The sequence below is a fragment of the Mauremys mutica genome, chromosome 2, assembly GCF_020497125.1.
Source record: "Mauremys mutica isolate MM-2020 ecotype Southern chromosome 2, ASM2049712v1, whole genome shotgun sequence".
Taxonomy (NCBI): domain Eukaryota; kingdom Metazoa; phylum Chordata; order Testudines; family Geoemydidae; genus Mauremys; species Mauremys mutica.
In genome coordinates this window covers 202,757,691-202,883,301 of record NC_059073.1, presented here as the reverse complement: position 1 = coordinate 202,883,301, position 125,611 = coordinate 202,757,691, and the positions used below count along the sequence as shown (strand labels likewise).

The window sequence follows — 125,611 nt, the reverse complement described above, 5'->3', positions numbered from 1 at the left end:
TTGGAAAAGATGGGGATCAATATGAAAACTGAAAGGTGGATAAGGAACCGGTTAAAGGGGAGACTACAACGGGTCATACTGAAGGGTGAACTGTCAGGCTGGAAGGAGGTTACTAGTGGAGTTCCTCAGGGATCAGTTTTGGGACCAATCTTATTTAACCTTTTTATTACTGACCTTGGCACAAAAAGCGGGAATGTGCTAATAAAGTTTGCGGATGACACAAAGCTGGGAGGTATTGCTAACACAGAGAAGGACCGGGATATCATACAAGAAGATCTGGATGACCTTGTAAACTGGAGTAATAGTAATAGGATGAAATTTAATAGTGAAAAGTGCAAGGCCATGCATTTAGGGATTAATAATAAGAATTTTAGTTATAAATTGGGGACACATCAGTTGGAAGTAACAGAGGAGGAGGAGGACCTCGGAGTATTGGTTGATCACAGGATGACTATGAGCCGCCAATGTGATATGGCCATTAAAAAATCTAATGCAGTTTTAGGATGCATCAGGCGAGGTATTTCCAGCAAAGACAAGGAGGTGTTTGTACCATTATATAAGGTACTGGTGAGACCTCATCTGGAATAGTGTGTGCAGTTCTGGTCTCCCATGTTTAAGAAGGATGAATTCAAACTGGAACAGGTTCAGAGACGGTCTACTAGGATGATCCGAGGAATGGAAAACCTGTCTTATGAAAGGAGACTTGAAGAGCTTGGCTTGTTTAGCCTAACCAAAAGAAGGTTGAAAGGGGATATGATTGCTCTTTAAAAATATATCAGAGGGATTAATATCAGGAAGGGAGAGGAATTATTTAAGCTTAGTACCAATGTGGACACAAGAAGATATGGGTATAAACTGGACACTAGGAAGTTTAGACTTGAAATCAGACGAAGGTGTCTAACCATTAGAGGAGTGAAGTTCTGGAACAGCCTTCCAAGGGGAGTAGTCGGGGCAAAAGACATATCTGGCTTTAAGACTAAGCTTGATAAGTTTATGGAAGGGATAGTATGATGGGATAGCCTAATTTTGGCAATTGATCTTTGATTATCAGCAGGTAAGTATGCCCAGTGGTCTGTGATGGGATGTTAGATGGGTTGGATCTGAGTTACTGCAGATAATTCTTTCCTGGGTGCTGGCGGGTGAGTCTTGCCCACATGCTCAGGGTTTAACTGATCGCCATATTTGGGGTCGGGAAGGAATTTTCCTCCAGGGCAGATTGGCAGAGGCCCTGGAGGTTTTTCGCCTTCCTCTGCAGCATGGGTCACGGATCACTTGCTGGAGGATCCTCTGCAGCTTGAGGTCTTCAAACCACAATTTGAAGACTTCAATAACTCAGATATAGGTTAGGGGTTTGTTATAGAAGTCGATGGGTAGGATTCTGTGGCCTGCGTTGTGCAGGAGGTCATACTAGATGATCATAATGGTCCCTTCTGACCTTAGAGTCTATGAGTCTATGAGAAGAGGCTAGTGGTTTGGAGGTTTGCGGGTGGGGGCGGAGGATTCCCCACACAAGTGGCAGAAGAAAGCACCAAGATGTTTGTGGGCAGGGATGCCAACTTTGTTGCTTATTTGTACAGTGCCCTGTGCAGTGTGGACCAGATCTGGGACTGGGGTTCCTAGCTATGACTGTAACTAATACAAAGATGAAGGGACAGGCAGAGCCATGGTGATGGCACAGTGAAGACTAATTTTCTTGGGGGTTATTTTCTTTACCTGTGGAACATGGGAGGTGCTGCCCTGAGGGATGCTGTTGCCAGTACAGCACTCAGAACCCTTCTGAAGATATTAAGCCCTTCCCAGGATCCTGCTCTCGCTGAGTTCCCCAGATGTGAAGTAGTGGAATATCGCTTCCTACTTCAGTGTGATACTAACCATCTTTTGTTAAATAGAGTGATGTACAGTGGTTTTATATCTGTGTGCTAGTGCCCTCTACTGAGATAGGATGGATCTGCAATTGTATATTTGCAGTCAATTTTGTCCTACCTCTGAAAGAGGGCCAACTCTACACTGACATTTTTGTTGAATTAATTTGAGTGACCTCAATTTTTCTTATACCCTTCTTTGTTTCCTTGTGAGCTAATCCAATCCATGATGTCTTTTCTATATTGTAGCTCCATTAGTTTTCTTGTGTCTTTCTAGCGTCATTCAATAAGCTATACTTCCACTTCTGCCCTTCTTTCAAGTATCATCTGCAATCTCACGCTTTTCCCCTTGAGTTCTGAGCAACCTGACCCCATTTATCCTTATTGCTCTAGTAACCCAGCTTGGACTATCAAATCATTGGGGCAGGGAGTCTTGTTCTGTGACGTACCCTGAACATTCATGCTAGGATTGAAATTATACAGCATAATACCAGTTCAAGCAGAGTGCAACCTGCTGTCACACCATGTGTTTTCTGCTGAATTGGCTTCAGAGACTAAAGATAGGCTGGTCCTTCAGAAGAGAACTCTGCGGTTTTTATAAAGTGAACAATAAGCTCTTTGTGGTTCAGGGCTAACTAAACAACAGAAAAACAACCAAAATAAACACACTCCTGTTTCCATTGGAGTAATATCAAAATGTAAAGTGGCCGGGCTGGTTTGCCGTAGCACTAGGTGACTTGTGATCTGATCCAAAGCCCATTGAAGTCAATGGAAAGACACTTAGGGCTTGACCCAGTGCCCACTGAGACCCACAACTGGAATCTCTCTAGACACTAACATGAGGCTCTGTACCTGAGGAGGATACTATGCAGGATGAGCCCCAGTTACTAGGGAGTTATAAGCAGGTAGATTATTTCACCTGCACACTGGGTCCAATGCTCCTGTTTTACTTTCACTTGCTTCCAGAATGATGTCTGGATTGGGAGACTGTCGTGTCAGGCAGTTATGGGGGTGAGATCTTGGCCCCATTTCCTTCTCCATAGTCAGATTTTTTTCACCTCAAGTGTTATGCTCCTCTAGAATGATGACAAGTCTCCACCCAGTTAGCCCATGATAACCCACACAGACAACTACTGACTGTTGGCTTCACCTAATATTCACCGGGAAGATTTTTTCTTTTTTTACAGGACAAGGGGCAGCTAAACACACAACTCCCATTGACTTGTAATGGGACTGGATGCCTAAATCTCCTTTGTGCCCTAGGTGACCTCCTGTTCTTCTACACCTGACCTGGTCTTAGTGATTTATTTGGAAAATACACATTAAATCAGCAGTTGCTGTTCATATCTAGTTGCAGAAGCCAAAGAAGAGTTTCTGCAGCTGGCTCCAGGATGAGAGAAATTTTTAGAGAGGGGACAATAGCCTCATACACTCAAGAGGCTGTGGCTCAGAATGCAGAGTGGGTTTTTATACAGGCTGTCTACAGTTTTCCAACACTGTGCAATCCCAATAGGCACAATAGTAAGTAGCAATGTCACTGGATGTTATTTTGTTTGGCCAGTCTACCTATACCCTGACCATAATCTTCTTTTCAGCATTAAACTTTCCTTTATCCGAGTCTCCATCCAAGACAGACTGCGTTGTGATGAACACAATGCGCTCTGGAGTTGCATCGGGTCTCTGTCTATATCAGTGTATAGAAGCCTTGCCAAAATCCTCCGATAGAGAAACATGACAGCCAATTCCTATGATTTTACTTCCTTCTCTGGTGATGGACAGTTGAGGTTTGGTCAGACGCAATTGTGAGGAACCATCTGTGGAGAAACAATGAAAAAATATCAACATAAAACTGAAATGATATGAAGGCTCTCCAGCTGCTGCAGTTAGGTGGCAATGTATGCAGAGAGCAGTGTGAGTAGGGTGACCAGATTTCCTGATTTTTTTTATAGGAACAGCCCTGATATTCAGGGCTTTGTCTTACATAGGTGCCTATTATTCCTCCCCCACCCTCCAACCCTGTCCCAAATTTTTGCACTTGCTCTCTTGTCACCCTAAGTGCAAGGAACAGTCTTACAGGAGCAAACCGTAGCCAGAACAAAAGTCTCCAACAGCAACATTCTTGCTGCTCTTGTTAGAACTCCAGCCAAGGAATGTAAATACTGGATCTGGGCCCCAGGGTGAAAACAAAGAGGCAAAGTCCTGCCTCATGCTGCTGACAGCCTAAAAAAAGGAGTGACCTCTCAAGCCTGTGGGAAATGGAAACATCAAAACCCCTTTATTTTTATTTTTATTTTTTCTACATCTTATTTTTACCATGTGTAGTGAGGCGGTGTGGCTCCCCACCGCCCCAGAGGAGGAAGAGCCCATCCAGAGGCCGGAGTGGCCGGAGCTAGAGAGCTCTGAGCCCGCCCCCTCAGAGGGTTGGGCGGTGACCCAGAACTATAAAAGCCGCCTCTCAGAGCTCAGTAGGGGCCCAGCCGCCGGAGAGAGCAGATGTCCCTAGTGGAGCCCACGACTCGGAAGCTCCTGCAGCCCAAGGCGGCCACCCAGATTGGCCGGACCTGCCCTGCGCCCGCTATCTGGAGGAGTTGATGGGCCCGCCGACCAACCCATGCTCCTGGATCCCCCAGAGGCCAACACCGGGACTCAGGTAGGGCCCGAGGGGGAGTGTGGAAGTAGCCCAGGGACAGCCGACCCCAGTCTGGCTGCAGCACTACCAGAGCCAATGTCGGTGTGTTGCGGCCAGGATCCCCACTGACTAAGCAGCGGAGCTTCAGCCGCGGCTAGGGCCCCGGGCTGGATCGCAGTGGAGTGGGAGGGCCTGCATCCCCCCTGCCACCCAACTCCTGGGTGGCAGACTCCCTCTCTCCCTGGCCTCAGGAGGCTGGAGCCCCCTGACTCAGCATTTGTTGCCTGCCCTGACTTAGGGCCGGGGCTTAAACTGCTGTTACCGCTCAGCCCTCCCTGAGTGTCCGAACCCAGACTTTGTGGTGTTGCTCCGCCCTGAGCCAGGGCTGGGCTAACCGCATTTCGGCCGGCTACAGCAAGGGCTACCGAGGGGAGACCCCCTGACCGGACCAATTCCCCGGAACCAATGGGGTGTAGTGAGGCAGTGTGGCTCCCCACTGCCCCGGAGAGGGTCGAGCCCCAGCGAACTCTTGTATACCATGTCATTGTTTATGCACAAACACACTGTTTTTTGTTTTCTCCTCGCTCACCACTAAAGGTCAGTCATTGTGTGTTAGCAGATTTCTTGTACATCCTGTGGAATAGAAATCTTGCAGAGGAGAAGGTAGTGATGTTCAATATGAGACAAGGGGCCTGTTCCATGAGTATGTGACAGTGTGGAAGAAACCATGAATGATTTTTTTGGAGAATTGAATGGGCAGGTGGTGGACAAGAGCGGGGGAGGACAAGAGCTGCTGACAGTGCAGTTAAAACTGTAGTTATCTCTTTGTCGTTCACTTATCACTTGCCCAGGGAAGCTGCTGAGCGTTTCCTGCTGGAGAGAATGAGTCAGTGCCCTCAGATCACATGGATGCCAGTGGAAATTGATGGTGTTCACAACATTTCTGGAGACACTGAGCATCTGGCAGAATTGAGCTGTAGTGTATTTTTGAGTCTTAAATTCTTTAGTTTTCTCCTACTTAATTGTGATACTTGGCCATTTTCCATCTCACTACTCATAACAGTGCTAATACATCTGTGTGCTAATGTCCTAGTGTCATCCTGAAATAGGATGGCTCTGTTCATGGACATTTAGTTTCATCCCAGCTCTGAAAAAGGAGATATTTACAAGCAACTTCTTTCTTTTTGTTTTCAATATTCGTTTTTATTGTTTTGCAGTGAGGACTAATCCACTGCAGAGAACTCTACTTGAACTAGAGAAGAACTCTGTTCAGCTCTCCTTTAGTGATCAAAGGGCCACCAAGAAGGTGATGTTCTGTATATTTCAAGAGCCATTTTTTTGAACAGACAATTCTTTCTCTATTAAACACAGAATAAAATAGCATGATCCCCCACAAAGGAATTTGTTTAGCTGGATAGGGCCTATGTCACATATTTGAAGGAAATCTGAAACTATCCACTAGAGGGTAGTGTGCATGGGCACGTGCGCACACACACACACACACACACACACACACACACACACACACACACACACACACACACACACACACACACACACACACACACACACACACCTCCACAACTCCAGTTCGTTAAAACATATGACAATTTCTTTTAACATTCCACACTATAGCACTATTGGTTTACATTTATATCATTATACCCTGATCTAGTCTGTCATGCTTTCACCATCTTCCCCTCCTTCAAATTTCTGTCAAAATGCACTTTTCCAGTGGGCCTTCAAAACCTAATTATGTCACATCCATTCAGTCCTTGTTTTCCTTCCTTCATTATCCATCCACGGATTAATCCACATTTCTCTAGTACCCTAAATTGAGAGGAGTTATCAGCTCTGTGGGGCAGGGACTTTGATAATCTATTTGCTCGTAAGCTGCATTCACATGTATGGCTAGATAGAAATATCTGCTCCAGGAGAGTGTAACTTTTATATTACATCTCATCTAACAAACTGGTATCGCAGACTAAATATGAAACTGTTCTTTAGAACTGAATTTTGTGGTCTTATGAACAGGCATCTGCTGGACTAACACACCCAGGTAAAATGCTAATTAGAAACAGGAAAAAGGTTCAAGCTATTTACTCTACCATTGTTGCAACATACTTTACATTAGCAGTCTAGTTTCCAGTGCACTTGAATAACTAAAGTGCACAAAGATTATATAGGAATATATAGGCCAGGGATGGGCAAACTATGGCCCGCGGGCCGGATCCGGCCCTTCAGGGCTTTGGATCCGGCCCGCGGGATTAGCCCTGGTGGTGCTGCGGGCCCGGCGCTGCTCTCAGAAGCAGCCCCCGGGCCGGGAGGCAAAGGGCTCCATGTGCGCACGCAGAGCCCTCTGCCCCCCCCACCCACCCAGGGGCCGCAGCACTTCCTGGAGTGGCGTGGGGACAGGGCAGGCATGCAGGGAGCCTGCCCTGGCCCTGGTGTGCACCACTGCCACCCCAGAGCCACTTTAGGTAAGCGGCACCGGGCTGGAGCTCAAACCCCTCCTGCCCCCCGCCCCCCAACTTCCTGCCCTAAGCCCTCTGCCTGTACCTCGCACCCCTCCTGCACCCAACTCCCTGCCCTGAGCCCCTTTCTGCACTCCTGTGCATTCCAACCACCTGCCCTGAGCTCCCTGCTGCACCCTGCACCCCGTGCACCCCAACTCCCTGCCCTGAGCCCCATCCTGCACTCCACACCCCTCCTGTACCCCAACCCCCTTCCCTGAGCCCCCTCTTACACTCTGCACCCCTTCTCTGCCCCAATCCCTTGTCCTGAGCCCCTTCCTCCACATCCCGCACTCCACCCCCCCTGCCCCGGCCCTGCATACAATTTCCTCACCCAGATGTGGCCCTCGCCCCAAAAAGTTTGCCCACCCCTGATATAGGCAGTATTACAATGAGTTTATGGACCAGGAGTATCTATACTGTCAGTAACCAGAAGTCTTTTCATTAGATCTGCATATTGGATTGAACACCCTGGACTGACTTTCCTGTCTTTCCTGTTTCAAGGAATGTCCAATCTTGACCTAATTCAATTGTCATGTCAGCTCCCTTATGCAAACTGGTAAATGTGCACCCGTATCAAACCTTAGTCACCCCTACAGACCAACTGAAAATTTTGCTGCCCTGACTATTTAGCTGCCCTGTGCAACTACTTGGTCTTGTTGTTTGGCAGAGACAGGTGAGATCTTACTGTCTGCAAAACATGTGCGAGCAACAGCTCTGTTGCTTTTATCTCTTGTTGCAGAAAGCTTTAAGGTGTTTTTGCATCTGGTGTCATCATGAGGAGCAGGATTAGGAGGTATCTGTGGTTTCTTGCATTAGAAAGGCTGTTGCTGAGAATACAAAGTAGGTTTTTGTACAGAATGTGAATGCTTTTGTAATACTGTGTGATCCCAAGCGGCACAGTAATAGGTAGCTGAATCACTCTTGCTTATTTTCTTTACCATCAGGACACAGATCGAGTTGGAGAGCTGCTTCTCTACCTCAAACTTTCCCGTCTCAGAATCCTGGTCAAAGACGGGTTTTCCTGATTAAAAAATAGAGAATCCGTTCCAGAGCTGCATCAGTCTCTGTTGATACCAGTGTATATAAGCACTACTAAGGGTAATGCCAGAAACATGACAGTCAATTCGTGCAGTTTTCTTTTCTGCCCTGGTGATGGATAGTTGAGTTTGTACCTGTACTTGGGCCTCTCCATCTGCAGAGAAAAGAGACAAATACCATTTAATCTGCAATTGAATGAACATTGCTCAATCATTGCTCAATAACATGTCTGCATGGAGAAGCTTAGAGTGTAAAAAGCAACTTACAAGACCAAACTACTGAAGTAACAAGATAAACTTGCAATAGTAACATTCTCACTAAGTTATGCTGAGCCTGCTACTGAGAAAGAAAGGAAAATGAATTCTGATCTCAGAAAAAGGGAGGGGGTCACTTGAGTAGAGGAAGTGACTGATGAGCGATTTCAAGGCAATACAGATTTGTGTTTGCCTTAGATAAAAGTTCATATGGCTACACTTTGAGATATGAACATCTACTAACCTTCCCTCATGCTACCCATCAACTCTTCTGACTGCTGCCTTGTTTGGAACTTTCAAAAAAGAGTATCAGATTTTTATAACAATGGTTACAGGTACTGAGGTTCTCTGCACTCCCCTCCTCCTTGTTTTTTTAAACATAATCATCAGCAGATATGATCAAGGAATGCTCTCAGCATGAAAAAAGGCAACTAATATAACTTTTTCAAGCAGTGATGAAAATAGATCACTAAGGGTCTGATGCCAAGTCCATTGAAGTCATTGGGAAGTTTTTCAGTTGATTTCAATGAGCTTTGGAATAAGCCCCAATTCCTAGGGAGAATTTACTCAGGAATTTTTCATCCTGTCTTAACTCAGAGTCCCCTCAAGTTTATAGATATGATAGAATTGTCAAGGAAACAAATCAGTAATCTCTTAAATAAACACATTGTCCTTGCACTTAATTTGACTCTTGCGTCCGCCAAACTCAGAGATGCCTCAAGGATGATCTCTTTGTTTTCACCTCATCAGTAGATTCCCATTCTTTCATAGGGGGTTTCATCTGCTGTTCGTGTATTCTGTTGCTATCTGCACCCTGTCTGTGAGTTTCCCTTTGGGTATCTGTTGGTGTCTATTCTCCCCACTCCACAAGAGCATGTAACTTTTATTGGGTGACCTTCATCTCTCTGCGGAGCCAGAACAAGGTTTTCACACTGTTTTAACCCCACTTAAGCCCTATTTTGAGGGTTTAAGTGAGAATTAAGTGCTGTATAAACCTTGTCTACAAAGGGCTGATTTTAACCCATTAAATTTTACAATAAACTATTCAGAGAACTCCTTAAAATCTGTAACTTTGTGAATATACTTTGCACGCTATCCAAAGAAACATAGCAACAAATATACCATATTTCAAAAGCATAGCAATTAAGTGTATAGGTCAGGGCCGCCCGGAGGGGGGGCAAGTGGGGCAATTTACCCCAGGCCCCGGGCCCAACAGGGGCCCCCACGAGAGTTTTTCTGGGCCCCTGGAGTGGGGTCCTTCACTCGCTCTGGGGGCCCCGGAAAACTCTCGCGGGGCCCGGGCCTCCGGAGCTTCTTCGCTCCCGGGGGGTCCTTCCTCTCCAGGATAGAAAGACCCCCCCACTGCCGAATTACAGCTGAAGCGGGACCCGCTGCCAGAGTGCAGCCGGGTCTTCGGCGGTAATTCAGCGGCGGGGGGGAGGGGCCTTCCGTTCCGGGACCCACCGCTGAAGTGCCCCGAAGACCTGCGGTGGGGGCTGCACTTCGGCGGCGGGTCCCACTTCGGCGGTAATTCGGTGGCGGGGGGTCCCCGCCGTGGGTCTTTGGGGTACTTTGGCGGCAGGTCCCGGAATGGAAGGACCCCCCCCCACCACCGACTTACCGCCGAAGCGGGGCCTCCCGCCACCGAAGACCCCGGGCCCCCGGAATCCTCTGGGTGGCCCTGGTATAGGTGGAGTGCTACCTGCATTGTCCCTGTTTTTTTGGGTGGGGGGGGGAATATACTTTTTTTTTCTATCAACAGAAACTTCTTTCTTTCTTTGAACAGACCTAGCTGGGTAAAGGGAATTAGGGTCAGATCCCTAAAGTATTTAGGAGCCTGAACTTGGTCACCTGGAGAAACTTGGTCTGAATTCCAAGGATTTAAAAATCATATTGTGTATGCAGTCAGCCATTTTCTAATCATGAGACCAGGAATGATCTCATAGAGGGCTGTAGTGGACGTGGATGAGTTTGGATGTTTAAATAAGACTGAAAGATGCCCTGTGGAATTCTTGATGGTGATGAGAATTGTCTGAGCCCTGCCTCGTTAATTAAGGGCTAACTTACCTGTGACTCTTATGGGGATGTACAAGGAAGAGGAAGGTTTTGAGTAAGCTGACTCACATTAATAGTCACTGTCTCATTGCCTGAAGTGAGTTTATTCAGGATCGACGGTTGTTTTCAAAATTTACTCCTCAGGTAGTCTGATACTACGCCATCTTCGTCTACCTCAGTTATATTGAAACAAGAAAATTCAATTATAGTAATTCATTGGCTGTGCACGTATTTTCATACACATTTATATCCTGTTAAATGGCCTTTGTGATAAAAATCTACAGGGTTCTCCAATTTTATTTTTACTGTTTAGTTTATATAGAAACATGTAGTTCTAGGATGGAAACACTGTAATGAATGCTGTAAATATACAATATTCCCAACCAAACAATCTTGCCTCTGAAGAACCAACATCAGCCCTTTTCTTGACATCTGGTGAGAGCCCCTTTACAAAAGTTGTAGTTCCATTGCAAAAGGGTGAGTGAAAGTCTCCAGCAGGTGTGTTGTGGATGACTGGGGGCCTGATCCAAAGCTCACTGAAGTGGCTGGAAGTTCTTCCACTGAGTTCACTGGGCTCTAGATGAAACTTGAAAAGGCCTATCCTGTAAGGTGCTGAACATCTTCATCTCCCATTACAGGGAACAGGAACTCACAAGGCCAGGGCCTTATGGCTTTAAATCCCAGCAACAGTAAAATGAAAATCCCATTCCTAATACTAAAATGTGGGGAAAGATTCTTCTGAGTGTACTTGGATTGGTTTGATTTGTTGTTGTTGTTTACAAAAAAGCTCATGACAAGAATAGTGAAGTAATTGGAATTCAAACCTGCTAGATGTTTAAACAACAATTTGTTTGGTTTCCTGTCTTGATGATGAAGCAGCTGAAAAGCGACACATCCTGTTTTGTTAAAAGGATGTTTGTATTGGGAGGGAAGAAGGGGGGGCAGAATAAGGTGTCAATGGTTCAATATTAATTCAGTTAAAAATTTTGTGTCACTATATCATTTTCTCTGTTCACCATTTGCTCCATGTTACAGAAAGAAGCACATTCTGAAAAAGGTAGACTTGAGAAATCTCAGCTGCTAATTCCCAGGTCTATGTTCCAGATCTTGCTACAGCCCTTAGAAAATTCTGGGTTTTTGTTTTGTTTGGTTGGTTTTTTTGAGGAACACAGAGGGATAACTTTGCACTGAGGACTGGGTCATGACTTTTTAAAATATACATTATATAGCTGCTGGTATAGTGGTCAAGAGACTAGAAGGAAAACAGTCACCCAACTCAAGTATGGAATCTTATTATGACTTGATTGAATTCTGTACCTAAGTCTGAGAACTACTAAAAATAAACTGAACACTTTGCTCATACGGCGTTTATCCTGTAAAGCACTAAGTAATGATGGAAGTTCTGAGTTCTCTCACCTCTCATTAGTGCCTACAGATGATGATGAGAGCATCCTCTACCTTTTAGAAATAGCTCAGGATAGAGCACCTTTCATTTGGAGATTTCAAAGTGCTTTAATGAAGCTTTAATGCAAGAAAAAAGAAACACTAAACATCTTCCCTATTGATGCAGAGGATGGCATGAACAATACACTCACAAAACTTGCATACGATTCAAAACTGGGTTGAGTTGCAGACACCAGTGAGGGCAGAGAAAATATGGAAAACTTAGAATAGCAAGAAAACTTACTGACATTGATCTCAATCAGGCATGGAATCATCTCTCAAAGGAGATGAAAGCCCCATTTTGGAGACCTTTAAAACTAGACCAGACAGAGCACTAGAAAATACTTTGTAGGGAATAGTTCTGCATTGGCAGGACGATGGACTGGATGCTGTAACAGGTCTTTTCCATTTCATACTTCTCTGATTTTATGAACCTTAACTACATATTAATGAATTGTTTGGAAATATATATGTAAGTAACACACTACTTTAAATATCCTATGTTTATGATTTGTTGTGGACCAAATGGTTTCCTTAACATACATGCCAAGAACTTGAATGGATATTAATCTATATTGGACATTCTGAACAGTGTCTGTAAGTGACATGCACATGATTGACTCTCTAAATTCTATGTGAGTGAGTACCATATATAATCTGTTGATATTAACCGGAGCCCCACACGTCCATCAACAATACAATAACCAGTTTCATTTGCTCATTTGTAATGATGATTAAAAGTTTTCAGTCAAAGGAAATTGATGGTGAAATGAGCTATCAGAGGACATGAGTGTGAACCAAAACCTATCCATTCTCAGGACAGGCTGGAATTCCTGGAACCTAGGATAAGGTATTCCATTTCCACTCTGCTGTAATGGACGTGGCTAGAGGGAGGTACTGCATTACTGTGATCCCTAACTCCCACAATGGCTCCTTAGGGCCATTCCTAGCAAGGCACAACTAAATGCGCTAAGGTGTAGTGGGAGAAAAACAAGCCACTAGCTGACCCCAGCATTATGGAGACACAGAGATGGCATCCAGCCACCTTTGTCACCAAGCTCAGTCTTGCAATGAGTGCAGTGCAGATGGATGTGAGGATTGGGCCTTTTCCCATGGGAAGGAAGCCCCCCCAAGATTTCCTGTGTCCTCACATTTAGAATGAAGAGCTTGTAAGCTATAAATTTTGCTGCTGTTCTTGTCTTAACTCCTTGAGCATGGCACACGTGTGCACTCAGAGGAGCCAAGTTAGTTATTTTACGTATGGCCACTGAAACTGAATAGAAAACTCCTGTATTCTGTGTACACTACAGCTCCAGCCATGGATATGTGCTGAAAATTCCCAGTGGAGATGCAAACTGCTGTTTGTTCCTACCTAGAGAATGTCTTCCCTTCACCTTTCCTATTCACTTTACCCCCTGACATCCATCCCCAGTTATTTATTGTCCCCACCCCATTCTCCCTCATTCTCTCATTCCCCAGTGTCTCTGGTCACCCATTGCTTTGTGAACTCAAATGGGCAGTGACCGTTCAATCACTTGTTCTGCCTTTAGAGATGGAGCCAGCACTGGTAGGCAGTCACAGGATGTCAAGTTTGTGCCACCCACTAGGTAAACTCCCACTTCCCTGGCTCAGGCAAATTCCTTCACAACTTAGGCTGGTCGAATGGGAGTTCACACTGGCTGTAATTTGAGATACAGAGGCTATTCCTGTTCTGTCAGCTGGTGTGCCTGGGCGGGTGGCGGGGCAGGGCTCAGCCTGCTCTGCTGCAGCAGTAATGAGAGAGTTGAGCTCCACACACAGAGCTGTGGTGGTTTTTGTGCAGGGTTGCAGGAAGCTTGTGGCACTGTGTAAAATCCCATGTGGCACAGTAATAGCGGCCACTATCTGTCTCTTCCAGCTTGTTCACCAACAAGTTAGAGATGCTTTGTGTCCCAAAGGCTGAGAATTTGTCACTAGAGAAGCCTGCCTCTCACTTGAAGTCTGACCCAGAGAGAGTGAGGTATAGCAGCCTCTGTGGGGCCTCTCCAGCTGGGGCTCGGTACCAGTGGATGTAGGTAGAGTCCGATCCACCAAACACCTTGCAAGTGAATGTGGCAGAACTCCCTTGAAGTGGCTGCTTTGTGACCGAGATCTGCTCCTGCTCCAGGTGAATGGCCCACAGCAGAGCTTGAAGGGAAAAAGAGAGAAAGCAGCCATGAGGAGACAGCACCTAGATACATTCCCCTCTTCAGAGAGCAGTAACACATACATGGGCTTGCAACCTGCAAGTTCTTGAGGAATGTACATGGGTTTAATTATCTATTGCCTTGCAGCTGGTATAGCTATTTATGTAAATGCAAGGGCAAAATGGGTAAAGCCGCTATCTCTAGTGTGAGTGAACAATCAATTTCTGTTTACACCTGGGGAAAGATGGTGTGAACAATTACACAAGGTACAGGGCAGTGAAGAATCAGACCCTTTATCTGTGAGGAACCATCCAGGATTATGGATTCTGATTTCTCCATTTCAGAACACCAGTTTTATTTCAGTGCAATGCCATTGGCTTCATTGGGATTGCACCACCATCAAGTTGTTACATTGGATTCAAGATTCAGGCCCATGTTGTATTTTTTTTGTTAACAATAAATACAGAATAAAATCACTAACTAGTTAATATGTCCAGTAAACTTACCAGGGAAGAAACAAGCAAAGAGAGCTTCCAGACATCCCACCATGTGTCCTTAACTTGCTGCACCTTTTCAGGAAGGAAAGTTATTGAAGTTAATGGTGCTCAGTTTTGTCAAAACAACAACAACAAAAAACCAAAAAAACTGATACCCAGTCCTGACTGAAGAAAGCAAGAAATGAGAATATTGCTGCTGTTCTTAATGGACTGGCTGGTTTCCTATTGGGTTGGGCTGGGGCGAAGAGGAGGAGTGTGTGTGTGTAGAGTCACTAACCATTTTAGGCTCTTAGGTCCAGATCCTAATTCAGTGATTAGGATGATTTCAGTGGAAGTTAGGAGACTAAATACCTCTGAGAATTTTGACCTTAGTGCATTCTCCTTTCATGGAAGGAGAGATCCATGTAGCGAATTGTAGTGCACTCTCCCACCATTAATGTCCTGTGTTAAGGCACTAAACTAGGACTTGGGAGATCTGAACTCCATTCACAGCAATGCCACAAATGCCATGCATGACCATTGGCAAGAGCCTGATTTTCAGAGATGCAGAGTGCCCACTGCTTCTGTTGATTTCTGCTGGAGGAAGAAGTGCTCAGCTCTTCTTGAAAATCTGGCTCATAGTTCTAATTTTACAGATGGAGGACAGGAGATTATCGTTTCTTTTTATATCTTGCCTATTTAGACTATAACCTCTTTGAGGCAGGGACTATTTCTCACTGTGGTGTAGAGCATCTAGCACAGTGGGACCCCTCTCCTTCAGTTGGGTCTGTAGGCCCTAAATCATGAAAATAATCATTTTACTATTATAGTGGGAACCAAAGGCCCTAATCCCCCTTTGTGGTTTCTTGAATTAAACCCAAGAATCCTGAGTTTCAGTATTTCTCTTCTTTCAGGAAATACCTGTGAAACCCTTTGGCAAAATGTGTGTATTGTCCCCCTTTAGTGCCTGTTCCACATAGAGGATAACAGCTTAGTAGTGATACCAGTTACTCTGATAATTGAAGTGACAGAGGTCTATGAATGGAACCTCTATTTTGTTTTTTAAATTAGAACATTGTATAAAAAAGACTACTTTAATAGAATATTAAGTTTGCAAAATCAAGCACTCAGAAGTTAGCAAATGCCAGACTTAATGTTGCCCAGGTAACCTTAATTTGGTCCCCTTATGTATATGTGTTACGATGCAGTCTTTAATTACATGATCACACACTTTTTCTTCCGTAGGACTCCTGTTTCATTTTGTGCACAGGGTGGTTGGTGCTCTGGGGTTGAATCACGGTTGTGTAATGAAGGAGGCTGTTGTATGTAGGACCCTGGACTCATTTGCTTTAGAATTTGGAAGGTGTCTAGTGGATGAGGGGAGGGGGTTGCAGGAAAGGAAAGGCTGGTGTCATGATAAAGGCAGTTGGGTGCAAACAGGGATAATTGGATTCTACCCCTGCCTGTGCCTCAGAGTTCATGTGTGATGCTGGGCATGTCACTTAACCCAAATTTTCACGGCTGGCTACACATTATGTGCGCCTCCTTTTCTAGGTGGCCTCCTGGATCCTGATTTGCAGAAGCTCTGAGCACTCACGACTGTGACTGAAGTTGGTCAGAGCAGTGCTTTGAACATATAGAGTGCTATAAAAGTGTGAAGTACAGTGGAAAATCAGGAAGTAGATGTCTCAGGTTGAGCACCCAAAATTAGTGGACGCTTTTTTGACAATTTTGGCCATAATCCTTCTGTGCCTCAGTTCCCCCACAGTAAAATGGGGTTACTAACACCATTTAATCTCACAGGGCTGTTGTGAAAAGAAATTCATTAGTGTTTAAGTACCCAGATACTACTGTGACAGCACCATAGAAATGCCCATGTTTGGATGGTCTGCGCTAAATAAGGCTTGGGGCCACCTCATGGATGTGAAAAATAAAAATAAATACTGAATAACTATTGATTCATTGAATGAGGGAGGGGTCCTGTGCAAAAATATCATGTGATCATGTAAGTAAAGAGAACAGGAGTGCTTGTGGCACCTTAGAGACTAACAAATTTATTTGAGCATAAGCTTTTGTGGGCTACAGCCCACTTCTTCGGATGCATAGAATGGAACATATAGTGAGGAGATATATATACACAGAGAGCATGAAAAGGTGGGAGCTGTCTTAGAGTTGGTAAGACATTGAATCTATCTCCCCTTGTAAGTATTCTCACACTTCTTATCAAACTGTCTGTACTGGGCTATCTTGATTATTACTTAAAAAGTTTTTTTCTTACTTAATTAGCCTCTCAGAGTGTATATATATCTCCTCACTATATGTTCCATTCTATGCATCCAATGAAGTGGGCTGTAGCCTACGAAAGCTTATGCTCAAATAAATTTGTTAGTCTCTAAGGTTCTTTTTGCGGATACAGACTAACATGGCTGCTACTCTGAAACCTGTAAGTAAAGACTATCATAATACCAAGAAGAAGCAAGCATATATTTCATATCACCAGCATGTTGGCTTCTGCAACCTAGTTTTACTTTCACGTTTTGGGGTGAATATTGTCAAGACTGATGGCAGGTCTACACTACTGCTTAAGATGTTCTAACTTATATCGCTTAGGGTGTGAAAAAGCCAGCCCCAGAGCGATGCAAGTTACAGCAACCTAAACGCTGTCAAAACCAGCACTGTCAGTGGGAGACGCTCTACTACTGACGTCTCTTCTGCCTCTTGCAGAGATGGAATAATTGTGCCAATGAGAGAGCTCTCTCCCATCGGCATAGAACGTCTTCACAGACACAGTCTAGCAGCGCAGGTGCATCGAGCATCTGCGCTGATGTAGTGCTTCTAGTGTAGATTAGCCCTCAGAGAGCTTAGCCTCAGTCTAGGGCTTTTATAAAAAATATGCCGTTCTACCAGCCAACACTCGTGCACAAGGAGTTATACGTATGCGACATTTTGCTGCCATAGGTGATTGTCTGCTCTCCAGAGATGATCGACTATCCAGATGCTTAAAGTTAAACATGTGTGTAATTGTCTGAAAACTGCCCTCCAAAATTTGTTTTGGCTAAACCCAAAATAAAACCTATTTTGATTTTTCTCACCAAAATGAAAAACTGAAATATTTTCATTTCAGATTGAATGAAACATTTTGTTCTTGCCAAAGCATTTTTTGGTTGTTTTTGTGTTTCATTATGTTTTATTTTTGGGAGGCTTGTATCTTTTCAGAGTGTTCTTTTTAAATAAATCTGACAATTTCAAAATGAAATGTTTCAAAATGAAAAGTCAAAATGTTGAAATGAAATTTCAACATTAAAAAAATCTTTTATTTTTTAGCTAACCTATTTGTAAATTCAACCCAAATTTGAAAAGTTTCAGTTAAACTGAAATTGCATTTTTTGGGGAGAATAAACTATGTCAAAACAACTTTGGCCAGCTCTAAAAGCTGTGTGGTGATTTGTAACAAAATGTAATTCAAAACTGCAATTCTGTGCTGCTGTTCTTCCTGTCCTATTGCAGAAACCAGTCAGGAGTTTCTGCTGTTGGTTCCAAGTTGAGAGGAAGGATAAGGGATGTGTCTGGTTTCATATACTTGGCTCAGAATGCAGAGTGGGTTTTTGTACAGGTTGTCTATGGCTTTCTAGTACTGTGCGATCCCAGGTGGCACAATAATAGGTTGCAGCATCCTCACTGGCTACGTTGTGTACTGTGAGCTTTGAGGTGGATGCAGAAACATAATTATCAGCTTTAAACTTTTTGCTGTCAAAGCCTTCATCTGTAGAAACTAATTCTCCTCTAATATACAGAATCCTCTTTGGAGCTGCCCCGGGGCTCTGTCGATACCAGTGTATATAATCATCGTTAAAATTAAAACTTCCGCCAGAAATTTTACACCACATATATGCACTTTTAGTTACCGCTCTGGTGACAGACAGTGGAGTTTGTGTCAGCTTTATTTGTGAAGATCCATCTAGAAAGAAAAAAAGGAGAAATGATACCATAAACCTGAAGCCGAAGGAATTTGGATCGTGTCTTGTTGCTGAAGGAATGGGTGCATGTGGAAAAGAACAGAATGGAAAAATGACTTACAAGACCATGTTGAAGTCACAATAAGAACCTGCAGCAGTAACATTCTCACTGGTTGGGTTGAACTTGAAACAGAGGACTCTGAAATAACCCCTCAGATGGAGAGACGAGGAGAGAGGTGCAGCTGGGGAGAGGAAATGGGTTGTTTTAGCAGGATCCAATGAGAGGTCTCCTGCCTGCAGATGTGTGGGGTAAGTTTTCAGAAGCATCAAACTATGTATGTGGTCAGGTGGTCAGAAGCTAAAATCCCGGGAGCGCGGAGGGTGCTGAAGTCTCATCTGTTTTCATAAACAATCTGGAGGGGTAAAAATGTTTGCAAATCCAGGATTGTGTCCTCCAGATAATGCAGCCACATCTACTAAAGCAGAAGTGAACGCAAGTACAGTGAAACTTGTGTAGTTTTTTGTATAGAATCCCACGTGATTTCCATCTGTCAGGTGCTTTATTTTTGGTTTGTTTTACAGGCACAGCAAGCAGGGGCATGCACAGGAAATTAAATTTGACCGCTTTTGGATGAGCCCATTAGAGCCGGGGCTGGGAACTGGAGCAGGGGGCAGGTCATGGGCCAGGACGGGGGCTGGAGCAGTGCATGGTCAGGGCTGAGGCAGCGAACAGTGGTCAGCCGCCAGGGCTGGAGTAGTGGCCAGGGCTGGGGCTGGAGCTAGAGCAGAAAAGCATTTTATTTTTTAGAAGAATACTGAGGGGAGAGGGGGAAGCACGTGCCCTGCTTGCCCCCACTTGTGCATGCCCCTGGGCACACGCATGTTAGGAGAATATGTAATTTGGTTATTAGGATGTTTCATTGCTCCTAGCGGGGCCTGAAGCTGTGCTCAGTTGCTCATGTGGGCCAGCAGCGATGTCCAGGGCTGGTGCAAGGATATTTTGCGCCCTAGGCAAAACTTTCACCTTGCTCCCCCCTCAGCATCGCTTATTAAAAACTTTCAAAAATGAATACTGCATAATGTGGCATCGTTCATTAGAATTAATACACGTTTGGCTTGAACATTTATTAATTTAATTATTTAGTCTACATATTTAATGAAAATAAATGAATAACCTGACAGTGCTGACATTATTGTTTTCACTTTGCGCAACATAGCATGGATCTTAAGATAAATCACATACATTATACACAATACACTGTCACAGAGTAACACTAATCATTTAGAATTTATTTTTCCGCGGGGAAGGAAAGCAGACTGGGTTTGGTCAGTGGGAGGATCGGGTTTGGCTGGAGAGGGGAAGGGAAGCAGACTGAGTCAGTGGGGTATCGGGTTAGGTGGGGAAGGGAAGCGGACCGGGTTTGGGTGTGAAGGGGGGCGGCGGGCAGGGTAGGATTTAAAGAGCCGCAAGGTGAAATGGGCACTATCCTCTCCAGTCCCTGGCATGCCGGAGCAGCGGGCCAAGTACACTTGCAACAGGGCAATGGGAGCGTGTGGCCTGCTTTGCCTTCACGAGTCCGTCCTGCGCCCAGGCTGGGGAGATGAATGCTGGGCTCTCGCTCCAGCAGGGGAGGGTGGGGGGCAGGCAGGACTGTGAAGGCAGAGAGTGCTTGGCCCTCACACCAAAGCCAGGTCAGGAGGGTAGGAAGCTGGGGCGCAGGGAGGTGGGTTAAAGCGGCTTAGCCGTCCCTCCATGCAAGAGAGCCTGCAGAGCTGCCAGCCATGGCCTCCCTCCCTTCTCTCCCCAGGGAGCAGAGCCTCCGCTCCGGCAATCCTGCAGCCCGCTCTCGGAGGAGCATACCATGGGCTTGGCCCCGCTTGCACCACACTGACAGCACAGCTCAGCCCCAGCAGAGGTCTTACACTTCCCACCACAAGCTGCCCCACTGTCAGTTCAGTTGTGTGCTATTGCTGCCCTCTACTGAGATATAACACATGCTTGTGTACATTAATAACTGACCTTATCCTGTCATTCAAAAAAGGCCATTTGTACACTTAATTACGGGCATGTAATTTTGCTTCAAATGTGTAGGTAAAATGTTGCCACAAGGTTTCATTTTAAAGATATGATATATATTCACATACCTGTGAGATATTAAATAGCATATGTGATGAAGTGTATACCACACACCGGCAAAGAAAGAGTTAAACTGAGCCACTGCCAGCCAGCAATTAGTGCATCCAGTTGCATCTGGAGGGTGGGCCAGGCCTAATTTAGAATTATGCTCAGCTGGGTAGGACTGGGTGGGTGAATTAAGGATGAATGCTGGCTGGGAGGAACAGGCTGTCTGTTGCTGCTTGCTACACGGTTCTTGGATTGAAGCCCAGAGTACACGGCCTGCTTGCCTATGTTCCCCTACTGGCTGCCAAAGAAGGTGGCATAAAAGCCCCCTGAGATAAGGGGTATAAGAGTTACTGAGCCCCAACTTGGGTTGAAGATCTGTCATAAGGTCATTGGCCTGTTGTTTTGTGTGACTCTTTGTAACCCTGGAAGGGGTGGGAGTGAATGTGACCTGCTTGGGGGCTGAGGTACCAGGAGTAGACCACAGCAGGGCTGAAGTGGCTGTTGGCAGGGGAACCAAAGGAGAAGACTTTGTGAGCCACATAGGGGCATTTTGATGGTGAGTTACTCTTTGACAGCATATTTAATTGTTATTAATGTTAAGACAGTGATTCTCAAACTTTTGTACTGGTGACCCCTTTCACACAACAAGCCTCTGAGCGTGATTCCCCATCCCTTATAAATTAAAAACACTTTTTTGTACATTTAAGACCATTATAAATGCTGGATGCAAAGTGGGGTTTGGGGTGGAGGCTGACAGCTCGTGACCCCTCCCCCATGTAATAATCTCATGAGCCCCTGAGGGGTCCTGATCCCCAGTTTGAGAACCCCCGAGTTAAGACATATGTATACATTGCACTTTGGAGAATGTGTAAGCTATTGTAATACAGTGGCTAGAAATCATCTGAAGAGTCACTGTACTCCGTTCAGCCTTTGTAGCTGAAAAACCAATATGAACTTCTTACACTACCCCACAAGGAGGTGTTGGGAAGGGGGTTCTGGAGACTGCGTTTAGAACTGATCAGAGTTGGTAGTGGAGGGGACTGTGGGGATAGGTTTGGAGCTGGTAAGGAAACCTATTACTCATGGGCAGGGTGGCTAATATACAATGACTTATTTTAATCTCTCAGTATTCTCCTAACAAACTCAAACCCACCCTCAAATCCTTACACCCTCTCTTATGAAACTACAAATGTCAATTAGCCTCATCTGTCTACACTAGACTTTTTTCCCTACAATTTCTCTCTGTTGCTACCCCTGGGTCAGTTCCACTGGAGGAAGCAAGTATGGGAACATTGCTGCTTTATGCCTTTCAGGGTGAGTTGTCACTCTAGATTTACCTTGGCTCTTACCCTGGTTTTAGTCAAAACCCCTCTCTCGTCCTCACACAAAACCCTTATGCCCAGGCTTGTATGTGTTTTGAACCTGGGCTTGCTTGCCTGGCTGGGAGTGTAGATTACAACTTGGGTTTTGCTCTAAGGTTGGACCAAAGCTGCCTACTTTGGAGTGGGGATGCAGCTGAATATCAGGTTGTGGAGCTCAGATGTGATAGTCCTCTAATGCCATCCCACAATTCCCCAGGGCTGTATTTTTCTGGCCTTCTACCTACAGTACTAACTTTCCATTTGCCTCTACGGGCTTATATACCCAGTCAGCATTTAATGCCCCATTTCATCCAGCCTGCTCCACCTCTGCCCTGCTCAGCTCATTCCAACAGCTTGAGAAGATGCTGTCCCAGCGTGGCTTAGCTGGTGAAAGCATCAGGGTTCTCATTGCTCTCTGGTGTGAGCACAGCAAAGAACATGATTTTGGGAGGGGTGCCTGAAACCAGCATCTGTGCGAGAGCATCTCCAAGAGACTGGCAGAGGAGGGGATCCAGCAGATGGCTCTCTCAATGTTGGGAGTGAATCAAAACCCTTCAGGTGCCTATCACAAGGCAAAGGATGCCAAGCAAAAGTAGTGGCCCATCTACCTGCCCTTACTACAAGGAGATTAACTGGGTGTTCACCACCACCCTGAATATGGCTCCCTCCCTTCTTGCATGACAGGCTTTTTGAGCTGAGACAGTCTGAGTTCTAGACTGGTGCAGAGGGGATGACGGTAGCACCACAGGGTTGTCGGGTGGCAGAGGAGCAGGAACAGAGCCCAGACCTGGACTAGATCCTGGAACAGACTCTGTGGCCAGCTGGGCTGGGGAATGTCCTAGGTCCATGTTCTGAGGATTTTTTTGGGACCAGGGAAAGCACTGGAGAGGAAGCACCAATGGAGCCAGAGCTGCAGCTGGGAAGTGGCCACTGCTGCCACCTTTGTTGTTACTATAGGGGGAAACTGAAGCATAAGTGGGAGAAATTTCTGGGTTAAAACCTATACAACTATTGTTATGGAGGATATTTATGTGCTATAGGGTGGCCTTTGCTTCAGTTGTGGGTAGAAGCCATGCCAATTCCCTGGTTCCCCTTCCTCCAACCTCCCCACCACGTGTGATCCAAGTGGGGGGTGGAGGGAATTTAAATGTGCAACCTGAAGCAAATACTCACCAACAACTACACACCACACCACAGAAACACTAAACCAGGAACCAATCCCTGTAACAAACCCTGTTGCCTTCTCTGTCCTTGTGTCTACTCAAGCCACACTCTCATAGGACCCAGCCACACCATCAGAGGCTCATTCACTGCACATCCACTAATGTGATATATGCCATCATGTGCCAGCAATGCCCCTCTGCCATGTACGTTGGCCCAACTGGACATTCTCTACGTAAAAGGATAAATGGACACATATCAGACATCAGGAATGGTAACATACAAAAGCCAGTAGTAGAACACTTCAGTCTCTCTGGACACTCAATAACAGATTTAAAAGTAGCCATTCTTCAATAAAAGAAAAACGTCAAAAACAGACTTAAAAGAGAAACTGCAGAACTACAATTCATTTGCAAACTTAACACTATCAATTTGGGCTTGAATAGGGACTAGGAATGGCTGGCTCACTACCAAAGCAATTTTGGTATTGACACCTCCTCATCAGTTATTGGGAGTGGATCACATTAACCCTGGCTGAATTGGCCTTCTACATTGATTCTCAACTTGTAAGGTAACTCCTTTCTCTTCATGTGCCAATATACATATATATGCCTGTATCTATAATTTTCACTCCGGGTATGGCTACACTTGCAGCTGTACAGCACTGGAAGTTAAACCTGTCTTCATACAGCTGAGTAGGGAAAGCGCTGCAATCTGGCCACACTGACAGCTACCGGCGCACTGTCGTGGCCACATTTGCAGCATCTGCAGCGGCATTGGGAGCGGTGCATTATGGGCAGCTATCCCAGCGTTCAAGTGGCTGCAATGTGCTTTTCAAAAGGGTGGGGTGGAGTGTGACGGAGCGTGCGGGGGACAGAGAGTGGATTTTTGGAGCCGACACTGTGTCAGCAGCTGCCTTGCAAGTTCCAACCGCCTCCCCTCTTACTCACTGAAAGCAAATAGCCCTCTTTGTTTTTTTCCTCACAGACCAGATAAGCAGCCGCTCCGAAATGGACCCCCCCCGCCCGACGTGCTGCTTCTCTCCTCAAGCCCCCTCCCTTCCCCCTCTCCAAGCAAACACTAGCTGTGGGCATTCCAAAGGGAGCTCATTCACAGCAAACAGGAGCTGTTTGTTTTTTTGATAAGCAGGTCCCGGAGCCCAGAGTTCACAACAAAACAAACAGAGGCATCACAACAAAACAAAGAGAGTTATCTTTACTTAAGGATTATGGGAAGGTTCCGGAGGTCAGTTACAGCGTAGTAAGATTATTCCCTGTTTACACTGGCACCCCAGAGCTGCAGAAGCAGCTCTATTCTCTTTATTCCTCTCGTCGAGGTGGAGTACAAGCAGCGCTGTAGCCAGGGAGATACAGCGCTGTATGTGCCTTGCCAGTGTGGACGGGGAGTGAGTTACTGTATGTGCCTTGCCAGTGTGGACGGGGAGTGAGTTACAGCGCTGTAAAGCCACCACCAGCGCTGTAATTCTCAAGTGTAGCCAAGGCCCCAATGTATCTGAAGAAGTGAGGTTTTTTTCACCCACGGAATCTTATGCCCAAATAAATCTGTTAGTCTTTAAGGTGTCACCCGAGTCCCCGTTATTTTTTGTGGATACAGACTAACATGGATACCCCTCTAATAATTTATATATAGTCAGGGTGCTGAGAGCCATTGAACCAAACTGTAAAGCCTGCATATAATGGAAACCACTTCAAGCCAGGAGGTGCAGCAGCATCCCTAGTTCCAGCACTTCTGACCACTCTGGTAGCTTACTAGTCCTCTCCATTCATTGATTTGCTCTTAAGTCAGCGGGGGGGGGAGGGGAATGTCGTCATCCTGATAAATGGCCTTCTGTCACAGGCCTGGAAAACTTGCTTTCTCTTCCAATCAGGGATCTTCAGCAGAGTAACATCCTCCAAAGGTTGTCCCTGCCTGTAATAGTGTTAAAACCAATATTGCTATCGGTCCCCTGGTCTGCGTATCCCGACCCCTGTATCAAGCCCAAAAAAATGGTAGAAAGCATATAGAACATTCAAGGAGTGACTTGATAGGAATGGCTTTTTAAAGATTATTAAACAGAAATGAAGGAGGAACTGGATATCTGACTTCTACTATAGGTATCTGCAGGATGTGGTCAATGACATGCTATGCTGTATCTATAAAAGTTAGCTTTTATTACCCACTTTTAAATCTATACCTGCCATACTTACAAATATCAGTTGTGTGTGTTGGTCTTATATCTAGCTCAGAGAAAATGAGTATCTACTCGTGCATTCTGTTGATGAAGATTAAAAAGGCAACTAGGTGTGTGGGGTTTTGTTTTGTTTTTTTGGGTTTTTTTGTACTCTTTTGAAAGTCTGTGGCTCAGAATAGAGTGAGGTTTTTGTACAGCCTGTCTATGGTGTTCTAACACTGTGCGATCCCAGTAGCCACTGTAATAGGTAGCCATGTCACTGTAGGTTAGTTTGTCTACTCTTTAGAGTACAGGTGGACTTTTCAGTTGTTTTGTCAACCCTAAACTTCTTGTCAAAACTTGATTTATCAGCTTGTGTCCTAAAATCGACTCCAGAGCTTCTCCAGGTCTGTGTCGATACCAGTGTATAACAGCACTCCTGAAGTTCTGAATGCCAGAAGCCTCACAGTCTATACTTGCAGTTTTATCTTTTGCCCTGGTAACGGACAACTGAGCTTGTCTCAGATGTATTTGTGCGCATCCATCTAGGAAGAGAGCAAGAAAAGAAAACATGAAATTAACATGAATCTGGAGGATGTTGAGTTGTTACTCTGTAATGTACAACTGTGTAGAAAAAGGGTAAAAAAGAAACTTACAAGACAAAACCAAAGCCAGAATAACAACCTGAAGTAGTAACATTTTACAGGTTTTGCTTGGTCCTGCATCTATCAGAAATGTGACTGTTGTGTTGGGGTGGACAGAGAGGTACATCTGGGGACAGGAAGTGACTCATTTAGTTAAGACGGGATGAGGTTTTGCTGGCTGCATATGCTAATTTAAGATAAGTAGAGTTATGGCTAAAATTCATCCGAAGTTACTTTGATCAAAGACCATAATCTGGCATGAAGCAAACTCTTCCACTGTCTTTAGACCAGCGTAGATTGTACCATGGTAGTCTGGGTAATGAAGAACTGGCCGTTTAATTATTTATATTACAGTGGTTTCCAGAGGCCTCTGTATGGATGGTGTCCCTATTGTGTGAGGTACTATATGTAGCAACATGTGGAGTGACTGTCCCAAAGATCTTCAGTCTGAAAGGGTATTTGCACCAGCAGAGAACTTTTGGTACTTCATGTTTAAATATACCATGTCCCCCACCCTCCCCAACCAGAGTCATTATCTGCCAGCAGATTTCTTGTCGGAGTCGTAGCAGGAGTGGGTCTTGAGAGGGATTTGAAGGAGAAGAGGCTAGTGGTTTTAGGGTTGGGAGGGGGGGGGAGGAGAGATTCCATACACAAGTGGTGGAAGAAAGCACCAAGATGTTTGTGGGCAGGGATGCAAACTTTGCTTGTTCGTTTGTATAGTGCCCTGTGCAGTGTGGACCAGATCTGGGACTGGGGTTCCTAGCTATGACTGTAACTAATACAAAGATGAAGGGACAGGCAGAGCCATGGTGATGGCACAGTGGAGACTAATTTTCCTTGGGGGTTATTTTCTTAACCTGTTGAACATGGGAGGTGCTGCCCCGAGGGATGCTGTTGCCAGTACAGCACTCAGAACCCCTCTGAAGATATTAAGCACTTCCCAGGATCCTGCTCTCGCTGAGTTCCCCAAATGTGAAGTAGAGGAATATCACTTCCTACTTCAGTGAGAGACTATCCCTCTGTTCTGTAAATAGAGTGATGTACAGTGGCTATTATATCTGTGTGCTAATGCCCTCTACTGAGATAGGATGGATCTGCACTTGTATATTTGCAGTCAATTTTGTCCTAATTCTGAAAAAAGGCCAACTCTACACTGATGTTTTTGTCAAATTAATTTACAAGTAACCTCATTTTTTTTCCTTAAACACTTCTTTGTTTCCTTGTGATGCGTGCTAATCCAATCCATGATATTTCTATATTATAGCTCCATTAGAGTTCTTGTGTCTTTCTAGCATCATTCAATAAGCTATGCTTCCACTTCTGCCCTTCTTTCAAGTATCATCTGAAATCACACGCTTTTCTCACGGATTCTGAAGAACCCGACTCCATTTATCCTCATTGCTTTAGTAACCCACCTTAGACTATAAAATCACTGGGGCAGGGACTCTTATTCTGTAAAGTTCCCTGAACATTACTGCTAAGATTGCTGTATAATTTCATACTATCAGTTCAAGCAGAGTGTAACCTGCTGGCACACCATGTATTTTTTGCTGAACTGGCTTCAGAGACTAAAGATAGGCTGGTCCTTCAGAACATAACTCTGTGGTTCTGATAAAGTTAACCATAAGCAATTTTGTGGTTCAGGGCTAATTAAACAGCAGAAAAACAACCAAAATAAACTTACTCCTGGGGTTTTTGTACAGGTTGTCTACAGTTTTCCAACACTGTGCGATCCCAATAGGCACAATAGTAAGTAGCAATGTCACTGGATGTTATTTTGTTTGGACAGTCTACCTCTAGCCTGACCATAATCTTTTCAGCATTAAACTTTCCTTTATCTGAGTCTCCATCCAAGACAGATTGCGTTGAGATGAACAGAATCCGGTCTAGAGCTGCACCGGGTCTCTGTGTATACCAGTGTATAGAAACCTTGTCAAAATCCTCCGATAGAGAAACATGATAGTCAATTCGTATGGTTTTACTTCCTTCCCTGGTGATGGACAGGTTGAGGTTGGATCAGATGCACTTGTGAGGAGTCATTTGTGGAGAAACAATGAAAAAATATCAATATAAAATTGAAATAATGTGAAGGCTGTGCAGCTGCTGCTGCTATGTTGCAATGTATGCAGAGAGCAGTGTGAGTGGGGTGACCAGGTTTACTGATTTTTATAGGGATAGTCCTGATATTCAGGGATTTGTTTTATATCGGTGCCTATTACCCCTCCGCCCCCAAACCGCCGTCCCAATTTTTCACACTTGCTGTCTTGTCACCCTAAGTGCGGGCAACACACTTACAGGAGCAAACCGTAGCCAGAACAAAAGTCTCTAACAGTAACATTCTTGCTGCTCTTGTTAGACTCCAGCCAAGGAATGTAAATGATGGTGTTGAATGGAGAGAGCTGTGTAGATGGGGGGAGGAAGTGACTCATTTAGGTAACCTCCAGTTAAGTGGTACTGGCTGTAGAAGATTTATTGCATGGTGAGATAGTTACTGCTCAACTTTGACCGTGGGTGAGTGTCACCCCTAGCACTGGCATCAAATAGATTCCTTAGGTGTGTTTCAGGATCAACACTGATGATTATTACTGTTGTTTATTACTTGTATTACAGCAGCAACCTGAGATATTGTGCTGGATCTGGGCCCCGGGCTGAAAACAAAGAGACAAAGTCCTGCCTCATGCAGGCCTAAAAAAAGGCCCAACTGACCGCCTGAAAAAAGGAGTGACCTCTCAATCCTGTGGGAAAGGGAAACGTCAAAACACCATTTTCCACCCCCTCTCATATATATTTTTACCATGTCATTGTTTATGCACAAATACACTGGTTTTTGTTTTCTCCTCACTCACGCCTAAAGCTCAGTCATTGTTGTTAGCAGATTTCTTGTACATCCTCTGGAATAGAAACCTTGCAGCGGAGAAGGTAGCAATGTTCCATATGAGATGAGGGGCCCGTTCCATTAGTATGTGACAGTATGGAAGAAAGCATGAATGAATTTGATGGAGAATTGAATAGGCAGGTGGTGGACAAGAGGGGGGAAGACAAGACAGGGCCGCCCAGAGGTGGGGGCAAGTGGGGCAATTTGCCCCAGGTCCCGGGCCCCACAGGAGCCCCCACGGGAATATAGTATTGCAACTTATTTTATGGAAGGGGCCCTGGGACGAGAGCTGCTGACAGTGCAGTTAACACTGCAGTTGTCTTTCTGTCATTCACTTATCATTTGCCCAGGGAAGCTGCTGAGCCTTTCCTGCTGGAGAGAATGAGTCAGTGCCCTCAGATCACATGGATACCAGTGGAAGTTGATGGTGTTAACAGCATTTCTGGAGACACTGAGCATCTGGCAGAATTGAGCTGTAGTGTATTTTTCAGTCTTAAATTCTTCAGGTTTTTCTCCTACTTAATTGTGATACTTGGCCGTTTTACATCTTGCTACTCATAACAGCGCTAATACATCTGTGGGCTAGGGCCATCTCTTGAAATAGCCTTGTTCATGGACAGTTAGTTTCATCCCAGCTCTGAAAAAGGGCCAATTTATATCTGAATGTGTCTTGTACAATTAATTTACAAGCAACCTCTTTCTTTTTTTTCCAATATTCGTTTTTATTGTTTTGCAGTGAGGACTAATCCACTGCAGAGAACTCTACTTGAACTAGAGAAGAACTCTGTTCAGCTCTCCTTTAGTGATCAAGGGTCCACCAGGAAGGTGGTGATCTGTATATTTCAAGAGCCATTTTTGGGAGAAGACTATTAATTTATCTGTTTAAAACAGCATGATTCCCACAAAGGAATTTGTTTAGCTGTATAGGGTCTATGTCACATTGTTGAGTAAATCTGGATCCATCCACTAGAGGGTAGTGTGCATGCACACACCCACACCTCCACACCCTCCAGTTCATTAAAGCATATGACAATTGCTTTTAACAATCTACACTATAGCATTACTAGTTTACATTTATATCATTGTACCCTGATCCAGTCTGTCCTGTTTTCACCATCTCCCCTGCTTCAAATTTCTGTCAAAATGCATTCGTCCCATGGGACTTCAAAACCTAATTCATCTTTGGGCCTTTTTTTTTTTTTTTAAAGAGGGATGCCACCTCACTGCAGTCCTTGTTTTCCTTCCTTCATTATTCATCCAAGATTTAATACATGTTTCTCTAGTAACTCCTCTCTGTTTAGGGTATCAGCTCTGTGGGGCAGGGACTTTGATCATCTATTTGCTCGTAAGGTGCATTCACATGTATGGCTGGATAGAAATATCTGCTCCAGGAGAGTGTAACTTTTATTACATCTCATCTAACAAACTGGTATCACAGACTGAATATGAAACGGTTCTTTAGAACTGAACTTTGTGATTTTTATGAGCAGGCATCTGCTGGATTAACAAACTCTTCCCAGGTCAAATGCTAATTAGAAACACTTGTGTCCTCCAAACTCTGAGTTGCCACAAGGATTAACTTTGTTTTCACCTACGTCAATAGATTCGCATTGTTTCATAAGGGGTTTCGTATGCTGTTTGTGAATTCTGTTGCTATCTACACCCTGTCTGTGAGTTTCCCTTTGGGTATCTGTTGGTGTCTATTCCCCCCACTCCACAAGAGCATGTAACTTTTATTGGGTGACCTTCATCTCTGTGCAGAGAACCAGAACGAGGTCTTTACTCTGTTTTAACCCCACTTAAACCCTATTTTGAGGGTTTAAGTGGGAAGTAAGTGCTGTATAAACCTTGTCCTGGCCCCTCTACAAAGGGCTGAATTTAACCCATTAAACTTTACAATAAACTATTCTGAGAACTCCTTAAAATCTGTAACTTTTTGTGAATTTACTTTGCACTCTGTCCAAAGAAACATAGATACAAATGTACTATATTTGAAAAGCATAGTGATTAAGTATATACATGGAGTGATACCTGTGCTCTCCCTGTTTTTTGACGGGGGGAGAAAATCTACTTTTTTTTCCCATCAACACAAATTTCTTATAACCTTTCTTTGAACAGACCTAGCTGGGAAAAAGGGCGTTAGGGCCAGATCCCTAAAGGAATTTAGGTGCCTGAACTTGGTCACCTGGAGAAATTTGGTCTGAATGTCAAGGATTTAAATATTATAGTTTGTACACAGGCAGCCATTTTCTAATTGTGAGACCAGGAATGATCTCACAAAGAGGGCTGTACTGGATGTGGATGAGTGTGGATGTTTAAATAGACTGAAAGCCTTCCTGCGGAATTCTTGATGATGATAACTGTCTGAGCCCTGCCTCGTTAATTAAGGGCTAACTTACCTGTGAGACTTATGGGGATGTACAAGGGAGAGGAAGGTTTTGAATAAGTCAACTCACATTAACAGTCTCATTGACTGAAGTGGGTTTATTCCAGATAGATGGCTGTTTTCAAAATTGACTCCTCAAGTAGTCAGATAATATTCCATCTTCTAACTCAGTTATATTGAAACAAGAAAATTCAATTATAGTAATTCATTTGCTGTGCACTTATTTTCATGCACATTTATATCCTGTTAAATGGCCTTTGTGATAAAAATCTATAGGGTTCTTTGATTTTTAATTTTACCATTTAGTTTATATAGAAACATGCAGTTCTAGGACGGAAACTCTGTAATGAATGCTGTAAATATGCAATATTCCTGATCAATACATTGAGCCGCCCCTGGTACTTAGGGTGGTTTTGTTGTTGTTTACATAAAAGCTTGTGACAGTAATGGTGAAGTAATTGGAGCCCAAACCTGCTCGATGTTTAAACAGCAATTTGTTGTTTTCCTCTTGATGATGAAGCAGCTGATAAGCGACACATCCTGTTTTGTTAAAAGGATGTTTGTGGTATGGGAAGGGAGCGGCAGAGGATAGAGGCGGGGAAATTTGCTATATGAACTTTTTATTCTCAAGACATCTTGTAGCTTCACAAAGTAAGGTGTTAATGGTTCAATATTAATTCAGTTAAAATGTTTGTGTCACTGTATCATCTCAGCTTCTAATGCCCAGGTCCATGTTCCAGGTCTTGCTACAGCCCTTTGAAAATCCTGTTTTTTAGGAACACAGTGGGATAAATTTGCATTGAGGACTGGGTCATAACTCTTTAAAATATAAATTGTATGATTGCTGGTACAATGATCAAGGGACTAGAAGAAAAGCAGCCACCCAGCTCAAGTGTGAAATCTTATGACTTGATTGAATTCTGTACCTAAGTCTAAGAACTACTAAAAATAAACTGAACACTTTGTTCAGACAGAGTTTATCCTGTAAAGCGCTAAGTAACCCTAAGTAGGCACCTCTCATTAGTGCCTACAGATGATGATGAGAGCACCCACTACCTTTTAGAAATAGCTCAGTATCTTGCAGGATAGAGGACCTTTCCTTTGGAGATTTCTGGGCCCCAGCAAGTCAAACACTGGCCCTACTTGGCTGAACTCCTGAAACCTGCTTGTGGCCCTCCAGGGATCCCCAGACCACTGGTTGAGAACCACCGTACTAGCGCACCCACCATTGCTGAGTGTGAAACTGGGGCAAATCTGGTTCTAAGGCCTTGTCTGTGTTAGTGTAATGCCATGTCCCTGGGTGGGTTTTCGGAAGCAGGGATTGAAAGCATGAGCTCAAAGAGCCATCAGTGTTGGCCAAGGCTGTAGCAGGCTATTCAGTCTCTTCCTGTTGCCTAAGCGTTCTGAGGGGGTTCACTGAGCACCTTGCAATGTTGCAGATCCAGGGATGGTGATAGTGGTAGGAGAGCTGGAGCACAGTGGATGCAGATGGTTTTTAAATTGCATGATTTTAGACCTGGTTTGAATAGGGTTAAACAGCATGGTAGCAAAAATTCCTGCACCCTGGTTAATGCTACAGTTATTGCTAAAAATTCTCAGTGGACATGAATTCAATGACTTGCTCATGTGAGCAAACTAGAAATTCTCTTCCCTCATCTTCCCCATTCACCTACCCCAAATCCTCTGCAGTATTTTATCCTCCCCACCCTGTTGTCCCTTATTCTCTCTCCTCCCCCAGCCATCATTCTCAAGTCACTTGTGAAGTAGTCACATCACAAGACAATTGCTTGTTCAGCCTTTAGAGATGGAGCTGGTATTGCTAGGCAGATGTTGGGGAAGTGGGCCCAGTGCCACTCACTAGGAAAGCTCCTCATCCCAGTTCCTGGGATGAAGGGGCATCAGCATGGGTGGGTGGAGCTGGGGCAGGAGTCAGTCTGCTGTATTGGCTACGGTATGTGTTTGAGAGGCTGTCTGCCCTATAGATAGGGTTGCCAGGCATCCGGTTTTTGAATGGAACACCTGGTTGAAAAGGGACCCCAGCAGCTCCGGTCAGCAATGCTGACTGGGCTGTTAAAATCCGGTCAGCGGCACAGTGGGGCTAAGGCAGGATCCTTGCCTGCTCTGGCCTCACGCACCAGCCAGCATCTCCCTGCAGCTCCTAGGCACAGGGATGGCCACGGGGCTCCGTGTGCTGCCTCCACCCCAAGTGCCGCTCTGCAGCTCCCATTGGCCAAGAGCCCCCCTCCACCTAGGAGCTGGACATGCTGACCTCTTCCGAGTGCCATGCTGAGCCGAGTGCCCCGCTGCACTGCCAACCCGCAGCTACCATAGGTAAGCGCCACCTGTCCGGAGCCTAAATCCTGAACCATCTCCTGCACCCTTGCCTCAGGCCTGAGCCCCCTTCTACACCCAAAACTCCTAACCCCTGGCCCCACCCCAGAGCCTGCACCCCTAGCCGGAGCCCCCTCCCATACCCCAACCCCCTACCCCAGTCCGATGAAAGTGAGTGAGGGTGGGGGACAGCGAACCACGAAGGGAGAGGGGATGGAGTGAGCAGGGGGAAGGGCCTCAGAACGAGTGGAAAAATGGCTTTGTCTGATTAGAAAGTTGGTGTTAGGGCTGCCAATCTGAGGATGGCGCTCACTCAACTCTGCTGCAGCAGTAACGTGAGAGCGGAGCCCAGCCCCCCAGGCTGTGGTGTTGTGTGTGGTTTTGTTGTTGTTTTTTGTGCAGGGCTGCAGGAAGTTTGTGGCTCTGTGTATAATCCCATGCGGTACAGTAATAATGGCTGCTGTCTGCATTTTCCAGCTTGTGCACCAACAGTTTGCAGATTCTATAGTCTTGAAAATAGGCTGTGAATTTCTCGCTGGAGAAGCTGGAGTCCCAGCTGGGGTCAGGCTCGGAGTAAGAAAGGTAGAGCAGCCCCTGTGGTGCCTCTCCAGTTGGGGCTCGGTACCAGTGGATAAAGCCGGACATGATGGACATTTTACAGGTGAATTCAGCAGTCCTGTTCTCATGTGGCTCCTTTGTGATGGAGATTGGTACCTGCTCCAGGTGAATGGCCCACAGCACAGCTGGAAGGCAAAAGGAGGATAAAGAGCAATGAGGAAATGGCTGCTAGAAATAATCCATCTACATGGAGCAGTAATGTCTGTCCTATGCAGAGTCCATGCTGCTTAGACTGAAGGGGCACTGGGGTTGCTTCTCTGCTGCCTTTCATCTTGTATGTGAATAGTGAGGGAGAAGTGTTTAATTTCAGCCAAGGGTGTGCTGAAAGGACAATTCTGGTCTCAGGGTTTTTTCTCTCCGAGGCACAGGTATCAATGACAGTGCAAGGGGCAGGGCCGTGGAGAACTGGGCCCATTGTTTTTGGATTATCTGCAAAGCTCCATACACACTCAGGGGTACTGAGACTCCAGTCTTACTCCATTGCTTTCACTAGAGTTGCCCTGGAATAAAACTGTTGTAACTCTGGGGATCCAAGCCCACAATGCTGCATAAATAACCATAAATAACAAACAGGACTGAGTTCAACAAACTTACATGGCAAGAGGCAAGTGAAGAGAATTTCCAGAAACCCCACCATGTCTCCTGGAATTGCTCTGGCTCCTGAGGAGAAATAAAAGCACAAGAAGTCAATGCTGCTCAGTCTTGAGTGACAAATAATCAAATGCTGAAAGAAAAAGGTGGGAGCAGGCTGCCCAGTCCTGAGCAGAAGAGATGAAGTGCTGCTGTTCTCACTGTGTCAAAGAGTTTCCAATTTTATTTAAGAGTGTGAGAGGGGACACATGTGAGCCCAGTGTGTGAGCCACTAACCAAAAACAGACTGCTCACTGCATGCTCTTCACCCTGCACTAGAGAACTACACAGTCATATGTCTTGATTAGTTGAAGCATACAGACTTTAAATCGTTAATGTTAAAATAATTCTTAGTCAGTAAAACTGGGGAAGGGTGAAACCATGTCCAACTCTCAAACTCTGCACCAGATCCCTCCAGCAAAACAGGCAGGAGGTGCTGTCATTGGAAATAAAACACAAACTCATCCCTTCTTGGGAAGATCACTGCCTGCTCAACTGCTTCCTTTTTTTTTTTTTAAATGAAATGTAAGACAAAGGTCATGTTAACGTCCCATCATTAAAGATCCCATGGAACCTTTTATAAGAATAGGAGCCTATGCCCAGTGCTGAAAGTATTTCTGTGCCTAACTCCAATTAATTTCAATTCATGTTAGACACCCATAAACCTGGAAGATGTGGGCCCTAGTGTCCTTGTCAAATTCCAATTTGAGTACTTCCTTTCTGTTCACCTAAACTTCCCCCTGGAGTTTCAGTTGGATATGGTGTAATCCTCACTTCCTCTCCAAGCTGTTGTGTACGCTCATTACATTTCACCCCTGAGACAGCTGCATTACAATATAGATAGGCTTGGAAGGATTAGATTTTTATTGCTAAATGAGGGTTAATGTTGACTTCTGTGTGTGTGTGTCCATGAAGATGCTCTCACTGAGTTTCTTACACATTTTGTTTTTAATCCCCGAAAATGAATATTCTTTTTCAGCGCTTGCAACTCAAACATTGCAGCTTTGGGCCAGAGTGTGAGAACCAAAAAGTGAAACTGAATTATTTGTGGTCCTTGTCCAAGTGGAAACAAACAGAAAAAGAAAATCTAAGAAGACTGGGAGCATAAAGTGGGTTTATGGCTGCTATGCATTGCCAAGGTAGTGTGAAGATCTCTGAGCAACAGAGTGAATCAAGCGGTGAATTTAAAATTTCTTTCATTATTATAAAATGATTATTTGAGGTACTTCTTTGAAACAGTTAAAAATAGCAGGGTGGGGTGTGTGTGTGTGTGTTTGTTTTTGTTTGTTTTTTACCCTGACAATTCCTCTTTTAAACCAAACTGGGGGGAGGGATAGCTCAGTGGCTTGAGCATTGGCCTGCTTATACCCTAAGGTTGCAAGTTCAATACTTGAGGGGGCCATTTACAGATCTGCAGCAAAAATAATCTCTTAGGGGCAGTATTTGGTCCTGTTGTGAAGGCAAGGGACTGGACTTAATGACCTTTCAAGTTCCATGAGATAGGTATATCTCCATATTATTATGCTGGTAGCTATTCATTGTAGAATTCCTAAGGGGAGAGAGTATGGTTTGATTTCTGGTGTATGTTTTAATATGCATATGTGTTTCCCAAGGTGGTTTGCTATAATGTGTGATACTGTGCACTGAGTAATCTACTTTATATTTGCCTGCAGGTCTCAATAGCCAATTACTGTACATGCAACACTGGTTTTGCTTCTATCATTTCACTTAATTAGCTCTGTGTATCTGCAGAGATGACCCCTGCCTCCATGATGATAAATATTGCACCCAGTTCCTGCTTGAAGACTGAACAAAGTAACAGCTCAGGTTAGCTAGATACAAATTCAAGCTTCTGGTACCCCCTCATGGCGATAAACGAGTAAAACTCTTGGGAATCAGATTGTATAGCCTAATACTGAAATATGAAGAGAGGTGGTTTCTCTAGCTGACAATTTACTGTGACATTACATTGTATCAATCACTCTTCAGTGATTTTTTTTTTTAAGATATAGATTAGGTGATTTTTAGTGCACAGTTCATGCCAGAAAAGCATGCGAAGAATGAAGTTCGTAATTCCAGTGTTGTGAAAGCGTTGTACCAGGCTAGAGGAGATCCTATTGTGAAATGTGCACAGACCACTATAGGCCAAATGCTGATTGCATTTACAAAGGTGCAAGACCACTGCTGGCTCTGGCATTGCCTGTATGTAACTGGTGTCAGAATTTGACATAATTCTAATGAGCTGGTGATTCTACTATACATCCAACAGTAATATTCCTGTAGCTGACATTACTCTCTAGGCCAGATTCTGCCCTTCATTTCAGCACATGTTCAAGAAAATGATGTAATGATGAACAGAATGTGACCCACTCTTCCATGCCCCCCCCCTCAGGGATCTTTCAACTGCTGGGGATTGCCGGGCCCAGGGTGCTCCTGCCATGCCTACTTTCTCCCAGGAACTTCCCCGTCCACCAAACTGGGGAGGAGGCGGTGGTGGCAGCGCAGACCTGCCATGCTGGTGCTTTGCCACCCAGGGGTAGTTCTTACACAAGGGGAATCCTCAGAGCCAGCTATGGCACCAGAATGGTGCGAAGTGATGCAGTGGGTCCTCTTGTGTGCGGAATTGCTGATCATCAGCTTTTGTAGTCAATGCTCCTGTGAGCTGTGAAGCCAAGGCAAGGCTGTCACCTTATTCAGGGATCACAGCTCTGCTTTGAAGGAACAGCAGGTCTTCACCATTACTACTATTTTTTTCAGGCAAACTCAATGTATTTCAGGGGCTGGGGGAGCAGAGCTGGTGCCACAGCTCTAACTACCTCATCAGCCCTCAGAGCCTCACTCCTCTGTGACAGAATTATTCATTTCCACCTGGGCAATATGGCTCTCTCCAACCTCTGAAGGTTCCACTGTCCATGCTCTCCAAACCCCTCCATAGTTCTCTGCATCTCTAGTTCTTGGTGTTTGTGGATGGACTGAAACTGTGTGCACTTCTACCTGTTAACCCTTTCATTGGTGTTGTTAGAACTGCCTGGGAACTTTGTTTTACCAGGATTTCTCATGCTTAGAATCCAAACATACAGTATTATTTCCTTCCGGAATGACTTCAGCTTTGTAGAATTTGCATTAATTTGAACTGCATCCCCTTTAATCACAGAAAACCTTCTACATAGTGTGTTTGTTTGTGTGTGTTGCTCACTTATTCTTCCCTTTCAGTGATTTAAACTGAGGAGAGACTGGCTTATTTTAAATGCTGCTGACCAGCAGGTGCACACAACAAGAATCCATGGTGTGTTTGCATAGAGTTTGGATATGGGTAATGATTCAAGATCTGTACATTTGGGACGACAGAGTCCAAATACCCAGAAGAGCTTTACTGTGTTCATTTGAACCTGGGTTGAGAATTTGTTACATCCTACAATTCCTGTCCCTGCTGCTTAATTTCAAATGAAGTTTGATTTTTACAAATTAGTTTTCCATGTAAATAAAGCAAAACTTTATATATTTATATATAGAACACAGACTAAGGGGTGTTCATTTTGCATAATACACTGCTGCTTGCTTATTTGCATGAAGTCCATTCCAATCACTTTGACTTCCATAAGCAGCTAAACTGGTTGCCTATGTGACCAGCAGAGTGCATAGCGGAGCTTGCACAGTGAATGGTGCTGGTTATAATCTTGTTAATGCCTGACTGACAAACATAACTTTAGTTGTATTCAGTTCTCATAATCACATGCATCTGTTGGGTTTTTTTCTGTTCCATGCAACAATGTGGCTTCATTAGGCAACAGCTTATTGTCATCCTTGATTGGTTGGATTATCCAGCAATACTTGCCTAGAGCAATCAAAATTGATACTGGTGTGTTTTAAATACAAATGATTTGCTTCTTGAGCTTTTGATGAACTTAACCAAACCCTTCTTGAAGTACATGGTGTAAATAACTGGGTTGTGCGTTGCAGCAGTGTGAGCATCATAGAATATCAGGAGGTCATCTAGTCCAATCCCTTGCTCAACGCAGGACCAATCCCCAACTAAATCATCCCAGCCAGGGCTTTGTTAAGCCTGACCTTAAAAACCTATGTGAAAGTAGAATGATTTATACTGTTAAAATAGAATGGATTAAAGAAATGCCGTATGTTCCTTTAAGCAGGAATAAGGAATGTTGAAATATAGTTGTCAGGAAGAGAAACATTAAGATATGAAACAATGATTTAAGCTTATGGTGGAACATTAACAGGAGATCGGTAGTAGTTAGTAAGGAAATAAGATATATGTCTAGCCCCAGGCAAACTTATCAATTCTGCTTCTTTTTTGTTATCTTGTTAAGTTTGTGCCCTTTTATCTGTATAAATAAGATAGCTTGAGCACCATGCAAGACTCAAACTATCTGGGTGTATTAGCAGAGCACTTTGTTAATAAACAGAGTGGTTTGACAAATTGAGTCCTGAGTCTGACTTTGACACCTAGAGCCAGGATTTTCACTCCAGGTGATATGCTCCTCTAGACTGATGACAAACCTCCACCCTGTAAGCCCAGTTTTTAAAGTAAGGGTTGCTGTAAAACTGACAGGTGTAGAGGAGCATGTGGTTCAGACAGACACATCCCTTATGGGAGGATCTGTTAATTGAGATTCTTTGTATCTTAGTAAGGAAGAGAGGATTGAAGATGATAAATACAGGGAAGATCTGATAAGAAACAGCCAAATGAAAGAGTAATTCAATTACATCACATAATGGAAAAGAGCTAAGAAGTGACAATTTTTTAAAGTACTTGTATACAAATGCTAGTAGTCTAACTACTAAGATGGGTGAACTAGAGTGCTTCATATTAAATGAGGATATTGATATAATGGGCATCATAGAAACCTGGTGGAATGAGGATAATCAATAGAACAAATAGGGTACAAAATATATCAGAAGGACAGAATAGGTCATGCTAGTGGGGGAGGCACTATGTGTGAAAGAAAGTGTAGAGTCAAATGAAGTAAAAATCTTAAATGAACCAAACAGTACCATAGAATCTCTATGGATAGTAATTCCATGCTTAAATAATAAGGATATAGCAATAGGGATATTCTACTGACCAGGATGGTGATAGTGACTGTGAAATGCTCAGAGATTAGAGAGGCTATAAAAATGAAAAAACTCAATAATAATAAATAGTAATGGGGGATTTCAGCTGTCCTGCTATTGATTGGGTACATGTCACCTCTGGATAGGATGCAGAGAGAAAGTTTCTTGATACCTTAAATGACTGCTTTTGGAGCAGCTAGTCCTGGAACCCACAAGAGGAGAGGCAATTCTTGTTTTAGTCCTAAGCGGAGCAAAGGATCTTATCCAAAAGGTGAATATACCTGGACTGCTTGGTAATAGTGACCATAACAAAATGAAATTTAACATCCCTGTGCAGGGGGAAACACCAAAGCAGCCCACCAAGGTAGCATTTAATATCAGGAAGGAGTACTACAGAAAATGAGGAAGTTTAGTTAATTCTGTACCTTTTAAATTTCTGTTTATCAGACACATAGATTAACATGATTTGTTGGGGGAAGAGTCAACACAGATTTTGTAAAGGGAAATCATGCCTCACCAAGCATGTGGACAAAGGTGATCCAGTGGATTTCATGTATTTAGATTTTCAGACAGCCTTTGAGAAGGTCCCTCACCAAAGGTTCTTAAGCAAAGTAAGCTGTCATGGGATAAGAGGGAAGGTCCTCTCATGGATCAGCAATTGGTTAAAAGATAGGAAACCAAGGGTAGGAATAATTGGTCAGTTTTCAGAATAGAGTGAGGTAAATAGTGGTGTCTCTCAGGGTTCTGTACTGGGACCAGCCCTATTTAATATATTCATAAATGATGGGAAAAAGAGGTAAACAGTGACATGGCAAAATTTCAGGTGATGCAAAAGTATTCAAGATAGTAAAATCCAAAGCAGACTGCAAAGAGTTACTAAGGGATCTCACAATACTGAACGAACAAGCAACAAAATGAGATGAAATTCAGTGTTGATAAATGCAAAGTAATGAATCTTGGAAAACACAATCCCAACTATACATGTAAAATGATGGGCTCTAAATTAGCTGTTATCACTCAAGAAAGAGATCTTGGAGTCATTGTGGATAGTTCTCAATGTGCAGCAGCAGTCAAAAAAGCTAAGAAATGTTGGGAATCATTAAGAAAGGGATAGATAAGACAGCAAATATCATATTGCCTCCATATAAATCCACTGTATGCCCGCAACTTGAATATTGTTTGCAGATATGGTCACCCCATCTCAAAAAAAAATATTGGAATTGGAAAAGGTACAGAAAAGAGCAACAAAAATGATTAGGGGTATAGAATAGCTTCCATATGAGGAGCAATTAATAACACTGGGACTTCTCAGCTTGGAAAAGAGACCACTAAGGTGGGATATTGTTGTACCAATATAATAAAAAAAAACAGCAGGATCTTATTAAGAGGGATAAGGCAAAGATGCCACATTTATTGTAAATACCATAACAAAACAAAAGACAATGTTTTCCTACTTGTTTCCATTACTACTTATTCCTTATACACACACACACACATATTCATCCACACAATCATTCATTCAGGTTCTGTATAGATGTTATAGTTACCAGCCTAGATAACTATTAAGGGATGTAGCATTACTGATAGGATGCCAGTAGTGGTTGGGGACCATCCAAAGAATATATTATACCAGTAATAAGTTATTTGTTTAGTAAAAACAGTACTGACATTGCATTTACATTTATCTGCTGGGGGCTGCTAACACTCTGCCCCTTGATCTATGATCATTACAGTAGTTGTTGTCATGGTAGGGCACAGGTGATCTGTTGTAAACAAACCAAACAATTATAACCAGGTGAATATAACTAAAACCATTACAATTGACTAAAGACCAGATATAACCTAAACACAAATCCAAACAATTATAGTTATAATAATTGGGAATACAATAAAACCATAACCATTACCATTGACACATAAGATGAGGTCTAAGTTTGATGCTGCAATAGCCATCAAACAATAAAAGTTTCTGAGGTTCTTAAGCACACACAAGAAATAAGATTTTGTAGGAGGACCACAGTTGTTATGCAGGGTTAAGCTGATTTGGACTTTAACATTTATTTGCTAAAATGTTGCAGAATTCCCTATTTTTAACAGTTGTACTTAAGAGGTTTTTGGGGACCTGAAAGATGGGGCCCTGCAATTATGGGCCAAGGTCTTACAGGTTATGGGGGCCCAAGAACTACCCTTTAGGACTTGGGGAAGTAGAACCAGAGTGTATAGAGAAAAGTGTGGAAAACCTAACAAAAAATAAACCTGATGCACTGGGGACCAAAGTCTTTTGGACACAAGTGGTGATTGATAAGTTGGATGGACATGGGGGAAGTAGAGAGACATTTGCTCTGTCTAGTGTAGTATATTTTTTCTGGACCCAATGCTAGCACAGGACACCACTAGAGACAGACACAGAACATGCAACAGAGAACATGCAACACAGAACACTGAACACAGACTTTGTCGCGACACTATAACCATGGTATTTTATAACTCTTCAGCTGGTACCAGCTCTTCTGATGTTTTGGTTTTAGAGCCTGAAAAATAGAAACTTAGAAATAAATTAGCACAGTGCTTCCACATGGCAGACCCTGCTTAGTCTCTGCCACAGTGTGTTTGGTACTTGGGGCTGCACAAATGCTAATTAAGTGGTGCAAAAAAAAAAATTTTTACTTTAAAATTTCCAGCCACTTTGCCATGGCCTGGAGGTCTGAGGCAGATGCAGGAATTCCCAGCCACTTTGCCATGGCATTCTGGCCCTGGGAGGAGGAATCTACCCAAATATTCCCCTTCCCACTCTCCAGAGGGGTCTCAAATGTTCCTTCTTCTGATGTTACTGCTGTTGTAGGATTTGAGAGTGCTGTTTTAACTCTCTGTACCCAACCTTAAGGGCACTTAACTGGGTTTGGGTACTACATACATTTTTATTTCTCTGCTTTTGCAGCAGAGGCTTGTAAATCTTAATGCAGTTTTTTTTGTTTGTTTTTACATTTTCCCAACAGTTGTGAACAACAACCAACCACAACAAAAAAAAAAAACCCAAACTGATAAATATTAAGCACTATAGCCCCTAATTCCTAAAAGAGCAGCTTACAATGGTTGTTTCACATATTTTCTTCCCATGTTTTTTTGGGGGGTCCCAAGCCTCTTTTTCCCAATGTGCCATTACTTTCCAATTTTCTACCCCTTTTTCCAATTGGGATAGTTTTTCTTTTAGAGCTATTTTCTCCTCTTTACAGGCTGCTAGGTGGAGGTAGCTGTCATTACAAGCCTTCCACAGCAGCCAGATCCCTGCAGCATCTCTTTTTACTGCATTTAGGGGTTTGCATATGAGGATATATTGGGCCAATCTATCCTCTAGGTTCAAAATGGTGCAGATATCTGCAAGGGCTTGTTCAGTCCAAGGACTGTGCCCATATCTTTGGAGAATTTTCTGAAAAGGCGTTATCTCTTTAATAAAAGGTGAGGTAGAAGCTACTTTTGACTTCATTTCTTCCTCTGGGACTGTCTTCCCTTGCCTTTTCTTAAACATTTTAAATTTTGTTCAGCGAGCAGCACTGTTTGGTCCCTGGGACCCTCTTGTTGCTCCTGATATATATATATATATATTTCTTTTTCTGCTACCTTCACGGAGGCCAACAGATTTAGTTAACAATTTTCCTACTACCCACCCGGGGGCCAGCAGTTTTTGTTAACAATTTTACTTTTCCTACTACCCACCCGGGGGCCAGCAGGTTTTGTTAACAATCTTTTCCTACTACCCACACGGGGGCCAGCAGGTTTTGTCAATAATTTTATGAGCTCTTTATTTTCCTGCTACCCACACGGGGGCCAGCAGTTTTGGTTAACCAAGAATAGAACCGTGCTCTGTAGAGCCGGTTGTGTGCACACAGATTGGTTTACAATAAGTGAGGCAAAAATACCATAATCCCCCTTTCGCTATTCTCCACCAAAATGTTGTACCAATATAATAAAAAAAACCAGCAGGATCTTATTAAGAGGGATAAGGCAAAGATGCCACATTTATTGTAAATACCATAACAAAACAAAAGACAATGTTTTCCTACTTGTTTCCATTACTACTTATTCCTTATACACACACACACACATATTCATCCACACAATCATTCATTCAGGTTCTGTATAGATGTTATAGTTACCAGCCTAGATGTTGCTCATGCCAAGTTACTGGCCAGGTACCTTGGTCATGAGGATGGAGCCGAGTCTGTGTCAGATGCATCTGATGCTCCTGGAGGTTGGTATCAGAACCATAGACTCAAAGTCCTCAGTCTTTAGAGTCCAGTTTTATAGGGATTTTTCCCTATGTTAGTTCATAGGAGTTGCCTCATTCTGCTGTTGCTAAATCAATCAGCAGATGGCTGGCTCCATTCTGTCAGATGCTTGTTTTTCCTTCTTTTGAGGTGTGGTGGGTCATCTGGTTGATCCCACTTGACACCTTCTTCAGCCAACACTGAATTCTTCAGACTGGTAACTCCCTAACCATTCAGTCACATACATTCTATATCTTAATCACATCTATTTCACTGTTTCTTTACTTTTTGGGGTGTTACCAATTTATGTGAGACTCCCTGTCTTTTAACAATCAAAGATAAAGTGAGATGAAAACTTACAGAGGGTGGGGGTCTCTATTTATACACTATAACAGCTACTGTTTTGGCTTACTTAGAGTTAATTAATGTTTAACAAGTTTTATACAAAGTATTTCTTTGAGCAGGCTTCACACAGACACAGCTGGTGGCTTGCAGGTTAGAATCACAAATTTACTTTTAACATAAACCTTTAGTTATGAGGCATCAATTAACAATAAGTCATTTTTCATATAAACCATGTCTAATATAAACCTTCTTTAATATCCCTACAATATGATAGAAGTGAAGGCTCTCCAGCTGCTGCTGTCATGGGCCTACGTATGTGGAGAACAGTGAGAGAAACACATAGGAGCAAACCGTAGCCAGCACAAAAGTCTTCAACAGCAACATTTTTGCTGCTCTTGTTAGCCTCCAGCCAAGGAATGTAAACGATGATTTTGAATGGAGAGAGACCTGTAGGTGGGGAGAGAGAGAGATTTAGGTAACCTCCAGTTAAGTGGTACTGGCTGTAGAAGACTTATTTCAGGGTGACGTAGAGCGCTGCTCATTATAATAACTTTGACCTTGGGTGAGTTTCAACCCTAGCACTAGCATGAAACAGATTCCTCGGGTGTGTTTAATGATCCTTTAATGAATAATGAAGGATCAGTGTTGATTATTTCTGTTATTTATTACACCCTGAGGTTCTACGCAGGATCTGAGCCCCAGAGTGAAAACAAAGAGGCAAAGTTCTGCCTCGGACTGCTGACAGTCTTAAAAAAGGAGTGACCTTCCAAGCTTGTGGCGAAAGGGAAAGCCAAAACAAATAACCTTTTTCCCTATGTCCTTGTTTATTCACAAATACACTGGTTTTTGTTTTCTCCTCACTCATCCCCAAAGCTCAGTCATTGTGTGTTAGAAGATTTCTTGTACGCCCTGTGGACTAGAAATCTTACAGAGGAGAAAGTAGTGATGTTTCATATGAAACCAGTCAGGGGCTATACACATATATGTGTATGTGATGGTGTGGAAGAAAGCATGATTTCATTTCTTGGAGAACTGGATAGGCAGGTGGTGGACCAGAGTGGGCATTTGGAAAAAGAGTGGGGAGAAGGAAACACTGTTGATGGTGCAATTAAAACTGTTGTCTTGAAGTCATTCACTCATTGCTTTCCTTGGGAAGCTGCTGAGCCACTGCAGAGAGAGAGCCACCACAAAAAGAGAGATACCTCAGATCCCACCGATGCCAGTGGAAGTTGATGGTGTTCACAATGTTTCCAGAGACACTGAGCATCTGGCAGAATTGAGCTGTAGTGCATCTTTCAGTCTTAAATTCTTCAGTGTTTTTTCCCTACTTAACTGTGATAGCTTGGCCGTTTTACATCTCAGTACTTATAACAGAGCTAACATACCTGTGTGCTAATGTCCTCTACTGAAATACGATGGCTGCTCATGTACGCTTAGCCCTGGTCTACAGTACAAACTTATGTCAGTATCACTACATCACTCAGGTGCAGAAAATCCACAACCCAGATAACAGTTATACTGACCTAACTCCCACTATTGACAGCATTATGTTGATGTGTGTGTGGCGGGGGCTTCTCCCATTGAGATAGCTACGATCTTTTGGGGAGGCGGAGTATCTATGCTGACAGAAGAAGCTTTCTTGTTAACGTAGGTAGTGTCTTCACTAAGTGCTACAGCAGTGCGGTAACTGTAGACAAGACCTTAGTTTCACCCCAACTCTTAATTTACAAGCAACTTCATTAATTTTTCATTATTACTTTTTGTTGACTTGGGGACTAATCCAATGCACAGAACTCCATCTACTTGAACTGAAGAAGAACTCTGTTTAGCTCTCCTTTAGTGATCGGAAAGCCACCAAAAAGGTGATGTTCTAAATATTTCAAGAGCCTTTTTTATAAACAGACAATTCATTTCTCTGTTAAATACAGAATAAAGCAGCATAATCCCACACAAAGGAATTCATTTATCTGTATAGGGCCTATGTCACATAGTTGTGCAAATCTGGAACCATCCACTAGAGGGAAGTGTGCATTAACACGCACACACACACAGCCTCCAGTTCATTAAAGCATGTGACAATTGCTTTTAACATTCTACACTATAGCACTATTAGTTTACATTTATATCAAATTTCTGTCAAAAATGCATTCATCCCATGGGCCTTCAAAACCTAATTCCTCTTGGTGCTCTGTGTGTGTGTGTGTGTGTGTTTGTGTGTGTGTGCGTGAGTTCCTGACCATATGGCAGAGAGTGGAAAAGAAGTAACTAAATTTAAAAAAAATGTGTAAGTCTGAAGATGTGTCCAGATGCATGTCACCTCACTGCAGTCCTTGTTTTCCTTCGTTCATTATCCATCCAAGTATTAATCCACATTTCTCTAGTAACTCCTCTCAGTTTAGGGTATCAGCTCTGTGGGGCCAGGACTTTGATCATCTATTTGCTCGTAAGGTGCATTCACATGTATGGCTAGATAGAAATATCTGCTCCAGGAGAGTGTAACTTTGATATTACATCTCATCTAACAAACTGGTATTGCAGACTAAATATGAAACGGTTCTTTAGAACTGAGCTTTGTGGTTCTATGAGCAGGCATCTCCTGGACTAAAAAGCTATTCACAGCTAATTAAAGAGCTCAAATCTTTTTCCTGTTTCTGCTCTGCTAATGTCAAAATGTGTTATAACATTGCTAGTCTAGTTTCATGTGCTCTGGAGCATGTAGCTGTCCTGTGCAACTACGAGGTCTTATTGTTTGTTTGGCAGCGACAGGTGGGATCTTATTGTTTGCAAAACTTGAGAGCAATAGTTCTGTTGCTTTTTATCTCTTGTTGCAGAAACCAGTAAGGTGTCTCTGTCTCTGGTTCCATCATGAGAAATAGGATTAGGAGGTAGCTGTGGTTTCATACATTTGAAAGACTGTTGTTGAGAATACAAAGTAGGTTTTTGGACAGAATGTGAATGGTTTTCTGATGCTGTGTGATCCCAAGTGGCACAGTAATAGGTAGCTGCATCATTCTTGGTTGTTTTCTTTATTCTTAGGGTACAGGTCAACTCAGAGAGCTGCTTATCTGCCTCAAATTTTCCCTTCTCAGAATCCTGATTCAAGATGGGGTTTCCTCATAAAAAATAGAGAATCGTTCCAGAGCTTTATCAGGTCTCTGTTGATGCCAGTGTATATAAGCACTACTAAGGGTTATGCCAGAAACATGACAGTCAATTCGTGCAGTTCTGTCTTCTACTTTGGTGATTGATAGTTGAGATTGTACCAGTACTTGGGCCTCTCCATCTACAGAGAAAAGAGACAAAGACCAGTTAATTTGAAATTGAATGAACATGGAGGATCTCCAATTATTGTTCAGTAATGTGCCTGTGTGTAGAAAAACCCTGCAACAGTGACATTCTCACTAAGTTTTGATGAACCTGCTACTGAGAAACAAAAGAATATGAATTCTGATCTCAGAAAAAGGGAGGGGTCACTTGAACAGAGGAAGCAACAGATCTGAGGGTGAGAAATGTCGACAGATCTGAGGGTGACAATAAGCTTTTTCAAAGCAATATAGATTTGTGTTTTCCCTCTATAAAAGTTCATAAGGCTGGACTTTAAGATAGGAACATTTACTAAGCTGCCCTGGTTTCCCTCATGCTATCCTCCAGCTCTTCTCTGACTCATCCCTTGTTTAGAACTTTTTAAAAAGAGTATGAGATTTTTATAACAATAGTTACAGGTAGTGAGGTTCTCTGGACTCCTTTTGGTTTTTTTTTTTCTTTTTTTTTCAACATAAACATCAGCAGATTTGATCAAGGACTAACGCTCTCAGCATGAAAAAAGCAACTAATAGAACTTTTTTTTTCTCAATCAGTGATGAAAATAGATCACTAAGGGTCTGATGCCAAGTCCTTTGAAGTCAATGGGAAGTTGTTCAATTTATTTAAATGAGCTTTGGAATAAGCCCCAATTCCTAGAGAAAATTTACTCAGGAATTTTTCATCCTTTCTTATCTGAGATTCCCAACAAGTTTACAGATCTGATAGAATTGTTGTCAAGGAAAACAAATCAGTAATCTCTTAAATAAATGCATTGTCCTTGCACTTATTTTGACTCTTGTGTCATGCAAACTCAGAGTGCCTCATGGATTAACTCTTTGTTTTTACCTAAAGTAATAGTTTGCTATTGTTTCAGAAGGAGTTTCATAAGCTGTTTTTGAATTATATTGCTATATGCACCCTGTCTGTGAAAGTGCTGTACCAGGATAGAGGAGATCCTATTGTGAAATATGCACTGGCCACTATAGGCTATATGCTGATTGCATTTACAGAGGTGCGAGACCACTGCTGGCTCTGGCATTGCCTGTATGTAACTGGTGTCAGAATTTGGCATAATTTTAATGAGCTGGTGATTTTACTATACATCCAACAGTGATATTCCTGCAGCTGACATTCTTCTCTGGGCCAGACTCTGCCTTTCATTACACCACATATTCAAGAAAATGGTGTAATGTTGAGCAGAATTTGGCCCACTCTTCCATGGCCCAGGGGACTTCTGACTGCTGGGGATTGCAGGGCCCAGGGTGCTTCTGCTAGGCCTACTTTCTCTCAGGAGCTTCCTCATCAGGTAAAGTGGGAAGGGGATGGTGGTGGCAGCGCAGACCTGCCATGCTGGTGCTTTGCTGCCCCGGGGTAGTTCTGACACAAGGGGAATCTTAGCCTCAATCTAGGGCTTTTATAAGCAAATATGCTGTTCTACCAGCCAACACTCATTTGCACAAACAGTTATACATATGCAACATTTTGCTGCCATAGGTGATTGTCTGCTCTCCAGAGATGGTCGACTATCCAGATGCTTAAAGTTAAGCGTGTGTGTAAGTGTCTGAAAAATCCCCACTAAAATTTGTTTTGGCTCAGGCCAAAATAAAACCTATTTTTATTTTTCTCACCAAAATGAAAAACTGAAATATTTTCATTTCAGATTGAATGAAACATTTTGTTCTTGCCAAAGCATTTTTTTTTTGTTTTGTGTTTCATTATATTTTATTTTGGGGAGACTTGTATCTTTTTGGTGTTTTTTTTTTTAGACTAAATCTGACTAAATTTCAAAACAAAATGTTTCAAAATGAAAAGTCAAAATGTTTCATTTTGAAACTGTTGAAGTGAAATTTCAACTTTAAAAAACAAATATTTTTTTTTTCAGCAAAACTGTTTGTAAATTCAACCCAAATTAAATCAGGATCAGTTTCTGTGGATGAAGGCTTTGATAGTTTCTGATCTTTGTAACAGTAGTTTACATCTTTGTAACAAAATGTAATTCAAAACTGCAGTCCTGTGCTGTTGTTCTTCCTGTCATATTGCAGAAACCAGTCAGGAGTTTCTGCTGTTGGTTCCAAGTTGAGAGGAAGGATAAAGGATGTGTCTGGTTTCATACACTTGGCTCAGAATGGGTTTTTGTACGGGTTGTCTATGGGTTTCTACTATTGTGGTATCCCAGGTGGCACAATAATAGATAGCAGCATCCTCTTGGGTTAGTTTGTCTACTCTGAGATTAGAGGTGGATGCAGAAACATCATTACTAGCTTTAAACTTTTCTTTATCAAAGCCTTCATCCATAATAGCTGATCCTGATTTAGTGTACAGAATCCTTTTTGGAGCTTCCCCAGGGATCTGTCGATACCAGTGTATATAATCATTGTTAAAATTAAAACCTTTGCCAGAAATTTTACACCACATATACGCGCTTCTAGTTTCCGCTCTGGTGGCAGACAATGGAGTTTGTATCAGAGTTATTTGTGAATATCCATCTAGAAAGAAAAAAGGAGAAATGATACTATAAACCTGAAGCTGAAGGAATTTGGAACGTGTCTTGTTGCTGAAGGAATGGGTACACGTAGAAAATAACAGAATGCAAAAATGACTTACAAGACCATGTTGAAGTCACAATAAAAACCTGCAGCAGTAACATTCTCACTGGTTGGGTTGAACTTGAAACAGAGGACGCTGAAATAGCCCCTCAGATGGAGAGACGAGGAGAGAGGTGCAGCTGGGGAGAGGAAATGGGTTGTTTAAGCAGGATCCAATGGTAGCTCTCCTGCCTGCAGATGTGTGGGGCAAGTTTTTAGAAGAGTCAAACTATGTATGTTGTCAGGTGGTCAGAAACTAAAATCCCAGGAGATGGGAGGGGGCTGAAGTCTCATCTGTTTTCATAAACAATCTGGAGGGGTAAAAATGTTTGCAAATCCAGGATTGTGTCCTCCAGATAATGCAGCCACATCTACTAAAGCAGAAGGGAACACAAGTGCAGTAAAACTTGTGTAGTTTTTGCATAGAATCCCATGTGATTTCCATCTGTCAGGTGCTTTTATTTTTGGTTTGTTTTACAGGCACAGCTGACAGGGGCATGCACAGGAATTTAAATTTCACCACTTTTGGACAGGCACATTAGAGCCGGGGCCAGGTGAGGGGCCAGGGCTGGGGCTGAAGCAGTGCATGGCCAGGGCTGAGGCAGCGAACAGTGGTCAGCCGCCAGGGCTGGAGTAGTGGCCAGGGCTGGGGCCGGAGCTAGAGCAGAAATGCATAATTTCTTTTTTAGAAGAATACTGAGAGGGGAGGTGGTGGGGGAGGCGCGTGCCCCTGTTTGCCCCCACTTGTGCATGCCCCTGGACACACGCATGTTAGGAGAAGATTTAATTTGGTTATTAGCACGCTTAATTGCTGCTAGTGGTTCCTGAATCTGCTCAGTTGCTTATGTGGGCCAGCACCAATGTCCATGGTGGCTGTGCAGAAGCACTCTCCCTCCCATTACAAATTTGAGTCTGCCGTCTTCTCTCAGTTGTTCACATAGTCCAGGGGTAGGCAACCTATGGCACAGGTGCCAAAGGCGGCATGTGAGCTCATTTTCAGCAGCACTCACACTGCCCAGGTCCTGGCCACCAGTCTGGAGGGCTCTGCATTTTAATTTAATTTTAAATAAATCTTCTTAAACATTTTTAAAACCTTATTTACTTTACATACAACAATAGTTTAGTTATATATTATAGACTTATAGAAGGAGACCTTCTAAAAATGTTAAAATGTATTACTGGCACGCAAAACCTTAAATTAGAGTGAATAAATGAAGACTCGGCACGGCACTTCTGAAAGGTTGCCGACCCCTGACATAGTCACTGGGATGCAAACTGGTTCTTGAGTGCAACTGTGTGCTATTGCTGCCCTCTACTGAGATATAACACATGTTTGTGTACATTAATAACTGACCTTATCCTGTCTTTCAAAAAAGGCCATTTATACACTTAATTATTGCTATGTAATTTTGCTTCAAACGTGTAGGTAAAATGTTGCCACAAGATTTCATTTAAAGATATAATATAAGCACATATCTATTAAATATTAAATAGCATATGTGATGAAGTGTATACCACACTCTGGCAAAGAAAGAGTTAACCTGAGCCACTGCCAGACAGCAATTAGTGCATCCAGTTGCATCTGGAGGGTGGGCCTGGCCTAACTTAGAATTATACTCATCTGGGTAGGACTGGGTGGGTGAATTAAGGATGAATGCTGGCTGGGAGGAGCAGGCTGTTTGTAGCTGCTTGCTACAGGGTTCTTTTATTGAAACCCAGAGTAGAGGGCAGGCCTGCCTGCTTGCCCATGTAACCCTACTGGCTGCCAAGGAAGGTGGCATAAAAGCCCCCTGAGATAAGGGGTATACGAGTAAGTGAGCCCCAAGTTGGGCTGAAGATCTGTCACAAAGTCATTGGACTTGTTTTGTGTTACTCCCACCCCTTCCAGGGTTATAGAGTGAGTGTGACCTGGTGAAGGGCTGAGGCACAAGGAGCAGACCACAGCAGGGCTGGAGTGGCTATTGGCAGGAGGAACCAGAGGAGAAGACTTTGCCAGCCAGGTGGGGGCATTTTGATGGTGAGTTACCCTTTGACAGCATATTTAATTGTTACTAATATTAAGACATGTATATGTCGCACTTTGGAGAATGTGTAAATTATTGTAATACAGTGGCCAGAGACCATCTGAAGAGTCACTGTACTCCTTTTCAGCATTTGTAGATAAAAACCAGTATGAACTTCTTACCCTGCTGCACAAAGAGGTGTTGGGAAGGGGGTTCTGGAGACTGCGTATAGAACTGATCAGGGTTGGTAGTTGAGGGGACTGTGGGGATAGGTTTGGAGCTGATAAGGGAACCTATTCCTCCTGGGTAGGGTGGGTAATATATAATGAATTACTTTAATCTCTCAGTATTCTCCTAACCAACTCAAACCCACCCTCAAATCCATACAACCTCTCTTATAGAACTCCAAATGCACAATAGCTTTCCTCCAAGAAACTCCTTTATCTACGAATGAATTACAAAAAAACTGTGCAGGGACTGGGTAGCAGTTTCTGTATTTAAACAGCCTGTTTTGGAAAGTGTCATCTCTGGATCCATTTGACCTTTAATTCTGCTTGATTGCACTTGCACAAATTATTGACTGGTGCTGCTGGGCCACCAGACTTTGGTATGAGAGTCAGGATTTTCCTTCTCTGTATTCCTCCAAATGATCTTAAAAGCCCTTGATAGATACTGTGATACCCTGATTAGTGTATATGTGCAAAGAACAAGGATGGTACCACAAATGCTCAGCTATGTGGCATAAGCCCAGCCCTGCTAGCAGCTAAAGAAAACTCTTCTTCAGCCCAAGTGGAGGGGACTGTGCTTTTTCGGAGTAGAAGGATCTGAAATGTATCCCTGCTGCTGCCAGGGAGTTCCAAGGCCATGGTGAGTAGCATAGCGACAAGTTCAGAGGTCATGGATTTCTTACCTTTCATTAAATGATGGAATGGAACTTCCACTCGGCTCTGCTCAGGATACTTTCCAAATGTCAAATAGCCTCATCTGTCTACTTTTTTTCCCTAAAATTTCTCTCAGTTGCTACCCCTGGGTCAGTTCCACTGGTGGAAGCAAGTATGGGAACGCCACTGTAGAAAGGTGCCTGTGGCTGCCAGACCTAGACTAGATCCTGGAACAGACTCTGTGGCCAACTGGGCTGGGGAATGTCCTAGGTCCATATTCTGAGGATCTGTTTGGGCCCATGGAATGCGCTGGAGAGGAAGAACCAATGGAGCCAGAGCTGCAGCTGGAAAGTGGCCACTGCTGCCATCTTTTTGTTACTATGGGGGGGAAATTGCAGCATAAATGGGAGAGATTTTTGGGTTACAACCAATAAAACTATTGTTATGGAGGATCTTTATGTGCTATAGGGTGGCCTTATCTTCAGCTGGAGGTGGAAGCCATGCCAATTCCTCCAACCTCCCCACCATGTGTGATCCCGAGGAGGAGGGGAAACAAATGTGCAACTATCGATTTGTTCTAGCAACTGTTGCATTGATGGTGAGAGGGAATCTGATCTGGGACTACAGGCTTAGCAAGCTTAAGTACATATTTCAACAGATTCTTCGTTCTATAGCTGTCACACTGTAGTACAGTTATTCCAATACTAATATCACAGCACTGTGGCAGGAAGACTGCATTATAATAAATCCCAGTGGCTGTACCATGTGACAACGTCTCCTGGTGACAAATAAATCTCACATGCATGCTTGGCACAATGTCTGTGGAGGCAGTTCCAGTGTCAGCAAGTTTCTGCCCCTAGTTCAGAATCCTGGAAGTGTGTCTGAATTTTTTCGCACTCCTGGTTAGTGATTTTTCTCCTCTATAAAAAATTCTTAAGCATCAAGACAGTCAGGGATATTCCTGGGCATGGCAAACTTCCAGCAATCACCCACAGGGGGCTGGAACAATTTGTATATAATGAGAAGTCAGGTGGCACCTTAAAAATGAATAGATTTATTTGGGCATAAGCTTTCATGGGTAAAAAACCTGAAGGTAAAAAAATCCATTGCAATCGACATACTATACTGACTGTGGTTAGAGATTGTGCCACACACTCTCAAAGAAACTGAAGAACCACCTGATCAGCTTCCTGTGCAGCAAACAGGAGAAGATCTAGAATGAGCTCTCAAAACTAGAGACAAAACCAACCTACCACACAAACTTCCACGTGGCTGGACTTTACCAAAACAAGACAAGCCATTTACAATGAACACTTTACTTCTCTACAGAGGAAAAAGGACAGTAAATTAACTAAACTCCTACATGCCACGGGGGGCTACAACAGTGGTACCCTTATCTCACCCAACAATATTTTTAATCTATCCAGCCACACACTTAGGACAGACTCTTCTGCCAGGCTATCTCAGGGATTCTCTTGCTGCCCCACCACCCCCACATGTATGATACAGTTGAAGCCTACTTTAGTCATCTCTGACTCAAGGAATATTTTCCAACACACCACTGAACAGAGCACTGACCTTCAGGAACCCTCCTACCAACACTCCAAGAAGAAGAATTCTGCATTTTGCATGGACTCCTCCTGACGGTTGAAATGACAGACTGAACTTCTACATAGAGTGCTTCCACAGACATGCACAGGCTGAAATTATGAACAAACAGCATCACTTGCCCCATAAGCTCAGCCATACAGAACACAACGCCATCCACAGCCTCAGAAACAACTCTGACATTACAATCAAAGGGGCTGACAAAGGAGGTGCTGTAGTCGTCATCAACAGGTCAGATTATTAACAGGAGGCTGCTAGGCAACTCTCCAACACTACATTATACAGGCCACTATCCTCTAATCCCACTGAGGAGTACCAAAAGAAACTACACCATTTGCTCAAGAAACTCCCTGCCATAGCACGGGAACAAATCTACACAGACACACCCCTAGAGCCCTGACCAGGGGTATTCTATCTGCTACCCAAGATCCATAAACCTTGAAATCCTGGACACCCCATCATCTCAGCAAGATTATCTGGCTATTTAGATTCTCTCCTCAAACCCTAGGCTACAAGCAAGCCTAGTATCTTCGGGACACCACTGACTTCCTGAGGAAACTTCAGGAAGATCACCAATGCATTGTAAACACCATCCTGGCCACTATGGATTTAGAAGCTCGTTATGCCAATATTCCACATGAGGGTGGACTATGAGCTGTCAGTAACAGTATCCCTAATAAGGCCACAGCACACCTGGTGGCCGAGCTTTGTGACTTTGTCCTCACCCACAACCATTTTGGGATGATTTATACCTTCAAGTCAGTGACACTGCTATGGGTACCCGCATGGCCCCACAATATGCCAACATTTTTATGGCTGACTTAGAACAATGCTTCCTCAGCTCTCGTCCCCTAGCACCCCTCCTCTACTTGTGCTACATTGATGACATCTTCATCATATGGACCCACAGAAAGGAGGCCCTTGAAGAATTCCAACTGGATTTCAACAATTTCTGCCCCACCATCAACTTCAGCCTGGACCAGTCCACACAAGAAATCCACTTCCTGGACAATACAGTGCAAATAAGTGATGGTCAAATAAACACGACCCTATACCAGAAACCTATTGACCACTATACTTACCTACATGCCTCCAGCTTCCATCCAGGACACATCACATGATCCATTGTCTACAGCCAAGCCCTTAGATACAACCAAATTTGCTCCCATCCCTCAGACAGACACAAACACCTACAAGATCTCTATCAAGCATTCTTAAAACCACAGTACCCACCTGGGGAAGTGAGGAAACAGATTGACAGAGAGATACGGGTACCCAGAAGTCACCTACTACAGGACAGGCCCAACAAGGAAAATAACAGAACACCACTGGCCATCACATATAGCTCCCAGCTAGAACCTCTCCAGCGCATCATCAACGATCTACAACCTACCCTGGAAAACGATCCCCCACTGTCACAGGCCTCGGGATACAGGCCAATCCTCGCTTACAGACAGCCCCCCATCCTGAAGCAAATACTCACCAGCAACTACACACCACAGAAACACTAACCCGGGAACCAATCCCTGTAACAAAACCCATTGCTTTCTCTGTCCTCATTTCTACTCTAGCGACACCATCGAAGGACCTAGCCACACCATCAGAGGCTCATTCACCTGCACATCTACTAACGTGATATATCCCATCATGTGCCAGCAATGCCCCTCTGCCATGTTCATTATCCAAACTGGACAGTCTCTACATAAAAGGATAAATGGACACAAATTAGACATTAGGAATGGTAATATACAAAAGCCAGTAGGAGAACACTTCAATCTCCCTGGACACTCAATAACAGATTTAAAAGTAGCCGTTCTTCAACAAACAAAAAAACTTAAAAAACAGATTTCAAAGAGAGACTGCAGAACTACAATTCATTTGCAAACTTAACACCATCAATTTGGGCTTGAATAGGGACTGAGAGTGGCTGGCTCACTAAAAAAGCAATTTTCCCTCTTTTGGTATTGACACCTCATCATCAATTATTGGAAGTGTATCACATCCACCCTGACTGAATACACTGGTTCTCTACTTGTAAGGTAACAACCTTCTCTTCATGTGCCAATATATATATTTATGCCTGTATCTGTAATTTTTACTCTATGCATTTGAAGAAGTGGATTTTTTACCCACGGAAGCTTATGCCCAAATAAATCCTTTAGTCTTTAAGGTGCCACTGGACTCCTTGTTGTTTTTGTGGATACAGACTAACACAGCTGTCCCTTTAATAATTTGTATATAGTCAGGATGCTGAGAGCCATTGACTCAAACTGTAAAGCCTGCATATAATGGAAACCACTTCAAGCCAGGGGGTGCAGCAGCATCCCTAATTCCAGCACCTATGACCACTCCAGTAGCTTACTAGCCCTCTCCATTCATTGATTTGCTGTTCAGTCAGCAGGGGGCAAAATATTGTTGTCTTGCTAAATGGTCTTCTATCACAGGCCTGGAAAACTTGCTTTCTCTTCCAATCAGGGATCTTAAGTAGACTAATATCCTCCAAAATTTGTCCCTGCTTGTAATAGTGTTAAAACCAATATTGCTAACAGCCCCCTGATCTGAGTGTCCTGACCCCTATATCAGGCCCAAAAAATGGTAGCAAGCATATAGAACATTCTAGGAGGGACTTGATAGAAATGTCTTTCTAAAGATTATTAACCAGAAATGAAGGAGGAACTGGATATCTGACTTCTACTATAAGTATCTGCAGGATGTGGTCAATGACATGCTATGCTGTACCTATAAAAGTTAGCTTCTATTACACCCTTTTAAATCTATACCTGCCATACTTAAAAACATCAATTGTATGTGACGATCTGATATCTAGTGCAGAAAAAATGTGTGCTTTCAGCTTATGAAGATTAAGGCGGCAACTGTGTGTGTGTGTGTGATTTTCTTTTGTAAACTTCTGAAAGTCTGTGGCTCAGAATACAAAGGTGAGGTTTATGTACAGCCTGTCTATGGCTTTCTAACACTGTGCGATTCCAGTAGGCACAGTAATAGGTAGCTGTGTCATTGTAGGTTAGTTTGTCTACTCTTAGGGTACAGGTGGATTTTTTTTTCAGTTTGTCTTGTCAATGCTAAACTTGTCCTTGTCAAAATTTGATTACTTTAAGACACAAACTGATCAGAGTATCCATTCCCGAGCTTCTCCAGGTCTCTATCAATACTGGTGTATATAAGCATCACCAAAATTGATGCCAAAAACTTTACAGTCAATTCTTACTGTTTTCATCAGATTCCATGTGATAGATAACTGAACTTGTCAATTGTACTTGTGCAGCTCAATCTACAAAGAAAGGAAGAAAAAAATACCATAAGTATGAATTTGGAGGTTCTCTGGTTGTTGCTCAGTAATCTGCATATTTGCAGAAAACTAGAGTGAAAACCAACTTATACGACCAAATTGAAGTCACAATGAGAACCTGCACCAGTAACATTCTCACTGACTTCAGTTGAGCCTGAATGTCAGAAACAGAAGGCTGCAAGTTAGGATCGTGGATGGAGAGTCGAGTGCCTTTGGGGAGAGGAAGTGACTCACTTAAGTAGCAGCTGAGAACAGTTCTGTTGGTTGTAGGTATGTCAGTTCCATGTGAGGTTAATTTGACTGATAGTCATTAAGACAAAAGTGAGCCAGCATGAATTTCAGCATTAAGTCCAGTATGAAGCTAATGCTCCAGTGAACTTAGGACCATATCTATTGTTTCTTAAGGAGGTGGACAATGAAGGGTTCATGTTTATTGGTGCAGTAGACCCTAACTTTCTTATTTAAGCCTTTATTCCAGAAAGCATCTGCATTAAACCCATGCTTAATCTTAAATGCTTTGCTGCCATCCCATTGAAGACCAATCACTGCCTGTTTCTATGTTAATGATTAATCTTTCCCTAGAATTAAAGCCTTCAGCAGTATTCCCTGTGTGGTACAGGGGACTGTGCCTGTAAGGGCTGAGATTCCCATACAGAGTCTGGGTGCGGCATTGAAGCATTTGTTGCTGTGAATAGCCAGTTGGAATCTGACACAGAGAAAAGCAGATCTTCTGCAAGCCCTTGACACTGAGTGATCACTGAACACTACACTTATCTCCACCCCCTACCAGTGGTATTACAGGAGCTGTGGTCTTGGTACTTGGCTTTTTTGGCTTTGAATCAGGTATGTTATGTGTGTGGTGACCTTAGCTACTTCACAATAAAGATATTTATTGATCGTGTTGCATGGTGTGTTTTTTTTGTTGGTTTTTTTACCTTTTAAAATAAGCTACAGCCGATGGCAAAATCAGGCAGGTAGCTGTAGTTTCATACATTTGATGGGATATGGGTCAGTATTGAGAGTGAGGTTTTTGTACAGGCTGTCTATGGCTTTCTAACACTGTGAGATCCCAATAGGCACAATAATAGGTAGCTCCATCATTAGGAGCTATTTCATTTACTGTTGGGGTAGAGATGGGCTGGTCAGGCTTCTTTTCACAATTAAACTTGTTCTCATCGGAGACTTTGTCAAATTTAAGTTTTTCAGGTGAGATGTACAGAATCCGCTCCGGAGCTTCTCCAGGTCTGTGTCGATACCAGTGTATAACAGCACTCCCGAAGTTCTGAATGCCAGAAGCCTCACAGACTATACGTGCAGTTTTATTTTCTGCTCTGGTAATCGACAACTGAGCTTGTCTCAGATGTATTTGTGCACATCCATCTAGAAAGAGCAAGAAAAGAAAACATGAAATTAACATGAATCTGGAGCATGGTGAGTTGTGACTCAGTAATGTACAACTGTATAGAAAAGGGTAAAAAATAAACTTACATGACAAAAGGAAAGCCAGAATAATGATGTGGAGCAGCAACATTTTACAGGTTTTGCTTGGATCTACATCTATGAGAAATGTGACTATTGTGTTGGGATGGACAGAGAGGTGCATTTGAAGAGAGGAAGTGAGTTATTTAATTAACACGGGATGAGGTTTTGCTGGCTGCATATGCTAATTAAGCTAAAATAGAATTATGGCTGAATCTCATCCAATGTTACTTTTATCAAAGAGCATTATCTGGCATGAAGGGAATTCTTCCACTTTCTTTAGATCAGTGTAGATTGCATCATGGTAGTCTGGGTAATGAAGAAGTGGTCTTTTAATTATTTATATTACAGTGGTTCCCAGAGGCCCCTGTCCAAATGATGTCGTCTTTGTGTTCGGTGCTATACATAGCAATATATGGAGTGACAGCCCCAAAGATCTTTAGTCCAAAAGGGTATTTGCACCAGGAGAGAATTTGGTAATTAATGTTTAAATATACCATATCCCCCTGCCCTATCCCACCAGAGTCATTATTTGCCAGCAGATTTCTTGTAGGAGTTGCAGCAGGAGTGGGTCTTGAGAGGGATTTGAAGGAGAAGAGGCTAGTGGTTTAGGGGCGGGGGGTTCCACACATAAGTGGCAGAAGAAAGCACCAAGATGTTTGTGGGCAGGGATGCCAACTTTGTTGCTTGTTTGTACAGTGTGGACCAGATCTGGGACTGGGGTTCCTAGCTATGACTGTAACTAATACAAAGATGAAGGGACAGGCAGAGCCATGGTGATGGCACAGTGAAGACTAATTTTCCTTTGGGGTTATTTTCTTTACCTGTTGAACATGGGAGGTGCTGCCCTGAGTGGTGCTGTTGCCAGTACAGCACTCAGAACCCTTCTGAAGATATTAAGCACTTCCCAGGATCCTGCTCTCGCTGAGTTCCCCAGATGTGAAGTAGTGGAATATCGCTTCCTACTTCAGTGTGATACTAGCCCTCTGTTCTTTAAGTAGAGTGGCATACAGTGGCTATTATATCTGTGTGCTAATGCCCTCTACTGAGAGAGGATGGATCTGCAATTGTATATTTGCAGTCAGTTTTGTCCTAATTCTGAAAAAGGGCCAACTCTACACTGATGTTTTTGTCAAATTAATTTACGAGTAACCTTTTTCTTAAACACTTCGTTGCCTTGTGATCAGAGCTAATCCAATCCATGATGTCTTTTCTATATTGTAGCTCCATTAGTTTTCTTGTCTTTCTAGCATCATTCAATAAGTTATGCTTCCACTTCTGCCCTTCTTTCAAGTATCATCTGCAATCACACTCTTTCCCCTTGGGTTCTGAACAACCTAACCCCATTTATCCTCATTGCTCTAGTAACCCACCTTAGACTATCAAATCATTGGAGCAGGGCCTCTTACTCTGGGAAGTTCCTGGAACATTCATGTTAAGACTGAAATTATACAGCATGATATCAGTTCATAGAATATCAGGGTTGGAAGGGACCTCAGGAGGTCATCTAGCCCAACCCCCTGCTCAAAGCAGGATCAATCTCCAGACAGATTTTTGCCCCAGATCCCTAAATGGTCCCCTCAAGGATTGAACTCACAACCCTGGGTTTAGCAGGCCAAAGCAGAGTATAACCTGCTGTCACATGATGTGTTTTTTGCTGAACTGGCATTAGAGACTAAAGATAGGCTGGTCCTTCAGAACAGAACTCTGTGGTTATTATAAAGTGAACAATAAGCTCTTTGTGGTTCAGGGCTAATTGAACTGCAGAAAAGCAACCAAAATAAACGCACTTCTGTTTCCATCAGAGTAATATCAAAATGTAATGTGGCCAGACTGGTTTGCAGTGCCATTAGGTGACTTGTGATCTGATGCAAAGCCCATTGAAGTCAATGGAAAGACCCTTAGGGCTTGACCCAGTGCCCACTGAGCTCCACAACTGGAATCTCTAGACACTAAGATGAGGCTCTGTACCTGAGGAGGATACTATGCAGGATGAGCCCCAGTTACTGGGGAGTTATAAGCAGGTAGATTATTGCGCCTGCACACTGGGTCCAACGCTCCTGTTTTACTTTCACTTGCTTCCTGTTTCAGCAGATGAATGATGTCTGGATTGGGAGACTGTCGTGTCAGGCAGTTATGGGGGTGAGATCTTGGCCTCATTTCCTTCTCCATAGTCAGATTTTTTTCACCTCAAGTGTTATGCTCCTCTAGACTGATGACAAATCTCCACCCAGTCAACCCATGATAACCCACACAGACAACTACTGACTGTTGGCTTCACCTAATATTCAGCGGGAAGATTTTTTTTTTTAACAGGGCAAGGGGAAGTTAAAAAAACAACTCCCATTGTAATGGGATTGGGTGCCTAGCTCCCCTTTGTGCTGTAGGTGACCACCTGTTCTGTTAGACCTGACCTGGTCTTAGTGCTGTATCTGGCAAATACACACTAAATCAGAAGTTGCTGTTCAGATCTAGCTGCAGAAGCCAATGAAGAGTTTCTGCAGCTGGCTCCTGACTGAGAGGAATTTTTAGAGAGGTGACAGTGGCTGTGGCTCAGAATGCAGAGTGGGTTTTTGTACAGGCTGTCTACAGATTTCTAACACTGTGCGATCCCAATAGGCACAATAGTAAGTAGCAATGTCACTGGAGGTTATTTTGTTTATGGTCAGGGTACAGGTAGACTGGCCAAGCTTCTTTTCAGCATTAAACTTTCCTTTCAATTCAGACTGCGTTGAGATGGACAGAATCCACTCTGGAGTTGCACCAGGTCTCTGTCTATACCAGTGTATAGTAGCCTTGCCAAAATCCTTCGATAGAGAAACATGGCAGTCAATTCGTAAGGTTTTATTTTCTTCCCTGGTGATGGACAGTTGAGGCTGGGTCAGATGCACTTGTGAGGAGCCATCTGTGAAGAAACAAAAAAATAAATCAACATAAAACTGAAATGATGTGAAGGCTCTGCAGCTGCTGCTGTCATGTGCCAATGTATGCGGAGAGCAGTGTGAATAGGGTGACCAGATTTCCTGATTTTTTTTTTTATATGGACAGTCCTGATATTCAGGGCTTTGTCTTATATAGGTGCCTATTTTACCCCCCACCCCAACCCCTTGTCACAATTTTTGACACTTGCTATATTGTCACCCTAAGTGCGAGCAACACACTTACAGGAGCAAACCATAGCAAGAACAAAAGTCTCTAACAGTAACATTCTTGCAGTTCTTGTTAGACTCCAGCCAAGGAATGTAAATGATGGTGTTGAATGGAGAGAGCCGTGTAGATGGGGAGAGGAAGTGACTCATTTAGGTAACCTCAAGTTAAGTGGTACTGGCTGTAGAAGATTTATTACATGGTGAGGTAGAGTTACTGCTGTTCAGTATGACAACTTTGACCTTGGCCTAGCACTGGGGTCAAATAGATTCCTTGGGTGTGTTTCAGAATCAGTGTTGATTATTATTACTGTTGTTTATTACTTATGTTACAGCAGCAACCTGAGATACTGTGCTGGATCTGGACCCTAGGGTGAAAACAAAGAGGCAAAGTCCTGCCTCATGCTGCTGACAGCCTAAAAAAAGGAGTGACCTCTCAAGCCTGTGGGAAAGGGAAACGTCAAAATCCCTTTATTTTTATTTTTTCCATATATTTTTACCATATCATTGTTTATGCACAAATCCACTGGTTTTTGTTTTCTCCTTGGTCACCCCTAAAGCTCAGTCATTGTGTGCTAGTAGATTTCTTGTACATCCTGTGGAATAAAAATCTTGCAGAGGAGAAGGTAGTGATGTTCCATATGAGACGAGGGGCCTGTTCCATGAGTATGTGACAGTATAGAAAAAAGCATGAATGCATTTTTTGGAGAATTGAATAGGCAAGTGGTGGACAAGAGCTGCTGATAGTGCAGGTAAAACTGTAGTTGTCTTTCTGTCATTCGCTTATCACTTGCCCAGGGAAGCTGCTGAGCCTCTCTTTCTCTTTTTCTTCATACAAGCATTCATCCACATTCCTCTAGTAACTCCTCTCAGTTTAGGGTATCACCTTTGTGAGGCAGGGACTTTGATAATCTATTGGCTTGGAAGGTGCAGTCATATCTATGGCTGGATAGAAATATCTGCTTCAGGAGAGTGTAACTTTTATATTACATCTCATCGAACAAACTGGTATCGCAGATTAAATATGAAACTGTTCTTTAGAACTGAATTTTGTGGTTTTATGAGCAGGCATCTGCTGGACTAATAAGCTCTTCCCAGGTAAAATGCTAATTAGAAACAGGAAAAAGGTTCAAGCTATTTACTCTAGCATTGTTATAACATATTTTACATTAGCAGTTTAGTTTCCAGTGCACTTGAGTAACTAACTGCACAAAGATTCAATTGTCATGTCAGCTGAAAATTTTGCTGCCCTGAGCGTTTAGCTGCCCTGTGCAACTACTTGATCTTGTTGTTTGGCAGAGACAGGTGGGATCTTACTGTTTGCAAAACATGTGCGAGCAACAGCTCTCTTGCTTTTATCTCTTGTTACAGAAACCAGTAAGGTGTTTTTGCATCTAGTTTTCATCATGAGAAACAGGATTAGGAGGTATCTGTGGTTTCTTGTATTTGAAAACCTGTTGCTGAGAACACAAAGTAGGTTTTTGTACAGAATGTGAATGGTTTTGTAATACTGTGTGATCCCAAGCGGCACAGTAATAGGTAGCCGCATCATTCTTGCTTATTTTCTTTACTGTCAGGACACAGATCGACTCGGAGAGCTGCTTCTCTACCTCAAACTTTCCCTTCTCAGAATCCTGGTCAAAGATGGGTTTTCCTGATGAAAAATAGAGAATCCGTTCCAGAGCTGCATCAGGTCTCTGTCGATACCAGTGTATATAAGCACTACTAAGGGTTATGCCAGAAACATGACAGTCAATTTGTGCAGTTTTATTTTCTGCCCTGGTGATGGATAGTTGAGATTGTACCAGTACTTGGGCCTCTCCATCTGCAGAGAAAAGAGACAAAAACCATTTAATCCGAAATTGAATGAACATGGAGGACCTCCAATCATTGCTCAATAACATGTCTGCATGGAGAAGCCTAGAGTGTAAAAAGCAACTTACAAGACCAAACTACTGAAGCAACAAGATAAACTTGCAATAGTAACATTCTCACTAGGCTATGATGAACCTGCTGCTGAGAAAGAAAGGAAAATGAATTCTGATCTCAGAAAAAGGGTGGGGTCATTTGAGTAGAGGAAGTGACTGATGAGCGATTTCAAGGCAATACAGATTTGCATTTACCTTAGATAAAAGTTCATAAGGCTACACTTTGAGATATGAACATCTACTAACCTTCCCTCATGCTATCCAGCAACTCTTCTGACTGCTGCCTTGTTTAGAACTTTTGAAAAAGAGTATCAGATGATTATTATAACAATGGTTGCAGCTATTGAAGTTCTCTGCACTCCCTTTTAAAAAAAACACAATCATCAGCAGATTTGATCAAGGAATAATACTCTCAGCATGAAAAAAGGCAACTAATAGAACTTTTTCAAGCAGTGATGAAAATAGATCACTAAGGGTCTGATGCCTTATTCAATGGGAAGTTCTTCAATTGATTTCAATGAGTTTTGGAATAAGCTCCAATTCCTGGGGAGAATTTACTCCAGAAATTTTTCATTCTGTCTTAACTCAGAGTCCCCTCAAGTTTATAGTTATGATATAATTACTGATTAGTTTTCCTTGACAACAATCTCTTAAATAAACGCATTGTCCTTGCACTTAATTTGACTCTTGCGTCATGCAGACTCAGAGGTGCCTCAGGGATTGTCTTTGTTTTCACCTAAATCAATAGAGTCCCATTGTTTCATAAGGGGTTTCGTATGCTGTTTGTGAATTCTGTTGCTATCTCCACCCTGTCTGTGAGTTTCCCTTTGAGTATCTGTTGGTGTCTATTCCTCCCACTCCACAAGAGCATGTAACTTTTATTGGGTGACCTTCATCTCTGTGCAGAGCCAGAACAAGGTCCTTACACTGTTTTAACCCCACGTAAGCCCTATTTTGAGGGTTTAAGTGGGAAGTAAGTGCTGTATAAACCTTGTCCTGGCCCCTCTACAGAGGGCTGAATTTAACCCATTAAACTTTACAATAAACTATTCTGAGAACTCCTTAAAATCTGTAACATTTGGAATATACTTTGCACGCTATCCAAAGAAACATAGCAACAAATATACCATATTTCAAAAGCATAGTGATTAGATATATAGATGGAGTGCTACCTGCACTATCCCTGTTTGTGTGTGTGTGTGTGTGGGGGGGGAATATACTTTTCTCCATCTACACAAACTTCTTATAACCTTTCTTTGAACAGAGCTAGCTGGGGAAAGGGAGTTACGGCCAGATCTCTAAAGGAATTCAGGTCACCCGGAGAAACTTGGTCTGAATTCCAAGGATTTAAAAATAATAGTTTGTACACAGGCAGCCATTTTCTAATCATGAGACCAGGAACGATCTCACAAAGAGGGCTGTACTGGACGTGGATGAATGTGGGTGTTTAAATGAGACTGAGCCTCCCTATGGATTTCTTGATGATGAGAATTGTCTGAGCTCTGCCTTGTTAATTAAGGGCTAACTTACCTCTGTCTCTTAGGTGATGTACAAGAGAGAGGAGGGTTTTGAGTAAGTTGGCTCACATGAATAGTCTCATTGACTGAACTCGGTTTATTCATGATAGATGGTGGTTTTCAGAATCAACTCCTCAGGTAGTCTGATACTAATCCATCTTCTGCTAGCTCAGTTATATTGAAACAAGAAAATTCAATTATGAGAATTCATTTTGCTGTGCACTTATTTTCATATACATTTATATCCTGTTAAATGGCCTTTTGGTAAAAATAAAATCAGAGAACTCTATAGATTTTTTTTTATCACTTTAGTTTATATAGATTATAGAAACATGCAGTTCTAGAATGGAAACACTGTAGTGAATGCTGTAAATATACAATATTCCCAACCAAACAATCTTGCCTCTGAAGAATCAATATCAGCCCTTTTCTTAGCATCTGAAGAGATCCTCTTTACGGAAGTTGTAGTTCAGTAGTTCCCCAGCAAAAGGGTGAGTGTGGGGTGTGTTGTGGATGTCTGGGGGCCTGATCCAAAGCTCATTGAAATGGCTGGGAGTTCTTCCCCTGACTTCACTGGGCTCTGGATGAAACTTGAAAAGGCCTATCCTGTAAGGTGCTGAACACCACCTTCCCCCATTACAGGCAACAGGAACTCACAAGACGATGGCCTTATGGCTTTAAATCCCAGCAACAGTAAAATGGAAATCCCATCCCTAATACTAAAATGTAGGAAAAGATTCTTCTGAGTGTACTTGGTTTTGTTTTTTTTTCATTTGTTGTTGTTTGTTGTTTACACAAAAGCACATTACAATAATGGTGAAGTAATTGGAATCCAAACCTGGTAGATGTTTAAACAGAAATTTGCTCGTTTCCTGTCTTGATGATGAAGCAGCTGAAAAGCGACACATCCTGTTTTGTTAAAAGGATGTTTGTGGTATAGGGAGGGAGGGAGGAAGGTGGGGAAATTTGCTGTATAAACTTTTTATTCTCAAGACATCTCATAGCTTCACAAAATAAGGTGTTAATGGTTCAATATTAATTCAGTAAAAAAGTCATCATTTTCTCCCTTCGCCATTTGCTCCATGTTACAGAAAGCAGCACATTCTGAAAACGGTAGACTTGAGAAATCTCAGCTGCTATTGCCCAGGTCGTCCATGTTCCAGATCTTGCTACATCCCTTTGAAAATTATGGATTTTTTTTTTGAGGAAAACAATGTGATAACTTTGCATTGAGGACTGGGTCATAACTTTTTTAAATATACATTATATAATTGCTGGTAGAATGGTCAAGAGACTAGAAGGGACCCAACTCAAGTATGAAATCTTATGACTTGACGGAATTCTGTACCTAAGTCTAAGAACTACTAAAAATGAACTGAGCACTTTGCTCATACAGAGCTTATCCTGTAAAGCACTAAGCCCTGGTCTACACTACGGGTTTAGCTCAAATTTAGCAGCATTAGGTTTGTTTAAGCCTGCACCCGTCCACACGCCCAAATCTGTTTTGTCGACTTAAAGAGCTTTTAAAATCAATTTCTGTACTCCTCCCCAGCCAAGGGTTTAGTGCTAAAATCAACCTTGCTAGGTCAAATTTGGGGTAGTGTGGATGCAATTCAACAGTATTGGCCTCCGGGAGCTATCCCAGAGTACTTCATTGTGACTGCTCTGGACAGCACTCCCAACTCAGATGCACTGGCCAGGTAGACAGGAAAAGCCTCAGGAACTTTTGAATTTCATTTCCTGTTTGGCCAGTGTGGCAAGCTGATCAGCACAGGCAGGGGTGGCTTTAGCTTTTTTGCCACCCCAAGCACAGCAGTCAGGCAGCCTTCAGCGGCTTATCTGCGGGAGGTCCCCGGTCCCGCAGATTCGGTGTACCCGCTGCCGAATTGCCGCTGAATCCAGCAGACCTCCCGCAGGCAAGCCCCCGAAGGCTGCTTGACTGCCGCCCTCACAGGGACCGGCAGGGCTCCCCCCGCAGCTTGCCGCCCCAGGCATGCGATTGGAGCGCTGGTGCCTGGAGCTGCCGCTGAGCACAGGTGACTGCAGCGCTCATCAGCACAGGTGACCATGGAGTCCCAGAATCGCAAAGTAGCTCCAGCATGGACTGAACAGGAGGTACTGAATCTGAACACTGTATGGGGAGAAGAAGCTGTGCAGGCAGAATGCCGTTCCAAAAGACGAAATGCCAATATATTTGCCAAAATCTTCAAGGGCATGATGGACAGAGGCTACAACAGGGACACACAGCAGTGCTGTGTGAAAGTTAAGGAGCTGAGGCAAGCCTAACAAAAAACAAAGGATGCAAACGGTTGCTCTGGGTCACAGCCCCATACATGCCAGTACTATGATGAGCTGCATGCAATTCTGGGGGTGGCCCCTGCCACTACCCCACCACTGTCTGTGGGCAACTGCAAGGGGGGAGTCTCATGCAACAGGGATGGGGAGATTGAAGATGAGGAGGAGGAGGTTGAGGATAGCGCACAGCAGGCAAGTGGAGAATCCCTTCTCCCTGGCAGCCAGGAACTATTCATCACCCTGGAGCCAATACCCTCCCAAAGCGGACTTCTGGACCATGAAGCCAGAGAAGGAACCTCTGGTGAATGTACCTTTGTAAATATAATACAGGGCTTAAAAGCAAGCGTGTTTAATGATTAAGTTACCACACCAAGCCAATAGCAAGTAGTCTGGAATCATTGCAGAACAAAACCTTGCAGCAAATGGGCCTGGGCTTTGGCTGTTTGCCTTTGGATGAAAATAAATCATCCCTGCTGTTAGCCACATAGTGGGGGGAGGCCTGTGCATGGCTGACTGGGATCTTTCCTGATACTAGCCATGCAGTGGGGTGGGGTGGGGTGGGGGGAAGGGGGTGTGTGAAGTGATTATCCCAGAGAATTGTGTGTGTGGGGGGGTTGGATTGTGCTGCACATTTCCCCTAAAACCATAGCCCATCCTTTTAAATGGCCAACCCAACAGGCTTTGCTTGGTATGGAAAAGGAGGGTGCTGCTGTTAGAAACCGTTTCCACATGTTATGAAGGTTGAAGAAGCCGAAACCCTTTTTCTTACCATGGCTGCCTGCAAGCCGAATTCTGTTGCCCAGCTGAGCCTGTGAGATGTCTCACACCAAACTGGCAGGCACTCAATATAAAACGCAAAATGCAACCTTGTAGCGAAAGCACGTGTGCTATGTAATGTGAATCACTTGATTCAGTGTGAAATAGTCTTCCCTTTATTTTCTAAAATGTATCTTTTAAATATTAGTCTCCCTTTTTTTCCCATCTGCAGCTGCAAATGTTTCTATTCTCCCCTATCATCTCTGTCCCAGAGGCTAGCACAGATTAGAAGGTGAAAAAAACACACTCATGATGAGATGTTCGCAGAGCTCATGCAGTCCTCTTGCACTGAAAGAGCTGAGCGGAATGCATGGAGGCAAACAATGGCAGAGTCCAGGAAAGTGTTAAATGAACGCGATGAGAAGAGGGAGTAGCATGCTAAGAGGAGGCAGGATGCAATGCTGAGGCTAATGGGGGAACAAACTGACATGCTCAGGCATCTGGTGGAGCACAGACCACTGCTGCAGCCCCTGTATAACCACCTGCCCTCCTCCCCAAGTTCCATATCCTCCTCACCCAGACACCCAAGAACGCGGGACATAGTGAGGGGGTGGGAAGGCTACGGGCACCCAACCATTCCACCCCAGAGGATTGCCCAAGCAACAGAAGGCTGGCATTCAATAAGTTTTGAACTGTAGTGTCCTTCCCTCATCCACCACCCCACTTGGTGCTTCCCTCCTCACCCACCCATCCCAGGCCTCCTTGCAAGTTTTCCCCCTATTTGTGTGATGAATTAATAAAGAATGCATGATTTTGAAACAATAATGACTTTATTGCCTCTGACAGTGGTGATCGAAGTGGGGAGGTTGGTTGCATTACAGGGAAGTAGAGTCAACCAAGGTGACAGGTTTTCATCAAGGAGAAACAGAACTGTCACACCGTAGCCTGGCCAGTCATGAAACTGGTTTTCAAAGCTTATCTGATGCATAGTGCATCCTGCTGTGCTCTTCTAACCGCCCTGGTGTTTGGCTGTGCGTAATCGGCCGCCAGGCAATTTGCCTCAACCTTCCACCCCACCATAAACATCTCCCCCTTACTCTCTCAGATATCGTGGAGCTCACAGCAAGCAGCAATAACAATGGGAATATTGGTTTTGCTGAGGTCTAACCGAGTCAGTAAACTGCATCAGCAAACTTTCAAACGTCCAAATGCACATCCTACCACCATTCTGCACTTGCTCAGCCTATAGCTGAACTGCTCCTTACTACTGTCCAGGGTGCCTGTGTATGGCTTCATGAGCCATGGCATTAAGGGGTAGGCTGGGTTCCCAAGGATAACTATAGGCATTTCAACATCCCCAATGGTAATTTTCTGGTCTGGGAAGTAAGTTCCTTCCTGTGGCTGTTCAAACAGACCAGAGTTCCTGAAGATGCAAGCGTCATGCACCTTTTGTAGCCATCCCATGTTGATGTTGGTGAAACGTCCCTTGCAGCACCATTGAAAAGTACCCCTTGTGGTTTATGTACTGGCTGCCAAGGTGGTCCAGTCCCAAGGTAGGGATATGCATTCTGTCTATCGCCCCACCACAGTTAGGGAACCCCATTGCAGCAAAACCATCCACTATGACCTGCACATTTCCCAGAGTCACTACCCTTAATAGAAGCAGCTCAGTGATTGCATTGGCTGCTTGGATCACAGCAGCTCCCACGGTAGATTTACCCACTCCAAATTGATTCCTGACTGACTGGTAGCTGTCTGGCATTGCAAGCTTCCAGAGGGCTATCACCACCTGCTTCTCAACTGTGGGGGCTGCTCTCATCTTGGTATTCTTGCACTTCAGCACAAGGGAAAGAAAGTCACAAAGTTCCATGAAAGTGCCCTTATGCATGTGAAAGTTTTGCAGCCACTGGAAATTATCCCAGACTTGCAACACTATGCAGTCCCACCAGTCTGTGCTTGTTTCCCGGGCCCAGAATCGGCATTCCACGGCATGAACCTGCCCCATTACCACCATGATGTCCAAATGGCCAGGGCCCGTGCTTTGAAAAAAGTCTGTGTCCATGTCCTATTGTGATCGCGCTGTCGTCACCTCCTCGCCTGCTTTTGCAGGTTCTGCACATACCGCAGGATAATGCACAAGGTATTTACAATGCTCACAGTAGCAGCGGTGAGCTGAGTGGGCTCCATGCTTGCCGTGGTATCAGGTGAGCTGGAAAGCAGAGTTGCAGCGAAAGTGGTGGAGGACGATGGTTAGCACCGCGCACATTTCCCAAGGAAGAACACACGTACCCAGGAGCCCATGAGAAAAAACATGGAGAAATTCACTATTGAGGCAATAGCAGCAGAGCAGAGTTGCAGCAGAAGCAGTGTATGACGATGGTTTGTAGACCTACTGCACCGTCTGCTGCCAGCAGCACCCAGGACACAACAGCGGCGGTGTCGGTGAGCTGTACGGGCTGCACACTTGCTGTGGTATGGTGTCTGTGCGGAAAAAAAGGCACAAAACTATTGTCTGCCGTTGCTTTCACAGAGAGAAGGGAGACTGACGATGTGTACCCAAAACCACCTGCGACAATGTTTTTGCCCCCATCAGGCATTGGGAGCTTAACCCAGAATTCCAATGGGCAGTGGAAACTGTGGGATAGTTACCCACAGTGCACTGCTCTGTAAGTCGATGCTAGCCACGGTAGTGAGGACGAACTCCGCCGACTTAATGCGCTTAGTGGAGACATATGCAATCGACTGCATAAAATTCATTTCTAAAAATCGACTTCTATAAAATAGGGTATATCTACACTACAAAATTAGGTCTAAGTAATGCTGGAAGTGCTGAAGTCTCTCACCTCTCATTAGTGCCTACAGATGATGATGATGAGAGCACCCACTACCTTTTGGAAATAGCTCAGTATCTTGCAGGATAGAGCACATTTCCTTTGGAGAGTTCCAAGTGCATTAATCAATCTTTAATGCAAGAAAAAGGAAACACCAAACATCTTCCGTACTGATGCAGAGGATGGCGTGAACAATACACTTACAAAACTTGCATACAATTCAAAACTGGGTTGAGTTGCAGACACCAGTGAAGACAGAGAAAATATGGAAAACTTAGAATATCAAGAAACCTTACTGACATTGATCTCAATCAGGCATGGAATCATCTCTCAAAGGAGATGATGGAAGCCCCATTTTGGGAGACCTTTAAAACTAGACTAGACAAAACACTAGAAAATACTTTGTAGGGAATAGTTCTGCATTGGCAGGATGATGGACTGGATGCTGTAATAGGTCTTTTCCATTTCAAACCTCTCTGATTTTATGAACCTTAACTACATATTAATGAATTGTTTAGAAATATATATGTAAGTACCACACTTCTTTAAATGTCCCACATTCATGATGTGTTGCGGACCAAATGGTTTCCTTAACATACATGCCAAGAACTTGAATGGATATTAATCTATATTGGACATTCTGAACAGTGTCTGTAAGTGACATACACATGAATGACTCTCTAAATTATATGTGAGTGAGTACCATATATAATCTATTGATATTAACCGGAGCCCCACACGTCCATCAACAATACAATAACCAGTTTCATTTGCTCATTTGTAATGATGATTAAAAGTTCTCAGTCAAAGAAAATTGATGGTGAAATGAGCTATCAGAGGACATGAGTGTGAACCAAAACCTATCCATTCTCAGGACAGTCTGGAATTCCTGGAACCTAGGATAAGGTATTCCATTTCCACTCTGCTGTAATGGACATGGCTAGAGGGAGGTACTGCATTACTGTGATCCCTAATTCCCACAATGGCTCCTTAGGGCCATTCCTAGCAGGACACAACTAAATGTGCTAAGTTGTAGTGGGAGCAAAACAAGCCACTAGCTGATCACAGCATTATGGAGGCACAGAGATGGCATCCAGCCACCTTTGTCACCAAGCTCAGTCTTGCAATGAGTGCAGTGCAGATGGATGTGAGGATTGGGCCCTTTCCCATGGGAAGGAAGCCCCCCCAAGATTTCCTGTGTCCTTCTCATATTTAGAATGAAGAGCTTGTAAGCTATAAATTTTGCTGCTGTTCTTGTCTTAACTCCTTGAGCATGGCACACGTGTGCACTCAGAGGAGCCAAGTTCGTTATTTTACGTATGGCCACTGAAACTGAATAGAAAACTCCTGTATTCTGTGTACACTACAGCTCCAGCCATGGACATGTGCTGAAAATTCCCAGGGGAGATGCAAACTGATGTTTGTTCTGACTTAGAAAATGTCTTCCCCCTCACCTTCCCTATTCAGTTTACCCCCCACTCCATCCCCAGTTATTTATTGTCCCCACCCCATTCTCCCTCATTCTCTCACTCCCCAGTGTCTCTGGTCACCCATTGCTTTGTGAAGTTAAATGGGCAGTGACTGTTCAATCACTTGTTCTGCCTTTAGAGATGGAGCCAGCACTGGGAGGCAGTCACAGGATGTCAGCTTTGTGCCACCCACTAGGTAAACTCCCACTTCCCTGGCTCAGGCAAATCCCTACATGACTTGGACTGGCCGAACGGGAGTTTACACTGGCCGCGGCTTTGTGGGACTGAAACTATGCCTGTTCTGTAGGCTAGTGTGCATGGGAGGGGCGCAGGACTCAGCCTGCTCTGCTGCAGCAGTAATATGAGTGTTGAGCACCACACACAGAGCTGTGGTGGTTTTTGTGCAGGGTTGCAGGAAGCTTGTGGCACTGTGTAAAATCCCAAGTGGCACAGTAATAGCGGCCGCTATCTCTCTCTTCCAGCTTGTACACCAACAAGTTAGAGATGCTTTGTGTCCCATAGGCTAAGAATTTATCACTGGAGAAGCCTGCCTCTCGCTTTAAGTCTGACCCAGAGAGAGTGAGGTACAGCAGCCTCTGTGGGGACTCTCCAGGTCGGGCTCGGTACCAGTGGATGTAGGTAGAGTCTGATGCACCAAACACCTTGCAAGTGAATGTGGCAGAACTGCCTTGAAGTGGCTGCTTTGTGACCGAGATCTGCTCCTGCTCCAGCTGAATGGCCCACAGAACAGCTGGAAGGGAAAAAGAGAGAAAGCTACCATGAGGAGACAGCACCTAGATACATTCCCCTCTTCAAAGAGCAGTAACACACACATGACCTTGCAACCTGTAAGTTCTTGAGGAATGTACATGGGTTTAATTATCTATTGCCTTGCAGCTGGTATAGCTATTTATGTAAATGCAAGGGCAAAATGGGTAAAGCTGCTATCTCTAGTGTGAGTGAACGATCAATTTCTATTTACACCTGGGCAAAGATGGTGGGAATGATTACGCAAGGTACAGGGCAGTGAAGAATCAGATCCTTTATCTGTGAGGAATCATGCAGCATTATGGATCATGATTTCTCCATTTCAGTACACTAGTTTTATTTCAGTGCAATGCCATTGGCTTCATTGGGATTGCACCATCATCAAGTTGTTACACTGGACTCGAGATTCAGGCCCATGTTGTATTTTTTGTTAACAATAAATACCGAATAAAATCACTAACTACAGTTAATGTGTCCAGTAAACTTACCAGGGAAGAAACAAGCAAAGAGAGCTTCCAGACAACCCACCATCTCTCCTTAACTTGCAGCACCTTTTAAGGAAGGAAAGTTATTAAGTTAATGATGCTCAATTTTATCAAAAGAAAAATACTGTTACCCAGTCCTAACTGAATAAAGCAAGAAATGAGGATATTGCTGCTACTCTTATTGTACTGGCTGGTTTCCTGTTGGGTTGGGGGGTGGGGGGAAGAGGAGAAGTGTGTGTGTGTGAGAGAGAGAGAGAGAGAGAGAGAGCACCACTAACCATTATAGTTTCTTAGGTCCAGGGTCTAATTCAGTGTTTAGGATGATTTCAATGGAAATTAGGAGACTAAATACTTGTGAGAATTTCGGTGTTAGTGCATTCTCCTTCCATAGAAGGAGAGATCCATGTAGCAAATTGTAGTTCACTCTCCCACCATTAATGCCTTGTTTTAAGGCACTAGATTAGGACTCGGGAGGTCTGAACTCAATTCACAGCAATGCCACCACTGCTATTGTTACACCCCAATGGCCCCCTCCCTGACCAGGGCTGGCACCAGGCACCAGCAAATGAAGCAGGTGCTTGGGGCGGCCAATGGAAAGGGGCGGCACGTCTGGGTCTTCAATGGTGGGTCCCTCAGTCCCTCTTGGAGAAAAGGACCGGCTGCCGAATTGCCACCGAAGAATTAAGCCGCTCATGGCAGCTTTTTTTTTTTTTTCCTTCTCCCCCTTCACCGCTTGGGATGTAAAAAAGCTGGAGCTGGCCCTGGCCCTGTCCCTGACCATAGGCAAGTTACCAGGACCATGATTTTCAGAAGTGCAGAGTACCACTGCTTCTGGCGAGTTCTGCTGGAGGGAGAAGTGCTCAGCTCTTCTTGAAAATATGGCCTGTCCTCCATCTGTAAAATGAGAACTATTGTTTCTTTTTACGTCTTGTCTAGTTAGACTATAACCTCTTACAGGCTGGGACCATCTCTCAGTGTGGTCTAGAGCATCTAGCACAGTGGGTCCCCTCTCAGTTGGGGCCTGTAGGCCCTAAATCCATGCAAATAATCATTTTACTATTCTAGTGGAAACCAAAGTTCCTAATCAGGATTAGGGTCCCACTGTCCTAGGTGCTGGTCAGATGTGCAAAAAGGCCTGGCTCCTGCCCCAAACAATTTACCATCTAATAAGAAAGTTATATCCCTCTCTCTCCATCCTTCATATGGAATCAGATAAACCTGAATACATCATTTGTAAAATTCTCTTAGAGCAGGGAGTATTTTAATCACATGATTATACATTTCCTAGCACAAAGAGATCTCCATCAGTTTGGGTGCTACCTCAATAGAAATAATATTACTATATTTGCATTTTAAAAATGTAACTAGATAAAAAAATTCCTGTTGCAATTAAAAGAAACAACTGCAAGCACTTGGGTGTTCAACAGATACATATGCAAAGAAAGAGAAGCAAATTAAGCTTCATAGAAACTGGGAGATGCAAAAAGCAGAACCAACTTTAATGCTCTCTTAGTACTGTCAGAGTCCACATTACCGTGTTCAGTGCTCAGATACCCTGGTGATGGACATTTTAGGAATACCTTACTCAGACAGTTTGCTACTTACATAGATTAGATCAAAAATAGCTCCAATATTGAGAATAGAGTAAGATCAGTGAATTACCAATGTAACATAAAATGGATGTGCAGCCAACCTGCTCATTAGGGATTTGATAAGTAGCAAGAAAGCTCCCCATGTCTTCCTGGAAATGTCAATGCCCTTCTCTTGTTTGGTTTGAAGAGCTGGAAAGTTGTCAGGAATTGTACTGCTTCTCTTGCATTATACACACTCAGAGAAGCCCTCAATGGATTAATGTGCAGTAAAGTTTGTTCTGTTACGTTTCGTTGTCTACCCTCGACAGCTGCTGCCATGGCCACAGAATTCCTGCATCCTGTGTCTACTAGTGCAGAGGTTCTCAACCTTTTTTTTCTTCCTGAGCGCACCCCCCCCCCCGCCCTCCATGCAAAAAAACCTCCACGGCCCTCTTGTGCCACAACAACTAGGTTTCTGCATATAAAAGCCAGAATCTGCATTAGGGGATAGCAAGCAGTGCAATTGCCTGGGCGCCATACCATAGGGCCTCCCAGGAAGCCAAGTTTCTCAGGCTTTGGCTTCAGTCCCAGGTGGAAGGGGTCAGAGCTCCAGGCTTCAGCCCCATGTGGTGGGACTTCAGCTTTCTGTCCTGGGCCCCAGCGAGTATAACATTGGCCCTTCTTGGCCGACCCCCTGAAAACTGCTTGAGGCCCCACAGGGATCCCCAGCCTGCTGGTTGAGAACAACCGTACTAGTGCACCCACCATTGCTGAGTGTGAAACTGGGGCAAAACTGGTTCTAAGGCCTTGTCTGTGTTAGTGTAATGCCATGTCCCAGTGTGGGTTGTTGGAAGCAGGGATTGAAAGCATGAGCTCAAAGAGCCAGCAGTCCAAGGCTGCAGCAGGCTATTCAGTCTCTTTCTGTTGCCCAACCATCACTAACAGGAGATAAGAGCATCACGCTGAGGGGATTCAATCAGCACCTTTCTGTACCTTGAAATGTTGCAGATCCAGGTATGGTGACAACAATAGGAGAGCTAGAGCACAGTGGATGCAGGTGTTTTTACACTCTGTGATTTAGAGCTGGTTTGAATAGAGTTAAACAGTGTGGCAGCAAAAACTCCTGCACCCTGGTTAGTGCTTCAGTCATTGCTAAAAATTCTCAGTGGACATGAATTAACTGACTTGCTCATGTGAGCAAACTAGAAATGCTCTTCCCTTGTCTTCCCCATTCACCTACCCTAAATCCTCTGCAGTCTTTTATCCTCCCCACTCTGTTGTCCCTTATTCTCTCTCCTCCACCCACCATCATTCTCAAGTCATCTATGAAATAGTCACAACTCATGTCAAACACCACAAGACAATTGTTTGTTCTGCCTTTAGAGATGGAGCCGGTGTTGCTAGGAAGACGCTGGGGAAGTGGGCCCAGTGCCACACACTAGGAAAGCTCCTCCTCCCAGTTCCTGGGATGAAGGGGCAACAGCATGGGTGAGTGGAGCTGGGGCAGGAGTCAGTCTGCTGTATTGGCTACGGTATGTGTTTGAGAGGCCTTCTGCCCTATAGATAAGGTTGCCAGGCATTTGGTTTTCAACTGGAACACCCAGTCCAAAAGGGACCCAGGTGGCTCCGGTCAGCAATGCTGACCAGGCCGTTAAAAGTCCGGTCGGTGGCACAGCAGGGCTAAGGCAGGCTCCCTGCTTGCCCTGGCCCCACAAGGCTCCCGGCAGCAGCCAGCATCTCCCTATGGCACCTAGTCGCAGGGATGGCCACAGGGGTTTTGTGCGCTGCCTCCACCCCGAGCTCCGGCTCCGCAGCTCCCATTGGCCAGGAGTCCCCCTTTGGCTAGGAGCTAGACATGTTGGCCTCATCTGAGTGCCATGCTGAGCCAAGGTAGGCAGGGAGCCTGCTTTAGCCTGCTGCACCCCTGCCCCAGGCCTGAACCCCCTCCTACACCTCAAACTCCTCATCTCTGGCCCCACCCTAGAGCCTGCACCCCTAGCCAGATGAAAGTGAATGAGGGTGGGGGACAGCGAACCATGAAAGGAGTGGGGATGGAGTGAGCACGGGGGTGGGGCTTCAGAAGGGATGGGAAATTGGTGTTTGGTTTTGTGTGATTAGAAAGTTGGTGTTAGGGCTGCCAATCTATAGAGTGGGCTGCGGATGGGGCTCACTCAGCTCTGCTGCAGCAGTAATGTGAGAGCGGAGCCCAGCCCCCTCTAGGCTGTGGTGTGTGTGGTTTTGTTGATGGGGTTTTTGTGCAGGGCTGCAGGAGGTTTATGGCACTGTGTATAATCCCATGCAGCACAGTAATAGTGGCCGCTGTCTGCATTTTCCAGCTTGTGCAACAACAGTTTGCAGATGCTACGGTCTTTAAAATAGGCAGAGACTTTTTCGCTGGAGAAGCCGGTGTCCCAGCTTTGAGGCTTGGAGTAAGAAAGGTAGAGCAGCCTTTGCGGTGCCCCTCCGGCTGGGGCTCGGTACCAGTGTATATAGGTAGAGCCCGACCCGCCAGACACCTTGCAGGTGAATTCAGCACTGCTGCTCACACGCTGCTCCTTTGTGATGGAGATTGGCACCTGCTCCAGGTGAATGGCCCACAGCACAGCTGGAAGGCAAAAGGAGGATAAGGAGCAATGAGGAAATTCAAATGGCTGCTAGAAATAATCCATCTACATGGAGCAGTAATGTCACCCTATGCAGAGTCCATGCTGCTTAGACTGAAGGGACACTGGGGTTGCTTCTCCGCTGCCTTTCACCTTGTATGTTCATTTAGAAGTGTGCATAGTGAGGGAGACGTGTGTAATTTCAGCCACAGGTGTGAGTGAGGACAATTCTGATCTCAGGGTTTGTTCCCCCCCCTTGCACAGATGTCAGTGACTTCGCAAGGGGCAGGAAAGTGGAGAATTGGGCCCATTGTCTTTGGATTATCTGTAAAGCTCCATACACACTCAGGGGTACTGAGACGCCAGTCTTACTCCATTACTTTCACTAGGGTTGCCCTGGAATAAAACTGTTGTAACTCTGGGGATCCAAGCCCACAATGCTGCATAAATAACCACAAATAATAAACAGAACTGAGTTCAACAAACTTACATGGCAAGAGGCAAGCGAAGAGAATTTCCAGGAACCCCACCATGTCTCCTGGAATTGCTCTGGCTCCTGAGAAGAAATAAAAGCACAAGAAGTCAATGCTGCTCAGTCTTGAGTGACAGATACTCAAATGCTGAAAGAAAAAGGTGGGAGCAGGCTGCCCAGCCCTGAGCAGAAGAGATGAAGTGCTGCTGTTCTCATTGTATCAAAGAGCTTCCAATGTATTTAAGAGTGTGAGAGGGGACACGTGTCAGCCCAGTGTGTGAGTCACTAACCAGAAGCAAACTCCTCACTGCACTAGAGAACTACCAAAAAAAAAAAAAAAGGCAGTACTTGTGGCACCTTAGAGACTAACAAATTTATTTGAGCATAAGCTTTCATGGGCTACAGCTCACTTCCTTGGATGCATAGAATGGAACATATAGTGAGGAGATTGTATATGTGTGTGTATATATACACACACACACAGAATCGAACATATAGTAAGGAGATATATATACATACAGAGAACATGAAAAGGTGGGAGTTGCCCAACTCCCACCTTTTCATGTTCTCTGTATGTATATATATCTCCTCACTATATGTTCCATTCTTTGCATCCGATGAAGTGGGCTGTAGCCCATGAAAGCTTATGCTCAAATAACTTTGTTAGTCTCTAAGGTGCCACAAGTACTCCTGTTCTTTTTGCAGATACAGACTAACACGGCTGCTACTCTGAAACCTAGAGAACTACACAGTCATACGTCTTGATTAGTTGAAGCGTACAAACTTTAAATAGTTAATGTTAAAAAAAATCTTAGTAAAACTGGGGAAGGGCCAAACCACATCTGACTCTCAAAAACTCCACACCAGAACCCTCCATTGCAAAAAGGCAGGAGGTGCTGACATTGGAAATAAAACACAAACTCATCCCTTCTTGGGAAAATCACTGCCTGCTCACATGTTTCCTTTTTTCTTTTCTTTCTTTTTTTTTTAAATGAAATGTAAGACAAAGGTCGTGTTAACTTCCTGTCATGGAACCTTTTATAAGAATAGGAGCCTATGCCCCATGCTGAAAGTATTTCTGTGCCTAACTCCAGTTAATTTCACTTCATGTTAGACACCCATAAACCTGGAAGATGTGGGCATCCTTGTCAAATTCCTATTTGAGTACTTCCATTCCGTTCACTTAAACTTCCCCCTGGAGTTTCAGTTGGATACGGTTTAATCCTCGCTTCCTCTCCAAGCTGTTGTGTACACTCATTACATTTCATCCCTGAGACAGCTGCATTACAATATAGACAGGCTTGGAAGGATTAGATTTTTATTGTATGTTGGTAGCTATTAATTGCAGAATAGTTAAGGGGAGAGAGTATGGTTTGATTTCTGGTGTATGTTTTAATATGCATATGTGATTCCCAAGGTGGTTTGCTATAATGTGTGATACGGTGCACTGAGTAATCTACTTTATATTTGCCTGCAGGTCTCAATAGCCAATTACTGTACATGCAACACTGGTTTTGCTTCTATCATTTCACTTAATTTGCTCTGTGTATCTGCATAGATGACCCCTTCCTGTATGATAATAAACATTGCACACAGTTCCTGCTTGAAGACTGAACAAAGTAACAGCTCAGGTTAGCTAGATACAAATTCAAGCTTCTGGTACCCCCTCATGGCGATAAACGAGTAAAACTCTTGGGTATCAATTTGAATAGGCTAGTACTGAAATATGAAGGGAGGGGGTTTCTCTAACTGTAGCTGACAATTTTCTGTGACATTACATTGTATCAATCACTCTTTCTTCAGTGATTTAAAAAAACAACACATAGATGATGTGATTTTTAGTGCACAGTTCATGCCAGGAAAGTACATGAAGAATGAAGTTTGTAATTCCAGTTTTGGAAAAATGCTGTAGCAGGATAGGGGAGATCCCATTGTGAAATATGCACAGACCATTATAGGCCAAATGATGATTGCCTTTACAGAAGTGTGAGACCACTGCTGGCTGTGGCATTGCCTGTATGTAACTGGTGTCAGAATTTGGCATAATTCTAATAAGCTGGTGATTCTACTATATGTCCAACAGTGATATTCCTATAGCTGACATTCTTGAGGCCAGATTCTGCCCTTTATTACACCACATGTTCAAGAAAGAGATGTAATATTAAGCAGAATTTGGCCCACTGTTCCATGGCCCCCAGGGGTCTTCCAACTGCTGGGGATTGCGGGGCCCAGGGTGCTCCTGCCATGCCTACTTTCTCCCAGGAGCTTCCTCATCAGCCAAAGTGGGGAGGAGGTGGTGGTGGCAGCGCAGATCTGCCATGCTGGTGCTTTGCTACCCAGGGGTAGTTCTTACACAAGGGGAATCCTCAAAGCCTGCTATGCCACCAGAATGGTGTGAAGTGATGCAGTGGGTCCTCTTGTGTGTGGAATTGCTGATCATCATCTTTTGTAGTCATTGCTCCTGTGAGCTGTGAAGCCAAGGCAAGGCTGTCGCCTTATTCAGGGATCACAGCTCTGCTTTGAAGGAACAGCAGGTCTTCAGCATTATTACTATTTTTCAGGCAAACTCAATGTATTTCAGGGGCTGGGGGAGCAGAGCTGGTGCCACAGCAATAACTACTTCACCAGCCCTCAGAGCCTCACTCCTCCATGACAGAATTATTCATTTCCACCTGGGCAATACAGCTCTCTCCAACCTATGACGGTTCCACTGTCCATGGTCTCCAAACCCCTCTGTAGTTCTCTGCATCACTAGTTCTTGGTGTTTGTGGATGGACTGAAACTGTGTGCACTTCTACCTGTTAACCCTTTCATTGGTGCTGTTAGAACTGCCTAGGAACTTTGTTTCACCAGGATTTCTCATGCTTCGAATCCAGACATACAGTATTATTTCCTTCCAGAATGACTTGAGCTTTGTAGAATTTGCATTCATTGGAACTGCATCCCCTTTAATCACAGAAAACCTTCTATATAGTGCAGGGGTGGCCAACTTGTGGTTTTGGATCCACATGCGGCGCTTCAGAAGTTAATATGAGGATCCTTGTATAGGCACCGACTCCAGGGCTGGAGCTACAGGTGCCAACTTTCCAATGTGCTGGGGGGCACTTGCTGCTCAACCCCTGTCTCTGCCACAGGCTCTGCCCCCCTCAACCTCTTCCTACCCCCTCCTCTGATCTTGCCATACCCTTGATCCTCTCCCCCCCCTCCCCAAACCTCCTGCATGCAATGAAATAGCTGATCAGGAGGTGTGGGGAGGGAGGGGGAGGCACTGATCTGCAGGACTGCTGGTGGGGCGGAGGCATTGGGAGCAGGTGGGAGGGAGATGATGGGGGGCTGCTGACATATTACTGTGGCTCTTTGGCAATGCACATTGGTAAATTCTGGCTCCTTCTCAGGCTCAAGTTATCCACCCCTGATATATATATGTGTGTGTGTGTGTGTGTGTTTCTCACTCATTCTTCCCTTTCAGTGATTTAAACTATTGGCTTCTTGCCAAATTAAGGAGAGACAGGCTTATTTTAAATGCCACTGACCAGCAGGTGCACACAACAAGAATCCACGGTGTGTCTGAATGATGTCTGGATATGGGTAATTATTTTAAGACCTGTACATTTGGGACGACAGAGTCCAAATACCCAGAAGACCTTTACCATGTTCATTTGAATCTGGGTTGAGAATTTGTTACAGCCTACAATTCCTGTCACTGCTTCTTTGTTTCAAATTAAGTTTGATTTTTAAATTCATTGTTCCATGTAACTAAAGCAAAAATTTATATGTTGCAAGAACACAGACTAAGGAGTGTTCATTTTGCATAATACACTACTCCTTGCTTATTTGCATCAAGTCCATTCCAATCATTTTGACTTCCATAAGCAGCTAAACTGGTTGCCCATGTGACCAGCAGAGTGCATAGCAGAGCTTGCACAGTGAATGGTGCTGGTTATAATCTTGTTAATGCCTGATTTACAAACTTAACTTTAGTTGTATTCAGTCCTCATAATCACATGGGTCTATTGGGTTTTTTTCTATTCCATGCAACAATGTGGCTTTATTAAGCAACAATTTATTGTCATCCTTGATTGATTGGATTATCCAGCAATACTTGCTTAGAGAAATCAAAATCGATACTGGTGTGTTTTAAATACAAATGATTTGGTTCTTGGGCTTTTGATGAACTTAACCAGTGAAAAGCCAAACCCTTCCCCAAGTGTATGGTGTAAATAGCTGGGTTGTGTGCTGTGGCCGTGTGAGGGTCAAGGAATCCTCTTCTTATTCAAACACTGGGGAAGCACTGGAGCTATGGGGAAGGAGTGGAATTGCTCCTGTGACTCCCTGATTTCTGGTGTGTGGGTGGTTTTTGGGATGTGGTGTGTGAAAGTCAGAGAGGTTGGGAGTTTTAAATGTGGGAAAGGGAAGTTAAGAGTTTTGCAATTAGTTCTAAACACAGTAAGACCTCTGGTCATCCTTCACTCTTGCAGTAGTGAGTCCTGAAGTCTAGGTCCAGCTCCTGTGAAATGTCTGTCTCTCATACAAGCCTCCTCTTGTTCTGGTGGAATGTAGCTATCATGACAGGTCACTTTTGCAGAAAGAGGCAAGTTCTGAAGTAGGCAGAGCAAATCCAATTCAGCACTTTGAATATCAGGCCAGAGACTTTAAACAACTCTTGGTGACATCCTGCTGTGACCTAGGAACCTCTTGGTGCCACCTGGCAGAGGGCACAGGTGGTTATAGGAATCCTCTGGGTGTGATGTCTACATAATAGTGCACCAAAGGGTGGCATGTGGGGGCTCTACGGTAGAGGGGTGAGGTGAGAGACATGGAGACCAGTTTGGTCCAAGGGGAAAGGCACTGACAGATGGCTCATGGTGAAATAGAGTGGGTGGGATAGGCTGGGCTGTGGCATGTGAAGAGTGTTTCAGAAGGGGTGCGGCAGCCACCTTGTGGATGAGGAGTTAGAGTGTGCGGTGGGGGACCCCAGGTTTGGGCAGAATGGGGCAGGGGAACTCTGGGTTTAGCAGGGGAGCCTCAGTTGGCAAAACGGCTGAGCAAGCCCGGCTGCTGGGGACAGGCAGAGGTCACTCCTTCTGGCAGCTTCCTGTTTCACCATGGGGAGAGATGGATGGCTGGGGAGGGGACCATGTGGAGCCTGCAGTGGGGTGAATGTGGCTCCTAGCACAGACAGCAGGGATGGGAGGGGGAAATAGGACAGGTCAATGCCCTGGGGAGGGTCCTCTGATGTTGCCCCCACTGCAAAACAGCACACTGACACCACACTGCCAGCCACCAAGATGGAGTGGACATCTCACTGCACAGGGGGTGGCCCTAGATATTCCCCACTGCAAAATAGCAACTTGCCAGCCTCATCCCCATTGTCTGTCTGCAAGCCAGATGCTGAGGAAAGGAAGAGGAAACCTTCCAGTTGTGCCTCTGCTGCTCCCCTGACCCCAGCACCTTCCTCCCCCCAAAATCCCTCTCTTCCAGACCCTGCCCCCGCCACACACTCTCCTAGCAGGCAGGACAAATGGGTGGGGCTGTGAGATTTGGAGCTGCATTGAAGGGCCGGGGTTGGAAGGGGAGAGGAAAGATGCAGTTTGGGGGAGGGCAATGTCCTTACATGCCCCCCAATCTCCACTCCTGTCAGTGGATCACCTTGGACTGTATTGTGGCCCACCCTCAGGAACCTCTGATCTAAAGGATCACTGTACTCCCCGCGCCTCTGGGCTGCAGAGCCAATGTGAACTTTTTGTGGGGTGTTGGGAGGAGAGTTCTGGAGCCTGGGTATAGAACTGAGCAGGGTTGCTAGCGGAGGGGATTGTGCAGATATATTTAGAATTAATAAGGGAACCTGTCCCTCCTGTACAATGAATTACTTTCATCTCTCACTATTATCCTAATCATCTCAAAACCCACCCTCAAATCCTTACACGCTCTTATAAAACCCCAAAGAGACAATAGCTTTCCTCCAAGAAACTCATTTATCTACTAATAGTGCTCACCACCACCCTGAGTATGGCTCCCTCCCTTCTTGCATGACAGGCTTTTTGAGCTGGGACAGTCTGAGTTCTAGACTGGTGCAGAGGGGATGACGGTAGCACCACAGAGATCTCTGGTGGCAGAAGAGCAGGAGCAGGAACAGAGCCCAGACCTAGACTAGACCCTGGAACAGACTCTGTGGCCAGCTGGGCTGGGGAATGTCCTAAGTCCACGTTCTGAGGATCTGTTTGGGCCCAAGAATGCGCTGGAGAGGAAACACCAACAGAGCCGGAGCCAGAGCCAGAGCCACAGCTGGGAAGTGGCCACTGCTGCAACCTTTGTTGTTACTATGGGGGAAAATTGCAGCATAAGTGGGAGAGATTTCTGGGTTACAACCAATAAAACTATTGTTATGGAGGATATTTATGTGCTATAGGGTGTCCTTAGCTTCAGTTGTCGGTGGAAGCTATCCCAGGTCCCTGGTCCCCCCTCCTCCAACTTCCCCACCATGTATGATCCAAGGGGGATGGAATTTAAATGTGTAACTATTGATTTATTCTAGCAACTGTTGCATTGATGGTGGGAGGGAATCAGATCTTGGACTACAGGCTTAGGAAGCTTAAGTACATGTTCTTCTCTTCCTATAGCTGTCACAGTAGTACAGTTATTCCAATCCTAGTATTACAGCACTGTCGCAGGAAGACTGCATTATAAATCCCAGTGGCTGTACCACATGAAAGTCCCTTAGTGACAATGGCATACTTGTGTTGTCCATGCGTGGCACAATGTCTGGGAGCTGGGAACGTGGAGCAGTTTCATGGTCATCAGGTTTCTGCATCCTAGTTCAGAATCCTAATGTTTGTTTGAATTCCACCACCCCACACACTTCTGGCTAATGATGCTTACGAATTTTGCATAGAGGAGAAAAATAAGAGTGAATATTACTGATAGGGAAATCTTCCAGCTCTGTGTCTTAGCTCTCTCCGTTCATTTGATGTGCTGTTCAGGCAGCCACGGACAAAATGTCTTCTTGTTGATAAGCTGATCTTCCACCAAAAGGCCTGGAAAATTTGCTCTCTCTTTTAATCAGGGGACTCCAGCAAATTAACATCCTCCAAAGGTTGTCCCTGCCAGTAATAGTGCTGAAACCAACATTGATAAGAGGCCCAACAAATGGTAGCAAGCATATAAAACTACATTCCAGGATAGATTTGATAGGAATGACTTTCCAAAGATTATTAACCAGAAATGAAGGAGGAACTAGATATCTGAATTATACTATAATTATTTGCAGGATATGGTCAGTCACATGCTGCATTGTACTTATAAAAGTTTGCTTTTACTACACGCTTTTAAAATCTATACCTGCCATACTTAAACCTCAGTTGTATGTGGTGGTCTTATGTCTAGCTGAGAGAAAACAGAAACGAGTATCTACTCCTTAATCTTGCCTTTGAACAGAAGCCAGGAAACAGCAATAATTTTTGTAGCAAGTGAGAGAAATCAGGATAGGTGGGAGGTAATTGCCTGTATAAGACAAAGCCCCAAATATCAGGACTGTCCCTATGAAATCGGGACAACCGGCCACTAGAGCACTCAAACCCTTCTGAAAATATTAAGCACTTCCCAGGATACTGCTCTCGCTGAGTTTCCCAGATGTGAAGTAGTGGAATATCGCTTCCTACTTCAGTGTGATACTTTCCCTCTGTTACATGAATTAAATATTGTAAAGTGGCTAATATATCTGTGTGCTAATGCCCTCTACTGAGATAGGATGGACCTGCTCTTGTATATTTGCCGTCAGTTTTGGCCTAGTTCTGAAAAAGGGCCAATTAAACACTAAGATGTTCTTGTCAAATTACTTTAAGAACAAATGGATTACTTGTAAACACTTCTTTGTTTCCTTGTGATCAGAGCTAATCCAATCCATGATGTCTTTTCTATATTGTAGCTCCATTAGTTTTCTTGTGTCTTTCTAGTTTTATTCAATAAGCAATGCGTCTCTCTCCACCATTCTTTCAAGTATCTGCAATCACAGGCTTTTCTCATGGGTTCTGAAGAATCTGACTCCATTTATCCTCATTGCTCTAGTGACTCAGCTTAGACTATAAAAACCACTGGGGCAGGGACTGGATCTCTTATGCTGTGAAGTTCCCTGAACATTCATGCTAAGATTGAAACTATACAGCATAATGTCAGTTCAAGCAGAGTGTAACCTGCTGTCACACCATCAGGGCCGCCCAGAGGATTCCGGGGGCCCGGGGTCTTCGGCGGCGGGGGGCCCTTCCATTCCGGGACCCGCCGCCAAAGTGCCCCGAAGACCCGCGGCGGGAGCCCCCCGCCGCCGAATTACCGCCGAAGCGGGACCCGCAGCCAACGTGCGGCGGGGGGGGGGTCCCCGCCGCGGGTCTTCAGGGCACTTCGGCGGCGGGTCCCGGAACGGAAGGGCCCCCCGCTGCCGAAGACCAGGCTGCGCTTCGGCGGCGGGTCCCACTTCCCCCCCGCCCCGGCCCCAGCCTCTTACCCCCGGCTCCCTCCTCACCCGGAGTCGCAGCGTGTGGCCGGCGGGGCCTGAGCTCCGTCCCGCTCAGAGCCGCGTGGTGAGGGGGCGGGGCTGGGAGCTCCACGCCGAGCGGAGGGAGCTGAGCTCAGCCCGGAGCTCCCAGCCCCGCCCCCTCACCACGCGGCTCTGAGCAGGGCGGGGCTCAGGGGCTCCGCCGGAGACACGCCGCTTGATGCGCTGAGGCTCCAGGAGAGGGGCGGAGGCGGGAGCCCCTTGGGGGCCCCTGCGGAGCCCGGGGCCGGCGGGCAAATTGCCCCCCACTCTGGGTGGCCCTGCACACCATGTGTTTTCTGCTGAACTGGCATCAGAGACTAAATAAAGGCTGGTTCTTCAGAACAGAACTCTGTTTTTGATCAAGTGAACAATAAGCTCTTTGTGCCTCAGGGGCTAATTAAACAGCAGAAAAGCAGCCTAAATAAACTTACTCCCGTTTCCATAGGAGTAATATCGAAATGCAGTGTTAAGCGGTCAGGCTGGTTTGCAGTGCCATTCAGTGACTTGTGGGATTGGATTGGGAGACTGTAGTTTCAGTCAGTTATGGGTAAGAGATCCTGGACCTATTTCCTTCTCTAGAGCCAGGATTTTCACTCCAGGTGACATGCTCCTCTAGACTGATGACAGACCTACACCAAGTCAGCTCAGCTTTAAACTAAGGGCTGTGGGAAAACTGACAGGTGTGAAGGAGCACATGGTTCAGACAGAGACATCCCTTAGGGGAGGATCTGATGAGAAACACAGGGAGGATCTGATGAGAAACAGCTAAATGAAAGAGTCCAATTCAATTACATCACATAATGGAAGACAGCTAAGAAGTGACAATTTTTTAAAGTATTTGTATACAAATGCTAGAAGTCTAAATACTAAGGTGGGTGAACTAGAGTGCCATATATTAAATACCAGTAATACCAGGATACAAAATATATCAGGACAGAATAGGTCATGCTGGTTGGGGAGGGGTACTATATGTGAAAAGTGCAGAGTCAAATGAAGTAAAAATCTTAAACTTTATCATAGAACCTCTATAGTATTTCCATTCTTGAATAATAAGGTGTAGATGAGTGGACTTTCCCCTGCGGCACCTCCTGCTGGTGACTTCTGGGAATTAGCTTGATTCAGCTCTGGAGCACCCTCTGCAGGCTGGTGATCTGCCTGTCCTCTGGCCCTGTGTCCCTCCCAGGACCTGGTGCCCTTTTACCTGGGGTGCTGCTCTCTAGCAGTAATCCCCTCAGTCTTAGGGTCTCCCCTCCCTGGGGAACCCCCACCCACTATCCCCACCTTGCTTGAGTATATGGCTACTGCCAGTCATTGTCTAGCCCCTGCGCCCTGGGGCTGACTGCAGTATCAGCCTACTCATCACAGGCAAGGAGGGTTTGGACCTGCTGCCTTGGCCTACCCCTGGGCTGCCCTCTGCAACCCCCCAGTACCTCTTGGCCCTCTGCTAGGCTGCAGCCTGGGGCTTTCCAGACTGGAGCTCCCCAGCTCCTCAGCCTTTCCCCAGCCCTGCTTCACTCAGATACCCTGTGTCCAGCTCCCTGCAGCCAGACCCATCTCACTCTACAGCTAGAGAGAGACTGCATGGGCTTCTGGCTCCCAGCCTCTTATAGAGGCCAACTGGGCCTGATTGGGACATGGCCACAGCTGAGCCTACTTTCCCCAAACAGCCCAGGCTTCTTGCCCCGGCCACAGCCATCTCCAGGCTCTTTTAAGCCCTTCAGGGCAGGAGCAGGGGGTCCAACCTGCTACATAAGGATATAGCAGTAGGGATATTCTACTGACTGCCTGACCAGGATGGTGATAGTGACTATGAAATGCTCAACACGATTAGAGAGGCTATAAAAATGAAAAACTCAATAACAACAATAATAATTAATGGCGGATTTCAGCTGTCCCTGTATTGATTGGATACATGCCACCTCAGGATAGGATTCAGAGAGAAAGTTTTTTGACATCTTAAATGACTGTTTCTTGGAGCAGCTAGTCCTGGAACCAACAAGAGGAGAGGCAATTCTTGATTTAGTACTAAGCAGAGCACAGGATCTTGTCCAAAAGGTGTCTGTACCTGGACTGCTTCGTAATAGTGACCATAACAAAATGAAATTTAACATCTCTGTGCAGGGGGGAAACACCAAAGCAGACCACCAAGGTAGCATTTAATATCAGGAAGGGGTACTACAGAAAATGAGGAAATTTAGTTAAACAGAAATGTAAAAGGTACAGAATTATCAGACACATAGATGAACATGATTTGTTGGGGGGGGAGAGTCAACGCAAATTTTGTAAAGGGAAATCATGCCTTTCCAATCTACTAAATTTCTTTGAAGCTGAGGTGGATCCAGTGGATATCATGTATTTTGATTTTCCGAAAGCCTTTGACAAGGTCCTTCGCCAAAGGTTCTTAAGCAAAGTAAACTGTCATGGGATAAGAGGGAAGGTCCTCTCATGGATCAGTAATTGGTTAAAAGATGGGAAACCAAGGGCAGGAATAAATGGGCAGTTTTCAGAATAGAGAGGGGTAAATAGTGGTATCTCTCAGGATTCCATACTGGGACTAGCCCTATTCAACATATTCATAAATTATCTGGAAAAAGAGGTAAACAGTGACATGGCAAAATTTGCAGGCGATGCAAACTTATTCAGGTTAGTAAATTCTAAAGCAGACTGCAAAGAGTTACTAAGGGATCGCACAAAACTGGACGATTGAGCAACAAAATGAGATGAAATTCAATGTTGATAAATGCAAAGTAATGCACATTGGAAAACACAATCCCAACTATACATGTAAAACCATGGACTCTAAATTAGCTGTTACCACTCGAGAAAGAGTCATTCTCTGAAAACATCCACTCAATGTGCAGCAGCAGTAAAAAAAGCTAAAAAATGTTGGGAAGCATTAGGAAAGGGATAGATAATAAGATAGAAATTATCATATTGCCTCCATATAAATCCATTGTAGATCCACATCTTGAATACTGTTTGCAGATGGGTCACCCCATCTCAAAAAAAAGATATATTGGAATTGGAAAAGGTTCGGAAAAGGGCAACAAAAACGATTAGGGGTATAGAACAGCTTCCATATGAGGAGTGATTAATAACACTGGGACTTCTCAGCTTGGAAAAGAGACAACTAAGGTGGGATATGAGAGAGGTCTAACAGTCATGACTGGTGTGGAGAAAGTAAATAAGGAAGTGTTATTTACTCCTTAACGCAAGAATTTGGAGTCACCAAATGAAATTAATATGCAGCAGGTTTAAAATAAACAAAAGGAAGTATTTCTTCACACAACGTACAGTCAACCTGTGTGTAGCAAAACGTTTGCTTGTCCTCGCAATAAATCAGCCAGAGACCTCTTCTGAGTGTAATCACCAATGCCTTTTATTTACAGTGTCAGCTCCCATCACCTTCTATTTTCAGACTGCTGCAAACTAGCAACCTGGGGGACAGCTAGCTTCTCCAGCCAGCAGGGGTACACAGCCCTTGGCTCCTCCCTTTCTTTCCTCCCCCTGACCCTCAGCCTTATATAGCCCCCTGGCTAATGAAGCCAGAAGGTGCTTCTCTTCTAGCAATTAGGTGTGGCATACTCAGCCAGCCCCAATTAATGCTTCTTAATTGGAGCTGGGCTTACAGAGGGCTGGCTCAGGACCTTCTGGCCGTTTTACTCATTTGCACAAACAGTTATACATATACAACATTTTGCTGCCATAGGTGATTGTCTGCTCTCCAGAGATCATAGACTATCCAGGTGCTCAAAGTTAAGCATGTGGGTAAGCGTCTGAAAAATCCCCTCCAAAATTTGTTTTGGCTCAACCCAAAATAAAACCTATTTTGATTTTTCTCACCAAAATGAAAAATATGTTCATTTTAAATTAAATGAAACATTTTGTTCTCACCAAAGCATTTTTTTTGTTTTGTCTTGTGTTTCATTATTTTATGTTGGGGAGGGTTGTACCTTTTTGGTGGCTTTTTTTTTTTTTTAAATCTGATGAAATTTCAAAACGAAATGTTTCAAAATGAAAAGTCAATGTTTCATTTTGAAAATGTTAAAATGAAATTTCAACTTTAAAAATATATATTTTTGTAGTGAAACTATTTGTAAATTCAACCTTAATTTGCAAATATCTTCAGTCAAACTGAAATTGCATTTTTGTGGGGAATAAACTATATGTCAAAACAACTTTGTCGAGCTCTAAAAGATCTTGTGGCGATTTATAACAAAATGTAATTCAAAACTGCAGTCCTACACTGTTGTTCTTCCTGTCAGATTGCAGAAACCAGTCAGGAGTTTCTACAGCTGGTTCCAAGTAGAGAGGAAGTATAAGGGATCTGTCTGGTTTCATACACTTGCTCAGAATGCAGAGTGAGTTTTTGTACAGGTTGTCTATGGCTTTCTAGTACTGTGCGAATCCAGGTGGCACAATAATAGGTAGCAGCATCCTCTCGGGTTAGTTGGTGTACTGTGAGCTTAGAGGTGGACACAGAAACATAACTATCAGCTATAAACTTTTTTTTATCAAAGCCTGGATCCATAATAGCTGATCCTGATCCAATATACAGAATCCTCTCTGGAGCTGCCCCAGGGCTCTGTCGATACCAGTGTATATAAGCACTGTTAAAATTAAAACCTTCGCCAGAAATTTTACACCGCATAGATGCACTTTTAGTTCCCGCTCTGGTGACAGACAGTGGAGTTTGTATCAGAGTTATTTGCAAATATCCACCTAAAAAGAAAAAAGGAGAAATGATACTATAAACCTGAAGGTGAAGGAATTTAGAAAGTGTCTTGTTGGTGAAGGAATGGGTACATGTAGAAAAGAACAGAATAGAAAAATGACTTACAAGACCATGTTGAAGTCACAATAAGAACCTGCAGCAGTAACATTCTCACTGGTTGGGTTGAACTTGAAACAGAGGACTCTGAAATAGCCCCTCAGGTGGAGAGACAAGGAGAGAGGTGCAGCTGGGGAGAGGAAATGTTTTAGCAGGATCCAATGATAGGTCTCCTGCCTGCAGATGTGTGGGGTAAGTTTTTAGAAGAGTCAAACTATGTATGTAGTCAGGTGGTCAGAAGCTAAAATCCCAGGGCGAGGGAGGGGGCTAAAGTCTCATCTGTTTCCTTAAAGAAACTGGAGGGGTAAAAATGTTTGCAAATCAAGGATTGTGTCCTCCAGATAATGCAGCCACATCTACTAAAGCAGAAGTGAACGCAAGTGCAGTGAAACTTGTGTAGTTGTTTGCACAGAATCCCATGTGATTTCCATCTGTCAGGTGCTTTATTTTTGGTTTGTTTTACAGGCACAGCTGACAGGGGCATGCACAGGAATTTAAACTTGATCTCTTTTGGATGGGCCCATTAGAGCCGGGGCTGGGGACTGGAGCCGGGGCCAGCTCAAATGCCAGGGCCGGGGCTGGAGCAGTGCATGACCACGGCTGAGGCAGCGAATAGTGGGCAGCCACCAGGGCTGGAGTAGTGGTCAGGGCTGGGGCTGGAGCTAGAGCAGAAAAGCATTTTTTTTAGAAGAATACTGAGGAGGGAGGGGGAGGCGCGTGCCCCTGCTTGCCCCCACTTGTGCATGCCCCTGGGCACACGCATGTTAGGAGAATATGTAATTTGGTTATTAGCACGCTTAATTGCTGCTAGTGGTGCCTGAATCTGTGCTCAGTTGCTCACGTGGAGCCCTCTCCCTCCTATTACAAATCTGAGTCTGCCGTCTTCTCTCAGTTGTACACATAGTCACTGAGATGCAAACCGGTCAGTGTCAGTGCAACGGTGTGCTATTGTTGCCCTCTACTGAGATATAACACATGCTTGTGTTCATTAATAACTGACCTTATCCTGTCTTTCAAAAAAGGCCATTTATACACTTAATTACTGGTATGTAATTTTGCTTCAAACGTACGTAAAATGTTGCCACAAGGTTTCATTTTAAAGATATAATATAAGCACATACCTATGAGATATTAAATAGCATATGTGATGGAGTGTATACCACACACTGGAAAAGAAAGAGTTAACCTGAGCCACTGCCAGACAGCAATTAGTGCATCCAGTTACATCTGGAGGGTGGGCCAGGCCTAACTTAGAATTTATGCTCATTTATGCTGGGTGAATTAAGGATGAATGCTGGCGGGGAGGAACAGGCTGTCTGTAGTTGCTTGCTACAGGGTTCTTGTATTGAAACCCAGGGTAGAGGGCAGGTCTGCCTGCTTGCCCATGTGCCCCTACTGGCTGCCAAAGAAGGTGGCATAAAAGCCCCCTTAGATAAGGTGTATAAGGGTAACTGAGCCCCAAGTTTGGCTGATGATCTCTCATAAGGTCATTGGATTGTTATTTTGTGTGACTCTCTGTAACCCTGGAAGGGGTGGGAGTGAACGTGACCTGGTGAGGGGCTGAGGCACAAGGTGCAGGGCTTGAGTGCAGGGGGACCAAAGGAGAAGACTTTGCCAGCTGCATGGGGGCATTTTGATGGTGAGTTACCCTTTGACAGCATATTCAATTATTAATGTTAATACATATGTATACATTTCTGTCAAAATGCATTCGTCCCAGGGGCCTTCAAAACCTAATTCTTCTTGCTGCTCTGTGTGTGTGTGAGTGCCTGACCATATGGCAGAATAGAAAAGAAGTATCTAAATTTAAAAAAAAAAAAAAGCATAAGTCTGAAGATGTGTCCATATGCATGTCACCTCACTGCAGTCCTTGTTTTCCTTCCTTCATTATCCATCCAAGCATTAATCCACATTTCTCTAGTAACTCCTCTCAGTTTAGGGTATAAGCTGTGTGGGGCAGGGACTTTGATCATCTATTTGCTTGTAAGGTGCATTCATATGTATGGCTACATAGAAATATCTGCTCCAGGAGAGTGTAACTTTGATATTACATCTCATCTAACAAACTGATCTTGCAGACTAAATATGATACTGTTCTTTAGAACTAACGTGACCAGATGTCCTGTTTTTAAAGGGACAGTCCTGGTTTTGGGGATTTTTTCTTATATAGGCGGCTATTACCCCGTCACCCGCTGTCCCATTTTTTCAGTTGCTATCTGGTAACCCTATTTAGAACTCAACTTTGTGGTTCTATGAGCAGGCATCTCCTGGACTAACAAGCTCTTCACATGTCAAGTGCTAATTAAAAAGCTCAAATCTTTTTCCTGTTTTGGTCTGCTAATGTCAAAATGTGTTGTAACATTACTAGTCTGGTTGTGTGTTCTCTGGAATATGTAGCTGTCCTGTGCAACCACATGGTCTTATTGTTTGCTTGGCAGACACAGGTGGGATCTTCTTGTTTGCAAAACTTGTGAGAGCAACAGTTCTGTTGCTTTTTATCTCTCGTTGCAGAAACCAGTAAGAGGTTTCTGCATCTGGTTCCATCATGAGAAGCAGGATTAGGAGGTAGCTGTGGTTTCATACATTTGAAAGACTGTTGTTGAGAATACAAAGTAGGTTTTTGGACAGAATGTGCATGGTTTTTTAATGCTGTGTGATCCCAAGCAGCACAGTAATAGGTAGCCACATCACTCTTGGTTGTTTTCTTGACAGTCAGGGTACAAGTCGACTTGGAGAGCTGCTTATCTGCCTCAAACTTTCCCATCTCAGAATCGTGATGCAAGATGGGGTTTCCTGATTAAAAAATAGAGAATCCGTTCCAGAGCTGCATCACGTCTGTCGATACCAGTGTATATTAGCACTACTCAGGGTTATGCCAGAAACATGACAGTCAATTTGTGCAGTTCTGTCTTTTGCTTTGGTGATGGATAGTTGAGATTGTACCAATACTTGGGCCTCTCCATCTACAGAGAAAAGAGACAAATGCCATTTAATTTGAAATTGAATGAACATGGAGGATCTCCAATTATTGTTCAATAATGTGCCTGTGTGTTGAAGTTTAGGGTGGAAAAAAGTAACTTACAAGACCAAAGTACTGAAGCAACAAGAGAAACCTGCAACAGTAACATTCTCACTAAGTTATGATGAACCTGCCGCTAAAAAACAAAAGAATAGGAATATGATCTCAGAAGACGAGACGAGTCAGTTGAGCAGAGAAAGTGACTCATAGGCAGATCTGAGGGTGAGAAATGTCCAGTGATGATGAGCTATTTCAAAGCACTATAGATTTGCATTATCTCTCTATAAAAGTTCATAAGGCTGGACTTCGATAGGAACATCTCCTAAGCTGCCCTGGTTTCCCTCATGCTATCCTACAACTCTTCTCTGACTGCTCCCTTGTTTAGAACTTTTTCAAAAAGAGTATGGGATTTTTATAAAAATAGCTACAGGTAGTGAGGTTCTGTGGACTCCTTAATTTTTTATTTTTTTTTCTACATAAGTATCAGCAGATTTGATCAAGGATAATGCTCTCAGCGTGAAAAAGGCAACGAATAGAACTCTTCAAAGCAGTGATGAAAATAGATCTCTAAGGGTCTGATGCCAGGTCCTTTGAAGTCAATGGGAAGTTGTTCAATTGGTTTCAAAGAGCTTTGGAATAGGCCCCAATTCCTAGGGAGAACTTATTCAAGAATTTTTCATCCTCTCATAACTCAGAGTCCCTTCAAGTTTACAGATCTGATAGAACTATTGTCAAGGAAAGCAGATCACTAATCTCTTAAATAAACACATTGTCCTTGCACTTAATTTGACTCTTGCTTCATCCAAACTCAGAGTTACCTCGAGGACTAACTCAGTTTTCACCTAAATTAATCGTTTGCTACTGTTTCATAAGGAGTTTGGTTTTGCATTATATTGCTATATACACCCCGTCTGTGAAAGTGCTGTACCAGGATAGAGGAGATCCTATTGTGAAATATGCACAGACCACTATAGGCCATATGCTGATTGCATTTACAGAGGGGCGAGGCCACTGCTGGCACAGGCATTGCCTGTATGTAACTGGTGTCAGAATTTGGCATAATTCTAAAGAGCTCGTGATTCTACTATACATCCAACAGTGATCTTCCTGTAGCTAACATTACTCTCTAGGCCAGATTCTGCCCTTCATTATAGAACGTATTCTAGAGACTGATGTAATGTTGAGCAGAATTTGGCCCACTGTTCCATGCCCCCCCAGGGGACTTCCAACTGCTGGGGATTGCTTGGCCCAGGGTGCTCCTGCCATGCCTACTTTCTCCCAGGAGTTTCCCCTTCAGCCAAAGTGGAGAGGAGGTTTGTGGTGGTGGCAGCGCAGACCTGCCAGGCTGGCGCTTTGCCGTCCCGGGGTAGTTCTTACACAAGGGGAATCCTCAAAGCCTGCTACGCCACCAGAATGGTACGAAGTGATGCAGTGGGTCCTTTTGTGAGTGGAATTGCTGATCATCATCTTTTGTAGTCAATGCTCCTGTGAGCTGTGAAGCCAAGGCAAGGCTGTCGCCTTATTCAGGGATCACAGCTCTGCTATGAAGGAACAGCAGGTCTTCAGCATTACTACTATTTTTCAGGCAAACTCAATGTATTTCAGGGGCTGGGGGAGCAGAGCTGGTGCCACAGCTCTAACTACCTCACCAGCCCTCAGAGCCTCACTCCTCTGTGACAGAATTATTCATTTCCACCTGGGCAATACGGCTCTCTCCAACCTCTGAAGGTTCCACTTTCCATTTCGGAAGACAAAGTCCAAATACCGGGGGCAGGTCTTCACTGCCACTTAAGTCAATCTAATGTACATCGCTCAGGGTGTGAAAAAGCCACCCCCCTGAGCGACGCAAGTTACAGCGACCTAAACACTGTCCAAACCAGTGCTGTGTCAGTGGGAGAGACTCTACCACTGACATCGCTTTCGCCTCTTGCCGAGGTGGAGTAATTATGCCAATGAGAGAGCTCTCTCCCATTGGCATAGACTAGAGTCTTCACCAGATACACTCTAGCAGCACAAGTGCATCGGAGCATCTGCGCTGATGTAGTGCTTCTAGTATAGATTAGCCCACAGAGAGCTTAGCTTCAGTATAGGACTTTCATAAACAAATATGCCGTTCTACCAGCCAACACTCATTTGCACAAACAGTTATACATATACAATATTTTGCTGCTATAGGTGATTGTCTGCTCCCCAGAGATCGTAGACTATCTAGGTGCTCAAAATTAAACATGTGTGTAAGTGTGTGGAAAAATCCCTTCTAAAATTTGTTTTGGCTAAACCCAAAATAAAACCTATTTTGATTTTTCACACCAAAATGAAAAAACTGAAATATTTTCATTTCAGATTGAATGAAACATTCTGTTCTCACCAAAGCATTTTTTGGTTTGTTTTGTGTATCATTATGTTTTATTTTGTGGAGGGTTGAACCTTTTCGGTGTTTTTTGAAAAAAATAAACCTGACTAAATTTCAAAATGAAATGTTTCATTTTGAAAATGCTGAAATTTCAACTTTAAAAAAAAATCTTTTTTTTTCCAGCAAAACTATTTGTAAATTCAACACAAATTTGAAAATAGTTTCGGTCAAACTGAAATTGCATTTTTTGAGGGGTCGTGGTGATTTGTAACAAAATGTAATTCAAAACTGCAGCTCTGTGCTGTTGTTCTTCCCGTCAGATTGCAGAAACCAATCACGAGTTTCTACAGCTGGTTGCAAGTTGAGAGGAAGGATAAGGGATGTGTCTGGTTTCATACACTTGGCTCAGAATGCAGAGTGGGTTTTTGTAGGGGTTGTCTATGGCTTTTTAGTACTGTGCGATCCCAGGTGGCACAATAATAGGTAGCAGTATCCTCTTGGGTTAGTTGATGTACTCTGAGGTTAGAGGTGGACGTAGAATCAACTTTCTCAGCTTCAAACTTTTCTTTATCAAAGCCTTCATCCATAATAGCTGATCCTGATCCAATATACAGAATCCTCTTTGGAGCTTCCCCAGGGATCTGTCGATACCAGTGTATATAAGCACTGTTAAAATTAAAACCTTTGCCAGAAATTTTACACCATATATATGCACTTCTATTTTCCACTCTGGTGACAGACAATGAAGTTTGTGTCAGAGTTATTTGTGCATATCCATCTAGAAAGAAAAAAGGAGAAATGATACTATAAACCTGAAAGTGAAGGAATTTGGAACATATCTTGTTGCTGAAGGAATGGGTACATGTGGAAAAGAACAGAATAGAAAAATGACTTACAAGACCATGTTGAAGTCACAATAAGAACCTGCAGCAGTAACATTCTCACTGGTTGGGTTGAACTTGAAACAGAGGACTCTGAAATAGCCCCTCAGATGGAGAGACAAGGAGAGAGGTGCAGCTGGGGAGAGGAAATGGGTTGTTTAAGCAGATCCAATGATAGGTCTCCTGTCTGCAGATGTGTGGGGTAAGTTTTTTAGAAGAGTCAAACTATGTATGTAGTCAGGTGGTCAGAAGCTAAAATCCCAGGAGAGTGGAGGGTGCTGAAGTCTCATCTGTTTCCATAAAGAAACTGGAGGGGTAAAAATGTTTGCAAATCAAGGATTGTGTCCTCCAGATAATGCAGCCACATCTACTAAAGCAGAAGTAAACACAAGTACAGTGAAAGTTGTGTAGTTGTTTGCATAGAATCTCCTGTGATTTCTATCTGTCAGGTGCTTTATTTTTGGTTTGTTTTACAGGCACAGCAAGCAGAGGCATGCACAGGAATTTAAATTTGATCTCTTTTGGATCGGCACATTAGAGCCGGGGCTGAGTCAGGGGCCAGGGCCGAGGCCGGGGCCAGGGCCGGGGCTGGAGTAGCGAACAGTGGTTAGTCACCAGGGCTGGAGTAGCGGCCAGGGCTGGGGCCAGAGCTAGAGCAGAAAAGCATATTTTTACTAGAAGACTACTGAGGAGGGGCTGTGCCCCTTCTTGCCCCCACTTGTGCATGCCCCTCGGCACAGGCATGTTAGGAGAATATGTAATTTGGTTATTAGCACAGTTCATTGCTCCTAGTGGTGCCTGTACCTGTGCTCAGTTGCTCACGTGGGCCAGCACCGATGTCCATGGTGGCTGTGCAGGAGCAACCTCCCTCCCATTACAAATCTGAGTCTGCTGTCTTCTCTCAGTTGTACACATAGTCACTGGGTTGCAAACCCGTCATTGTCAGTTCAGTTGTGTGCTATTGCTGCCCTCTACTGAGATATAGCACATGCTCGTGTACATTAATAACTGACCTTATCCTGCCTTCGAAAAAAGGCCATTTATACACTTAATTACTGGTATGTATTTTTGCTTCAAATGTGTAAGTAAAATGTTGCCACAAGGTTTAATTTTAAAGATATAATATAAGCACATTAACTATTTAATATCTCATAGGTATGTGATGGAGTATATACCATGCACTTGCAAAGAAAGAGTTAACCTGATCCACTGCCACACAGGAATTAGTGCATCCAGTTGCATCCGGAGGGTGGGCCAGGCCTACTTTAGAATTAAGCTCATCTGGATAGGACTGGGTGGGTGCTCTTGTTGGCTTTCCTGCAGCTCCAACAGATGCTTCATCATTTCCGTTTGCTCCCCCATTAGCCTCAGCATCATGTCCTGCCTCCGCTCTTCACGCTAACTTAATTCTCTCCTGGCCTCTGCCACTGAATGCCTCCATGCATTAAGCTGTGCCCTAACAGTGCGGGAGGACTGCATGAGCTTGGAAAACATGTCATTGCAAGTGTGTTTTTTCGCCTTTTAATCTGTGATAACCTCAGGGACAGAGATGATAGGAGGAGAGTACAAACATTCTATGCGCTACAATTCTGGGGAGACCGCATGGTCACCTGTGCTGCTGAGTTTGCCACTCTGACCAAACAGGAAATGAAATTCAAAAGTTCCAGGGGCTTTTCCTGGGTACCTGGCTAGTGCATCAGAGTTCAAAGTGCTGTCCAGAGCGGTCACAATGGAGCACTCTGGGATAGCTCCTGGAGACCAATACAGTCGATTTTGCAGCTACAGTACCCCAAATTCGACCCAGCAAGGTCGATTTTAGCGCTACTCCCCTTATCGGGAAGGGTTACAGAAGTCAATTTTAAGAGCACTTTAGGTTGATGGAATGGGGTTCATTGTGTGGACAGTCATTTTTAAATCGACTTAACACAGCTAAATTTGACCTAACCCTGTAGTGTAGACCAGAGCTCAGTATTCAGAGTGAGGTTTTTGTACAGGATGTCTACAGCTTTCTAACACTGTGCCATCCCAAAAAGCACAATAATAGAAAGCTCAGTCATTAGGAGTTATGGCATTTACTACTAGGGTAGAGATGGGCTGGTCAGGCTTCTTTTCACAGTCAAACTTCTTCTTATCGGTATCTTTGTCAAATTCAACTTTGACAGTTGAGATGTACAGAATCCGCTCCGGAGCTTCTCCAGGTCTGTGTCGATACCAGTGTATAACAGCACTCCTGAAGTTCTGAATGCCAGAAGCTTCACAGTCTATTCGTGCTGTTTTAGTTTCTGCCCTGGTAATGGATAACTGAGCTTGTCTCAGATGTATTTGTGCACATCCGTCTAGAAAAAGAGCAAGAAAAGAAAACATGAAATTAACATGAATCTGGAGCATGGTGAATTGTTACTCAGTAATGTACAACTGTGTAGAAAAGTGTAAAAAGGGAAACGTACAAGACAAAACAAAAGCCAGAGTAATGACATGGAGTAGCAACATTTTACAGGTTTTGCTTGGACCTGCATCTGTGAGAAATGACTGTTGTGTTGGGATGGACAGAGAGGTGCATTTGAGGACAGGAAGTGACTTATTTAGTTAACATGGGATGAGGTTTTGCTGGCTGCATATGCTAATTTAATATAAGTAGAGTTATGGCTGAAACTCCTCCGAAGTTAATGCTCTTTGATAAAAGTATCTGGCATGAAGCAAATTCTTCTGCTATCTTTAGACCCGTGTAGATTGCATCATGAAAGTCTGGGTAATGAAGGACTGGTCTTTTAAATATATTACAGTGGTTCCAAGAGTCCTCTGTCCAGATTGTGTGTGAGTTACTATACGTAGCAATATATGGAGTGACTGTCCCAAAGATTTTCAGTCTAAAAAGGTATGACTGTAACTAATACAAAGAAGAAGGGACAGGCAGAGCCATGTTGATGGCACAGTGAAGACTTAATTTTCTTGGGGGTTATTTTCTTTACCTGTGGAACATGGGAGGTCCTGCCCTGAGGGATGCTGTTGCCAGTACAGCACTCAGAACCCTTCTGAAGATATTAAGCACTTCCCAGGATCCTGCTCTCACTGAGTTTTCCAGATGTGAAGTAGTGGAATATCTCTTGTACTTCAGTGTGCGACTAGCCCTCTGTTCTATAAATAGTGATGTACAGTGTCTATTATATCTGTGTGCTAATGCCCTCTACTGAGATAGGATTTTGTCCTAGTTCTGAAAAAGGGCCAAGTCTACACTGATGGTTTTGTCAAATTAATTTACGAGTATGTTCATGTTTTCTTAAACACTTCTTTGTTTCCTTGTGATCAGAGCTAATCCAATCCATGATGTCTTTTCTATAGTGTAGCTCCATTAGTTTTCTTATGTTTTTCTAGCATCTTTCAATAAGTTTTGCTTCACTTCTGCCCTTCTGTCAAGTATCATCTGCAATCACAAGCTTTCCCCCTTGGGTTCTGAAGAACCTGACTCCCATTTATCCTCATTGCTCTAGTAACCCACCTTAGACTATCAAATCATTGGGCAGGGAGTCTTATTTTGTGAGGTTCCCTGAACATTCATGCTAAGATTGAAATTATACAGAATATTATCAGATCAAGCTGTTTTCTGCAGAACTGGCTTCAGAGATTAAAGATAGGCTGGTCCTTCAGAACAGAACGCTGCGTTTTTTATAAAGTGAACAATAAGCTCTTTGTGGTTCAGGGCTAATTAAACAGCAGAAAAGCAACCAAAATAAACTTACCCATTTCCATTGGAGTAATATCAAAATGTAAAGTGGCCGGGCTGGTTTGCAGTGCCATTAGGTGACTTGTGGTCTGATCTAAAGCCCATTGAAGTCAATGGAAAGACCCTTAGGGCTTGACCCAATGCCCACTGTGATCCACAACTGGAATCTCTAGACACTAAGATAAGGCTCTGTACCTGAGGAGGATACTATGCAGGATGAGCCCCAGTTACTGGGAAGTTATAAGCAGGCAGATTATTGCACCTGCACACTGGGTCCAACGCTCCTGTTTTACTTTCACTTGCTTCCTGTTTCAGCAGACGAATGATATCTGGATTAGGAGACTGTAGTGTCAGGCAGTTATGGGGGTGAGATCCTGGCTCCATTTCCTTCTCTAGAGCCAGATTTTTCACCCCAAGTCTTATGATCCTCTAGACTGATGACAAATCTCCAACAAGTCAGCCCATGATAACCCACACAGCCAACTACTATTGGCTTCACCTAATATTTAGCCGGAAGTTTTTTATTTTTTTTTAAAGGCCAAGTTGCAGCTAAACACACAACTCCCATTGACTTGTAATGGGATTGGGTGCCTAAATCCCCTTTGTGCCCTAGGTGATCTCCTGTCAGGGGCAGCTCTAGACATTTCGCCGCCCCAAGCACTGCGTCATGCCACAGGGGGCTCTCTGCCGCTTGCCGGTCCCGCGGCTCCGGTGGACCTCCCACAGGCATGCCGCCGAAGGCACCCTGCCAGCCGCCCACGCCTGCGGGAGGTCCACCGGAGCCGCGGGACCAGCGGACCCTCCATAGGCATGCTGCCGAAGGCACCCTGCCTGCCGCCCTCCTGGCGACCAGCAGAGCGCCCCCCGTGACATGCTGCCCCAGGCACGTGCTTGGCGTGCTGGGGCCTGGAGCCGCTCCTGCCTCCTGTTCTGTAGACCCGACCTCCTCTTACACATGTATTTGGAAAATACGCACTAAATCAGACTTGTAATGGGATTGGGTGCCTAAATCCCCTTTGTGCCCTAGGTGATCTCCTGTCAGGGGCAGCTCTAGACATTTCGCCGCCCCAAGCACTGCGTCATGCCGCAGGGGGGTCTCTGCCGCTTGCCGGTCCCGCGGCTCCGGTGGACCTCCCACAGGCATGCCGCCGAAGGCACCCTGCCAGCCGCCCACGCCTGCGGGAGGTCCACCGGAGCCGCGGGACCAGCGGACCCTCCATAGGCATGCTGCCGAAGGCACCCTGCCTGCCGCCCTCCCGGCGACCAGCAGAGCGCCCCCCGTGACATGCTGCCCCAGGCACGTGCTTGGCGTACTGGGGCCTGGAGCCGCTCCTGCCTCCTGTTCTGTAGACCCGACCTCCTCTTACACATGTATTTGGAAAATACGCACTAAATCAGAAGTTGCTGTTCCTATCTAGCTACAGAAGCCAATGAAGAGTTTCTGCAGCTGACTTCAGGCTGAGAGGAATTTTTAGAGAGGTGACAGTTGCTTCATAAATGCAAAAGGCTGTGACTCAGAATGCAGAGTGGGTTTTTGTACAGGCTGTCTACAGTTTTCTGACACTGTGTGATCCCAATAGGCACAATAGTAAGTAGCAATGTCACCGGAGGTTATTTTGTTTATGGTCAGGGTACAGGTAGACTGGCCAAGCTTCTTTTCAGCATTAAACTTTCCTTTATCCGAGTCTCCGTCCAAGACAGATTGCTTTGAGATGAACAGAATCCGCTCTGGAGCTGCACCAGGTCTCTGTCTATACCAGTGTATAGTAGCCTTGCCAAAATCCTCTGATAGAGAAACATGGCAGTCAATTCATAAGGTTTTCTTTTCTTCCCTGGTGATGGACAGTTGAGGCTGGGTCAGATGCACTTGTGAGGAGCCATCTGTGGAGAAACAAAGAAAAATATCAACATAAAACTGAAATGATGTTGAGCTTCCCCAGCTGCTGCTGTCATGTGCCAATGTATGTGGAGAGCAGTGTGAGTAGGATAATCAAATTTCCTGATTTTGATAGGGACAGTCCTGCTATTAAGACTTTGTCTTATATAGGTGCCTATTACCTCTCCCCCCGAAGGCCCTATCCCAATTTTTCACCCTTGTTGTCTTGTCACCCTAAGTGCGAGCAACACACTTACAGGAGCAAACCGTAGCCAGAACAAAAGTCTCCAACAGCAACATTCTTGTTGCTGTTGTTAGACTCCAGCCAAGAAATGTAAATGATGGTCTTGAATGGGGAGAGATGTGTAGATGGGGAGAGGAAGTGACTCATTTAGGTAACCTCCAGTTAAGTGGTACTGGCTGTAGAAGATTTATTGCAAGGTGAGATAGTTACTGCTGCTCAGTATGAAAACTTTGACCTTGGGTGAGTGTCAGCCCTAGCACTGGGGTCAAAGAGATTCCTTGGGTGTGTTTCAGGATCAGTGTTGATTATTATTACTGTTGTGTATTACTTATGTTACAGCAGCAACCTGAGATACTGTGCTGAATCTGGGCTCTGGGGTGAAAACAAAGAGGCAAAGTCCTGTCTCCCGCTGCTGACAGCCTAAAAAAAGGAGGGACCTCTCAAGCCTGTGAAAAAGGGAAACATCAAAACCCCTTTATTCTTATTTTTTGTATATATTTGTCATTGTTTATGCACAAATGCACTGGTTTTTGTTTTCTCCTTGCTCACCCCTAAAGCTCAGTCATTGTGTGTTAGCAGATTTCTTGTACATCCTGTGAAACAGAAATCTTGCAGAGGAGAAGGTAGCGATGTTCAATGTGAGACAAAGGGCCTGTTCCATGAGTATGTGACAGTGTGGAAGAAACCATGAATGAATTTGTTGGAGAATTGAATAGGAAGGTGGTGGACAAGAGTGGGGAGGACGAGAGCTGCTGACAGTACGGTTAAAACTGCAGTTGTCTTTCCGTCATTCACTTATCACTTTCCCAGGGAAGCTGCTGACCCTTTCCTGATAAAGAGAATGAGTCAGTGCCCTCAGATCGCATGAAAACCAGTGGAAGTTGATGGAGTTCACAACATTTCCGGAGACACTGAGCATCTGGCAGAGTTGAGCTGTAGTGTATTTTTCAGTCTTAAATTCTTTAGTTTTTCTCCTGCTTAATTGTGATACTTGGCCATTTTCCATGTCGCTACTCATAACAGTGCTAATACATCTGTGTGCTAATGTCCTCTCCTGAAATAGATGACCGTGTTCATGGACATTTAGTTTCATCCCAGCTCTGAAAAAGGGCTCATTTATTCCTGAATGTGTCTTGTACAATTAATTTACAAGCAACCTCTTTCTTTTTTCGGTATTTGTTTTTATTGTCTTGCCGTGAGGACTAATCCACTGCAGAGAACTCTACTTGAACTAGAGAAGAACTCTGTTCAGCTCTCCTTTAGTGATCAAAGGGCCACCAGGAAGGTGATGTTCTGTATATTTCAAAAGCCATTTTTGTGAACAGACAATTCATATCTCTATTAAACACAGAATAAAACAGCATGATTCCCTGCAAAGGAATTCTTTTAGCTGTATAGGGCCTAAGTCACATAGCTGAGCAAATCTGGATCCATCCACTAGAGGGTAGTGTGCATGCACACACAGCCCTCCACAGGCTCCAGTTCATTAAAGTATATGGCAATTGCTTTTAGGTTCTACACTATAGCACTACTAGTTTACATTTATACCATTATACCCTGATCCATCTGTCATTTTTTCACCATATTGCCCTCCTTCAAATTTCTGTCAGAATGCTTTCCAAACTTAATTCCTCTCGGTGGTTTTTTTTTTTTAAAGAGAGATGTCACATCCATTCAGTCCTTGTTTTCCTTCCTTCATTATTCATGCAAGCATTAATCCACATTCCTCTAGTAACTCCTCTCAGTTTAGTGTATCAGCTTTGTGGGGCAGGGACTTTGATCATCTATTTGCTCAGAAGGTGCATTCATGTGTATGCCTAGATAGAAATATCTGCTCCAGGAGAATGTAACTTTTATATTACATCTCATCTAACAAACTGATATCGCAGACTAAATATGAAACTGTTCTTTAGAACTGAATTTTGTGGTTTTATGAGCAGGCATCTGCTGGACTAACAAGCTCTTCCCAGGTAAAATGCTAATTAGAAACAGGAAAAAGTTTCAAGCTATTTACTCTAGCATTGTTGCAACATATTTTTCATTAGCAGTCTAGTTTCCAGTTTACTTGAATAACTAACTGCACAAAGATTACTGGAATAGATAGGCAGTATTAAAATGAGTTCATGGACCAGGAGAATATATACTGTCATTAGCCAGAAGACTTTTCATTAGATCTGCATATTGGATTGAACACCCTGGACTGACTTTCCTGTCCTTCCTGTTTCAAAGAATGTCCAATCTTGACCTAATTCAATTGTCATGTCAGCTCCCTTATGCAAACTGGTAAATGTGCACCCGTATCAAACCTTAGTCACCCCTAGAGACCAACTGAACATTTTGCTGCCCTGACTATTTAGCTGCCCTGTGCAACTACTTGGTCTTGTTGTTTGGCAGAGACAGGTGGGATCTTACTGTCCGCAAAACATGTGCGAGCAACAGCTCTGTTGCTTTTATCTCTTGTTGCAGAAAGCTGTAAGTTGTTTTTGCACCTGGTTCCATACTGAGAAGCAGGATTAGGAGGTAACTGTGGTTTCTTGCTTTCGAAAGGCTGTTGCTGAGACAGGACACAGATCAACTTGGAGAGCTGCTTCTCTGCCTCAAACTTTCCCTTCTCATAATCCTGGTCAAAGTCCAACTTTCCTGATGGAAAAACAGAGAATCCGTTCCAGAGCTGCATCAGGTCTCTGTCGATACCAGTGTATATAAGCACTACTAAGGTTTATGCCAGAAACATGACAGTCAATTTGTACAGTGTTATTTTCTGCCCTGGTGATGGATAGTTGAGATTTTAGCAGTACACCTCTACCCCGATATAACAGGACCTGATATAACATGAATTTGGACATAACGCGGTAAAACAGCACTCTGGGGGGGCCATGCTCTGGTGGATCAAAGCAAGTTCGATATAATGCAGTTTCACCTATAACACGGTAAGATTTTTTGGCTCCTGAGGACAGCATTATATTGGGATAGATGTATACTTGGGCCTCTCCATCTTCAGAGAAAAGAGACAAATACCATTTAATCTGAAATTGAATAAACATAGAGAATCTTCAATCATTGCTCAATAACATGTCTGCATGGAGAAGCCTGGAGTGTAAAAAGCAACTTACAAGACCAAACTACTGAAGCAACAAGATAAACCTGCAATAGTAACATTCTCACTAGGCTATGATGCACCGGCTACTGAGAAAGAAAGGAAATTGAATTCTGATCTCAGAAAAAGGGAGCGATCACTTCAGTAGAGGAAGTGACTGATGAACTATTTCAAGGCAATACAAATTTGCGTTTGCCTTAGATAAAAGTTCATAAGGCTACACTTTGAGATATCAACATCTACTAACCTTCCCTCATGCTACCCAGCAACTCTTCTGACTGCTGCTTTGTTTAGAACTTTTGAAAAAGAGTATCAGATTTTTATAACAATAGTTGCAGGTATTGAGGTTCTCTACACTCCCTTTAAAAAAAACCCATAATCATCAGCAGATTTGATCAAGGAATAATACTCTCAGCATGAAAAAAAGGCAGCTAATACGACTTTTTCAAGCAGTGATGAAAATAGATCACTAAGGGTCTGATGCCAAGTCCATTGAAGTCAATGGGAAGTTCTTCAATTGATTTCAATGAGCTTTGGAATAAGCCCCAATTCCTAGGGAGAATTTACTCAGGAATTTTTCATCCTGTCTTAACTCAGACTCTCCTTGAGTTTATAGATCTGTCAAGGAAAACAAATCAGTAATCTCTTAAATAAACACATTGTCCTTGCACTTAATTTGACCCTTGCCTCATCCAAACTCAGAGATGCCTCAAGGATGATCTCTTTGTTTTCACCTCATCAGTAGATTCCCACTCTTTCATAGGGGGTTTCATATGCTGTTTGTGAATTCTGTTGCTACCTACACCCTGTCTGTGAGTTTCCCTTTGGGTATCTGTTGGTGTCTATTCCCCCCACTCCACAAGAGCATGTAACTTTTATTGGGTGACCTTTATCTCTGTGCAGAGAACCAGGACAAGGTCCTTACACTGTTTTAACCCCACTTAAGCCCTATTTTGATGGTTTAAGTGAGAATTAAGTGCTGTATAAACCTTGTCTACAAAGGGCTGATTTTAACCCATTAAATTTTACAATAAACTATTCAGAGAACTCCTTAAAATCTGTAACTTTGTGAATATACTTTGCACGCTATCCAAAGAAACATAGCAACAAATATACCATATTTCAAAAACATAGCAATTAAGTATATACATGGAATGCTACCTGCGCTGTCCCTGTTTTTTAAGTGTGTGTGTTGGGGGGGAATATACTTTTTTCCATCAACACAAACTTCTTATAACCTTTCTTTGAACAGATCTAGTTGGGGAAAGGGAGTGAGGGTCAGATCCCTAAAGGTATTTAGGAGCCTGAACTTGGTCACCCGGAGAAACTTTGGTCTAAATTCCAAGGATTTAAAAATCATAGTTTGTACACAGGCAGACATTTTCTAATCAGGAGACCAGGAACGATTTCACAAAGAGGGCTGTACTGGATGTGGATGAGTGTGGGCATTTAAATGAGACTGAAAGCCTCCCCGTGGAATTCTTGATGATGATGATGAGGAGAATTGTCTGAGCCCTGCCTCCTTAATTAAGGGCTAACTTACCTCTGACTCTTATGGGGATGTACAAGGGAGAGGAAGGTTTTGAGTAAGTTGACTCACATTAATAGTCTCTGTCTTAACTAGAAATGGAAGGGTAACAACCATCCTGTAGACACTACTATAAAATCCCTCCTGGCCAGAGGCACCAAAATCCTTTTACCTGGAAAGGGTTAAGAAGCTCAGGTAACCTGGCTGACACCTGACCCAAAGGACCAATAAGGGGACAAGATACTTTCAATTTTTTTGAAGTGGGGGCCTTTTGTTTGTGTGCTCTTTATTTTGGGGTGTGTTCGCTCTTGGGACTAAGAGGGACTGGAAATCAATCCATGTTCTCCAAATCTTTCTGCACAAGTCTCTCATATTTCAAACTTGTAAGTGACAGCCAGGCAAGGCGTGTTAGTTTTATCTTTGTTTTCTCAACTTGTAAATGTTCCTTTTGCTAGATGGTTTACCTCTGTTTGCTGTAACTTTGAACCTAAGGCTAGAGGGGGTTCCTCTGGGCTCTTTGAATCTGATTACCCAGTAAAGTTATTTCTATCTTGATTTTACAGAGATGAATTTTACCTTTTCTTTTATTAAAATTCTTCTTTTAAGAACCTGATTGATTTTCCAGTGCTTTAAGATCCAAGGGTTTGGATCTGTGTTCACCAGGACTAATTGGTGAGGGGATTACCAAGCCTTCCTGGGAAAGGGGTGTAGGGGCTTGGGGGGATATTTCTCAAGCCTACCCAGGAAAGGGGTGTAAGGGCTTGGGGGGATATTTTGGGGAAAGAGGGAACTCCAAGTGGTCCTTTCCCTGTTTCTTGTTAAAGCACTTGGTGGTGGCAGAGTACTAGGTTTTAACCTAAGCTGGTAGAAATAATCTTAGGGGGCTTTCATGCGGTTCCCCACGTCTGTACCCTAGAGTGGGGAAGGACCCTTGACAGTCTCATTGACTGAACTTGGTTTATTCAGGATAGATGGTTGTTTTCAGAATCAACTCCTCAGGTAGTCTGATAATCCTCCAGCTTCTTCTAGCTCAGTTATATTGAAACAAGAAAATTCAATTATAGTAATTCATTTGCTGTGCACTTATTTTCAGACACATTTATATCTCATTAAATGGCCTTTTGGTAAAAATAAAATAGAGAACCCTATAGATTTTTCATAGGGTTCTCTGATTTTATATTTTACCTGTTTCGTTTATATAGAAACATGCAGTTATAGGATGGAAACACTGTAATGAATGCTGTAAATATACAATATTCCCAACCAAACAATCTTGCCTCTGAAGAATCAACATCAGCCCTTTTCTTGGCATCTGGAGAGAGAACCTTTACAGAAGTTGTAGTTCCACAGCAAAAGGGTGAGTGTGGGGTGTGTTGTGGATGTCTGGGGGCCTGATCCAAAGCTCATTGAAGTGGCTGGGAGTTCTTCCACTCAGGGCCGGCTCCAGCTTTTTTGCCACCCCAAACGGCGGAGAAAAAAAAGAAAAACCTGATTGATTTGCCACCAAAGTGTCGCTGAAGCGGAAGAGAGGGAGTTAAAGACCTGCCGCAGATCCGGACGTGCCACCCCAACAACGAACGGACTGCTGCTCCTTTCTATTGGCCGCCCCAGGCACCTGATTCCTTTTCTGGTGCCTGGAGCTGGCCCTGCTTCCCCTGACTTCACTGGGTTCTGGATGAAACTTGAAAAGGCTTATCTTATAAGGTGCTGAGCACCTTCATCTCCCATTACAGGCAACAAGAACTCACAAGGTCAGGGCCTTATGGCTTTAAATCCCACCAACAGTAAAATGAAAATCCCATTCCTAATACTAAAATGTGGGGAAAGATGCTTTGGAGTTTACTTAGGGTGGTTTCTTTTGTTTTTTGTTGTTGTTTTACAGAAAAACTCATGACAATAATGGTGACGTAATTGGAGTCCAAACCTGCTAGATGTTTAAACAGCAATTTGTTTGGTTTCCTGTCTTGATGATGAAGCAGCTGAAAAGCGACACATCCTGTTTTGTTAAAGGATGTTTGTGATATGGGGAGGGAGGGACAGGGGAGGGGTCGGGGGGAAATTTGCTGTATAAACTTTTTATTTTCAAGACATCTTGTAGCTTCACAAAATATTGTTAATGATTCAATATTAATTCAGTTAAAATTTTTGTGTCACTGTATCATTTTCTCCCTTCACCATTTCTTCCATGTTACATAAAACAGCACATTCTGAAAACGGTAGATTTGAGACATCTCAGCTGTTAATGCCCAGGTCCATGTTCCAGAGCTTGCTACAGCCCTTTGAAAATTCTGGGAACACAGGGGGATAACTTTGCACTGAGGACTGGGTCATAACTTTTCAAAATATACGTTATATAATTGCTGGTATAATGGTCAAGAGACTAGAAGGAAAACAGTCACCCAACTCAAGTATGGAATCTTATTATGACTTGATAGTTCTGACTTAGGTAAAGAATTCTATTAAAAAATAAACTGAGCACTTTGCTCATACAGAGCTTATCCTGTAATGCACTAAGTGACCCTGGAAGTGCTGAGGTATCTCACCTCTCATTAGTGTCTACAGGTGATGATGAGATCACCCACTGTCTCTTAGAAATAGCTCATTATCTTGCAGGATATAGCACCTTTCCTTTGGAGATTTCAAAGTGTTTAATCAATCTTTAATGCAGGAAAAAAGAAATGCCAAACATTTTCCTTACTGATGCAGAGGATGGCGTGAACAATACACTTAGAAAGCTTGCATAGGATTCAAAACTGGGTTGAGTAGCAGATACCAGTGAGGGCAGAGAAAATAGGGAAAACTTAGAATGTCAAGAAAATTTACTGACATTGATCTCAATCAGGCACAGAATCATCTTTCAAAAGAGGTGATGGAAGCCCTATTTTGGAGACCTTTAAAACTAGACTAGACAAAACACTAGAAAATACTTTGTAGGGAATAGTTCTGCATTGGCAGGATGATGGGACTGGATGCTGTAATAGGTCTTTTTCCATTTCAAACCTCTGTGATTTCATGAACCTTAACTACATGTTAATGAATTCTTTGGAAATATATATGTAAGTACCACACTTCTGTAAATGTCCCATGTTCATGATTTGTTGTGGATGAAATGGTTTCCTTAACATACATGCCAAGAATTTGAATGGATATTAATCTATATTGGACATTCTGAACAGCGTCTGTAAGTGACATGCACATGTATGGCTCTCTAAACTATATGTGGTGATTGACTACCATTTACAATCCACTGATATTAACAGGAGCCCCACACGTTGATCAAGAATACAATAACCAATTTCATTTGCTCATTTGTAATGATGATTAAAAGATCTCAGTCAAAGCTGATTGATGGTGAAATGTGTTACTCATTCTCAGGATGGGCTGGAATTCCTGGAACCTAGGATAAGGTATTCCATTTCCACTCTGCTGTAATGGACGTAGCTAGAGGGAGGTACTGCATTACTGTGATCCCTAACTCCCACAATGGCTCCTTAGGGCCATTCCTAGCAGGACACAACTAAATGCGCTAAGTTGTAGTGGGAGCAAAACAATAAGGTAATAATTGGAGATATACCAATCTCCTACAACTGGAAGGGACCTTGAGTCCAGCCCCTTGCCTTCACTAGCAGGACCAATTTTTGCCCCAGATTCCTAAGTGGCCTCCTCAAGGATTGGACTCACAACCCTGGGTTTAGCAGGCTAATGCTCAAACCACTGAGCTATCCCTCCCCCCTTAAAAACAAGCCACTAGCTGATCCCAGCATTATGGAGGCACAGAGATGGCATCCAGCCACCTTTGTCACCAAGCTCAGTCTTACACCAAGTGCAGTGCAGATGAATATGAGGATTGGGCCTTTTCCCATGGGAAGGAAGCCCTCCAAGATTTCCTGTGTCCTTCTCACATTTAGAATGAAGAGCTTGTAAGCTATACATTTTGCTGCTGTTCTTGTCTTAACTCCTTGAGCATGGCACACATGTGCACTCAGAGGAACTATGTTAATTATTTTATGTATGGCCACTGAAACTGTATAGAAAACTCCTGTATTCTGTGTACACTACAGCTCCAGCCATGGATATGTGCTGAAAATTCTCAGTGGAGATGCAAACTGCTGTTTGTTCCCACCTAGAAAATGTCTTCCCCTCACCTTCCCTATTCACTTTTTTACACACACACACCCACACACCCACACACCCACCCCTGTACCCAGTTATTTATTGTCCCCACCCCATTCTCCCTCATTCTCTGACTCCCCAGCATCTCTGGTCACCCATTTGCTTTGTGAAGTCAAATGGGCAGCGACTGTTCAATCACTTGGGGTATGTCTACACTATGGGATTACTCCTAATTTACAGATTTTGATTTTTAGCAACCGATTGTATAAAGTTGAGTGCACGCGGCCACACTAAGCACATTAATTTGGCGGTATGCATCCATGTTCCGAGGCTAGCGTCGACTTCCGGAGCGTTGCACTGTGGGTAGCTATCCCAGAGCTATCCCATAGTTCCTGCAGTCTCCCTCGCCCATTGAAATTCTGGGTTGAGATCCTAATGCACGATGGGGCTAAAAATTTGTCGTGGGTGGTTATGGGTAAATGTCATCAGTCAATCCTCCCTCCGTGAATGCAATGGCAGACAATTATTTCGCTCCCTTTTCCCTGGATTGCCCAGGCAGACGCCATAGCATGACAACCATGGAGCCATTCAGCCTTTTTTTCACTGTCACCGTATGTCTACTGGATGCTGCTGACAGATGCGATACTGCAGTGCTACACAGCAGCATCCCATTGCCTTTGCAAGTTAGCAAAGATGGTTACCAGCCATACTGTACCGTCTGCTGCTGTCATGGGAGCTCCTGGCCAGCCTCGGTGAGTTTGGTTGGGGGCACATGGACAAAAATGGGAATGACTCCCCAGGTCATTCTCTTCTTTAAGTTTTGTCTAATGGAGAGTCAGTCCTGCCTAGACTATCAGGCATGCCTACTAAAGAACCAGAGAGGCAAACGGCCACTCCGGGTCAGAGCCCCAGAGATCCCGCAGAAATGATGAGCTGCATGCCATTCTAGGGGTGTCCCTACAACAACCCCACCCATTGCTTCCCTCCTCCCCCACCCATCCCAAGCTACCGTGGCAGTTATCCCCCCAATTTGTGTGATGAAGTAATAAAGAATGCATGAATTTGAAACAACACTGACTTTATTGCCTATGCAAGCAGAGATCAAAGGGGGGGCGGGAGGGTGGTTGGCTTACAGCAAAGTAGAGTGAACCACCATTCTGCACTTGCTCAGCCTATAGCTGAAAATGGGAATCTGTGATAAGCACTAGGATAGAAGCACAGGCAGGACTGAATCTCCATTTGTGTGTGGGCCTTTGGTTGACACTGGTAAAATACAAAATGTCCCAGGATATGTATGTTGGGGGACAGTTCTAACCAGGAGCTTAATTTTTTTATTTGCATCAAAATGTAGAGGTCTAAGTATCTGATTGTGAGCCCTGGGAGCAAGGGGTAGGCTGGGGTAGGTGTGACTGCACGGTGCTGCCGACTTGGAGAGCAGCCTGAGGCAGAAGCCTCCAGCTGGCATGATATTCCAGGCATGACTGACTCTCCATTACACAAAACATAAAGAAGAGAATGACCCGGAGTCATTCCCATTTTTGTCCAGGCGCCCCTGACTGACCTCACCAAGGCCAGCCAGGAGCACCCATGTCTGCCCAGGTGCCCCCGACCGACCTCACTGAGGCCAGCCAGGACCACTCATGGGATGACCATGACGGATACCAGTCATACTGCACCATCCGCAAGGCAAGGCAAGGGGATGCTGCTGTGTAGCGCTGCAGCACGGTGTCTGCCAGCAGCATCCAGTAGACATATGGTGACAGTGAAAAAAGGTGAGAAACGATTTTTTTCCCTTTACTTTCACAGGGGTGGGGGGAAATGACGACATATACCCTAAACTACCCACAACAATGTCTTTGACCCTTCAGGCATTGGGAGCTCAACCCAGTATTCAAATGGTTTTCGGAGAGTGCGGGAACTGTGGGATAGCTACAGTTGTCAGTCGCCCCTCCCTCCCTGAGCGTCCATTTGATTCTTTGGCTTTCTGGTACGCTTGTCTCAGCTCCTTAAGTTTCACGCAGCACTGTGTTGAGTCCCTGTTGTGGCTTCCGTCCATCATAGCCTTGGAGATTTTTTCAAATGTTTTGGCATTTTGTCTTTTGGAACGGAGTTCTGATAAAACAGATTCATCTCCCCATACAGAGATCAGATTCAGTACCTCCCATACAGTCCATGCTGGAGCTCTTTTTTGATTCTGGGACTGCATGGTCACCTGTGCTGATCAGCGCTCCACACTGGGCAAACAGGAAATGAAATTGAAAAGTTTGCGAGGCTTTTCTTGTCTACCTGGCCAGTGCATCCAAGTTCTGATTGCGGTCACAATGGTGCACTGTGGGATAGCTCCCGGAGGCCAATAGCGTTGAATTGCGGCCACACTAACCCTAATTTGAAATGGCAATGTTGATTTCAGCGCTACTCCCCTCATCAGGGAGGAGTACAGAAATCGATTTTAAGAGCCCTTTATGTCGAAAAAATGGCTTCGTTGTGTGGACGGGTGCAGGGTTAATTCAATTTAACGCTGCTAAAACCGACATAAACTCGTAGTGTAGACTAGGCCTTGTTCTGCCTTTAGAGATGGAGCCAGCACTGGTAGGCAGTCACTGGATGTCACCTTTGTGCCACCCACTAGGTAAACTCCCACTTCCCTGGCTGAGGCAAATCCCTACACGACTTGGGCTGATCGAACGGGAGTTCACACTGTCTGTGGTTTGTGGGACTGAGGCTATGCCTATTCTGTAGGCTGGTGTGCCTGGGTGGGACTCAGGGCTCAGCCTGCTCTGCTGCAGCAGTAATATGAGAATTGAGCCTCACGTACAGAGCTGTGGTGGTTTTTGTGCAGGGTTGCAGGAAGCTTGTGGCACTGTGTAGAATCCCATGTGGCACAGTAATAGCGGCCGTTATCTGTCTTTTCCAGTTTGTGCACCAACAAGTTAGAGATGCTTTGTGTTGCATAGGCTGAGAATTTGTCACTGGAGAAACCTGCCTCTCGCTTTAAGTCTGACCCAGAGAGAGTGAGGTACAGCAGCCTCTGTGGGGCCTCTCCAGCTCGGGCTCGGTACCAGTGGATGTAGGTAGAGTCTGATCCACCAAACACTTTGCAAGTGACTTTTGCAAAGCTGCCTTGAAGTGGCTGCTTTGTGACCGAGACCTGCTCCTGCTCCAGGTGAATGGCCCACAGAACAGCTGGAAGGCAAAAAGAGAGAAAGCAGCCATGAGGAGACAGCACCTAGACACATTTCCCTCTTCAGAGAGCAGTAACATATACATGGCCTTGCAAGCTGTGAGTTCCTGAGGAAGGTACATGGGTTCAGTTATCCATTGCCTTGCAGCTTGTGTAGCCATTTATGTCTCTGTAAATGTGAGGGGAAAAATGGATAAAGCCCCTATCTCTAGTGTGAGTGAACGATCAATTTCTGTTTACACCTGGGCAAGGATGGTGTGAACAATTACGCAAGGTACAGGGCAGTGAAGAATCAGACCCTTTATCTGTGAGGAACCATCCAGGAGTATGGATTCTGATTTCTCCATTTCAGAACACCAGTTTTATTTCAGTGCAATTCCATTGGCTTCATTGGGATTGCACCACCATCAAGTTGTTACATTGGATTCAAGATTCAGGCCCATGTTGTATTTTTTTGTTAACAATAAATACAGAATAAAATCACTAACTACAGTTAATGTGTCCAGTAAACTTACCAGGGAAGAAGCAAGCAAAGAGGGCTTCCAGACATCCCACCATGTCTCCTGAACTTGCTGCACCTTTTCAGGAAGGAAAGTTATTGAAGTTAATGGTGCTCAATTTTGTCAAAAGAAAAACTGTTACCCAGACCTGACTGAAGAAAGCAAGAAATGAGGATATTGCTGCTGTTCTTGCTGTACTGGCTGGTTTCCTGTTGGGTTGGGGGTGGAGGGAGTAGGGAGACTCTGTGTGTGTTTGTGTGTGCGAGAGAGCGAGAGAGCCACTAACCACTTTAGGCTCTTAGGTCCAGATCCTAATTCAGTGATTAGGATGATTTCAGTGGAAGTTAGGAGACTAAATACCTCTGAGATCCATGTAGCGAATTGTGGTGCACTTTCCCACCATTAATGCCCTGTGTTAAGGCACTAAACTAGGACTTGGAAGGTCTGAACTCAATTCACAGCAATGCCACAAACACCATACATGACCATAGGCAAGTTACCAAGAGAGTGACTTTCAGAAGGGCAGAGTACCCACTGCTTGTGTCGAGTATTGCTGGAGGGAGAAGTGCTCACCTCTTCTTGAAAATCTGGCCCATAATCTCCTGTCCTCCATCTGTAAAATGAGAACTATCATTTCTTTTTATGCCTTGTCTAGTTAGACTATAACCTCTTAGAGGCGGGGACCATCTCTCAGTGTGGTCTAGAGCATCTAGCACAGTGCGACCCCTCTCAGTTGGGGTCTGTAGGCCCTAAATCATGCAAATAATCATTTTACTATTGTAGTGGAAACTAAAGCCCTAATCAGGATTAGGGTCCCACTGTCCTAGGTGGGGTTCAGATGTGAAAAATGGCCTGGCTCCTGCCCCAAACAATTCAATTACTGTCTAATAAGAATGTTATATCCCTCTTCATCCTTCATATGGAATCAAATACGCATGAATACATCATTTGTTAATCTCTTAGAGCAGGGAGTATTTTTATCACATGATTGTACAGTTCCTAGCACAAAGAGGTCTCCATCAGTTTGGGTGCTACCTCATTAGAGATAATATTACTATAGTTACATTTAAAAAATGTAACTAGATAAAAAAATTTCCTGAGAAAGAAACAATGGCAAACACCTGGGCATTCAACAGATACATATGCAAAGAAAGAGAAGCAAATAAAGCTTCATAGAAACTGGGAGGTGCAAAAAGCAGACCTCACTTTGATGTCCTCTTAGTGCTGTCAGAGTCCCCATTACTGTGCTCAGTGCTCAGATACCCTGGTGATGGACATTTTAGAAGTGCCTTACTCAGACAGTTTGCTACTTACATAGATTAGATCAAAAATAGCTACAATATAGCGAATAGAGTAAGATCAGTGAATTACCAATGTAACATAAAATGGATGTGCAGCCAACCTGCTCATTAGGGATTTGATAAGTGGCAAGGAAGCTCCCCGTGACTTCCTGGAAATGGCAATGCCCTTCTCTTGTTTGGTTTGAAGAGTTTGGAAGTTGTCAGGAATTGTACTACTTCTCTTGCATTAATCCAATTAGGGTTTCTCTGGGTGTGTATAATGTGCATTAAAGTTAGTTTTGTTACGTTTCGTTGTCTACCCTAGACCGTTTCTGCCATGGCCACAGAATTCATGGATCCTGTGTATACTAGTGCACCCACCATTGGTGAGTGTGAAACTGGGGCAAAACTGGTTCTAAGGCCTTGTCTGTGTTAGTGTAATGCCATGTCCCTGGGTGGGTTGTCGGAAGCAGGGACTGAAAGCATGAGCTCAAAGAGCCATCAGTGTTAGCAAAGACTGTAGCTGACTATTCAACCTCTCTCTGTTGCCCAACCATGGCTAGAGGGAGATAACAGCATTATACTGAGGGGGTTCAATCAGCACCTTTCTGTACCTTTCTGTACCATTGTTCACTTGGCTAGCAATGTTGCAGATCCAGGGATGGTGACAGCAATTGGAGAACTAGAACACAGTGGATGCAGGTGTTTTTACACTGCATGATTTAGAGCTGGTTTGAATAGGGTTAAACAGTGTGGTAGCAAAAACTCCTGCACCCTGGTTAGTGCTCCAGTCATTGCTAAAAATTCATCACAAGGCAATTGCTTGTTCTGCCTTTAAAGATGGAGCCAGTATTGCTAGGCAGACGCTGGGGAAGTGGGCCCAGTGCCACTCACTAGGAAAGCTCCTCCTCCCAGTTCCTGGGATGAAGGGGCATCAGCATGGGTGGGTGGAGCTGGGGCAGGAGTCAGTCTGCTGTATTGGCTACGGTATGTGTTTGAGAGGCTGTCTGCCCTATAGATAGGGTTGCCGGGCATCCGGTTTTCAAATTGGAACACCCAGTTGAAAAGGGACCCCAGCGGCTCTGGTCAGCAATGCTGACCGGGCCATTAAAAGTCTGGTCAGAAGGGCTAAGGCAGGTCCCTGCTTACCCTGGCCCCACGCGGCTCCCAGCAGTGGCCAGCATCTCCCTGCGGCTCCTAGGCACAGGGACAGCCATGGGGGCTCCGTGTGCTACCCTCTGCCCTGAGCGCCGGCTCTGCAGCTCCCATTGACCAGAAGCCCCTCTCCGCCTAGGAGCCAGACGTGCTGGCCTCTTCCAAGAGCCATGCTGAGCCAAGGTAGGCAGGGAACCTGCGTTAGCCTTGCCGACCTGGAACCACCTGAGGTAAGCCCCACCCATCCGGAGCCTAAACCCTGAACTCTCTCCTGAACCTCTGCCCCAGGCCTGAGCCCCATCCTGCACCCCAAACACCTCATCCATGGCCCAACCCACCGCCTGCACCCACAGATGCAACCCTCACTCCCTCCTGCAACCCAGTCCCCTGCCGCAGCCTGATGAAAGTGAGTGAGAGTGGGGGACAGCGAAGCAGGAAGGGAAAGGGGATGGAGTGAGTGGGGGGAGGGGCCTCAGAAGGAGCAGGAAAGTGGTGTTAGGGTTGCCAACTTTCTGATCTATAGAGTGGGCTGAGGGTGGTGCTCACTCAGCTCGGCTGCACCAGTCATGTGAGAGCAGAGCCCAGCCTCCAGGCTGTGGTGTGTGTGGTTTTGTTGTTGTTGGGGTTTTTTTGTGCAGGGCTCCAGGAGGTTTGTGGCACTGTGTATAATCCCATGCGGCACAGTAATAGTGGCCGCTGTCTGCATTTTCCAGCTTGTGCACCAACAGTTTGCTGATGCTACGGTCTTGAAAATGGGCTGTGAGTTTCTTGCTGGACAAGCCGGCATCCCAGCTAGGGTCAGGCTTAGAGTAAGAAAGGTAGAGCAGCCTCTGCGGTGCCCCTCCAGTTGGGGCTCGGTACCAATGGATATAGGTAGAGTCCGATCCGCCAGTCACTTTGCAGGTGAATTCAGCACTGCTGCCCACATGTGGCTTCTTTGTGATGGAAATTGGTACCTGCTCCAGGTGAATGGCCCACAGTACAGCTGGAAGAGAAAAGGAGGATAAGGAGCAATGAGGAAATGGCTACTAGAAATAATCCATCTACATGAAGCAGTAATGTCGCTCTATGCAGAGTCCATGCTGCTTAGACTGAAGGGACACTGGGGTTGCTTCTCTGCTGCCTTTCACCTTGTATGTTCATTTAGAAGTGTGCATAGTGAGGGAGATGTATGTAATTTCAGCCATGGGTGTGAGTGAGAGGACAATTCTGATCTCAGGGTTTGTTCTCGCCCAGGCAAAGGTGTCAGTGACTGCACAAGAACTGGGCCCATTGTCTTTGGATTATCTGCAAAGCTCCATACACACTCAGGGGTGCTGAGACTCCAGTCTTACTCCATTGCTTTCACTAGAGTTGCCCTGGAATAAAACTGTTGTAACTCTGGGGATCCAAGCCCACAATGCTGCATAAATAACCATAACTAACAAACAGAACTGAGTTCAACAAACTTACATGGCAAGAGGCAAGCGAAGAGAATTTCCAGAAACCCCACCATGTCTCCTGGAATTGCTCTGCCTCCTGAGGAGAGATAAAAGCACAAGAAGTCAATGCTGCCCAGTCTTGAGTGACAAATACTCAAATGCTGAAAGAAAAAGGTGGGAGCAGGCTGCCCAGTCCTGAGCAGAAGAGATGAAGTGCTGCTGTTCTCACTGTGTCAAAGAGTTTCCAATTTTATTTAAGAGTGTGAGAGGGGACACGTGTCAGCCCAGCGTGTGAGCCACTAACCAAAAACAGACTGCTCACGGCATGCTCTTCACCCTGCACTAGAGAACTACACAGTCATATGTCTTGATTAGTTGAAGCATACAGACTTTAAATCATTAATGTTAAAATAATTCTTAGTCAGTAAAACTGGGGAAGGGTGAAACCATGTCCAACTCTCAAACTCCGCACCAGATCCCTCCATCAAAACAGGCAGGAGGTGCTGTCATTGGAAATAAAACACAAACTCATCCCTTCTTGGGAAGATCACTGCCTGCTCACATGCTTTCTTCCTTTTTTTTTTTTAAATGAAATGTAAGACAAAGGTCCTGTTAACTTCCCATCATTAAAGATCCCATGGAACCTTTTATAAGAATAGGAGCCTATGCCCCACGCTGAAAGTATTTCTGTGCCTAACCCCAATTAATTTAAATTCATGTTAGACACCCATAAACCTGGAAGATGTGGGCCCTAGTGTCCTTGTCCGATTCCAGTTTGAGTACTTCCATTATTAGAAAATGGTGATTTGAGATATTTCTTTGAAACAGTTAAAAATAAGCAGGATTTTTTTTTTACCCTGGCAGTTCCTCTTTTAAATCAAATCAGCTGTATGCTGGTAGCTATTCATTGCAGAATTGCTAAGGGGAAACAGTATAGTTTGATTTCTGGTGTATGTTTTAATATTCATATCTGTTTCGCAAGGTGGCTTTCTATAATGTGTGGTACCGTGCACTGAGTAATATACTTCTTTGCCTGCAGGTCTCAATAGCCAATTACTGTACATGCAACACTGCTTTTGCTTCTATCATTTCACTTAATTAGCTCTGTGTATCTGCATAGATGACCCCTGCCTCCATCATGATAAATACTGCAACCAGTTCAAACTTGAAGATGGAACAAAGTAACAGCTCAGGTTAGCTAAATACAAATTCAAGCTTCTAGTACCCCCTCCTGGTGATAAAAGAGTAAAACTCTTGGGTATCAGTTTGAATAGGCTAGTACTGAAATATGAAGAACAGTGGTTTCTCTAGCTGACAATTTTCTGTGACGTTACATTGTATCAATCACTCTTCAGTGATTTTTTTTTAAACACCATAGAAGAGGTGATTTTTTTTTTTTTTAGTGCACAGTTCATGCCAGGAAAATACACAAAGAATGAAGTTTGTAATTCCAGTGTTGTGAAAGTGCTGTACCAGGATAGAGGAGATCCTATTGCGAAATATGCACAGACCACTATAGGCCAAATGGTGATTGCATTTACAGAGGTGCGAGACCACTGCTGGCTCTGGCATTGCCTGTATGTAACTGGTGCCAGAATTTGACATAATTCTAATGAGCTGGTGATTCTCCTGTACATCCAACAGTGATATTCCTGCAGCTGACATTACTCTCTAGGCCAGATTCTGCCCTTCATTACACCACACGTTCAAGAAAATGATGTAATGTTGAGCAGAATTTGGCCCACTCTTCTATGGCCCCCAGGAGTCTTCCAACTGCTGGGGATTGTTGGGCCCAGGGTGCTTCTGCTAGGCCTACTTTCTCCCAGGAGCTTCCCCATCAGCCAAAGTGGGGAGGAGGTGGTGGTGGCAGCGCAGATCTGCCAGGCTGGCGCTTTGCCACCCAGGGGTAGTTCTTACACAAGGGGAATCCTCAGAGCCTGCTATGGAATCAGAATGGTGTGAAGTGATCCAGTGGGTCCTCTTGTGTGTGGAATTGCTGATCATCATGTTTTGTAGTCAATGCTCCTGTGAGCTGTGAAGCCAAGGCAAGGCTGTCGCTTTATTCAGGGGTCACAGCTCTGCTTTGAAGGAACAGCAGGTCTTCAGCATTATTACTATTTTCAGGCAAACTCAATGTATTTCAGGGGTTGAGGGAAGCAAAACTGGTGCTGCAGCTCTAACTACCTCACCAGCCCTCAGAGCCTCACACCCCTGTGACAGAATTATTCATTTCCACCTGGGCAATACAGCTCTCTCCAACCTCTGAAGGTTCCACTTTCCATGGTCTCCAAACCCCTCCGTAGTTCTCTGCATCGCTAGTTCTTGGTGTTTGTGGATGGACTGAAAGTGTGTGCACTTGTACCTGTTAACCCTTTCATTGGTGCTGTTAGAACTGCCTGGGAACTTTGTTTCACCAGGATTTCTCATGCTGAGAATCCAAACATACAGTATTTTTTTCCAAAATGACTTCAGCTTTGTATAATTTGCATTCATTTGAACTGCATCCCCTTTAATCACAGAAAACCTTCCATATAGTGTGTGTGTTTGTGTGTTTTTCTCGCTCATTCTTCCCTTTCAGTGATTTAAAATGTTGGCTTTTTGACAAATTGAGGAGAGACTGGCTTATTTTAAATGCTCCTGACCAACTAGTGCACACAGCAAGAATACAGGGTGTGTTTGCATGGTGTCTGGATACAGGTAATTATTCAAGATCTGTACTTCTGGTATTTTGGTCTCTGTCTTCCCAAAAAAGCTTTACTGTGTTCATTTGAACTTAGGTTGAGAATTTGTTACAGCCTACAATTCCTGTCCCGGCCGCTTCATTTTAAGTGAAGTTTGATTTTTAAAATTCAGTGTTCCATGTGACTAAAGCAAAACATTATATTTTTCAAGAACACAGACTAAGGGGTGTTTGTTTTGTATAATACACTGCTGCTTGCTTATTTGCATCAAGTCCATTCCAATCACTTTGACTTCCATAAGCAGCTAAACTGATTGCCCATGTGACCAGCAGAGTGCATAGCGGAGCTTGCACGGTGAATGGTGCTGGTTGTAATCTTGTTTATGCCTGATTGACAAACATAACTTTAATTGTATTCAGTTCTCATAATCACATGGGTCTGTTGTTGTTTTTTTTCTATTCCATCCAACAATGTTGCTTTATTTATTAAGCAACAATTTATTGTCATCCTTGATTGATTGGATTATCCAGCAATACTTGTCTTGAGCAATCAAAATTGATACTGGTGTTTTTAAATGCAAAGAATTTGGTTCTTCAGCTTTTGATGAATTTAACCAGTGAAAAGCAAACCCTTCTTGAAGTGCATTGTGTAAATAGCTGGGTTGTGCGCTGTGGCAGTGTGAGGGTCAAGGAATCCTCTTTTTACTCATGACAATAACTAGTTATGTCAGTCTGGGTCCTAGAATGTGTGTTATGATTTTATTTTGTATGCAGTTATTTGTTTCCATTAATTCTACTTGCTTCTCAATCTCTGTTCTTTCTTCTGGTTACAAGAAGAACAAAAAGTTTATATCTTAGAGCTGTGTGTTGAGCAGAGTAGTGATCCTGAGGTGTAACTGAGAATAACTGTGCTATTCCTTTGGCAGTAGCAGATCTGTGAATTCTGTGAGTGTCCGGTGGAAGTAGGGTGACCAAACAGCAAGTGTGAAAAATCCAGACTGGGGGGTGGGGGTAATAGGAACCTATATAAGAAAAAAGACTAAAAAATCAGGACTGTCCCTATAAAATCGGGACATCTGGTCACCCTAAGTGGAACAGGGGCTGGACACTCCAAGGGACTGGGTTGGGGTGTGCCTGTCATTAACCTGTTAAGGTAGGGGAAGTGCTGCAGAGTTCTGGAAGGCAGTGCTTGTATGGCCAGAGGCTGGGGGTGTAGGGGAAATGACCCAGGGCAGGCACAGAGAAGACTTTCTCACACTCAGAGCAGGGGTAGCTAGGTGCCCCACAACTCTGGGTACCCTTGGGAAGCATCACACCTGCCCCTATTCAAGTCTATGGCCATTTTGCCACGGACTTCCGTGCAGCTGGGATTTCACCCTCTGTGGCCAATAGAGAGCCGATGCAAAAACCACCCTCTTCATTTCCCCTTTCATCTGCAGCAACATCCCTTCCATCCCCACCCACTCATTGCTGCAACTGTTGTCTCCCTGCTGAAACCATCCACCATGCTCTAATCTAAATGCTAAAACCCCACCTCTTAGCTGCTTCCCTTAAACCTCTTGCTCCCGCTCCATGCTCCTTCCCTCCAACGCTGCCATACGTGTCCATAGAGGTGCTGCACTGTAGGATGTCTGCATGCCTGCGCGCTCTTGAGTGGTGAATGAAAAGCAGTGCCCGCAGGCCTGCGAAGAGAAGCAAATTGTCCTGATTTGGAGGCCATATAAAGAGGTGCAAGATATGCTGCCCTATGGTTCCTTCTCAGATGCCTGCAGCTCGAGACAGAGCAATTGCTTGTCTTCTGATTCTCAGCCTCTCG

At 44.1% G+C, this 125,611-nt stretch overlaps 1 long non-coding RNA gene and 2 gene segments (V, D, J or C); 1 reads left to right on the top strand and 2 right to left on the bottom strand.

Annotated features, from left to right (window-relative positions):
• Positions 1 to 18,010: 18,010 nt before the first annotated feature.
• On the bottom strand, positions 18,011 to 18,964 carry LOC123363249. The segment is given in 2 exon segments: positions 18,011 to 18,396; positions 18,516 to 18,964. Coding segments are annotated over 2 exon segments (429 nt in total).
• Positions 18,965 to 20,734: 1,770 nt separating this feature from the next.
• Positions 20,735 to 65,838, top strand: LOC123362979. Its single transcript, XR_006576666.1, has 4 exons — positions 20,735 to 21,075; positions 52,155 to 52,283; positions 59,264 to 59,496; positions 64,268 to 65,838. It is a non-coding gene; the product is annotated as an uncharacterized LOC123362979 (long non-coding RNA).
• A 7,725-nt stretch (positions 65,839 to 73,563) lies between these two features.
• LOC123362977 lies at positions 73,564 to 117,373 on the bottom strand. The segment is given in 2 exon segments: positions 73,564 to 74,237; positions 117,275 to 117,373. Coding segments are annotated over 2 exon segments (459 nt in total).
• Positions 117,374 to 125,611: the final 8,238 nt, after the last annotated feature.